General features: G+C 44.9%; 2 protein-coding genes across 7 annotated transcripts; both read right to left on the bottom strand.

Moving 5' to 3' along the window:
• Positions 1-13,496: 13,496 nt before the first annotated feature.
• LOC128936527 (serine/arginine-rich splicing factor 5-like) lies at positions 13,497-29,105 on the bottom strand. 2 transcript variants are annotated; one of them, XM_054275525.1, is made up of 8 exons: positions 29,005-29,105; positions 26,731-26,869; positions 23,204-23,274; positions 22,356-22,442; positions 20,835-20,907; positions 16,965-17,038; positions 15,949-16,059; positions 13,497-14,967 (listed from the first exon to the last, which is right to left on the bottom strand). In XM_054275525.1, the coding sequence occupies exons 2-8, from the start codon at positions 26,854-26,856 to the stop codon at positions 14,676-14,678; spliced, it is 834 nt and encodes a 277-aa protein (XP_054131500.1). In that variant the 5' UTR covers positions 26,857-26,869; positions 29,005-29,105; the 3' UTR covers positions 13,497-14,675. The 2 variants fall into 2 exon arrangements, with proteins under 2 accessions (XP_054131500.1, XP_054131499.1); XM_054275524.1 differs by lacking the exon at positions 29,005-29,105 and adding an exon at positions 28,375-28,467.
• A 7,544-nt stretch (positions 29,106-36,649) lies between these two features.
• On the bottom strand, positions 36,650-122,813 carry ACTN1 (actinin alpha 1). Of its 5 annotated transcripts, XM_054275091.1 has the most exons (22): positions 122,675-122,813; positions 82,283-82,397; positions 77,171-77,290; positions 70,106-70,192; positions 69,485-69,572; positions 68,504-68,582; positions 62,549-62,630; positions 60,838-60,923; positions 54,069-54,161; positions 52,726-52,956; positions 52,030-52,177; positions 51,310-51,460; positions 48,901-49,009; positions 48,273-48,413; positions 46,165-46,347; positions 45,299-45,433; positions 44,291-44,470; positions 43,241-43,387; positions 41,625-41,705; positions 41,008-41,073; positions 39,383-39,541; positions 36,650-37,542 (listed from the first exon to the last, which is right to left on the bottom strand). In XM_054275091.1, exons 1-22 carry the CDS (start codon positions 122,771-122,773, stop codon positions 37,384-37,386), a joined length of 2,739 nt encoding a protein of 912 aa, XP_054131066.1. In that variant the 5' UTR covers positions 122,774-122,813; the 3' UTR covers positions 36,650-37,383. The 5 variants fall into 5 exon arrangements, with proteins under 5 accessions (XP_054131066.1, XP_054131064.1, XP_054131063.1 ...); XM_054275089.1 differs by lacking the exon at positions 41,008-41,073; XM_054275088.1 differs by lacking the exons at positions 41,008-41,073; positions 60,838-60,923 and adding an exon at positions 59,438-59,523.
• Between the last annotated feature and the right edge of the window lie 11,123 nt (positions 122,814-133,936).

Below are 133,936 nucleotides of genomic sequence, written 5' to 3'. Positions count from 1 at the left end.
TTGATTTCTGTGGGCTTGGGACCTGTCTTTCAGGGCCGCTACTGTACCTGTTGAGAGCAGTGGCAAAACGTCCACAAACTTCAAGGTGTGAGAGATAAAAAGTACTCAAAAGTACTTCAGAGTGGGAAGGGAATGTATTTGAGCACCAGGACTGTTCAGAGGCCTCTCTACACCTCTTTCAACCATCATGTGTGGGTTTGAGGTGCATTGGGACTTTGTAGGGAAATGCATGAGTCTTGAGCATCTAGAAGGCAGATGGGAAGTTCTTCCTCTGGCCCTCCTTTAGGAGCTGAGTGCCACTCACACTGTGCCAGAGACGTGAGCTGTGGAGAGTCAGGGCAACACCGTTATGGGCTGTTGTCTCTGGAGTGGAGCTTTCTTTTCCTGCCTGGGGGTTAAATGTGGGTTTTCCTCAGATGGCAGAGCAACCAGTGGCAGGAGAGCTTGGACCGGCATGTGGAAGAGCCTCAAGTCAGCACCGTTCATCCACAGAAACAGAAGATTCATTGTTGTTGAACTGGCAGAAAGTTAATCTCTTAGTTAAAGTATTACTGGGCTCTACTTGCTCTTATCCTTGCTCAGTGCAAGGGGCAAGGGGCTCAGTAGGTCAGCTGGCTGTTACCTGACAGCAGCTGCAGGGACCCGGCCGGGGCCCGGAGTGTGACCTGTGCCTCCTTGCTTAGATCCTTTTCCACAGTTCTTGTTGTTCCTGTATAGCCCCTGCTCATGCTTAGTGTGTTCTGTGCTAAACAGAACAAAGTAAGAGCCCTGCAGAGAAGAAAGCCCAGGCCAGAGCTAGGTATGGCTGGCACATCAGCTGTCCTGCAGTAACAGACGTCAGCACCGCTGCTGAGAAGGGAACTCCAGTCCTTAGAAACAGCGCAAAACACAGCACCTACATTTCAGGGGTCCCCAGCAGGGAAGGCAGCTGTGCCAGCTGTGAGAGACAAATAAAATGACTAGCTGAGGAGTCACAAATTCAGAGCAAACACCCAGGTAATACCCCACCTTCTCTAAGTGGCATAAGTCAACACCCAGTGGCGCAGGTAATCAGAGCCCTGAACAGCACGGGGCTTGTTTGCTGCTGGTGTAGCTGCTGTGCCTACCCCAGCCACAGACCCCTGCTCCCAGACCTAATCCACCAAGACAGCAAGTTACAGTTTTGCTGGCCAAAAAATTTCTAAACGGGAACAGGGAGCAATCCTCACTATCTCTTGCAGGTTCCAGCTCAGCAATGTGTGCTACACCCATTCATCTAAATGCAGAATTAGTTCTGAAACTAATGATAAGGCTTTAAATGCCATCACACAGCTAATTTATTTCCCCACTGTCCCAAAGTGCTTCCCAGGTGCTGAAAAGCTTAGCTGCCAAAATCTCCATGGCCTTTGTTGTCAACCTCAGCAAGACAGCTCTGCATTGCACCACCTTTCCTATTCATGTTGGGTTTCAGCCCTTAATGTGCCAAGCCTCAGAGCCCCCAGCAGCGGGGGAGGGGGTGGTTCTTCTCTGACACAGCTGAGGAGAAGCAACTTGTCCCTGCTCACAGAGGAAGTGGGAGCTGGAGCACCTCCGTCAGCTATTGCCTCCTGTGTTCCCTGTGAGCCTGCCCTCCCCAGAGCAGTGTGCTGTACCCTTCTGTCAGTGGGGCTGCACAAAGTGAGCCGGGTGTGATATCACACCACAGCACACTGCCTGTGCTGGAGGCACAAGGTCATCCCACCCTTGGGAAGGGGGGGACACGGGTGTGTTTGCACACACATGAGCACACCTCGGTGGCTTTGTGTAAACACGTGTACCCACGGAGTTTCCATTTGGAGACGTGCTCCGTGTGGCACGTATCTGTTCAGGCAGAAAAACATCACTGCCCCAGTTCCTGCAGCAGAATCCTTTTTTTGTTTTTTTCTCCCTTGGGTTCTGGAGTTACTTCTGGTTTACAAAAATATCACCACGGGGCAGCCTTCCTGATAGGTGGAATAGTTTCCCCTTGAGAAGAAGCTGGTGGAAATCCCCTCTCTTGAGACATTTTTAACTTTGCCAGAAAACGTACGGTGGGAGTGACACCTTTAACTAGTGAGCTGACTGGGATGAGCTAATGGGTTTTTCCATATCTGGTGTCTAGTTCCAGGGATTTCCATGAATTGCTGTCAGGACAGAAGAAGGCAACAGATTGCAACTGTGGGATCTGCTGTTTCAGCTCCACTGACACGTCATTCCCCCAGGACACCCAGTGACCTGGTTAATCTAGTTCTTTGCTTCTGACTTCTCGTAAATGATTTATCAACTGGCGTGGATCCCTGTTTGCTTAAGGGGGCGTGTGATGACCTCTAGCAGGCCGGCTGCCCTGAGCTGCAGCCCACATTTGGCACCCAGCTGCTGGTCCAGCTCGTGACCCTTGGCACGGGGAGCGGGAGGACGGGGCCCTGGCAGAGCCCCATGGCAAGGGCTCCTGCAGGGCACTGTGGGTGGTGTTTACGGGGTTTGTGGAGAGCCCTGGTGACTAAGCCGTCAGCTCGTCAGGGAAGGCGCTTGCAGACCTGCCCCGGCCTGTCCTGACCCCCACGGTGGGTAGGTCCTGGCTGGGAGGCTGCTCTGTGAGCTGTGTGCAGACTGCAATCCTGGCAAGCATCAGCTGCTGCACCAGCAGCAGCCTTTGGGACCACGCACTCTAGAGAAAAAATGACATGAATGCCTGCCACCTTGTCCATCCTCAGTGAAGACAGTGGTGTCAGAACCAGGTGCAGCTCTGGAGCTCTTTGTCATGCATGAGCATAGGTCACTACCCACACACAGAACACTGCAGCTAAACAGAGCATTGTACAGATCTAAACTCAAGTGCTGAAGCCAGGGAGATGAGGGATGATCCTGCAAGCTTTACATCCTGCTTTTGTAGGTGAGGCTAGAGTGTGAAAAGAGATCAGATACCACAAATCAGGCACCCCCCTAAATACTGCCCCCTAAATGTGGGCAACTCCCTCCCTGCCTTTCCTCCAGGCCAGTCATTGCTGCTTCCTGCTCTGATTGTTTCAAATCTGGTTATCTTGAGTTATGCCTGTTCTGGCAAATATGGTGCAGCAGTGGGGAGGTCCCGTTCTCATCAATGCTGTATGCATGCCACAGATCACAGAGATTAGCATGGGAGGAACAGCTCCGATGAGCTGCTTGAGGCAGGCATTGGGAAGCTTGCAACAGAGCTGTGTAATGTTTAGAAAAATAAAACTGCTTAACAAAATCTTTGTTGTGGAAGATACAGAGCCATGCTGCCTTTTCAGATGGCTGGGGGCTGTTTCCCAGGGGCAGCACCCAGCAGAAGGGGAAGCTGGGGCAGCCTGCTCCAGCAGCAGCCGGGACAGCCCTGCTCCCAAAGGCACAGTGTCACACATCAGCAGCCAGGGCTGGCCCAGGCTGCGGTGAGCAACCTGCAGACACACGTTGGCAAAGCATGGGGTGTGTTTTCTTCTCACACAAGGGTGGATCTGGAGCAGCTTTCAGCTTCCTGGGACCTGAGAAGTGGGACTTTTTTGTTTATAATCGAAGAGGATGGAGGGTGCAGCTCCTGTTCCCTGTTTTTGGTGGCACACCAGCACCTTCCTTGCCTTGTGCCTCAACAGGAAACTCTGTGTTCATGCATGACAGGCTCTCAGTCTACTCCTTGTAAAGCATCACAGAATGACAGACAGCTGGTGGGATGTCTGAGGGCTGTTCCACCTCCCCAGGAGAAGTCATAGGTACCCTGTGACTCAAAACACAAAACCACACCCCCAAAACATATCCAGTCTAGGCTGAGCCTACATTCCCTATGATAATCCCAGTCATAGAGCAGAGAAACAGGACAGGGAAAGAAAGGAAGGCTAGCAAATGATCCCAAGTTATATTTCCAACCTTTAAGTGTGGGTGGAGGTACTGTAGGTATAACCTTCAATGTGAATTTCCAAGTATTGATAGATATTTATATGGGCAACTGAGGGTTCAGTCTTAGTTTCAAGCCCAAACTCAGTGTCCATACCACCTCTTCCACACACAGACTTACTCTCCAAACAGCAGAAAAAAATCCAGATCCATGTAGAAATGATGTCCTTACCAGCAGCACAGGTACTCCAGGCTCAAACCTCTTGGCTTTGCAAACTCAAACTGGTTTGCTGAGGACAGCACAGGTGTAGAGTGATGCAAGTGCAAAACTCCCCCAAAGCACTCCTCTGTCCCTAGGGCAATGAAACAAGGCTGAGTTTTCTCATTGAACTCTTTTGTAGCAGTGGCACATTAAAAAGAGTACCCAGTCTTTGGTAGAGCTGGGATTGGAACCTGCTTCCTCTCATCTCCAGTCTCCCAGAGTAGGGGAAAGATTGCTTCCAGGTGCCTGGCCATGTTCTAGTCCTGGCAACATCAGGCCATTTGTCTATTCCAAAGGGGTCTTATTTTGCACTTTTTGACTACAACCAAACCATTTTATTGAGCTGTTCTGGTTTTGCTGTGCTAAAATCACCCACCTGGCAGAGCAGCTCAGTGCAGGACAGAGAGGTCACACCTCTCAGCTGGGTGTTGCCATAAGAGATCCTGCCTGGATGCTCCAGCCAAGGTAAAGCTATCTGCCATGTAGTCAATGCATCCTCCTTTACCACCACTGTCCTTGAAAGGCTGGCTCACAGGTAAGAGGCAGCTGATCCCAGTGTCTTATCCAGGTCCACTGCTGATGAGGTTCACGTTGAATCTACTGGCAAGGTTTAACAAAACTGCATGCAGAAGGGAACCGTTATGGATGAATAGAAGTTAAGGGAATAATAACCTGCTTTTCTTGGACCTGGTCCAGTGTTCACTAAAGGGATTTCCATGAGCATTAGTAGGATTCAAACCAGACCATAAATTTCCTGCAAATTTTCTTTTGCTTTATTACAGCAGAAGAAAACCCCAGACAACCAAATTAGAAAACTATCCCAAAAGTTGTTTCCCCTTTCTCTTATATATTTATCCTCCTTTATGCCCCTTGTCACTGGGCAAAGCACATCCCCTCTGATGGGCCCATGATCCAAGACCTTCCTGTAGCATGAGGAACGCCTTCCTGAGCCCCCAGCTTTGTGGGCCCTGCAGAACTGCCTTAGCCCTGCTCCACTTGCAGGCCTGTCACTCCTACCAGGCACCAGCACAAGAGAATTACACACCACGAGGGCGTTCTTCCTACCTTATTATCGCCTTCTCAAGCTATCAATTAAAAAATGTCAGATTTCTGTACCCTGTGGATGTCATCTGCCTTGTTTGCACACTTTGTCCTTGCAGGGTTTTGACACACACTTCCCATGAATCGTCTGAGGAGTAGTGCTGCAGGAATCAAGGCACTTGAAGATGCTGTCACAGTGTCTAATTGGATTTCAAAAGGGCATTGCTCCTGCTGTCTCTTGATGTCAGTGCAGGTTGGGCAACTGTACCCCAGTCCCCACCTGTAGGTACTGAACACCTTTCCAGTCTGGGTCACAGTCTCACTCTCCTCTTAGATACAGTACGTAGCTCTCAGGATTTTGTGAGCATGCAAGAAGTGATGATGATGAGTTTTCAGGAAATAAGAAATGGGGTACTTCCAAGCAAGTTAACTAAGTGCCTTTAATCAGAAAGACAATTTATTAACATTTTCTGTTAATAGCCAGCTTTGTAGATTCCCATGATTCCCACTGCCAACATCTCTAGTACAGAAATATTTACGACCCTTCTCCTTCAGAAGGCTGGGTTTTATCTCATTTAAAATAGAGAGAGAATGAAGATTCATTGGTCAATGTTAGCTATGTTAACTCTCCCTTTTTGTCCCCATGCTTCAAAAAGAACAGAAGCATTCAAACCTTAAAATGGAATCGCAGAGAGTCGCAGCGGCTGTGAGCCATTAAATGCTTGGCTGTAGTTTTTTATTGAAACTATTAAAGCACTTTACTGTACAGGTAGCTTTGGCAAAGTCGGGTTTAGATTCTTGTTAGGTTCACAGCCCTGTATCCCCAGAGGTGAAGCACAATGTGCTAAGGAGACTCTGGCTCTCCCCCCAGCAGAGCTGCCAGTGCAGCAGCCAGAGCACAAAGAAGCGTGTGCGAGTGTGAGGCCTAATGGAGCGGCTATCGCTCTGATTTCCAGAGAGAAAAAAACCCAAAGAGTTTGTTAGAACGCAGTCTTGAGTGCCCTTAGGTTTTGGGTAGGGAGTGTGAGGCCTGTGTTTATGGCCCACTTTTGGAAGGAGGGCGTTTCTGTCTCCAGTGCGCTGGGGGAAGCAATGGGGCTGCCATCTAGAGGCCAGAGTGACCTTCCAGCACATTCCCTGGGACAGCCTGCTCTCCTCACCACCTACCCATAAAGGATTCCCCATTCATAAACGAAAGTGCCACACTACAAAGCATTTCTCCATGCATATCTCTCATTCAAGGATTGCATACACTGCCTCAATCAATCCAGCTCAAGAATAGCCTATAGAGATAATTGATGCATCTGCCATGGGGATGAAAGACAGTATGAAATATGAGATACAAAGAAGAATCTTGCAGAAATACTTGAGAGATTCCTCTGAGGAGCTCTTGGTTTCTGGGAGTATTAGCAGGAAGACTTAAGCATGGGACAGGGTTTGTGTTGCCTATTAGTCACATCAAGCCCTACAGCCAGAGTAAGCATGATTTTCATCTGCTCATCCCATTGCTACTCCTTACTATTGCCAGGCCTTGGAAGAGTTTGCTCTGGAAATGCCCCAGAACTGTATCTGGTTTGGCTCAGAATGTGCTTTTCTCCCATCCCTACAGTGATCTCATTCCTCTCTGACAATAAGGTGGGGAACCAGATTTGCTGTGACCAGGAGCAAGCTCTGGGTGCCTGTCCTTCCCAACCTGTTCCTAAACTGAACACTGCAAGTCAAACCCATGTGAACCCCTGACAACTGGAGCCAGTCTGTAACATGTTTTGGTGATTACAGCCTGTTCAGAAAAGTCCTATCTTAGCAGTTGCTTCTTTACCATGGCTGCTCCTCTACTTTGCTGCCTCATCTTCCCTCTCATCTGGGTTAGGAATGACCTCTCCCCTATGCATGTCCCTACAGCAGGTGTAGGAGTCATTTAGCACTGACAAATGTTAAAGGGAAACAGGCAGAGGACTCTCAGGGCAGCCTACTGCTCTCCAGAGTGCCCCGTGCTAATCCGAGGTGTGTTACACCCTGCCACCTCCACACACCTTGAGCACACGACGAGGGTGAAGTGGGAAGGTGAGGGTTGCAGGGCAAGGATACCCTGGTCTTGTAGCTGGAGAGGTTCAACCAAAGGCCCTCACAAAGCACTTCAGTTTTGCTTGCACGCTGCCTGCCCTGCACCCTGCACCCTCCACATTACAAAATCCCCTGCTGATGTGACTAAGAGTCACGTTCTGCGGCCTCAGCATTGGTTTCCACCTCTCACAGCCCTGAAATGGAGACAGGGATGTGTGATTTGCTTTCTCTTCTCCTTACCTAAGACTCTCTGACCATGGGTGATTTATGCCCAGGGGGCTGGAGGGACATTTCTGTCAATACTGTTGTATTGACTAAATAAAAACAGATCTGAACCTCACCAGTGCTGCTTACATAAAGGAAAGAGGAAGCAGCCACTGACTCCAGCAAGCTCTAGCAAAGTTCTGCAATAAGCTGCTAAAAATAGGGCTACCCCTACATTTCCATCCTGCCTTTGACACAGTCACAGCTTTCACATCCCATTGGCCTCGCCATTTCCTTGTGGTGGGCTTGCCTCACGCCCCAGCGTCACCGCCAGCCCTTCCTGCCTGCGGACAGCCCCAGCAGCTTTGAAGTACAGGCAGCTCCTTCCCACCCTGCTGCAAGCAAACACTTCCCCTGCCCTCTTTACCTGTCCCTCAAAGGAGAAGTGGGGCAAGTCCCTGTGACAATCTCGCCCTAAAAGTCCCAGAGGTACTGAAGACCAGAAAATCTTTCCACAGTGGAGGGTTTTCTCAGTAAATGAAATGGTGGAAAGTGTTTGTTTGAGTACCCTGGGTTAATGTTCCCAAACACTGCCTTTTGACTGTGGCACTTAGTCTTGGAGGACTTGGAGCTGAAATGACCTGAACCTGCTTCTTGGAGTAAAAAGGAAAACAGGTGAACCCAGGGTAGAGGATGGGATGTGAAGAGAGCCCTTCTGCATGATCTGAGACTCAGGTGGCCCCATCCCTGGAGCCAGGGGGTGCCTGTTAGACAGCCAGTGGTGCTGTGTGCATGCTGGATGGCAGCGCCTGGAATAGGGAGGTGCATTGGCAATGTGCTACAGGAAGAGCAAGAGTGCTGCCAGTTCTGCTGGTGCTGTTCCTGAGGGATGAACTCAGAGTGGATGGCATCACTGTTAAGCTGAGGAGAAAGCAACAAAGTCCGTGAAGCCCGGTGAAATGGAGACTGCTGAAAATCACCCATGTTGTTTGCCCAAGGTTTTCCAGATCCTGGGGAAGTAATGCCCATGGGATTTTGGGCCAACAGAAAGATCACTAACATTTCTGTTTTCCCTGTTTTTCAGTCCAGCAGGTACCAGAAAGGGCAAGGCAGAACATGCTGGACTCTTGAGAGACAAGAGGGATCAGGGAAATCCAAGACCAGAGCTCTGCCTTCCTCTCTGGACCACAAGATAATTAAGCATCTGACCACCTTGTTGCCATGCTGCTGGAGCAGGGGTCCAGAAAGTCTGGGCCAAGAGTGAACCAAGAAAGCTAGCTGAGTCCCCTTGAAGTAAAAAGACTGATGATGAAGAAGACCTGAACTCCTTCTGTAGGGGCTGTGGATGTTGTCTTGGGGTAGCCCTGACTTTGGAAGGGGACTGGAGTGTGGAGAGGCTGCCTTGAGGAGTTGATTGGTAGGGGCCAGAGGTCTCGGGTGAACGCAGGGAAGGAGCCCCCAGCCAGCCTGCAGGACAGGAGTAACAGCCCTGTTGTAGGGTGGTTAAACATAGCAGAAAACCATTCTGCTCAGAAGTCACGCCTAGGCAACAAGAAATTTTCTCCAGACCAAGCCAGAGGTTATTTCTGGAAGCGTCGTTGTCAGCAGACTCCAACATTCAGCATGTACTACCACTGTCCAGAAGCCGGCCATGGCCCAAGGGTGCAGCTCCCGCTGTGGGCAGCTCCTGTGGGTGCACGTGAGGGGGAGGAGGAGGATGGGCATGGGGGTGGCTGCTTCTTCAGTAGACAGTTTTGTTTCTCACTCTAGTGCAGAAGAGAAGCATTTGTTAGCTCTCACTACTTCTGAGCCTGTGTAACCACTCTCCTCTCAAGATTAGCGGGTGTAGGTTTCCTCGGTGGCTGCAGTTTCATACCTGGATCTTAATTCAATCTCTCCATCTCCCTCCTTCACCCTGCCAGAGCTCACAGAGGTGGGCAGCCCGACTCTTGGTGAAGCTGTCGGTCTCTGTTGCTAATAAAATGTTGTGGGGATCGGGGGAGCGGCCCTGGAACCACCACTGGGCTGGAGAAACAGGTCCACAGCCCTTCAGAGCCCTTCTCACCGTGGCCGTCATGACAAAGAGACTTCCAAGGGCTCGAGGAAATGCCAGGGAGTCAGAATGATGGGACCTAGATTATCTGCACACACAGACGTGCCTTCCAACAAACAGCTCCTTCAGGAGATCCGCACATGGCTCACCTCCATGGCTGTATTTGAGCCTCCCCCGCCGCTCCTCCGCCTTTCCCTCCGCTCCCCGGCAGGTGAACGTGCTGAAAACCGCACGGGAGGCCGAGGGCAGAGCTCTGTGTGTGTGTGGGTGTGTCTGTGTGTATCTGTGTGTGTCGGGGCGTTCCGCAGAGGCAAAGCTCTGTGTCACCCGCGCGATTTTGAGGCGATTTTGGTGCGAATTTGGAGTTTCTGGAAGGGGGTTCCGTGAGGCGGTGCCACAGCGCCACCTGGCGGGCCGGGGCTGCGCGGGGCTCGCTCGGTGCCCGGGATCCGCCCCGTGGGAAGCGGCGATGGCACTTCCCGCTGGGATGGCGCTGCTGACGCGCCGGCAAACCCCGCTGTCACCTAAACAGCACCGTCACGGTGAAGAAGCGCGTGGGCAGCCGCAGAGCCCAGCCCAAGGCAGCCCCGAGTGCTGCGTCACAGCACAGCTCCACCGTAAGCACACGCATAAGCCGCTCCCAGCGCACCCCGCTTCCACGCACTGCGGGCGCTGCTGTTCAGGTGGCAGAGATGCTTGTGGGAGGGCAGGAAAGTGCACAACACGGGTTTGTGAGGTCTTAGCAGGGTTAAGTAAATTCATTCAGGTTTTGAGGTGTTTGCGGTGAGATTTGGGGTCTCAAAATATACTGTCATTGATTCTCACTGGGAAATACAGTATAGTGCAGTAATTTTGGTGCTCACAGATAAGAGAGACAAGCTGCTAGACTAAAGGAAATTCAAGAGTGTGTAGAATAAGCAGATGTGGGGTTTAAACCATCCAAGTGCCAGAACTGGGGAAAGGTAAAGTAAATGAAAACAAACAGAGGGCAAGTGTGGGCAGAAATCTTGCAGCAAGCATTTTGGGCAAACCTGGAAGACCAGTCTACGTGATCAGTAATGGTTCTAGCAAAGTGTTAGAAGCAGGCTGTGACAATTTGAATGAAAAGAACAGGGAAACTTTTTAAACATGTAAGAAAACGTGTGTTTTTGAGCACATCACTTTTCAGTTAAGGCATTCACAGGAATTGGCAGTGATGCAGGGAACACGGCAATGGCTGTATGTGTAAGAGACAGCAGAGCTGCTTGCCTGTACTTCTTGTTAAACAGCCAGTGTGACCCAAAGCTTTACTGGAAAAAATATATAGAAGGGACCAAACCAACACTTCAGACTGAAGCACTAGATGTGGTATTTAAGTCCATGTCTGGTAAATTCCATTTTTGGCTGGAGGCATGAAAGGGATAGGCTGTCAAGAGAGGCCAGATACCGATTTGTGTGATGGTCAGTACCAGCAGGAGAGACTGCCCATGGCCTAAGCACAGTCTGCTCTGAAAAGAGAGGTCTGTCTGGTAGCTGGAATGCTGCTGGCCTGGACTCCTTGATAGCCTGAGGCACTTGGAAAATCCCAACCAGAAGTCACAGTGGAGCCTACATCCATGGTCTCATTCACCGAGTTAGAGGACTAATTCCTTCAGCTGTAGATGTGAATGCGAAGACTTCATCCAGTTTCCTTTCTTTTACTTGTATGTTTCCCCATTGTCTCCTTGTCATTGCTTGCCAGCATATGCTGCACCACTGCTACTCTGTCCCCTAACATCTGGCTCAGATTTTAACAGTTTAGGGTACCTCTTCTTTTCAAGGCTGTAGACTGAGAGCCTTTTCAGATTTTAATTTGGGCTGTACCAACGGGTGCTCACTTCCCTTAAGAGAGTATCCTGGAGCATCCCACCTCTGTGAACCACAATGTAATATTTACGGGACTCTGGTTGAGGAGAAATCAGTTGCCACACAACACCAGAGAGCTGGCTGTGGGGTAAAACAAATCCAGCATGTGTGTAGGACCCTGCTGAACCTGATCTCAGGGTCTCCAGTGATGTATCACACCTACATACACACATATGAGAGAAATTAAAAGTCTGAACTGAAACATCTGCTTTGGATCTGGATCTTTCCAGATCCACACAGCACAAGAGATTTCTAGAGTGGGAAAGGAGACAACTGGTAGAGACCACGTTCATCCCTGGTTACAGGAAATTGCCATCGCACTACACAAAAATATCATTCATTACCAGTGAAACTCTCTATTTGAAGTCCTTTGTTAATCTTGAAAAACAAGTTTTGCCATACATTATTCCCTCCCTCATCACTCCCTCAGGGTCTTAGGCCCAGCAAATCAATAGTAGTGAATATCCTTTGAACACCTTGAGACTACCCAGAGTTGACATTAGCTGGTATTCCACTACAGCATAACTGGCCTTGTTCCTAACCCCAACCTGTCAACCCTTGCACTTTCCTCTTGGGGCTGACCTAAGGCCTGAATGGCTCCCTGATGTTTCTGCTGCATCCCCTCCTTTAGGCTGGCATGCATGGAGCCTTGTGCCAGGTATAACTGTTGGCTAATCAGCATTATTGTCCCAGTACATCACCCGGGGTGAAAGGCTAACAATTCTCCAGCAGGTTTGCAGAGAGAGGAGGTGAAGGGGGACCTGGACCGGAGAAGTGGGAAATGTGCCCTCAGGTACTGGATGCACAAAGCACTTAGTCTGCCAGCAAACAATGGCTATGGAGTGGAAATGAGGGAAACAGATGGGAAATGACATGCTTCCAAAACCTCTGTAAGATGACTAATTCCACTTTGGAGCTGTACAAGTTAGCTCTCAGATCAGGGAGTGGCAGGAGGAGCTGGCAGAGTAGAGAAATTCCAGCCCTGGCACTCAAGGCCCTTGACCCTTTGCTAGAGCGGGGCAGAGCGATGCAGGTATGGATCCTAAGGCTGTTCCTACTCGGGATCACGTTGTTCCTCCAGCACGGTTTTGAAAGACAAACGTCTTGTCCTCGAACACAGGCCACACCCTTCTCAGCCCGTTCACAGTCCCAGGAGCAGTGGCACAAGGACAGCCAGTAGATGGCACCAGCCGGAGCCAAACCTGCTCAGTGAGGAATCCTGGCCTTCCTGGCAGGAATATTCCTCCTCCTCCTCACCTCCTTTTGTTTGGCAACCACAGCTGAGCACACACACAACACTCACTTTCCTTTTCTCATCAATAAAGCAGAGAGGTGCTGTGGCCAAGCACAATTATCTTCATGAACCACTGGGATACCCTTGGATGAAAAGTCATGTGTTAAAACTGACAAAAATGTAGTTGGTAATAAAGAAGTGCCATAAACATCACAGAAAATATGCTCTTGTTTTGGGTGGATGATGCAGCCAGTTGCTGAAATGCAAATAATTGCAGTGCTTGACTTCCAGGTGAGTGTACCCCGTGCTGCAAGCAGTGCATGCTGTAGGGTAAGGCTTCCTTCCCTTAGGAAGAAAATATCCTGTGGTAAGAGAACTGCTAGCACATCATGTTAAACATTGCAAAGAATGAAAAAATGGTTTGGGTGGGAAGCGACCCTAAAACTCTAGTTCCAAACCCCTGCCATGGCAGGGTCACCAGTAACGTGGCTTTACAAAGGGTGTTAGCATTGAAGCCTTGTATGTACACAAGTTGTGAAGGCAATCTAAGAATCTCCAGTACAGTATTTCAGAAGTGACAAATGAATTTACCTATAGTAAGATTCTAATTCCCATGGCCATCTGGTTGTTGGTTCCTCTGTTGGAAGTGTCAGAGCAGAAGGTATCACACAAACCTGTTTGCAAAGACTGGAGAAAGAATCCTTTTGCCATTTATTCAAACAGCCACTGCTGGCCATGACAGTAAAATCCTATCCTGTCCTCCAGTTAGTCAGCATCTGGTCACTTACAACTGGTTTCTAGTTTTCATTTTCTTGCTTCTATACAGGTATACCTACAAATAAATGTCTTTGTGATCATGTCAGAAAGACTGAAGTGAGCTACAGCAACAATTAAACAAAACTGCAAAATAAGCCAGAAAAAGGATTGATTTTATTAGGAATGGTACATTTAAATACATGTAAGACTTTGGGATTAATTTACATATTTCTTCCAAAAATGTTTCCCTTCTTTGACAATACAGAAGTTAAAAAAAAATATCTAATTCCAAATTGTAAGAACAACAGTATTTGCAGTGGAAATTTCTATTAATCAAAACAAGTGTGCATTCCGGAGATTTTGACTACACTTTTCCTGGGAATTTTTTTTTGCTGCTCTCATTACTAAAATAACCTTCCTTTCCATCAAGACTATTGCTAGTCATACACATGTTATTCAGTATCACACTTTTGGGTATGAAAGCTATGTCACTTTTATAAACATCAAAAACATGGACATGCATATGGACATTTCTGTGCAGTTTTATGAAGTCACCTGTCAAATAAGGCCTATACATACAATACCACATACTAGTGAATTACTGTAAAATTATTATAATGGATTCCCAATAAACCTGACATCTGGATGGTATGTCTCATTTTAACAGAAAATTCCAGCTTTCATTACTGCTTAACATTGTATTAATCCATTATCCAAGTGAGCAATATTCAACTAACCAATGTGTATTCCTGAAAGTCTTTTGCAAATTAAGCATATTGTCAAGGTCATGTAAAGCTGGAACTTAAACAGCCTGTTAAGCCAAGCAACAGGGAAAAAGGGGAACTCTAAACTAATTTTATCTGGTCCATTCATTCTCGCACAGAAAAGTAGCCACAGAACCTTAAAGGAATTAAATCTATACTTCCTGTTCTCAGACTTAATACCAAGGACAAAAGCTAACATAGTATTTTGGAAGTCAAAGGCCTTGGAGGTGGAGGGGAAAGTAGGGGCAAGAGAGGGAGAAAGCAGCGTATTGTCTCATCCCATTACCTCAGCATTATGTGTACATAATATATCTATGATAGAAATGTTTACTAATAGCAGGGAAAAAAATAAAAAAGACTTCCCACTCCAGACTTCACTGAAAGAAGAAAGCTGACAGCCAGCCCCTCCTCACAGAGATGGCCTATTTGATGACAGGCACTTTGGCAATGTAAGAGGAGGTCACCCTTTCATCATGTTAACTCTTCCCCTCCCAGATCTCACATAAAACTTGTCTCAAGTCTTGAAGAAACTTGAATCAAATTAATTAATACATCTCTCAAAGCAGGTTAACTACGGCTGTGAGCAGAGCTCGACCTAGAACGAGATTTTCTTTTAGAAGAAGAGGGAGAGGGGGAAGAAGCTATCAAGCTGGAGCGGTGGCTTTTGTGGGAGTAACTCTTTTTAGGAGTACGACTGCGAGAACGAGAGCGGGATCGAGAGCGAGAGCGGGATCGAGAGCGGGACCGGGACCTGGAGCGGGACCTGGAGCGAGAGCGGGACCGGCTGTCCGATCGGGAAGATCCTGTAGACCTGGACCTGCTGCGAGATCTTGAGTAACTCCTTGACCGAGATCTGCTTCTAGAAAAACAAAATGAAAAGCTGTAGTCTCACCTCTTGCTAAATTTAAAACAATCGTGTAAAATTTACAGCTTCTCTGTACGCATGGCCCATCCGTGTGAAAGCGCTGTTCACAGCTTTCAGCCATTTCACAGGGCTGCTAGGTTTCTGCTCTGCTCCATCATGATAGCATCTTCCTAGGTGAAGGCCAGCAGTTCCTTGACACTCTCTGCTAGTGGCACAATATGAACTGCCTAATAAAAGATGCCTCTCCCCAGCTCCTGCCAGGAGGAGAGAAATCAATTTTTAGGCAGGGGAATCTCTATCAAAGAACAATTCTTTGTCTGCAAACATCCTGCCTTGAAGTGTCATTTAATTTATCAAGAAAAACACAGAAATGGAACTTTATACCTGTGGTGTTTATTCTCTGTAGAAATGCCACGCAAACCAGAGTTTCTTTCAAGAGGCTAAGTATCTAAAGGTGTGGATCACCAGCACACTTTAGGCCGTAGAGTTTTAACACCTTCACTAGTAATGCATCCCTTTTTTCATGGAAAGAGATAATGAAAGAGCTGCAGCCAACATGTTTTTTAGTGACTGAACAGCAGAACTGCTTAGGAATAATGCAAGCAAGCTAACATGATTTTCTTTTATTCTCACGAACAAGTTGGCTTTCACAGCTATTTGAGAAATATTTCACAGGACTGTGAAACAGTTTTCCTTCAAATTAAACATTTTTAACACCAAAATTCATGTTTTAAGAAGTTCTTTCTTTATAACACCACAGTTTGTCTTTAAAAAAAAATTTACTCACATCCAAAAGTGTTCTTTTTACCCTGTTTAAGCAAGTTAGTTCTTATCTTAATCTGTTTACACTGCTAAAAAGTGGTTCTGTGCAGTGATATTTAGCTTGGGGCCAAAAAAACTACATAATCAAACTCTGGCACAAATACTACCCAAATCCATGCCCTCAGCAGAAGTTTATCATGCCAAGTGACATACCTGTGCCTTCTGTGGTCTTCAGTCAGTTTAATTCTGCGTCCATTCAGCTCAGTGCCATCCAGTTTTTCCAGAGCACTCTTCATGTCACTGTAAGATGCAAACTCCACAACCCTGTATACCATAATGAAATGAAAGAAAAGTTACAGAGAAGCAAAAAAAGGAAAGCAGGTGTTTTTTAATCTGTTGATTCACAGCTGTTTTATCTTCTGAAAGCTAGTTTTTAACACAGTTAATAAGAAAATATGACACCAACAGTCCTAGCTATCCATACCTCTCACATCTACTTAACCAATAGCAGAAATGCCATCTGCAAGGAGATGGAGAAAGTGCAGGAAGCTACACAAACCTGCATCAGCTGAGGAAATACCTTTCAGTCCTCCACTAAACTGCATCCCACATCTGCCCATGAAACAAAACAAGTTTGCAGTATCTTCTGACCTATTTAAGAATTTTAACAGTGAATAGAAAAGTCCAGTCTTTGTGGTTTTTTAAGTTTGAACTCAAAAAAGGGTCTATGTTGCATTGGTTTGCAGTGGTCCAAGAGCAGTTTTGCCAGCACACTTTATTCACACCTCCTTCCCTCCTGCTTTGTTGTGCAGGACCTCTGTAGTCTGCAGAACTGAGAACAGAGTGTGGGCAGGTAGGTATTACCCAAGGAAGTTGGTTATGTTCATTTCCCATGACTTTGACTGCTGAACCAGTGTACAGCAGCCACAGACAGGTGGTGTTTTAGCCTCAGGCCTCAGATCATAAATGATTATATAAAAATAAGACAGCGGGGCTTAACATCTGAAAGGAATTCTCCCTTCCTTTCCTGCTTTCATGATAGAGAATAGAAACTGAACTCCTAGTTACTATCAGTTCATGTTTTGGATTGTTTTGGTTCCTTAACTGGAGAAATTTCAGCATCTAAGCCGCCCCATAGATCTATATTTCACTTTTTCTGTATTAGAGGAAAAATCATGCCCTTAGTAGTTTCAGCTATCATATCACACAAAGACACAAAATGAACTTACCCTTCATTCCTGTTGTTTCTGTGTGCATCCACATAAGTGACCTCCCCTGCCTTTCTCATGACATCTTTCAAGTCCTACAGCAAAAGTTAACATTTTAGTTTGAACAGGACACAAATCAGTCAGGTAGCAGAATACTCCCCTAAAACTTTCCCTGCTGAAACTGCTTAATGCTTTTTAATTTCTATATTAAAAAAAAAAAAAGATATAATTTAGAAAAAGTTTCTGAAACAGCTTATGTAATAGCAGCTGCATATAGAAAGGATGTATCAGTTTTACAGCTACAGTGAATAAAACACTGCTTTCAAGATAATCCTACATCCCAAAATCAGCAGTTATGAAAACACAATGCAATACTTAAAATACCAACATGTCCCCTGAAATCAGAACTGAGAAGTGCAGTAGTATTAGATCCAGGTTTTCCTAACTAAAGTCCCAGTTAAATGACATTCCAATAAGTGTAGACAAATTCAACCTTTATGCTCACCTCCCCCAGCTTCAAAGCAAAATTAAAAGCAAAAAGGTCTAACTACAATGTAATTAAAAATTTTACGAAGGAATTTTTCTTTAAAAGTTTCATTTGAGTATCCGTCACGCTACAGTGTCACATCAATGGGCATCCTTGTCTTAAACTTAACAGAGGCTAAACGTGGACAAGTAAAATTACTTGCTTAGCAATAGGAGAAAGTACAAACAAATAATGCAGGAGGTCACTAAAAAGCTAAACATTTGTCTAAGTTAAGGCAGCGCTTTTACCCAACAGTATCTGGCATTTTATAATCCCACACTACTTACCGCAGCACACCACAAGTGGCAGGTGATATAAGAAGGTACCTTAAGCAAAGAGCTGCTTGTCCAATACCTAGCTGGCCAAGAGGAACTCTCTTACATGAGAAAGGCAGTGATGGCTCATAGCAATATGCTTCACGGAGGTACCAGAGGCCCTGAAAGCACTGGACATAGTCTCCAGTCTCCAGAAGTGGCTAAAGAACCCGAGGATGATCTGTGCTAGCCAATCGAGATCAAACCCAGGCAAACCAAGATCTAGACTGCCAAAAAACAGGAGTGTCATAGGAACCAAAAGGAAAATTCAGAACAGGCCAAACCCTAGAATTTCAGCCACTAGAAAACCCCCAAATCTTTGGTTCTTTTTCCTCCACACAAGAAAAATGAAGGTTAACCAAATCAAGGTTGTTAGAAGTTCAAAGTGCACTTGGTTAGAATTAGAATTACGCTTAAGGAACAAAAGACTACAAAACAAAAAGCCAAGAAAAAACTTTAGAACATTTGCCACAGAACATAAAAAAGCTCAGTTTTATCTAGTATTTTGATTCAATAGTTTTATGTTAAAAACTGGTATATGGAAAGTAGTAGATATTTTCCTTGTTTCACAGGTCTTACTATAAAGAAACCCTAACAGCAAATGAAAATTGGTCCCTATTAGTACCATTAAAAACAATACTTCAAACTACCTCAATTTAGAGATGATGGACAAAATTTTGGCTCTGCTCAAGTCAATGAGACTTTAACCAGACCAGGACTGGTAAGTCAAAAGGGAGTTAAAAAATGTTAATCTACACAATTATTTCCCAAATCAGTAACTTTAGGCTTTAAGACTGAGGCTCCCACAATCCTGCCACACTACGTGCTGAATCCTAAGAAACATTAACATGAAATATCATTTGCAATTGCAATGTCAACACAATTAAGATGCCAACATTATTTCTCAAAAGAGGAAGTGTGCATGTGTTATAAGAGCTCAACATTCTGTAATTAGAGGAATGTTTTAAAAGTTACCTGGTATCACCTAACCAGTGCAACAATCAAATTTTATCTTAAGTTTACTGTTCTGGGTCACCTTAAATAGCACAAGAAAACCCTGTTGTCCTTAGCACCAGAGAGATATAAGGTGTAGGACAACCATTAGTAGGAAAATATATCTTGATGTAATACAGACCTACTTTTCTCAACTGCTTGAAAATTTGATACAGGGAAATTGATGAGGTTGGTTGGAAAGCTCTAAACATGCAGAAACACATGTTTGCTAAAAAAAAAAAAAAAAGGAGAGCATCTAGCAGTTTGTCCACTACTTAGAGATGGGATTATCTATTAACAATATAGTCAACAATCTGAGGAAATTGATCTGAACCAGAAATTTTTCTGGTTTTTTCTATGTTTAAATATCCCAACACAGTAACTTTTAAGGGAGATAAATGTTCTCAAAGTATGGGGATCTGGACACACCAAAGATTAAATTCTGTATGCAAGTTTAAAAGCAAGGTTCCATAATGTGTGTGCTTCCTAGCAGGGATTAGAAGGGAAGAATAATGGCACTACTGTTAATGGATTAGCTATTTTAATGTGTTATAAGTAGCACAGTTAGAAGTTAAAACACTATAGTCAGTACCAAAGCAGTACAACTTCAAAAGTAAATGTAGCTTGCATATGGTTGTTACCTTCAAATGATGTCTGCTTAGGCAGGTATCGAAAAGTCTCTTATGATAACATATAATATATTTAAGAGACATTAAAACATTTAATTAGAATACTAAAAGATTCATCAGTATGAAATCTGAATTGGGTGGGCTTCAGATTAAAATGTAAGTACACATAAAGCCATTATAAATATTCACAAGTAAAAGAAAGTTACAAAAATGTTAATTTTTTTTCAAGTTATGCATTTAACACTGAACAGCCTTATAGGATTTGTTTTCCTTAACACTCCATTATAGCTTACTTCTCTGGTCCCTACTGTTGTTTCCAAGTGACAATCTCTTCATACATGTAACTGCGTAGCAAACCCACAAGATATTTATATTAAATCCAGTTGATGATCACCTCAACTCAGCAGGTTTTCTTTAGTTATTCAATAATTAAAACAACTGTTCTGTTACAAACCCTTTGAACCTGCCATGCAGAAGATAAACTGAGTTCGACCGTTGATCTGAATGAATTGCACCCAACTCTTACGAAACACATCAGCAGAGCTCCAGGCAAACCAAGAAGCCTCCTTGTGGGGAAGCAGCTCCAAGGCCGAGGCTTTGAACATTCAACATGTCCTACTGCATCTTTCAGGACTTTTAATTAAAGTCTCTTTATTCAAAGAATATATAGCTTAATGAACAAGACTAAACTCCACTATTCACTCACCTTTTGTAAATAGCATCTGTTGCTATGTCCTTACAAAGTGAACTTTCTATACACTGTACACTACACAGAACATAACTAAAACAATTGATTACATGGCTATTCTGTTAAAAGCCAGCTATATATTAGCAAAACATTAGCAAGAGGTGAAAAAACAACAACAAAAAAGAAAGGTGGTAAGAAAGCTTCAAATTATAAGTACTGAAAGTTTGGGTTTTAAAAAAAAGTATCTACAATAAGCATACTCAACACAGTAGCTCTCTTAAAATTTCCTCTATTAATGATGTATTACCAGAATTCTCAATCATTAACTGGGTCACAAAAATATTTTGCAAAACGTAAGAAAAGACTATAAATTACAACCAAAACAAAGGCATGCATCTCCAGGTGTAACAATACAAAAGAATGACAAGAGTTTGAATTAATGCAATGTTTCAATATTTTAGAAACAATTTAGAGTCCTCCAAAGTTTTATCAGCTGGCAAATAGAATTAGGAATCTGTTCCCAACTACAAAATCTAGTTACAGAATATTTGCGCCGCTTTGAAACAAAGGACTTCTGTAAGTGCTTGAATGCTAATTTTCACCAATCCCTGAAGCTTTTTTCTTATTTTTTGCTGACATTAAATATTTATGATGGCTTTATTAAGAAATTAGACTGAACACAGTCTACTTACGGAGTAGTAAAATAAGGTGTAAAAAAGCGAAGGCAAAATGCTAACTCACCTGCCAGCTGATACGGGATGAAAGGTTTTCAACAATGATCCTGTGTTCAGTACGAACAGGAGGCCCATACCGGCTGGAAGAATTCAAAGGGGACAAAAAAGAAAAAAATCTCCAGTGTAAGGAATGTAAAGATTAAGAAATCTGACATTTTCAACAGGTTGCTGAAAGATTTAAGTAATTTCCTTGCTGGACTGCAGACTTGATTCTTCTTAGTCAAGAGTATATTTAAGACTCCGCTAGAGGAATGTCCTGAGCTTTTTCAGAACACCCGGATCTGCCAAGTATTTAAACAAGAGGACTCAGATCTAAAAGTGGCAGGATGACTCTCATTTTTCCATTATTGCAAATCTCTTCTTGACTAGTACTAGCAGTCTGACATCATGAACATGACCACAACGTCAGAATCAAACAAACTTGCTACTTTGAAAATTCACTTGTAGCCTCGACCTTGGAGCAATTATACCACACCAAGGTTACTGCCACTAAAGTAAAAAAATCTAATTAACACACTTGCATATGCAAATCAGATGTTCCAGACATTGGTTGGTAACTGGCAGCAATTCTGACTTTGCAACAGATGTGAAGGTTTATGTCCCATGTAGCGTCATCTTTCTTCCAAACTCTACTCTGCACAGGCCACAGCTATGAATGTTTCTACAGAGTAAATTCTTCCACACATATTTCCTTCACACAGGTAGATATAAAGTGAAAAGATGTAATGTGTAGTTGGCTGGCAGAATACATGCAAATCTGCAGAACTTTCACTGCATGTTGGCACAAGGTTCACCACTGGCTCTAATCACTGGAAGTGAACAACTCCACAAATCCTGTGAGTCCTCTAGAGGTATTCTAGAGATGAGCTGTGTCCTGGTTTGCACATTCCATCACTGGAGAGAGACTCTCCTGCTTGGTCAGCAAACTTAGTCAACTGGTATTTACTAACACATGCAGAAGTGTTTATCTTGTGCCCCAGCACTGCTCCTTTTCTGGGCTGTGCTGAAATAAGCATTTGGATAATCGTACAACTGGAAATGTGAAAACTTGGTTAGACAGCAAATACCTTGAATTACTTCTCTACAATAACCTACTCATCATGTAAGCTCAATTTGGTGACAAAAGCTGCAATAGAGAAGCTCTGCATTTCTCTTGATTTGGTGTTAAAATCAGCCAATCCAACTGCAGCAATACTCCTTCACATCATTTACATGACAGCAGGAAACAAGACCGTCATAGTGCCTACAATATGGCAAAGGCACATTTCATAATAGGTTTGTGAACCTCTGTGAGACAGTTAAACTGCTTTAAAATCCCCACTCTCCTCAGCCTGAGAGGGCAAGTGATAGTAATGAATCTGCAAGGTTTGAGAACATAAAACTTTTTTTGTGAAGCTATACAGGGAACCAGACCTGGATCCCTAAATCACAAAAAGAAAACTCCAGTTCTTTTGTGACTGGAAGTGGAAAAGGACACAGTTCTTTTGTGACTGGAAGAGGAAAAGGACGGAGAGCCCAGACCACCTACCTAGATCCACTCTGCGACTGGTAATAACTGAACCGTTGTGAGAATCTTCCCCTTCCTCTTCGGGCTCGAGCATGTTCAATTGTGACTCTTGTGACAGGAACAAAAAAAAAAAAAAACAAGCACATAAAAAAATTAAAACAACAAACTTCAAGTATTTGACATTGACTGGAAGCAAATGTGCACAAGCAAGAAATATCTTGTCCTTGCAAGCAATGATTTACAACACAACCACTGGCATTTCTTAAAGAGCCAGACCAGTGTTTTTTCTCATTGGTCTCCCTCAAATTTTCATGACAATTGTCATAGAGTCTGTAATTCAGACAAACACTTGAATATGCTCAACCAGTCCAGGAGTACTCACAGAGAGAAAAGAATACTAAAATAACCACCAACAACCTAATGACCCAACATACAGCTTCCATAATCACAATAAAAATTACTGCAACATTCAGTGACTATAGTTCACATTGCTGCCAACTGAAGGGCAATGATTCAAATGATAACAGGCTATCATCAGCTTGTCTTCCGGTCAATAGGCAGATAAATACTAAATAAGTTCAAGTCACTCTTACTAATATTCCTAATGAGAAGATCCTGAGATACCTCTGAAAGAGAACTAAGTGCAAGTAGAGAAAATGGTCAGCCCTGTTCTAAACCACCCCTCCCCCAGTCCCAAACTAATCTTTGCCTTAAACAAGACTGGATCCCAATGAGTATCTTTAAAGTCATGGAAGGTACATCCCACCATAGAACCACAGGAAATGGGTGTGAGAGAACAAGATGATGCACTGCATTTAGATGCAAAGCACTTTTTCTATTCTTAAGGGAAAATATGGTATCACACTCACCTTTCATCACACAGCTCTTTACCATTTAGTTCATAAATTGCATCATCAGCATCCCTGTGGTCTTCGAATTCCTAAGAAGAAAATAGAAATAAAAATGTATTTTTCCTCACAGTACATGCAAATACTAATAAATATGCTTCTTTATAAATTTTACATTTCGACAGCAAGTATCACCAAGAACTTTGAATAAGGAAACTAGTTCCTGGTACATTTATGACTGAAAAGCCAACATGTTCCTAGTCACGATAATTTCTTCTCCCTCCATCCCACAAACTCCTTTTGCCTCCCCAGTTGTTTCAGTATAACTTATTTGCAGGACCTATTAATTAAACTACCTGGTTTGCTAAGAAATATCTAAAATACTTTTGGGGACAGGTAGGGGAAAGTACTTAAAGGCATATAATTTAAAACACAGCTCCACATACAGGAAAACTGAATATAACAGCATGAGCTGATCAAATGCGGGAGAGCTGTGCACTGCCAAAACTCCCTTAAGACTAAATTCTTACTGAACCGGCAAAGAAAGAGTGAACCAGAAAAAAAAGCCCTCCTAATTTTTTCAGAGTGAATTCAGTTCACTGGCTGGGCAAAAAGATGCCCATGTAGGAAGAGTATGAAACATAAGCCCTTCTTCAGCGCGGCCACCTGCAGGTCCAGATCAGCTGTAACAAGCATAATTCCCTTCACTGTTGCAATGGAATCTGTCACTTTGCTTTTGGCAGAAATGCTGCTTTAGTCAGCCTGAGTAGCCTCTGCCCACTATCCAGCCTACTGGTTCTTGGCAAAGCTGCTTGCACAGCTCTGCAGGAAACTAGGTCAAGAAACCTACCCAGATGAAAAAACAGCCCACTTTGTGCAGGAGGTGGGGCTCAAAAAGTGTTATTTTTCAATCAGATCAGCTTCCCAGGTAGGTTCATTATGTGTGGCTGGATAACTGCAGCAACACCACGAGAGGCAAGGGGACAAAGGAAAGAAATAAAGCAGAGAGAACAAGCAGCTGGGTAGGGACTGCTGGCAGCAACAGTGCAGATGGAGAGAAAAAATTGTGGAACTGCAGCTTGCAAGGAAGGAACAACAGAGAAGAAGCTTCCCAAGTTGAAGAAAGTGTTTGCATAACTATAAACTGCTTTTCAGAAGCAACACTGGCTTAAGCAATCTTCCCCCTTCTGCACTGAAATTTGCTTCACTATCAAGTGAAACATCACACATCCTTGCATAATGCTGCAAAGATTATCTTAAAACACATAATTTAAGTCCAGCATTTAAAAGTATCAATAGCTGGCAACTACAAGTTCCATTACGTCAACTACTTTCTAACAAACTGACCATGTGCAAATCTATCTAGCTTTATGGTTTGAAGTTTGAAAACACTATGTTCTGAAATCTACAAAATTTAAGTAAACATAATTAGTTTCAAAGATTAAGCAATGATTTCAATCAAGCACAACAAAACACGCTTTTAGCACTATAACAATGTTCACTTGGTTTTATAATATGTTTTATAAACACAAGTCTTAAATAACAGAAAATAAAGATGAACTGACAGCACAAGGCCAATAAAGTGCCATGAAGGATAATGCCATTCCATGTGTTTATAAATGACATGGATGACAGGATCAAGCACAGCCTCAGCAGTTCTGCGTCTGACACTGAAGTGGGAGGACAAATAAATTTACCAGAATGAAAAACCATCCCACATAAAGACCTTGATAGGCTGAAAGATTAAGCAAGCAAGAATCACAAATCTTAATGAAAGACAGTCCATGACGTGCTGCATGTGGCGTAAGACAATCCCAAGCAGCAGAACGCGCTGGGGGCTGAGTGGCTGGAGAGCAGCTCTGCTGGAAAGGCCACGGAAATGCTCGTGGAGAGTCAGCTAAGCATGAGTCAGCAGCATGGCCTTGCTGCAATGACAGCAAATCGTATCCTGGGCTGCATCTGTAGGAGCACAGGCAGCAAACCGAGGGGTGCTATTATTCCACCCCACTTGGCATTTGTTAGGCCACACCTGGAACACTGTGTCCAGTTTGGGTCTCTCCAGCTCATAAAAGACATTGAAAAATTGGACTGAGATTAGCAGAGGGCAACCAAAACTCATCAGAAGGTTGGATAACAAAGAGAAGCTGAGAGAGCTGTGTTTGTTCAGCAGGAAGAAAAGGCAGCTTTAAGGGAATACAGTCAGTCTTCCAAAACCTAGAACATAGTTACACAAAATGGAAGTGATTTCTGATATGGGTGCACAATGATAGGATGACAAGTATGGGAAGGAAAGTTGTTTAGCTGCAAAGAAAAAGCATTTTATTCTGAGAACAACTGCATTTTTTATATAAATTTATGAGACAATTATTCAAGCTTACTAGTGATCTTTGCAAAGAAAATGGCTCCACCTAGGAACTAGAGAGGGGGGAGGACCGACTGACTCGCTTACAGGAGTTGAACAGAAGCTGTTCCTGAATGAGTCAACAGCCCTGCCCAGGAAGAGAAGAGGAACACTCAAGGAAAGGGGACTGAGAAGTAGCAGCAATTGGAAAGAGCACTCTAAATATAAACTCAGGCTCGTGTCTACATCAGCCACTTACCTCCAGACTTTTAAGAGACAGGTATTTACCTGCTGGCAGTCAACAAGCAGCTCATAATGCAAGGGAACCAGAAACTACTATGTGTAGGAGTTAAGGAGCAATACTCACATGAAACTAAAGTAGGCAAAGCCTGTCCTTTTGTTCCTTTCCAATAACTTCACTCAAGGGATTGATCTTGGCAGAAGGAGTGACATGTAAGCCTGCCATTATGTGAGGGCAGTATCAGCCTTTCAAGTCTGAACTAAGTGCTGCACAACAGCTAATTCTCAATTCTCATGAGATAAGTTAAAACACAGGCTGATTCTGAGTCAATCTGTAAAGCTGCAAAATTTGGACACTTAGGAGCAGAGCTCTAGAAAGCAGTGGTAGGTAACTGAGATACAATGAACTGTCTACTTAATTTCATAGTCTGACAAGCATATATGCCCTACAAACATGTACTGATGACGAGTATGTTGAATTTCAGCTGCCCAAGCCTTTAAAGCTGTGCTACTTGGATCCACCAGCCAGCACCCACTACACCAGCTGTCTTAGCCAACTACTCTGCTTTTATGTCAGGCCATTATTTAAGAAATATGACCAAGCAGACTGCAAGGGCTGAGAGTGGCACTCAAGTGGTTCTTATAAACTCTTCTTCTAGGTCAAGACTGCAAAACTTTGTACTGCCATAAGAGAATATTTATACAGTCTTCAGAAATGAGGGGTAAATTTTAAACCCACGGAAGACTATGATCAAACAATGTATTTAATGTAGCTGGAATATTACAGAGACTTTGAGCAAAACCTGGCCAAAACTGTAATCTAAAATTATGAAAAGCCTTCTGAAATGTTCATTAATATTTTCCATTTCCCACTGCAAATGTTATCTTAAACATCCTCCTTCCCTGGCATCATCCTAGCAAGGTTAGTACCTGCAAGAAGAGCAAGGAAAACAAAGCTGTTACTTACCACAAAGCCAAACCCATTTTTCAGATGGATTTCTCGTATGCGCCCATATCCCTTGAAGAACTTCTCCACATCCCGTTCACGAGCACGTGAGCTCAAGTGTCCAACAAAGACACGGCAGCCACTCATCTTAAGGGTGATGCTAAAAAAGAAAACAGCGCCGTTTATCAGATTAACAAACTTTAAATAGGGTGATTAAGATCACTTTTACATCTCAGAAATCTTCGTTAAATAGGATTTGATTTTACTGCCCTCCAGGTACACATGTTAACAGCCTGATTCTCTACAGCCAGAGAAAGGAAAAAATCCAGTCTTGCTGACTTCTAGCAGAACCTACAAAGAACTTCCAGTTTTGCACTTTTTAATCATAAAGCTTAAAATCCCAAATCTGTAATTTTTAAGATTTTACTGGGTTAGCTGCTGCTGGAAAAAAAAAATTCGTATGCTAATCATTAGAGTAACAACAAACAACAAAAAACATTCTTAAAACTTTTGCTTTCATCTAGAAAAATCTCTGCAATAAAATTTTATCAGCACACAAACGATAAATGGTAGCCATCACATTCTTTTCATTTCCAGTAACCATAACTATAAGTTACTTTAACAGTCTATCAGGCTTTGAAGAATTTTGCATTATGAGATTTCAACAATGGCAAAAATAAAAAAGGCTATTTAAGGCACTCAAATTTTTAAAGCTATCCACTGATCCAGTATATATAATTCGAGATATTCTATGTAAAACTCTATTTTTAACCTTAAGGTGTCGCTTCTTCAATTTATGTGGTTTAAAAAATTTTAACATCTCATAACTGGAAAATATTAATTATTTGTCTCACTCAATGCACCTGCTGGCATAGAAAAAAAGCAAAGATTTTGAGCCCTAAGGAATGGAAATATGACGTGATCTTGCACGACAATGCTGGGCTCTAATGCAGGCAGAGTAAACAGACAACATGTCACGTTAGCTGTGAAAATAATTCCCGTCAGTGGGGATGCAGTATTTTGAATTAATGTGATTTACCTTTTCTGTTACCGTACACTTATTAGGTTTCTATCGAATACTTTCTTCAGTCAGCCTTACCGTGCCCTCAGAGAAGTGCCGGAGTTTTGGAAGCCTGGGTACTGGGCGTTTTGTGGGGCGAGGGGTTGCACTGCGACAGCACTTACTTAGACTGGCCTCAGCCCCGAACCTCGGAGGAGCCTACGCTGCCCTTTGTAGCCATTCTCTCCTTTGTGCTCACCCGTGCACTGTGATGCCCACAGGGAAATCCAGTTCGGGGGGCTGGTTCAGCTCCCTCGCGGAGTGCCCAGTGTTCAGCACACGGCTTCCCTGGGCACCCTTACCGCACCGACACCGGCCAGGCCAGCCGCGGGCATCAGGGGAAAGGCAGGCCCTCGCAGAGGAAGGAAGGACAGCCTTACGTAACTGTATGCTTTAAAACACGGCAAGAACAGCCACTCTGGTAACAGCGCTCATTTTGGAAACAACAGAGATTTGAAAGATTAAAATGACAGGGTAACTGCTGTTCGATATTTTTAGTTCTAGAAAAATAAAGCGGGGAGTAGAATCACAAAGGAAATTAACACGGGGAGGGTGGGTGGAAGTGATCACCGCTGAAGCTGTCAAATATACTGCGAAAGACTTACGAACAACCCATCCGCGCGTTATTTACTCATTATCAAGGAGCACAATGGATGCGAGATCTGCATTGACACCTGCGAGGCGCGGAGCTTCACGCGTCGCTCCTACCACAATGAAATCGAGCTCGCTCGCTGACGACCCAGAAGGTGCGGAAAAGCCCTCGGGAAGCACGGACCCGCAGCAAGCGGCCATCTGCTCCGCCCTCCTTTCGAGCAGCCGTGAGGATCCGGGACTGCGCCAGGCCTGCGGCCTGCCCAAGGCGGCCGGGCCCTCTTCACACACAGGCCCGCCGCCATCACGGCGCCGGCCCACGCAGCGGCGTCGGCCCCTTCGGCTCTTCGAAGCTTCGCGCTCGCCTCCAATCCGCGACTGCTCCTCGCGGCCATCCCGCCGGGATCAGCCCCCTCCGCTCGCGGCAGCGATGGATGGCGGTCGCCCCCACCTCCTCCCCCCCCCGGCCGCGGCCCCGCCGAGCGCTCGGGCCTGCGGCGCCGCGCGGCGCCAGCGCGGCCTCCGCCCGCCGCCCCCGGGCCTCGACCCGTTCCCGCCCCGCCGCAGGGTACCGCCGCCAGAACCCCGCCGGTGGCTCCCCGCGCCCGCCCCGGCCCCCCCGCGGTGGAGAGGCGGCCACGCACCGTCGCGGAGCGGCGAGTCCTGCTGGCCGTGAGGGAACCGCTCTGCGGCCGCGGCGACAATGGCTGCCGGCTGCTCCACCGACCGACCGCCGCGCGACCGTCGCGCCTGCGCAGAGCCGCGCGCGCCGCCCCGCCCGCAGCGCGCCGCGCGGCACGACGGGAGATGTAGGCGCGGGGGGCAATGGCGGAGAGCTCCGAGAGCATCCCGCTCCCGGCCGCCGCCGCGGACAGGGACATTTCCCGCTACACCGGGATGCTCTGGGCCCCGTCCAGCCTGGCCTTGCACACTGTCACGGATGGGGCATCCACAGCTCCCATGGGCGGCCCGTTCGTGCTGAACTGCCCGTGACTTTTTGTGTAAGACCTGGCAAAAGAGATAAAACCAATTCTGCTTAACACGTGGAGGGGAAAAGTCACACGTGCGGAGAATTCATCCGGAGTGATGCCCTCGGCAGCTCAGCCCTGCCGACACTCGTGTGCCGCGGCCAGCCCCTCAGCACCATCTTCCCTTGGGCACACGGAATGACTCCGCTTTGGACAACGCCGCAATGTTTATTGGTAATCGCTGACACCAGGGGGAAACCTTGACTGGGGAAAGCGTCTGGTGAACACCCAGGCCTGGATGGCAGAAGCAGTTTTTCCATGAATAAACGGCACACTCCTGCTTTATCAGTCAGATATATGACTTTATGGACTTCTTACAGTGTCATTAATGACAGTTTACAGTATGATGACCAAGATGAAAATTATCTCTTTTGTCAATGTAGCATAGCTTGTTAAGTCTTCACTCTCCCAATGCTTAAAATATAACTACGGTTTGGTTTGCCCATTTCCCCCCCCCCCTTGTCTGACAGCATCGTGTCTGGATTTCCTGTTTTAACTTGAAGTAAAAATCTAAGTTGCATCATTCAAATTTTTTGCCCTCTCTAGGAGGGAGATAACCTAGACATTAAACATCCACATAATAAATAGAATCTTTTAGGTTGCAAATGATCCTCTTCATTCTTTCCCATTCAGGTATTGAATCATTCAGCCTTCTCCAGCTGAGCAATTCCCAGCTCGCTTGGCCTCTCCTTACATGAGAAGTGCTCCAGTCTCACACTCATCTTTGAGGTGATGTGCTGGATTTGGTTCAGTGAGTCCATGTCTCTTTTGTGGAGATAACACTCCAGATGTGGCCTCACCAGTGCTGTGTGGAGGGGCAGAATTGCCTCTCCTGACCCTCCAGTGATGCCCTGGCGAGTGCAGCTAGTGCAGCCCAGGATGTGGCTGTTGCCACAAGGCAGCTGATGTGAACTCAGAACACAGCTAGCTGTGGTTAAAATAGAAAATGTGGGTAGCTATAGCTGGTGCAAGTATGTCTTACAACTCTGAATACAATGTGTGGTTGTAAGGCTGCTTTATTTGATGAGACAGTCCAGGACACTCAAAAGGCAGTGCTGTGACTTTTTGTGCAAATTCTGTGTAGGTGGCAGAGCTGGACTATTACAGGAGCAGCAGCAGACTCTGTGACTGTGTGCTTGAGCTGCTGTGTTAAGAAGCTCAGAAGCAGAAAAAAGCTCCTTAAGTGGCAGCCTTGGAATGGTGTGGATGTAATAGGGATTGGAGTTAGTGGCAGTAATGAAGATAAGTCATGCTAGAAGCCAAATTAAATATTTTTGGTTTTATCTTGCTTCTCCTCAGCCTCTGGGATGGTGTCAGCAGGGAAGAATGCAGCTGTGCATCTGGAACACAGCTCCGCTGCTCCAGTAGTGCCTGAGCCAGCCTGGAGTCCTGCTTTCCTTTCTTGGACACCCTGCATGGGTGGTAAAGGCATGAAATACATCAGTAGGAGAATCTGCAGCATTGCCTCTTGTGTGTGGGTAGTGTTTCTGGAAGCTGTCACGTGCAAAATCAACTTTAGCAATAACGCTGTGTTTTAGCTCCCTCGTTATTTTGCTTGCACTGAAAGGTTGGTCTCTCAGAAGCACATCTGAAAGCCCACTGGGAACTATTACTGTCCTGGCTGCACATCTGCAGATGTAAACAAACACTTATCTGGAATCAGAATACTTAAAAACCACAATCTGTTTATTGTTGGGGTAAATTAATTGCTTTCTCACTTCCCTGAAGAAGAAATTTTATTTTCTCTGTCCCAGAAAGCAGGATGCTGTGGCTCAGCACCACAGATTAAATATTATGTCCTATTCATTAAGGAGTGAAAGTCTTCATTAAAGTGATGGTGATGATGATGATGATTGAATGTGCTTAATAATAAAGGTATAAAATGCTTTCTTACCTCTGAAGATTAAAGCAGTCCTTATTTTTAGGCAAATCTGTACAATGAAAGCCACAGGGTCATACAAAAAAGCCACAACAGCCATAAAAGTCTAGGGGATGGTCTGAGAAAAGGTTTTAACTAGTTGTAGGATGGCTGCAGCACTCAGGCTGGAAGGTGACAGAGCTGGGCCAGTTCATTGCTCCACCATGAACCTTCCTGAGCACCACAGGCAAGTCACCCCTGCCTGGAGGCAATAACCACAGCAGCACTTAACAGGTGCCAGCCATCCAGAGAGAATACAAGCCAAGATGTAAAGCTAGATCTTGTACAGGACATTTGGAGACCAAAAATGCTAGCAAATGAAAATGCAAATGTGTGAAGTGCTGCTAGGAAGCACTGGTGAGAGGTGTAGGTCTGAATATCCTGCCCCTGCTCAGCACAAATGCACCTGCCTGCAGCTGGTGCCAGAGCCTTCTTCCACCTGGGATCCAAAGGATGGTCTTGTCTCCAAGAAGGGTGCCAACTTGTGCTTGTAACAGGGACTAACTAGGGCTTGCTCTCTTCTTTGGCTGCCAAAAGATATGTACAGACCAACAGCTGCATTTTGTAGAATGCCTGATCATTTGAAACACTCATTATTCTGGAAGCTCAGGTTTGCTGTCTTCCTCAGACTGAAGATTCAGGTTCCCACCCACCAGAATGTCCTAACCTCTGTGTGAGCCTGTGCTGGTGGAGGAGGGAGGCTCCTCTCACTCAAATTCTGCCACTGAGGAGCAGACAGCTGAGGGAGGGCAAGTGCAAGGAGAGGGAGGCCCAGTGCTTGGGGTGCTGGGAGAGGCGTGCTAGGGTCTGTTTCCCATCCTAAAGGTCTTTGTCCTGTGGCTGTTTAATAGAAAATACCTAAAGATACCTCTGTGAGGGACAGAAATGCAGCATTCTTTCTGCAAACCCATTGCTTAAACCATGAGGATATGGGCTCATTCTTTCTCTTCTATTGCTTGAGTGCTTATTTCAGGGAGAGACTGAGTGAGGGCTGAGGAGATGCTCCCTGGCCCAGCCATTAGGTTTGCTGCTGGTTAGGGTGTAGGGCTAGAAGATGTGCATCCTGAGGAGGGATGAAGTGTTGAATTTGCATTATTCCCCTAATGTGAAGATATTTTAGGCAGCTAGGCTTCTGTGGAGCAAATGGGTGGCAAACTCACCTTGAAACGTGGCAAAGGAAGCAGCCAGACTTGCTGGGTTGTACTGCTCTTTATACATGAGGTGAGATTTGTGGCCCCTGGTGATAAGGGCTGTTTGCAAGAGGGGTGCTTGGGCTCTGAAAGGGTCTATCCCATGGGACCAGGTGTCCAACAGCTTCAATCTCCCACTCCAGACATGCCCTGAAGTAGAAACAGATGTGTGCAGGGAATGTTTAGGTGCAACAGGGAAAAGCCTAGTGAGCAATACCTCCAGACCCGAGCACCAGTTTGGACTGCAACTGTAAATAAAGGCTTCATATTTCTACCTTCCAGTGACATCTAGCCCTTTTCCCTGTGCCTTCTGTATGTGCACAGTGGGAGTAAGACTAGGTGTTTGCTGCAGCAGCAGTGAGAGATCATGCCTTTGCAGACAGTCTGAGGGTCAGAGTCACTGAGGCATGATGATAACTAGCGGTCCTCAATATTTTGCTTGAATGCTGGCTTGGCCACCAGAATGTGAACTACTAATAGAAAGCAGCTGTAAAGAGACTTGCTGAGAAGAGGTAAGAGGAGGTAGTGACAGGAGGTAGTGCATTTTGTACCAACATATTTTCATGCATGTATGTCCCAGAAGTCAAGGCAGAGAACAAAACTGAGACCCTATTTTCTGGCTGTTGCATGGTATTCAAAGATGGGAAGAATCTATTTTAATATCTTATTGGTGAGATCTAGTCTGTAGTAGCTCAGAGCCCTCAGAATATAGAAGAGATTATTTTTCTCCTGACATTTTCAGTGGGTTTAAATTGCTGAGATTTAAATCTATCTGAAATAGCCTTAGAGATGTACAGATGCAACCATCCAACTTCTTCCTTTGCAATGGCTGACTTCTCTACTGACTGCAGCACTTAGCACATTTTCCAAGTGTCTGCTGGGGAATGTTCTGATTACCTGCTTGCACCAGGATATGCCCTAGACTTTGTTAATCTATGTTTACTATGCTAAGACTTTCCCAGCAGCTTAGTGCTAATGCAGAGGATTTTAAGGGTTTGCACAGTAGCAACTCTTTCAGGAGCCAGAGTCACCTCGAGGGTTTAATTAATTCAACAGGATTAAGTTTTTTCGTAATCTGTGCTACCTCAGTATCTGTAGTGCAAGTAATGTTGTACAAATAATCTTCAATAATGTTGTACAAATAATCTTCATGTTGTGGTATAAAAATTATATTTGCATTCTGTTTTCTTAACAAAGACATTTTAGTTCATGCTGTTCCTTTTCACAGCCATTACAACCCCCCACCCACTCCTTTATTTCCCTGATAAGACCAGTCAGTCTGATTCGTCTGGATGGAATCTCCATGGATATATGAATACTTCTTTGAAACCAAGTTCATTCAAGGTTGCAGACTAGTTTCCTTTCATTGTCTTCTGAGACTTCTGGCTCTGCTCCTGCACTCTGCTCCAAACCAGATGCTGGCAGCATTGAAGACATGCAACAGTCACAAGATTTGAGAGGCTTTGGGAAATGTGGTTGACATTCTGGCAGGCAAGACAAGACCCATGTTGTTTTCTGCCCCTGTGCTATCAGACAGTCAAGCTGAATAAGGCAGGTCACTGAGATCTCAGCAGCGAAAGATATCAACAGTCATGAAAATAATTTCGTGGCTAATTTCTTCAAAAAGTATTTCAATTTCCACACCTGAAATAGTCAGGATGGGAGACTGACAGAAATGGTTTACCCCTGAATGGAAGGAGTGAGCTTGAAGTGTATTGTCCACTTTTTCTGTTCCTGGCAGACAAAGGGGCAGTTGCTGAGCTGCAAACAGCTGCTTCCAGAGAGGAATTTCTTCAAGGCTGATGCCAGGCCTTGGCTAAAGAATGGTATGTTAGCTGCAAAACCATGAGCCTAATACCAAAAGCTGCTTTCACATTTCAGCATACTAAGTGCCACAGACTGTTAGGCCACACAATTGCTAAGACAAATCTTGTGCTGCAGATGAGAAAGGTGAATGTCTTGCAGCAGGTCATGTAAGCTCTAGCCAGTTTGTTGGAGGCTGTGCCATCCGAGAAGAAACATGCCAGTATATTTTAGGTACACCTATTGCCAATATTTTTACCCCATTTAAGTATTCAAGTACTCAGAAGCACAGGCCAGACCCTTCTGTTGCTGTTGACACCTCAGTTTCACCAAAGCAGTGCTGGGGTGCCAACTTTCACAAGGCTGGAGCCCACACATTGCCACCAATCTGTAGTGTGAGCAGGGACACAGAAGCCACCTGCTTTCTGTCATAAAACTAGGAATACTTACACCTAACTGGTGTTTCCTGTAACACCTGATCACACATTGCAACACTGCCACAGCTCAGAAAAAAGATTTTTATGAAGACTTCTGGAATCTCCAAGTACAGACTTGCAGAGTGCTTGTTGCCAGGATCATTCAACATAATTTGGCTTTATTCTCAGAGTGGTGGTAGACCTGGGCCCAGAGTCATGGCCCAAGGAGCAGCTATGCTCTTTTCTACCCCTTTTGCAAAATAACATGGATCTTTTCTCCAGACAGTCGTCATTTAATAGCCCAACAGATATTCCCATTCTCCTCCACCCCAGTTTTATGTTTAAATAAGTAAATAAAAATGTATTAAAATATCATTGCATCTTCTGGGAGAGGTACAACCTACAGAGATAAATTTTTTTAAATCAATTTTTTTGACAATGCAAATGTCCACTTTGACAATGCAGCAAATCAAGGACAGGGCAGCTACTGTGGAAGAGGAAAGAGGGTTACCAAAGCACGGGCAATGGATATTCAGAGGCAAACTTCAATATAAATTATCTGTTTAGGCCTCTAGTCATCTTCTCTGCTGTTTTAGCTTTCAAATAGATGAGTACTATGCTATATACTTCAAAACATGGCAAGGGGAATCAGTATACCATACCTTTGAAGATGACAGTCCCATTTGCAGCAACACAGTAGTGACATAGCTGAAAATCAAATGGATTAAATACTGCTCCAAGTCCTACATTATTGACAATCCATATCAACCCCTCCAGGCTTTTTAGTATCATGGGTTTCAACACAGGAGGCTTCAGCTCAATTCCAGCCCTCATTAACAACACGATAGCTAAGTTGCACAGTGTCTCCTTTGAAGACAAACTGTGTCTATGTATGAAGCTAAATGGCATTAATTTGCATGTTCCCTGTGTTATCCAGCCTGCAGGAGAATGCAGGTCTTGGTGTATGCTGGAAAGAAGTGTGGTAGCAGACATTAGCATCAGCTCTCTACACAGTAGGCAGATACTGTCATGTTGGGATACATCACAAGGTGCTGCTGTAATTTTTACTGTGTCCTACTGAAGGTCAGGAATAAACCAGAAAGCTGTGCTGAACCCCAACCCACCTTGTATAATACCTTCCTCAGGTAGGTATGCTGAACCCTACATGTACAATACCTTCCTCAGGACTCAGCTCTGTCCTGGGGAACAGAGGACAATGTTACCAAGAAGCTCTTGGCGAATCTGACCAAAAATCCACCATTCCTGCAGTTGTTACTTCAAAATACAATTTACCTTTGGGACTAGAGACAGAGGTATGTGCTTATACCTATAAAACACTTTTACTTGAAACATGTCATGAAGCAGTAATGTTATTTATTGTTATTTCTCCTAACCCTATGTTTCCTAAGAAAGTTGTGGGAGGGCAGGAAATGCACCTGTAATATGAGATGGCTGCTTCCCTTTGCCGATTTCTGAACACATGCATGAGTGCGTTACTTTGTGACTCAATAAAACTCCCACAGGAGTTGTCCTGAATGCTGCTTTCTTTTGTATGTCCAGTAGAAAGATGACCCCTGGAGGAATCTATGATGTCAGAAGATGCGGGATCAAAATCAGCCAGATGTTCAATATTGAGCATGGAACAGTAGATGAATTTTTCATGGATGGTTTAAGATACGGTGGTTGGTTATACAGATCTAGTAACTAATTCTGTGCTAGCTTTTAAGGAGTACAAGAATAGTGCTTCTAAAGATAGGGGTGTATTGGGGATTTAAAGTGGTCATTAAGCTGTGACAATTTCAAAATTATTCAGCAAGAATGAAAAGGCTGTGGGGCTGAGAATATACCTTTAAATGTAGTGTAACTTACTTCTCCTTACCACATTTAACTAAATAGGATTAAACTACTTTACTATACAAATGAATAGTCTAGAGTTGTTATCACAAGAAGTTTTTAATATGATTTGTGACAAGCAATATCAAAGTTATCAACTCTCAAGCTTCATGTTCTGAAACCAGACAACTCTCAGCAACAAAAAAAGTTGTGCACTGATAAACATAGGAGGCGTATTGTATTTTTTAATTAAATATGAAAACATGAGCTGTGTACATTATTTTTTCCCTAGAAAACACAGCAATTTCAAAAGTTTATCATAAAATATTTTCATGAAATGAGTGAACCAGCAAACACATGCACTTGTGTGCCTTCCCCCCTCCCAAGATAAAAGTGATGAGAGAGACATACGCAAATGTAATAGTTAACAGAACAAGTGGAGTTTTGCCATAGTTTGGTTCTTTTTGGAAAGGATGGAATGTAACATTGTGCTTGACTTCCTATGTCACAACAAAAAATATTTGGTGCAATATTTTAACATTTTCTTTTTAAGTTTCAATCTGGTGGAGAAAAATACCTTTTTCTATAATAAAATATGTCTGTTCTTTTTAAAACGTAACTTTTTTGCACAAAATAATTTTGTAAACTGTTATTTCAAGGGCAAGGTAGGCGGTCCCGTGTCAATGTCCTCCCCCCCACTTAAAAATGTGATCTGTTATCTGAAGCAAAACAGGAAAACACAAAAAAGAGCGGAGCAGAGGTTGCTTTGCAAAGAGAAAATAGGGCGTGTTGGACGGGGGAGAGGGGAGGGAGCGTGTGGTGCGACAGAAAAAAGTTAAAGGTCACTTTCGCCGTAGAGCGCTGTGGAGAAGGACATGTAGTCCAGGGCACCGGGTACAGCATCACGGCCATTGTAGGGTGCCATCCTAGCAATGCAATATTCAGCCTGGTCAGGAGGCAGCTCCCGCCGCAGTTCATCCACAGTGATGTAGTTCTGCAATGAGGACAAAGGAGAAGGCACTCGTCACTTCCTGGAAACTGACTTTCCCCTGAGGGACAACTGCCCCCTGTCACACCAGGGCAGCAGGCAACACTCAGGGACAGCATCCCAACAACCAGACCTGTACACCCACACAGGGAGCTCTCTGCTCTTACACCCTGGGAGGACATGCACTCCCCTTCCCTACTGTTTGGACAAGCAAATGATTTTTACAATGAAGATTGGTTTTGCATGAGAGACGCTGGTGCAGCTAAAGAAAGACCTGGAGATAAGTCAGGCAAGTTATTAGTGTTAAGAATGTGCCTTCCTGCTGACAAAGGAGGTCCTGCTGAAAGCAGATGGGAGAAAGCAGAAATTTAATTTGCATGCTGTTGCTCACCAGCAGGAGGTAGCAGCTGCTTGTGCTCCTTGGGAGTTGCCATTCCCTCCCTTCAGAGAAAGGGAAGGGGCCAATCCCCACTAGTTCTTGCTAGTGCACCAATACAAGCAGCAAACAAGCAAACACTTTGTATTGATTCCACAGTTCCAGCAACAGTCTTTTTACTGTGGACATTTTTAATGAGCAGGCAAAACTTATGTAAATTCAGCTTCTGGAGACTCACTGTGCTGCGCTGAGCTAGCCCAGCCTCCCTCCAGGCAGCAGGTAACAGTAGCTGTCTGTCTGCTAATCATAATCACTATGTTGTCTTTAGCTAACTCCCTCACGGCCATTTGCAGTCTGTCTCAGCAATAGCTCAGGTTTCACACCATCCCTCTCTCTCCTGTGACTTCTTAAAATTTCTTTTTCCCTTTCACTTTAATGACTGGGGTATGAGGGACTTTTCTTCATAATGAAATATTAATTCATGTTACAGCCACCAGAGCACGTTAAACACTGACAAGTATATGTAACATACTGCACAGAGTAAACAAGTTAATAAGTAATACTGCATCTCAAAGTACCTATTTATTCAGTGGTTAGCTTATCTGAGTAACATGGAATTTTCTGGCCTAAAAAGACAATAGAACTGGCTTTTGTCAGGTATATGTCTAAAGGACAGGTATCATGGGTTTCTAGATTATGATTAAAAAAAGATTCTTAATGAAGAATGGAAACCAGTACTGAATTGAAGGATAACTCATTACAATCTGAGAAATGGTATCCAATATTTCATGTGAGATAACTAGAATCATTAGCAAATAAAGAGATACATTAATATTACACATACATATTATTTGTTCAGTTACATAAAAGATTAGCGGGCATTGTTATATAAGAAAAATAAGATTACATATTTTATCAGCTGCTTCCCCTGATGATGTAAATTCCAAAAATTATTACTTTTCATATCACCCTAAGTTTTCCTACGTTCAACCAATTTCTACTGTTAAAAGATGTCCCCCCTGCAGATACAGCATATCCTTAATGAAAGTATATTGATTGAATATCCTCAATGAAAATCTATTGATTGTGTAACAACTGATAGTGACATGTAGATCTGAGAAAGATTACCTCAAGTTTACAGTTGTCAGTAATAAACTGTTTTCAAGACTAATCAAAACCATCTGCTGAACTTGTTAATTTTAAAATAACAAATTGCGACCAAGCTCTTAATTAAAATTTTGAAGCAAGAGTGGGCTGCAAAGTTCTGACAGCTGAGCAAGGCTTTTGAGTGCCTTAAGAGACTGCTCATTAACCCACAGTTTAACCTTGCACTCCTCCAGCACTACAGAATGCTCCTGTGAAAACACCCTCCCATGGCAGAGTGCTTCCCTTGACACTTTCTCTCAGAGACAAGAGCAAAAAGAAAGCAGAAGCTAAGCAGATAGAGGAAACTGAGGTGTGGAGACTGACCTTGTCTCCAGCCAGGATCTTGAAGGAAGCCATAACCTGGTCAGCAGTATCTGTATCTGCCGTCTCGCGGGACATGAAGTCGATGAAGGCCTGGAAGGTCACGACACCCATACGGTTTGGGTCGACGATGCTCATGATGCGGGCAAACTCTGCCTCTCCCTGCAGAGCAAGAGAGTCATGTCAGCCTGGGGACTCAGGCAGCACTGCTACCAAAGTGAGGAGAAACTGTTCAGCAGCTCATCTCACAGGCTAGAAAACAAAGCCAAATAGAAAACACCTCTGGGGGTTTTTTTTAATCAGGATGTTCTTTTTTAGCTTGCTTGTGTACAAATGCTTCCCACTCATTTGTCCTCTGGAATAAAACATTGCCAGCTATGCCTGAGGATAACATCCAGATCTAGGACAATGCTCCTATTGGGGAACAATACCAGCTGACTTCAGAGGAAGACCCAAATTTCTCTATACATGTGCTAGATGTCTGTAGCAGTATTTGAAGATATACACTCCTCGAATCCTTTTACTTTCATTTACTTAAAAGAGAACTTCTATAGTTTTTTTCAGCTGACAGAACAGAAGAGATATCTCTGGGGTATTTCATAGTATTGTATTCATCTTTAATAGCAGGCTTTGCAAAGAAGGACTTGCATATCTGGAGTGGCCCAGGGAAACAGTCTCTATGGGGAAGATCCTACAGAGAAGTTTTGCTACAAAAACCAAAACTACATTATAGTGTAGTTTCCTTTACTTCCTTCTGCATTTAAATCAAAGGTCATCTGTTTTCATCTCTGGGATTCCTTCCTCCCCAGGTAAAGAGGAGGGAAGAGTAGAGCAGAGTCTTCTCCTGGGAACAGGCTCTCCTAACACATTCAGAACATTATACCTTCAAGATTAATTAAGATACCTAATCAAATGTTACAGTCTTGGCACACTACACCCAAGAGTCTGCATTGGGCTGATGAGTAAGATGATTAAACACTGCTCTGCCTGATATCAGGAGTAAAGACACCAAGAGTGCAGGTGAATATGCCTGCACTGTGCTCTTCCCCTGCCCTTTGATGAGCATCAGTCTTTGGTGAAGCTCTTCCTATTAGCTGTCATGCCTCTCAAAGTGCCACAAGTTACTGCTCTGAATATTCAGGTATTCTGGTGAGGAAAAAGCTATAGGGAGAATGACTGGAACTTGAACTTACATGGCCAGGAAAGGAGACGTGAAACAAATGGCAGGAATGAGAGGAGCAGCATTTTGAGTGCATTCAGAAGTGAGGTCCCATACACTTCTGAATGATTTCAATTGATATTCAGGGCTGGGGAGGTTGTGTGTGCTATGCAGAGAGCAGGCACCAATATGAGGAAGCTTACTGTTTCTTCCCTAGTAGCTACACAGTTTGATAAACATAATTTTTATTTGAAACATACAGGAATTAGACAATTATTTCTATTTTTGTACCTTTGGCTAGAGCTGTGAGACAAGAGTTTTACATGTACAACTAAGACTAGATTTAACATTGCTGATAATTCTGGAAAATAAAGCTATATTTACCTTGATTCACTACACATTCTCCCTGTATTTCTGAAGGTGCCTACAGAATCACTGTGAATAGGAGTGACAGAGGGCTCTACATTACCATATTGTAACCCATGGAGATAAGGCAGGCTCGGAAATCTTCACAATCCATCATACCAGTCTTCTTCTACAGAGAATGACGCAAAGATGGAAAAAGCCAAAAGAGAAAAGGGAGACCAGTCCAGGGAGAAATGAACCCACAGGAGACGTTAGAAAGAATGAGTTTCAGGGGGGAGAAGATAGAAGGAGGATTTACAGGACAATGACATTAACAGAGGAAAGGTAGTTTGTGAAACCATGAAGAAGCAAAGGTGGTTTTGGACATGGAGTAGTTTATACACAAGAAACATATTGGTGATGAAAAAAGGGCAAGAAGATATTAAGCAAGATAGATTGAGGCATGGACAATGAAAGGAGTTTTAAGTGACACAGAAGTAAACAGAACAGTTTGAAGACATAAAAGAAATTCTCCCAAGACAAAAAATTAAGGAATTAAAAAGAAATAGATACCAAAGTGCATTTAGAGAGGAAGTCGTATAGAAAAGTGATGTATATATAGTCAAACACAAGAACAACACCAACAACAGATGGATTAAGACAAACAAGAAAACAAAGGAAAAAAACTGTTATTTTTTCACAGTTTAATATCTGGCTGTGTTCACCACTAGCTTTCAGTACCTGTGCATCGTTTCCAATATCGTAACCCAAGCTGATGAGACAGGCTTTGAACTCCTCAGGGCCAAGTGTGCCGGAGTGGTCCTGGTTATGCGGTGTGCCAGGCAGCAGGACATGCAGTGCCAGTGCGGTGACCGTGTGCGGCGGGAGGAGGGGACACACAGGACATCAAAGGCAGGTGAGAGGACAACGAACAGGTGCACCATGCAGTGGGTGAGGAGAGAGGAACAGGAAGAATGACATGCAGATAGAAAGACAGGGAAGAAAAATAAAAAGTGCACAACATTAGATATCACAATGACATTTCAGGATGTGCTAAAAATGCTCTTGGAACAATTCCTTCTCAGAGAGCTCATGTTTAGAGCATTTGAATGACAAAAACAGCTGATGCTCAGAAGCCTCAAGATCTCAATCTCCCAAGTCAATTACTTGCATCACTGCTTGTTATCCAGTGTCAGAAGCCCTGTGTTTCACTAGTAACCCAGAGTGCAGGTAAGCAGGCAGAGGCAGTGGGAAGCATTGCCTTAATCTTATAGTCAACAGTTCCACTAAAGGAGTAGGTGAGGGCAGGTATGTTTGGCAACACACCCAAGGAAGCTTAGCTGTATCCCAGGAACAGACAAAGAAAACCAGCTGAAGCTCAGGGGAGCAGCGTTATGGCTGTATTTATGAGACCTGCACAGGGGGTGGAGCTTTGCCTGGCAAAGCTATTTCAAGTGCTCAGCTCTGCCAGCAGTACGGATGTACAGTGCACACAACACAGCCTGGCAGGTGCTCCTCCCTTTGCTCACTGCCCGCTCCCCCAGTATTTGGATGTACCCCTCAAATAATACACAAGCTACTACAGGAACTAAGAATCCCCATCTATCCTGCAGAATTTTAGTTCAGAACAGACCCAAAGCACTGAAGAGCCCCTGCCTGCTGCCACCACCTCTGGACAGATCAATGGAGCTACAGACAGGATGATGGAGCCAATTTGAAGTGACTTTCTTCAAGAAAAAACAGTTTTTTAAGTCAATGTTAAGCCTTCATAATCAAACAGTTGAAAGTAGGAAACCCCTATTCTGTCTGCATTAACATTCAGACTGTTGTGAAGGAAGGGGCAAATGATATGAAGGTCAAAAAATAAAATCTTCAGGGCTTCATGGGCCCCTCTCCTAAGAAAATAACCCATGGTTTATTTTTCTTAGACAGCTAGAGAAGGGCTGAAATAGCCAGTGTTCAGCAATTTAAAAGCATTGCCAATCTCTGAGGTCAGGCTGTCCTCAGATATAGCAGAGATGGTATAGACGATGGAGAACAGATGGTCCCAAGAATTTTATAAACCAAATAATAATTTGCTCTCTGGAGAGGAATGGATAAAAGTCTAATTGCCTAAAAAAGTCTTCAAACCTCTCCATAGTCTTGCTTTATCAGGAAATTTTGCAGTTTCCTATGAAGACATACCTCTCCCAGGCTAACAATCACTTGGCAGTCTTCACAGAAATGAGTGATCCACAGGAGTGGCATTTTTAAGAATGAAACATTTTCTGTGACCCCATTTTATCAATGACTGCTTGGTTTTTATTGCACTGTGCAGTCCACATGGGAGCTTGTAGCTGCAGTCAGCACTGACTTACCCTGTCAAAGTGGTTGAAAGAAGCCCGGAACTCATTCATCTGTTCCTGGCTGATTCCTTTGGCATCACGGGTCAGGATCTGGTTTTCCACTTCGTTGATGGTTCTAGCAATTGTTGTTAGTAACTGCTCCCAGCCCACACGGATATGCTAGTAAAAGAGGTCAGGACAATATCGAAATTAAGAAGTCGCTCTTCTGCTTCTGAGGCCAGTGGATCAGATGTGCTACTTATTGCAAATTAAATGATCCCAGTGTGCAAGGCAGTCCCTGGTGTCCATTCCTCAGGAAAGATTCCTTCAAATCTGCAGGTGTTTAAAATCTGAATTTTAACTGAAAAAACCCATACTGAAGAGGCCAATTTCTGATCTTTCTTTGTCTTTCTTAAGAAAAACTTGGTCCTATTGCAAAATTCCTTTGCCTCGTCAAAGCAGCATATTGGAGGCCTTTAACACAAATGAGAGGCAAGCCCAGTGCTTCTAGGACTTAAGTAGAAGACTCTCCTTACCAAGAAACTGAATAAAACACAGTGCTCGGAAGACACTAGTGCTCCCCTGCTTCTGCTCTTGCTTAATGGAAATGGCCAGAAACAAAAAAACAAGTTTCAAAGCCTGTGTTCAGCTGGACTAATGTTGAACTCGGATTGCTCCCAAGAAGCCTCACATTATCAACAGGAAGCCAGTCTCTGACTTTAAAAAAAACTTCTGTTGAACTTGTTTCTTCTGCCAGGTAGTGGCAGCTCAAAATCATCAGCACTTCCCTTTCTAATCCCAGCTAACACAATCGGGTGGCAGGAGAAATGAGACTTGTCAATTTTTCAAGGAACACTGTGGGATTCAGGTTGTTTCTGTTGTCTATATTTGGAAGTACACTGGAATGGGTTGGCATGAAGTACAGTAGGGCAAAAATGAAATTCAGTGACATGTCATTGCACGCTTGGCCATATTATCAAGCTCCCTGTTTTCCTGAGAACCACAGCACATTGCCAGTGCTACATGTGGCTAGCACTAACTGGCCACAGCAGATGAGGCTGTCTAGTTGCTGCCAGAATTTACCTCCATGGTGTAGTTGGTGTGCTTGTTGTCAAAGATAAGCGCCTCCTGGATCAGCTGGTGGTCTCCTTCCAGCTGGTCAATCTTTGGTTTGTAATTCACAATGCTTTTCTCATACTGCCGCAAGTGGTTGAGCTGGTCCTCCAGGGTCCCGTGCATCTCTATTGAAATGCGGCCAATCTCCTGCATTAGTAAAGCCAAAGGAGTTAAGACTCCACTGAAAGGACAAGCCCCAACATGCTTGACATTTATTGCAGCAATTTCACTCTCACACAGCACGATGATTCAAAAAAAAAATAATCTCGGGGAGCAGTTACTTCATAGGAGCTGAGACAGTGTCAGCAAAAAAATTAGCACAGTGCTGAACATTTTTCAAGTGAGGTGAATCACATAAGATGTGTCTAATACAAGGATACAAAAGAAAGGGAAGCTGCAGACCATAAGCTAGTAATCTACCAAGCCAAATCTTTTTCTGGTGTATGGTCTGCCATTAAGTTAGTTCTTCATAGAGACATTGCTGTAACTGCTCTCTTCTTTCCAGCTCCTGCCATCAGTAATAGCTTTGTATTTTTACATTTTATCAACTCCAATGACTTTAATTCACATCTTACCTAAAGAGAGATCTCCCTTAAAAATGTCTCCTCTGCAGATGTCTGGCATATTAGTTGTATTTATTTAGTCACATGTATCAAGATCATTGCTGTGTAAGCAATTACACGACCTGACTCTGATTTAGGATTTTGAGTTTGTTGCATATAAACACATATCTTAAAATACCAGTGTTCCCCATTGTAGGTAAGTAGTTTTTTCTGGTACTACAGTTAGAAGAAGAAAAGTACAAGTGCCTCAGTAACCAATATCAATCTTGGGATTCTTGATATTTTCTATGATGTTTCTCTTTCTGTACCTTGAAGAAAGAATGGCTGTGACGGTGGTCAGCAGAGATAATGAATAATAGTATCAGTGAAGACCACAGAGGAAAACAGTGTTTCCAACTTTGCAAAGCCCTACCTCCATCTTGGTCTGGATCCAGGGTCCAATGACGTTGGCCTGTGCACCAAACTGCTTACGAAGCCGTTCATTTTGCTGCTGGCGGGCGTGTTCTTCCATCAGGGCTTGATCCCTTCTGGGGACCAGCTGCCGCACCTACAACAAGGAGTGACAACTCAGTGTGCAGTTTGGACACACAAAGGCACATGTGCAGGAAATGCAGAAGTTGTCAGAAGGGAGGGAGGAGTGGGCGTTTGCACTGAATACAAGCAGTCACATGGTTTAAGTCACGGTGGGCAAGCTCTCAGAATGTGAATCCTATCTGCTGTAGGATACACACAAACTCGTGTCAGGCCATGGAAGACCAGAAGCAGCTTCCATTCATTATTTGGGATTTTGGTGGCTAATGAGAACTGAGTTGCAGGATTCTGTTCAGATCTCACATGGGTGACTTTGTTTGTTAGTAAGAACCATAAGCACAATGGGTAGGGACAGTAGCTGCTCTTTTAGGATTACAGCAGGGAAAGGCTACTTGGCTGCAGAGAGAGAACACCCAAGGGGCTGAATGGTGACAAAGGATACTTATTCACATGCTATACTTACCTGTAGGTCAACTCAAGACTAAAATCCTCAAAGCTTTCAAATCTAGCAACTTTCATTTAAAATTAGCATGTAAAAGGGGGTCCGTGCCTTAGGCAATTGTACCAAGTATCTTTTCCACTTTCCAAGTATACAGCAACAGAGCCAAAACCAAATGACAAAGCCCCACTAAACTCAGCAGTAAGCACAAGAGGGGAACTGCAGAGTAAATAATCCATTTCCTGGGCCCACAGTGGTTGAGCAGTGACACTGTCCCCCACTACCCTGCAAGGCTGGAAAGAACTCACATGTTCCCATTTGCCATTGATCTCATGGGGGGTGATTGTAGTGTAAGGATTCGTTCCTGCCATGTTGACATGGTATGTCTGGACAATCTTTGAGACTTCATTGTGGATTCCCAGGATGGCTTGTCGCTCCTTGTCCGCATCTGGCAACGTGGCTTTGAACTGCTCATGAGCTGTGGTCAATCCCTGCAGAAGGAAGGCAGCAGCAAAGGGAGGGTAAGAACATTACTTAGGGAATAGCCTCTTCAGAAAATGTACTCCTGAAGTGACTGCAAAAGCTAACATATTCCCAGGACACAATGCAGGGTACTCTAATACACTTTTCAGGTTCTCTCAGTATCATTAAATGGGAAGTTTTAAGTAGATAAATTATGTGAAGTCTTGTTTTCCTTCTCTTTCTGTCCCATGTTGGCCAGGGACAGAGATCACATACCAAAAAAAGGAATAATAATGACTATAATTTAGGGGAAACTATTTCTCCAACGCTGCTCAGTGACTGCTTGTTAGCCTCTTTGGGGAAGAAGATCTGACTACTAGAATTACTATTAAAAAAAGTCTCACTAGTTTAAATGTGCTATATGCTCTTCTCCCACTAGGTATGCACTATTTCTTCACCCAAAGGAACTGCAGGTGAGTACTGAGGGTCAGATTCAATTTGGTCAGAGTCAGTTAGAACCAGGTGAAGGTCTTCCAGCCAACTGCAAACTTGCACAGGCATCAATGCTCCTGCTGCTGCTTGTTCCTGACCACAACAGGCCCTTCCTGCTCCCCATCTCGCTGCGGTGCCCGGGCTGTGCTCCAAGGACTGAAGTTTGGGGCATGCTTGCTGGTAGTTTGTAGCCAGCTGACAAGCCAGCTGGTCCTGGCTCATCTGCCACTGCTTCTACAGGCCTTTAAGGTACTTCATCCCAGAAACCTAGAAGATCAAGTCTAGGGAAAGAGGCAGGAAAATGCATGGGAAACAGAGGTGTATGCAGGGATAAGCAAGGGAACAGTGTGGACAGAAGAAGGAATGAAGTAAACCATGTGATTGACTGCCCTCTCTCACAACACACACTGTTAACACTACTTTCTGTAAAATTCCTTCCTTATAGGGTGACTCATCGCTTTGCAGCTGCTGTAGTGGCCACAGAGATTAATACAAGTCTGGGGGCTGGGAAAGACATTGCAAACAGTCACAAGGAGATGATGGAAATGGTTAAGTGCTGTTTAGATTATTTTGCTTTAAGAAAGACTTAATGAACCCCTTTGTCCAGGAGGGAAGGATGGAAGAAACAAGTAACTGTCACACAGTAACTGTCACTACTGCCCCACAGTCCTGGCTGTCCTGTTCCCTGTAGGTCTCCCATTTGCTGCCTCACTGATGATGGTCACACTTCTGTCAGCTATTCTGGCAAAGACCTGACTTGGATTCTTTTCACAAGGCCATCAGGCAGGTGAAACAGAAGTCCCCACTACAACTCAGGAAAGAGTAATTCCTGCTCTCTAAGGTCTGCAAATTACCTGTGTATACCTCAAGCTGCTTTCCTAACATCCTTTCAAAAGTGAAAAAACTGAGATACTTTGTTGTCTTAGAGAAGGCAAGACAACTTTGATTTCAAATGGTAATTCAGCACCAAAATGAACAATTCTGGTTTTGCTTGTGCTCAGCACCAAAAACCAGCTAGTAGCTCAACTGTCCTCACGGTATGTCCTATCACATAGGACCAAATGACCTGGACACAACATCCCATGTGAGAATTGACCTGCAGACCCTGTAAGCAGCACTAAGCTTTGCTCATGTGGGTTAAGAAAAATTCCACAAGACCCTAAAAGGTTCTCTCAGTTTTCAGGTTTCCATTAATATGGCTCTGGAGTTACTCTGAAAAATCTGTTGTCAGTTTTTGTGTCCAGCTAGGATGATATATGTATGCTTTATATCTATTCAGATCCAAGTTTTTGGAGAAAATAAAGGAAAAACATACTTATTTTTGTTTATCTTGATAAGGCTCAATAGAGCAGAAGCACCAAAATATAACCTATAAATTCATACTACTCTGAATTCATACAACTCAGGAGACCCCAAACTTCTCACAGTCCCCACCTAACTGGTGCAAGTGACTGTTCTGTACCTGGATCTCCTCAATGGTGTGAACGATGAACGTGTCCTGCAGGTCTTCCATGGCCCCTTCCATCCAGTTATTGAAAGGGGCAGCTCGTTTGGCATACTCCAGGTACAACTGGTCAATTGTTTCCAGTAGTTTCTCTGTCCTCTGTGCATGCACAAAAAGAAATAAAAGAAAGAAAATCAGGAGAGATGGTTGGAGAAGAATAATCACATAGATACATGGGTTGTCTAAGCTGCTCCTTCCTTTCACACCTCCTTGGTGCTCCCTCCCAGGATGGCATGTCAGTAAAAATCTCTCTGCTGTTAAGAGATTACACACTGGAGAGAATTTTTCCCTCTAGGAAAATAAAATAAATCCAAGGTCCTTTGAAATAAAACAAAACAAGGCAAAATTTCAGGCAGAATGAAATTACAAAACACGCTAAAAAGCAAAAATAAATCAATAGCTTGAGAAAACAAATGGCACCGTATATGAGCTGAAGAAAAGCAGCCTAAGTCTACTGAAATGTAGGCCATGTTTACAGTGTAGGATGTTCCAGGAGTTCACAAGTGAGCTGATATTGCTTGTGCCCACTGCACCTTGGCCCCCATGAATGCACTACCCAGAAGGTCCAACTTGTGACACGTCTCACCTCCAAGGCTTCTCTACGTTTCTGGGTTAGGGCACCCAGATTATCCCACTGATCACAGATCTTCTGGCACCTGGCATTGACACTGGGAGAGTCATAATAGTCCAGCTCACTGTAAAGGGTGGGGAAAAAAATGACAAGAAATCAAATAATGACCTGCACAGAAATAAGAGAAACCTGTTAGAAAACTTCATCTGTCTTGAAGACAGATTCAGACAAAGAGCTCATGGTCACTGCAAATAAAGCAAGTCAGGATGATATCAGGATCTAGTTTAGGAGACACTATGTTATGCTGAACCAAACAGCATAGAACAGGACCACCCAAGGCCTCAACAAATACTGGGGCTGGCTATCTGATTGGAATAACTTGCCAAAAGGGGGAGGGAGCACAGACTTTTGCTCAAAGTGGAAATAAGCAGATTATGATGAGAGCAATCTGCTCCTGTATTCTGCTTAAGAACATTATGCAGTCTAACAAACTGTGTCTTATACCTCAGAATGGAAACAGAAGATTTTATTAGGAACACTAAAAAACTGCTTAAGATTGCCTTAAGAATTGCATAGTACAGGTGGCAAGGAATAGCTAAATTACATAACCCAGTAAATTTATTTAGGACAATCCCAAAATAACTGCGTAGTTTCTCTCCTATATGCCTGACAAGAAGTGCTTTGCTGACATGTCTATAGGCTGACACTCAAGGAACACAGGCTGGTAAAAGTATGACTGGGGAAAGGAGAACAAAGGGGCACACTAAAGCTTGTAGCCTAGCATTGCTTCGTGCACTGCACATGGGCAAAGAGGGAGAAATCTGCAGAGGGAGACCAGCCAATCTGGGAAGTGTCAGCCTTGAGAGAAAACCCCAAAATAAATCACTGGGAATCGATCACTGAGTGACCCTGAGCCATCTGATGAGCAATTCTTTAGGTAGCAATGCAGGTTACACTCTTACCCCCCCAGCCTTGTTTCTTCATGCCATTGTATTGCCCTCCTGGGGTGTGTGGGCACAGCTGTTGGTGGAGTCCTCCAGTAAACTAGCCAGGTAATTGATGTGGGCTAAAAATAACTTCATTCCCAGTTTTTTAATCCAGATCAGTTGCTTGATCTACTTTGCTGCAAAGCCAGCACTGCAGATGAAAGAACTCCTTCTGAAAGCCTAACCTTTAACACACCTGTGCTGGACCACTGCAGCCAAGGAGGGCAACGTGCCATGTCCCCAAATATTCCTGCCATGGGTAGCTGCAGTGGCTTCCTCCACACCCTCTGCATCTCTCTGTAAGTGTGTCTCTGGGGGAGAAAAGAGCTCTGCCATGATATTTCAGGGCATGGCCTCTTTGCTGAAATGGAAGATGGCTTTTACAACATGAGCAGAGCCTGCTGTTCTCACACTTGAGAAGAAATAAGCTCTCCCACAGCTTAAGCCTCAGTCTTCCCTGTTGCTCTTAGAGCTGCAGCTGCTTTGGCTGACATGCAGTGTGCACTTTGGAAGTGGCAGGTCAGGTAATGCTTGCTGACTAGACAGACTCAGTTTTAATCTTATTGACATGGAGGATTGCCTTGAATCTTCCTCCTTTTCCAAGGTCAATCCTCCAGTGGAAAAGAGCAATTCTGTAAATCTCTGTTGTTAAAGAAGATAATGATCTTGACCCAATAATCCTAATTTTTTAGAGAAAAACAGCTCTTCAGCCCAAGAGGACTGATCTTGGCCCAGACTCCAGATAGGCTAGTGTGATGTGTAAATCTTTTAAAAATAGGAAACAGAGTCAAAACCAAGTAGTTCAAACTGTTTGTTGCCAAGAAACATGCAGGGTTTCAAAACCTCCCTGTGCTGCAGCTGCTAGCTCTCTGCCTGCCTGGTACCTCTAGCAATCCTGATGAGCCCCTCATTTCTCCTGGTAACCTGTATTATTCCAGGAAAAGGAGTGGAGCTGAAGGTTTCCAAGCTGGAGTGAAGCAGGGAAAGAGCTGATCTGCTGCAAGGATGCCCTGCAGCAAATGCTGAACAGAATGCACACAGTGCAGGTACTTGTGGGGGAATGAATGAGACCACAAAGGGCTCTTTCCTTCTGTTCCTGGAGAAGTATGACAGTATGACAAGTCTGAAATACAGCATGTGCCAGCAGCAGGTCAGACTCTTTAGGAAAGGGCTCATGGCAGCATAATGAACTGGAAGAGGATGGAAACTTGGCTTAGGAGTATAATTCTGCCTCCTCCTCAACAGCACCCACGGCTCATCCATTTTCTGGCCTGCTTTTCTGGTGTGTCCGCATACTGGATAGCAGTATCCTAGATACTGTTTGGAAACACTGGGAATTCCCAGCATTTTTGTATGGGGATGGATTTTTTGCTCTCCAGAGGGCAAAGCTGACTAGCCTCCCTGGCCCCAAGGATGGGATGTGGCTGGGGTGCCATACTTGAGCTCTTGTGCAATAGCAGCAATCTGTTCCACGCGGTCCTGGTGTGCAGCCAGGTCACTCTCAAAGGCCTCGTGTTTCTTCAGCAGGGCCTTGATCTCCGACAGGGTTGCAGTTTCGTAATCCTTCTGCTGCAGCATTGCTTCCTTACCTGGGGAGGGAGCCAAAGGACACAAGAATGAAGGACAGGACCCAGGGTGGCCCAGGCACCCTCGAGGGCCCTCAAAAGGGCATCGGCCTCACTCCAGATGCCCCACCTGAGGCTTGTCCCCATGCCTGCTGGCCTAGAGAAGCTCAATGCTCACTTTCAAACCACAAAGTGTGAGTTTGCCATCAACAACACAGAAGGGCACATAACGTAGCTTAAGCCAGCACTGTCACAGTTTACACTGGACTTGTCTCAGTATGTGCAAAAGGGGTTATGCTGATCCTGTTAGAGCCAATGGCAGCATTTACTGTACAGGAACTTTTCCTCTGCTCTGTGGCTGCTCTCTTCTAGCCAAAGTTCTCACTTTGCAGTTAGGAAATGCTAATGTTGACTGCATGATGCAGAACAGAGAATAAGCTGGTTTCCACACACTGCTTTGTAATAAAATAAGAAATAAATCTAGCCTTCTTAAGAGGAAATTCATGGAAGGACCCATGCACAATCCATCTCCTCCTCCCTACACAACAGTCAGCACTGTGTCAGGCTACAGGAAGCATGTAGGTTGGCATTACCATCTGTCCAGGACTCATGAATGGATGCCTTCTGCCGGAACTTCTCTGCCAGGTGATCCAGCCTCTCTAGCCTCCGGATCTCATTCAATAACCACTCCTCGTAGCCCTTCTCAGCCTGCTCAAGGCCAGCCCAGGCATTGTTTATATCCTAGAGACAGAAACATGAGAAGGAAAGGCAAGTTAGAAGCTGGAGGGAAGATGTTCACCAGCATTAATCTCAGTGAGCTACATGGCTCCAACTGATGGGAGGGAGTGAGCATGGGCTTTTCATCTCACAGGGCTCTGCAGACAAGTCAGGGAGACAAAGTGTCAGACTTAAGGCAAGCAGGACTAGAAGCCCAGGATACAACCCTTTGCAGGAGAAAAGCCTCTCTAAACACCTCTGGAGTTTTAAAGTTCCCCTACATCAAACTTTAATAAAACTCAACCGTTTCTCAATCATAAAGAACAAAAACCACTGAGACATCTCATAAAGACATGCAACTTGTGAAGAGTCTCAGAGTCTGATTTAGACACAGGGAAGCAACAATCACTTGATCCTCTCCTATCATGGCCTCCCTGATCTGTATTTTTCAGGGTTCCTCTCACAGAATATGTCACTATGAAGGTAGGCATTCTCTGCCCACCTATGGGCAGAAAGGAGTTCCCATTTTTTAGCCATGTTTGGGGTATACAGAAGCAGTCACCCGCACTCACCGAGACCATTTTCCCTTCGGAGGGCATGAAGGCCGGCCTATTGCTGAGGCGCAGCTTGGTCTGCAGGGTGTTGAAATTGATCTCAAGCTGGCACTTCTCCTGGACCTTGGGGGGCTTGTGCAGGCGGCGGTAATCACGGAAGTCCTCCAGCTTCTGCTGCATGGCCTGCATGGTGTTCTCCGGGGCCCGGTTCTCCAGCCAGGGGATGGTGCGACGAATCCACTCCAGCAGCTGCGAGGAGCAATGACAAGAAGCCTTGAACTGAAAATTGTGCTGCAACTGCAGGTGTTGCTCTGATTTCATAAGGGACCATTTACTTTCATGTTTGCTGTCAGAAAGATTCTGCCACCAGCAGGGCTCATAAAGGAAAGTTGGCCAGCTTTTTTGGAAGTACTTTTTTTTAATGAGCAGCACATTCCCTACCACACTAAGTAGTATTGCTAGCTGCAGCAGTGCCAATCCAACATGCTTAAGGCACAGTTTTTGCACAAGCAGGACCAAAACCATTATGTTAAAGCCCTTAAGAATTTTGGTGGACTGTTGCATAACTAAAAGACGCTGTAAGCATCTTATCTCCAGAAGAATCTGACAGGAGAAATCAAGTTCTTGCCTTCAGTTCAGCCTTACACTTTTCCCACTCTAGCTTCCTCAGAGTCACTGTTGCTCCTTGAATATACCTCCATAACAAATCCATCTGGAGAGCTGGCAAAATGCTAATGCAATAGGCAGTGTAGAGTGTGAGTGGAGAAGTGCCCTATGCTTTTCACATCAGGCTGAAACCAGGCTTATGGGTTATGTTTGCCCTTCTATTGTCCATCTTTTCCCTACTTATCTACCACAAACATACTCCAGTCCACATTTGGTCTCTTGTAGTTTCCCTGTTGTCAGTCTGTCAGCCTTCTCAGTTAACAAAAGCAGCCTCCAGCTTCTATCTGACACATTCTTTCCATTATCAGTAAATGCGTGTTTCTTTCTTCAAGTATCACTAATTTTTATTCTCTGATCCAACTCCTGACTTCTACAGTATATTAAGATACAAGTTGTATGGAAAATGCAATGATCTTGTATAGTCCTGACAAATTCAAGTTAAACCAACTTGATTTTTCCTTCCATTTTAGCATTTCTGGGTTGGCTCCTAATAAACTGAGAAATTCAACGTCTCTCTGTGGAAACTTTAAAACAAAAAGTAGATTGTCTTAAAAGTAACTTTGGTCCTTAATTTGAAGAGGAAAAACTAATTTTCTAGGGAAAATAGCAGTGGTTCAATAGCACTCCCCAAGATTACTTATCAGCATTAAATGCAATTCTTTTCTGCATATCACCACTCAGAAAACAACACCTACATCACTGGCCAATTTTTCGTAGTCTTCCATGAGCTGTTCATTTTCTTGGTTGACTGCCAGCACCTTGCAGATCCGATTTGCTGCTGTCTCCGCCTAACAAAGAGAAGAAAAATGGAAGAAGGGGAAAATGTGAAAAAAAATAAAACCCAAACCAAAACCTGCAGCTTAGCTTCCTGCTACATACCTGCAGGTACAATCTCCTACCCTTAGCTCTCTCAACCTATCTGCACTTTGAGACATCTGTCCTGACCTCTCTGCTTTCCATTTGGCCTTCTACAATGATTTGGTTTTTCCCTTCTATAATGATTTGGTTTTTCCCTTCTTCAGAGGTTCTCAGCTGTACTGATTCTAACCTTTATGTTGTGGGACAACCAATGTTTCTATGCTTTTTCTGGAGCTGCTTCTGTAAGAGGGCCTTGTTGTTTGCTTACTACCCTGGCTACCTCTTCACAAAGACAGGTAGAGTTTCTGCTGCCATCTCCACTCCCCACACCAGCATTCTGAGCTGGAACAGCAGTAACAGAGTAATGTCAAGCTGATGAGACAGTCTCCATACTTTTACCCCAGGAAAGAACTACCCAAACAGAGTTAAGCCACACCCTAGACTTATGAGAAAACTCCTAATTTTGTTTGGAAGATAAAATGGTAGATACTCCACTTAATCTTAAATTCTGCCCAGCAGAACTGTCTTCCAGTTTTCACTATATTTCTGGCACTGATTACAGGGCCACCTCCATGGTGAAGTGTACACCTACCATATATTCAGAGTCTTATGATCCAGCTGAGAAGAGGATTTCTTTTCCCCCCACTTTTCTGGGTGATCTTTCTGCTTACTCTTCCAAAACAAGTCTCACAATAAAAAAATATCCTACTGCTACTATTTAGGTTTGGAGTTTTTTTCTTTCCTTCTTTCTCTCCACTGTGAGACCAAAACCTGGTTCTCTGCAGGGAGCTCAACGTGTCAGAACACAAATTTGGAAAGTAAGGATCAGAAAAATCCCTGCTATGAACTCAGAAGCAGTGTCTGGCATGGGGGACGTACAAGCAGGCTGATCCTTGCACAGAATGTATCTGGGGGTCATCAGCTTCCTTTATCATTACCCCTGGTGTGTGCCATGCCACAAAGCCTGAGGAGATGCCCCTGTGATGCATCAGGGGATTCCTCAGACCCCTCTCAGCACAGTGCAGCTGTGACCCTGGTGCCTGGGGAAGGTGTCACAGGTACCCACGGGCCCCATTGGGAGAACTACTCCTTAGAGAGGCTGAGTGCAAATGAGGAGGAGAGGCCAACACTACAGCAAACCAACTGTGAACGCTGTGTCCTGCCTCAAAACTACATTTAGAACTGATGCCAAAATAAGTTTTGCTGAGTTTCTAGCTGGTACGTTTCAACCTTTTTCTATTTTTAAAAGACCTTTTATTATCTGTTTATTCAATCTTCAAGGACATTTGAGAAAAAAACTCTAATTTTTGCAGCTGATGTGAAGCAGCAAAAATAGCAATAAAGTCATAGGCTACACAGTGATGTATGGATTGCTAAGGTCCCAGGGGACACAGCAATCTTATTCATTGGTAGAATGAAATGAAGCTGTTAAAACATCTATTCAGTCATCTGCCCCTTCACTAAAGTGGACCAGCTATGAGTTACACAGATTATCAGCTAATTTAAAACACATCAGAGACACCTGTACAGAAAAAGGAGCAGTTTCACTTAAAAAGAAACCTGCAAAAAGTGCAAACAATGGTTACATTTAAGAAAGCTTGTACTTTGACCTATTTTTAACTAAAGTTTGTACTCTAATGGAGTGGTTTCTGATATTCAGAGAAAACTATAGACATGGGACCAAATAGTATGGCAAAAAGACATTGCTAGAGCCCTACCATGATATGCCTAGTGACTGCAGGGAACTGGCAGTACCTAATGTTTATCTCAATCACTCCAGGAGAGGTATTCATTTAACTTTCTTACTTTTATACCCCATGAACTCACTGCAGCAGCAGCCAGCTGTGCAGGCAGGATCCCCTTCCACTGAGGCATATTTACATGTATCTGATGATAGACTTTCTCCAGCTGCCCAAGTTTAAATATGTGTGTGTGTATATGTGTGTTGAGCAACTGTCCAAACAAAAAGACCCCAAGAATGTCAGCAGTTACGACATTATTTGTGTTATCCTAATGGCAGGAGTGTAGAGGCTTTCTTTACCAGTACTTGCCACCAGTGCTTGCCTCGGAACTGCTACTGCTCCAGGCAATAGTGTGCTGCTGCTGCTGCAGCCACAGGAAAGGCTCTTGGTGGCCACAATCACCATTAATATCACAAGCAACACGTTACACTGTGCTCTGAGCACCGTAGGACAAAAGGATGCCAGAGCTTTCAGGCAACCTTCACAAATACCCTCCACACTACTGCTAATGAGCTGATCCACAGTGATGGCAACCTCAAAACTAAAGTGAAACACTTTCAGGTAAAAGAAGAGTGGCACACCAAGATGTTTACATGAGGCCAAGGCAGCTCCCCCTACACCTTCATTAGTTCAGTGGAAAAAGCTGTTTTGGCTTTTTCCCCACACTGCTAAAGGCAACGATGCATTTAGGATGTTCATGCTAACTCCAAAAAACGCCAAGATGCCCACAAGGCACAGGGCTGCACTGAGAAGATGCAGAATCCTCAGCTCTGGAAGCTGCACACCTGTATTCTCAGAGAACCTGTGTGAGCTCATCAGCTTCAGTGCAGCACTGTGCTGACACACTGTACTGCTTGCACTCAGAGTCTTGGGGAGGGCAAGCTCATTTTGCTTGATACCACGCTGCTGTGTCGATGCACATGCTGTCTGGTGGAATCAAAATGAAAAACTGAATGGCAGCAATTTATCTGACTTTTGTCTTTTCTGTGCTTCTCAACCATAACTTGAACTGCTGAGGATAGGTGTAGAGTTTGCAGTCTCTCTAGCTCACGGATCCAAGTCTTTCTGCTGAGGAGGACCATGAAGGAAGGCATTCCCACAGTGCACTATGTAGGGATGCCTGCCTGTTGCTGTCCTCTAGCCTCAGGGGAAGATGCCTGGCTGCTGCTGTCCTCTGGCCTCAGAGGACCACTCCAAAATACTATACACCAAACACAATCTCTTAAAACAGTAAAACATTAGTTAGAAATTGCCACAAGTTTACAAAATATTAAGCCAACCAGTAGTCGCATGCATTTAGTGTGAAAGTCAGAAGCAGTTAGAAAACAAGCAAACCAACCAAAGCAAGTATACCTACAAATATATATATTTAAAAAAAGGCATAGAGAAAAAGCAGCCATCTACATACACAAGTCAGGCTGGGGACCCTGTACCTTCAAAGGCTCAGGATAAGAGAATGAAAGAAGCAGAAAGCAGTTCATGGGACTCTCCCTTCAGGCCTGGTGGCAGTAATGAAAAATCTGGATGAAAAATTGAGCGATACCACAGTAAGTCATCTAACCCTGCATGAGATGGCAACACAGTAACATCTGGGCAGGGGCTTGTACTCAGCAATCACTTTGCATTTGCCTGCGGGTTTGAATCTATGTCACTTAACAGCTGGCTAATTTATGACTAGGGCAGCTCCAAAAAGGAGCTGTGCCCCTCCTGTCAGGGCACAGTTGAGTTGCTGGCCCATCAGGACTGCTAAAAAATGAATAATGTATTAAATCTTCACTGTAAGCCTGTTGGACTACGTGAGACTGAAACATTAACACTAAGAAACTTCATGTGTAGTTTTTGCCCCAGCTACGTGGTTCAGGTCCTGAGGCAAGCAGAAGACTGTTTTCAGTGATCCCAGCAGACTGAGCATCCACATAAATTGCTGATCAGAGCATGGAACCTGCTGAACAGGTTTCCAACTCATGGAATGGGTGCAGAGAGAAAAGGAAGAGACTGGTAAGTGGAATGGCTGTTTCTGCAGCAGGCTACAACTCTCCTCATATTGTGGTTTGATGTTTCCTCATCTGGAGCTCCTCAGGTTAAGCAGACTGCATGGAGCAGTCCCTCAGGGGCACCTGGCAAACATCAGGCCTTTTCATGAGACTGGCATGATTTCTGAAACTACAGTCTTCCTGGGCAAGTATCAGCTGGCTGGAGCTGGCAGACTGGTCTTGAGTGTTTTAAACAAAAACCCACAGGATCCTAGCGGAAAAGTCATGACTACACCAATTATGCCAAATGGGCAAGTCTACTGCACCGCCGTGGGACACATTCCCAGTTCCTTGGAAACAAGACAGTATCATGTAATTTATATGAAACTGGGCGAAGAACAAAAAGCTTGAACTAAAGAGCTGCTCCCTGGAAACTACTGCTTGCATTTACCCTCTGAAAGCCAGCATCAGCATGGAAACTGGATCAATGTTGGGACCATCAGCACTGCTTTGAACAAAAGAGATGGAATCTTTCTGGAGTCAGATTAGCCCTCAAGCTGGGCAACACAAAGACTGTGTTTCAAATAGAAAAGGCCTGTCTGTAACATGAAGAACATAGTCTTGAATTTTGGATTTTACTGATCTAAAGTCTCCTATTTGAAATCAGCAGTAATCTTGTGGAAGGGCCACAGCCCAGGCAGGTAATGACATGGGAGAAAAGAATTGACCTTTTTCCTTCATTCAAAGGACTGCTGGGAAATTGCTTGCCCAAAAGTGATCTGCAACTGTTTAGTTCCAAACATCCTGATGTCAGGCAAAGAGACTTTGGAGTAAAGACGAATCAGAGGAAGAAGGAAGGCCTGAAGCTATGGAAATGGGCAAGGCAGAGGAAAGATAAAAAGACATATAGGTGGTTTGGGAAACAGGAGAATTACAAGGGAGAAACAGGGAATGAAAGTGAATTTGGGAAAGCTGAAGGCCTGGTAAAAATAAACTTCATGGCTGGAGCACAAAAGTGCTATGTAACCGGCTCACGGATGATTCAGCCTAGGAAAAGACCACTGATCTAGTGGAGTGTGGAAGGCAGGATGGCAGCCCAAGAGGGACAGGCTGTGATTTCCTGGAGTGGGCAGATTTGACTGTGGTAGTTCTGGAGGTGCACTGCCTGGTCAGGACAATGCTCACTAGTTACTGAAAGGATACTGCCTCTGTCAGAGCAAACATCCATTCATCTTCCAATGCCAGCTTTACCTAACGCTTTCTCCTCTGCTGTGCTGTGAGACTGGAGGGAAGGAGCAGCTCAAGTGTGTCCAAAAGGACATTTACATCACTTCTCCAGCAAGATTACAGATGGCATATCCAAATGCATCACTGGATGCACTGGCTGCCCTGCAGACGCCCTGGGGCGGACGGGGGTCTGGCACTCCTCACTGGAGAGGACAGGTGGGCAGGGCGGGGTGAAGGGAGGGGTTGTTAGCAGTAAAGTCTCACCTTCTGTGCCCCTGAGAAGGCGTGGTAGTAACATGAGACATAGGTCATTATGGCCTTCTCATCCGGCCTTAGCGTGCCTATAATATCTGTGCAGAGAAGGAAAAGAGGTTGAAAGGATAAAGTAAGAAGCAGCACATAGGATAAAACAAAACAATCATGGGTGGCGTGAGAGAGGGGGAGAAAACTTCCCATCATGCATTGCAGGACAGGCCAAACAGATTTCCATGCGGAGAGCTGGGAATTCGGACCAGAAGGTGGCTAGCAGTGTTGGCTTGTGGCTCAAAGCGGCACCCCTCCCTACCCCCCAATCCAGGGGGCTCCTGAGATGAGGATCTGGGCTCTGCACCTTCACAGCTGCAGTCTGGGGGCCCGGCCCAAGGATGCAAACAAGTTGTTTGGAGATCTGAACGCCCGCGCTCGAGGCCCTTCATACGCCAAGGAGCTGGAGATCAGAGCCTTCCCACGCAGTGCACTTCCTACACAGGAGCTGCTCTGCTGCAACGTGCACTGCCTGTTCCTACGGCACTCAAGTACAGGAGGCTGCTTGGTTTTGGCAAGAGATGTGTACAAGGTTTCACCTACAAAATGTTTTCCTTAAGTGACTCCATTACCAACAGGAAAATGGCTAAGCCAGAAGTAGCGAGGACTCAACTGCCTGGTTTCCAACATGGATGAGAAAAGAGGGGGGAAAAAACGAAACAAATGAACAAAAACAGGCATCTCTGTCATGATAAGCAATGCTCTGTTTACAAAACCACCGTGGATGTACTTGTTAGACCTGCTTTATAAGCCCCAGGTGAACTGGGGCTGAATTTGTGGCACAATTTGAGAAAGCAGCAAGTTCAGACCTTAAAGCAAGGGTGCTGGAACCTGCAGCATACATAAGGCAAAGCTTTGCCCATTCATTAAACCCTTCATAAAACCTCAGTCAGCTTTGTTTCTCCATCTTTGGAAAAGACAAAAAAAAAGTGAATAGGTATCTGTGTAATTTCCCATGGGGGGAGGCTGCAGTTTCCTGCTGGGCAGAGCATTTATGTGGTGGTCTTTACTTTTTGTAAGACCAAGCATCCTAGCTCAGATTTACCAGGATCAAGAAGTCCAGGACAGCAGTTCATAAGGCAAATGGAGAAGGCAGAGCTCCCCACTCCCTTAAATTTGCATGTGTGTCAAAGTGTGGCATACCTAAGTGCCACTGCTGACTAGAGGGAAACGGGATTCCTGGCTTCCTTGCCCCGTGTATTGTATTTGGGGCACCACTTTGAACCAACAGCCAACTCTACCACGAACATAATAATAAAGATGCCCGTAGCTAGAGAGGAGAGAGAGAAAGAAAAAAAGGTTTGGACATTAGCAACGGCAGCAGGTGTGCTCTGTGGAGGGAGCTTGGGATCCTGCGATACCTTCTGGGCTCCTGAGAAGGCGTGGTAGAAGCTAGAAACATAGGTCATGATGGCCTTCTCGTCAGGACGGGCAGTTCCAACAATGTCTGTCAAAAAAAACCTCACGTTAAGAGCATAATCAACTGATGGGAGGAAAGCAGAGGAGGAGCAGAACCACAAGTGTTCAGGAGGCCTGCTGCGGTGCGGGCGTGTCACAGCGATTCCACAGCGCTTCCCCAGGAGATGTGTCTCAGAACCCAGGATCACCCTTCTGGTTCCCCTCCCTCATCATACAATTTCCTCCAGAGTCTGGCAGGCTAAGGCAGCCATACATCAGCATGTTTTGTGTCACAGCACTTCCCTGTCCTGAGAACATTACTGTGATTGGTGGATTGAATCAACTCAAACTGGCATCAGGCTGACATGACTTTTATAGACATATTACATTGCAATTCCTCCGTGCAGTTCTCTTCTTCTGGAAAGATACTTTCTCCCTTCTTTTCCATGTCTCCCTCCTCCATTTCAACACAATGATGGCTTGAATTTCAAAAGGCCCTTTCATTAGTTTCAGTGGAAACTCAACACCTCCAGAGATCAGAATTAATGGTGTGGAGGAATACACATTAGCTTGACTCCATGAGGGAGGAGAGATATCAGTAAGGAGCAATGAGAACTCCTGCCAGGGGCCCTCTTCATCACTGCTACTTTTGCTACGATCTGAAGCTAGATCCGCTTATTTTGGAGGTATCTGTATTTCCTACGGAATGGCAGGAAATGTTTGAATTTACTGGAAACCTCATGGTTTTTTTTAACCTCAGCATAATGAATGCAGGGAAAGCAAAACTCATCTCTGGGGATGGGAAATACCTCCTAGGAATATGAACATCCTAGTTACTAAAACACAGTTCACTGGGTTTGGCTGTCCTATTCCCACCTTTCCTCTTTGCTCCTCTCACTCCTTGATTTAACAAAAACATTTAACTGCTTCCCCTCTCCAACTCTAGTCTGAAATACAGCTTCTACCATTGAAGCCTGCTGGCTTTAGACAAACAGCCAACAACCAGAGAACTATTTCAGGCTGTTGTTTGCACTCCAGAGTTACAGTCTTCAAAATCTGCTGCCAAGCTGGTCCTGACAAGACTCTGAAAAGTAATCCTTGCTGTCCCAGTGGCCTCAGGGATGCAGTTGTAATCAGCACCAAAAGCATCTCTGAACAACACAGAATTCTGTCTTGGTCTCCAGACCCAGTCAGTGAAGAATCTTCATGCCAAACACTTCTGAGTAGTCAAGAAAAAGCAGTCTATAATAATGATAATAATATCATGCCCTCAGAAGGAAAAATACCAGCAATGTCAGAAAGACCACAGGAAAAAAAAAACCTGGAGCAAAAGGAACACAGGCCTACATCATCCACTAACTCAGTATTTGGCCTGATCATTAAAAGGGAACACTTCAGTCAGCAGATGACAGGTGTTAGTCATCTCTGCCTTGTGTGTCAACCCCAAGCTAAGATCTCCACGCTAGACTCGAAAGACTGAAGGACAGAGGAGGAAGAGGGAAGCAGAACATGTGACTCATTATTCCATTTTAACTTTTCCCTATACATTTACTACACAGTCACGCAGGGAACATTCCGAGGTTACTGGAATCTTGTACAAAAGGACTCCACCTAGAAGAAGTGGAAAATTTCTTGAGAAAAAAACAAGTTAAAAGCTGTTGGAGTGTACTTTACCTTCTGCATCCAGCATCTTCGGAATATCCAGATATTTCTCAGCCACATCAAAAGCCGTGTTTAGATTAGTGAGTGGATCATCCTGGGAAAGACACAGAGGAAGAGCGTCAGCAGCAACTTTTAACAAGGTACACAGCATTTCCCTCAGAAAGAGCTTTGGTTCAGGTAACTGTGCTTGCCAGACAAAAATTGTGTGTGAAGCCTCATGCAGCAGGATGAAACAATTGGCTTCCTTTTGAAAGAAGAGCCTGGGGACTCTTGGTATGATAATCAACATACAGTCTATGCACTTGCAAAAAAAAAAAAAGGAATAATGCATTTTGTCTTGAACCTAGTTATAAGTAATGTTAGCTTCACATCAAACTGATAGTAAATGATGAGACCACATCTCACATTTACATCTCATGCTTATATTGGGTTTGTAAGTTCCATTTTAAAGAACTGCAGAGCTGTGTATCTGTTAGAACATCTAAGCAATACTGAAATAGTAACAACATCTGCAACGGGTGCTGTCCTTAGCTAGTGTACAGTTTGTTGAACACTAGTTGAGTGGGAGGAAGAGAAATGTTCCAACAAATCGCTACAGAATAAATACATATAAAAGTACCCATTTTGCCTTGAGTATGGCTTTTCCTTCTGCATGTCTTGTAATTTCCCTAGTACATTTCTATTCCTCTCTATATAAACCTTCTGCAGATTTAAAAGTGCAGAAACATGAAAAACAAATGTAATTGAAAATGAAAGACTCTGAAAATTGTGTCCAGCATTCAAACATAATAATCAGCAACAAGACATTTGACAACCTGTGTAAGATTCTCATAGCAACTTGTTCCTATATTCCTGTATAACCATGACACTTCACTATTCTGAAGGATCAATCCACTTCATAGGTGACAAATGACATTTGCTTTATCAGTTTCTGCTGTTGAGACATGTGGCTTCTACTGGATGAAAGGTTGTGCATAAACTGCTAGTGTTCAGCCATCTTGTTTGGTGTCTTTTGGGAGGGAGGAAAGATGGGGTGCTACTCTCCATATTGTCATTTGTGCTGTTCCCACTGAGACCCACATAAAAAACCAGGAAAAAGGTAGTAAAATTATTTCACCTTCTTTCTAGAGCAGCATCCATGTTCTGTTTATTTTCTATCTGAACCATGTGCCTTTGCTTATTGCACTGACTTGGAAGATTAAGCTGTGCCTCAACTCTAATCAACAGGCAGCTTCCTTTGAACACACCCAGCAGGAAAGATGAAGCTAGGCAGGCTTGGGCAGACAGGGTAAGGGCAGGAATAAAACTTCCTTTATGGCACTGGTCATTATGTAGCCCTCAGATTACAGCCTCCATGAACTAGGAAACTGAGCTGCTCTGAAAAGCAGTTTCCTGCAGCATTTCCCTAGGAATCAAGCACGTATTAGGCTGGCATCCAATATCAGCAACATATTCCTTTGGGTGAATGTCTCTCTCAGACAATGTTTCACCTATCAAAGTAAATCACACAGAAAGGCCACTAAAACAGACAGTGATCTGTATTAAATCCACTGGATCAAGTCAATATTAAGCAAGGTAATGTTGCACAGGCATTCTGTGATGAAGCCAGCAGCTGTCACAGTATGACATAGTGTCAAATCCCTACACTCTATATAATAGTGACTACATCAGATATATCTACATCCATCTCTTCAGAGCTGAGCAGTAGATTTTTACTATTCTCCAGCTACAAGGAACCACCCTATGCCATGGAATTAGAGGAACCACTTCAATTCCAACCTGCTTGTCTTTTGTGCTTGGTGTGGAGAAGCCTCTGTGAACCCACAGCATAAGCAAAAGCCTTATCTGAGGAGGTGAGACTAGGTGGTATATAACCTACTTTGTTCACTGAGTGTAGACATGGCCCTAGCTTCATTTAGAGAGAAAAAAAATAACAGATTTTCTTTCACTCAAGTGCAGGAGCATGCAGAAATGCGAAGTGGCAGCTCCCCTGCCAGTCTTCCCCTAGCACATGTGCCTTTTTCTATTTCTGTAGAAATGTCATCACTGTGTAGCAAATTTGACCCCATGCTGACCGTGACCATCAGGGTTATGATCAGGGTTATAACACCCTGACAGTGTTTAGTATTAACACAAACCCCTCCTTAGCACAGACCCATCTGAACAAGCTGCATGAAGATCTGCCAGACTCTCCTGGAGGAAAAGGAGGAGCAAATACCTCCCTGCAGATAGCTTTCCTATCAGTTTGCAAGTAACAACACCAGGAGCACTCTTGCCAAAGGTTAAAAAGAAATTTTTGGCTGAAAGCTGGGAGAGGTTTCCTGATGGGAAAACTTACTGAGCTTGGGCAGTCCCAAAGGAAGGGCTGGAATTTTTAACGTGTGAGAAACTGGAGACTCACCTAGATAAAGCCAGCAGATTTCAACTTCAAATGCAGAAAGATGTGTGATCACAATATCTCTTAGGGAATGAAACTAAAGATAGCACTACTGAAAGCAAGCTACTGAAGTCCAAGACTAGCTTGGAGATGAGTAGAGAGCTACACTCGAGCAAGACTCTGCTCCCAGCAGGAAAACCTTCACCCCTCAAGAGCAGTGGAGCAGCTCATCCCAACAATGATACTTCTTCGTGCATGAGTTAGGTTTCCCTGGGGCTCTTCCAAGACTAGGGTCTCAAGCCCTATGAAATTCCTCCCAATTCCACCACTTTCAGTTCCATCCTACTGTACATCAGCTAATCATCATTTCAAATCACCTGTTTCAGCTGATACCCATGAAAAGGGGCAAGGTGATAAAGACTGGCCAGGCAGCTCCAAGCCTCACACTGAAGCACCACAGCTGCAGGGACACTTTAGGGACCCAAACACAGCAGATCAAACAAAAGACAAGCCACCTGTCCCCTGATTCCTTCCACAGCTGAAACACACACCCAGAAGAGCACTGACCCAGATGAGGCTGTGGAGGTGTCTTGGTTGCAATTCCATTTACATGAACATAGCAGTGGCAGAGGCATGAAAAGGAACAATAACTTGCCAGACTCTAGCTGAGCTAGCCACAAGGAAATCTATAGCTTCACCATGGAGGAGGTATTTTGTTTTAGTGATGGCAGAGAGCAAACCTGCCCTAGACAGATGCCAACCCAGCTCATTCTCTGCTTTTGCTGACTAAAGATTATCACGGCTCTTCATTTTTCAACCCTAATTCATGCAGGGACTCCTCTCTTCCTCCAGCTATTTCCAAGTCCTTGCAGCACACAAGGTTGCCAAGGCAATTATTGCAATGCAACATAAAAAACGTTATCTATTAACTAGCAATCGGGAAAGGAGATGGAGGGGAAGGAAAATTCGGAGAGAGCAAGCACTTATTATACCTGCCAGAACTGAAGACACTAAGAAAGAAATGCAAAATTCATGTTTTCAGAAATATCTGCATATAACACAGCAGTACACAGACCACAGTTCTATACATATTGTGGTATATGAGGGGGTGTCAGAGCCAGCAGTCAATCACTGTCAACACTGACAGAAGTATCTTAGACGTAGCTCACAGCTGAGCTACAGTGAAGGTAAAAGGAGGGAGGGAAACCCCATCCTCTGCATACCTCTCACTTGCAGACCGCCAGCTTAATCCCAAGACCTAATCCACAGTGAGCTGAATAATAGCAGACAGATCTGCACCAAATAGAAACTATCTAACCAATTAGCTGGGATGTCAGGCTATCACCAACACCAAGCTGGACTTGTCCCTGTTGTTTTGAGGCCTGGACTATACAAATAACTTCAGCTAGGCAGTGCCTGTATGCAGAAAAGAATTGTGCTTATTCCTAACATAGCTAGAATAGGAAAAATAGCCAGGAACAAACTCAATACAAAAGAGTGCTGACAAAAGAAGTTGCTAAATTTTGGGAAAACACGTGGCTATACACTGGCTGGCTACCTTTTGCAAGTACACACTGCCAATGCAGGCCTGTAGCCTAGACACAGCCCCTGTGACAGAGCAGAAAACACAAGCTGCCAAAGAATGCTGCCCAAACAAGAAGTATAGTGCAGAACTCCGGGCAGCTTGGACTGATTTCACCTCTTTATCTCATAGATTTCTGTGTATGTGTATACACAGAAACACACACAGCATTGCCAAAGGCACACACAACTGAGATGCCACTAATTGCTCCCTAGAGCTGGAAGAGAACTTGAGGTGGATCTCTAACCTACTATCTACTGCAATGGCTGTCTCTCAGCAGCCTCCTCTGTGTTTATATATACCTCAATTGGTTTCAAATATCTAGCATAAAAAAGGTTACCTTCCCTTCAGCACACATCAACTGCCATAGCTAAGGACTAGGCTCTTAAGTTCCTCCCAGCTATTTGCTCAAGATTTCAGCTGTTGTAGAGTTCTCCAACATACATTTAATCTCACCTCTTTAGAGTAACTGAGGCAGAACAACAATAAAAATGATACAGAGAGTGTGAGAAGACTTCAGAAGGATGGAGGGAACCAGTGAAGGATGGGATCAAAAGCAATCAGAGATCAAAAGACGCTGGTTCCATTTAACCTTACTCCAAATAGGAAAAATCCCCTCTCATGCACATGGAATTTGGCTAAAACAATCACACTATTTTTCATCCTAAAAAGCTTGCAGTCAATATCAACAAATAACTCACTTTCCTTCACTCTGTTTTTGCTTGGCTTTGGCTAAGGGCTTTGTTGGTAACAGAGTGCTCTGCAGCATTTACCTGCCTGGGTTTGTCAGGCACACATTGCTTAGCTGCATTATTTTCCCAACATTAGGCACGGAAATGTTACTCTAATAATTCCTTTTCTTCTTGCTGCTGTTTGTGTAAACAGGTACAGTCTTCCCCCCTGTGCTGACTCCAGACACTAAAACTGATCAGAAAAACTGATTGCTCTGGAAGACAGTAAAGATCTAAAAGGTTACTGAAAAGCAGATCAGGCATTGTACAATTTATGGCCTCTGGGATGCTAATTTGATTAGGTCATTTACATTTTGCTCATTTGCATGGTGATCCAGGAGCCCAGGTCTGCTGGTCATGGGCTTCAATGTTTATTTCCCTAGCTAACACCAAGCACACATGCACTTAAAAACACACAGTCCAGCAGGAGACCTGATGGACAAGCTTTTTGTGTTAGCCCCAGCAATGGTACATGAATTATGCTCTTGGTGACATTTCATTATGCTCTTGGTGACATGGGCACAGATACAGTGAAAGTGGATCTCAGCAGATTGCAGGAATGCCAGTAGGACAAGAACCCAGTTTGATCTTCTATTGCACTGCTGTTTCAAGACACTGGGAGCAGCATAAACCACTAAGTGGTTATTGCAATCATCCATTCAGCAATCTTGTCTCCAAACCACACAGGGAGTAAAATTTGGAGCAGCTTGGTATCATGCTACCAGAAAAAGTATTTAAGTAAAATTGATTTTTCTGACAAATGCTTTTTTGGCACCTGATACCTACATGCTAGGAGAAGCCTAGAAGCACTGCAGGTGACTCAGTGCTAAGCTGGAAGTGTCAGTGACACATGACAAGTGTCCAGTGAGGGCACACAAACCCTTCAATGAGCATTATGAACACCAGAAAACTGGTTTCTATCCAGCTCTCCACAGAAATGTTAAGTCTGATTTGACTCACTAGTCTGTGACATTAGCACAGAACTATTCTCACATTTGGTGTTACTGAGTTTGCCAGCTTTTGCTCATCAGCTGGGACTGGGGCACGTGTGCCTCATACCAGGCAGTCTGAAAGCAGGGAATCAAGCAGGAAGCTCATTAAGTTCACGCTTCACCAAGAAGCCTGAATGTACTGATTCATCCCTCCTTCCTTCCCCCTCAGTCCTGCAACTGCCAGCTTGTGCTGAAGTTCTCCAATTATGTTTATCAAGCTAATTCTTTTCCTCCTTTACTTCTAAGGTGCCAAGCATCTGCTCTGATAGACAAATGGATTGGTACCTTTCGTAGCTTGCCGTAGTCGATGAGCTCTGGACGGTGTCTATGAATTAAAGCACAGAAACCAAGGCCATCCTTCCAACTATGAGAGAAACACAAGAGAGAACAATGAACATTGCTCAGCCGTGGAGACACACAGTGGTGAGCATGAGGGAAGGCACCAAGGCAGTGAGACAACTAATTCTGGTTTAGGTTCCAACTAAGAGTGCTTCTGTAAGTGCTGGGAATGAGAGATATCTTGTACGTGCATGAGACTGCAATGAAGATTCCTTTCAACCCTTACAAAAATCCATTGTGATTACAACTTGCCCATTGAGTTGGGACCTTGTTTTTGGCAGTTCTCTGTACTGAACCCTCTGTGCATGTCCCGTGCAGCACATGAGCTCGAGGCTGAAAAAAGGTGTAGACCCAAGCCGTAAAGGAGGAACAAGGACATTCCTTAGGGAAAAGGCAGATGTCCCCAGCCAGCTGCACTGATGGCAGTTAAGCTTAGAAGTGCTTTACTTTGTATGGCTCATACAAGGCTCCAGGATGTGCTGGAGAAAACACTATTATGTAGAATCTTCACTAGAACATCTGCCAGCTTGGAAATAAGAAAAGCAGAGCAAGAGAACCTCTTCTTCCTTCCCAGCTCTGCCATACTACAAAAGTTAGGAGGCAGTCCTTTTGTCAGGGCTGCTAAAGCCTTCTGAGTGTTCACAGAGCAAAAGCTCTCTTGCTTAGCCCATGCCACAAATGCTGCTCTTGGAGGACTTAATGCCCTGAAGAACTTTATGAAAGGAGCAACTGTAACCTGAATGAGGCACTTGGATCCTCTTAGAACCTCTGCCTCCAGCTTCCTAGGCATCTCTCTGGACCACACTGTTATTTGTGTAATGTGCACGTGCATTGCCAGGGGAGGTCTGCCAGTAATATTGTTGAACATATTGAGAGACATCGGAAAATAACACAGATTGTAAAACTAAGTTCTTGCCTGTAACTCACCTGATATGGAAGTTCTGGATGTTTACATTTTTGTAGGGGGCTGTCTTCCTCTGACACCATAACAAAAGTCCTTCTTTAGCAGATGTTTCTAGGGAAAGAAAGAAAAAAAGAAAGAAAACACATCAATTAACTAATTTTCTTAGAAAACAGGAGTCTCTGGAGCATATGCTAGAAAGCCATCACCAAAACCTCTTTGGTAGAGACTGCACTAAATTGTGCTTTATTAAATTTCACTTGTCAGAGAATTTCTTGTTTGGTAAAGTCTACTAGGATAGTTTGCTACTGTTATCTTCTTAATGAAGTTCAGTAATAAGGAGATAGCTTTTTGGAACTGGAGAGTCTTGTAGGACTCATAAGTGATAAGTTTATTTTCAGGCTCAGTCATCCTTTTGAGCTACCCTTGAAATCTCTTGTAGGAGAAGCATCCGAAAAACTCATCTCAGTGTGTTTGAGCTTGGCCATAAATGTTCATGAGATGTCAGGGCAGCTTGGGAAGGGTAGCTGCCAAGGATCCTTCAGTGACTTACTTAAGAGGGCATTTTGGGCCATTTAAGTGGCAATGCCATTTAGTTACTCCAGTTTTCCACTACTGAACAGTGTCAGGAAAGAACTACAATTTACCTTCAACTGAGATATCCTGAATGGCAAAACGAAGGATGATGGTCCAAATCATTCCAAGGGTCATTTTAACATTGCCATCCACGATTTCTGCGGGGGGAAAAAAAAAGGTAGAAAGAGAAGAAATAGACAAAGTTGCAACTGCAAATCCTTGTAAAAAAGGAGCATTGGGGAACATTCCCTTTTGCATATGGAAGGAATGGAATTCCTGCTAAAAACTGTTTTTCCCTGCCTTCCCAGATGTTCTGCTGATAGGTACAGTAACCCATAATCAGATTTCGCAGGACAATACTGAGAGCAAAACAGACACGTGATCCTAAAGATTGGGAGTAAACACTGATTTAGATCAGTGTAATTCCCCACACAGGCCTAAAAGCACCTTCCTCAGGTATAATTACTACTACTTAGAAGTCAGAGAAGCCAAACTGGGAAAAGGAAAAGCCTTACTTCTCTTATCCCATATCTACTCCAAGTCACCTATAGAACTGCCCCAGCATAAACACACCAGAAGAACCAGTGACACTTCCCAGAGCAGATGAGCTCTGACAGCTGGTTTTGTCCTGTGAACAAGATACAACCAAGAAAACCATACACCATAAACATTTTGATTTCAAACAAGTCTAAATACATCAGACTTCCTGTACAGGACTTCTTTCAGTCATGTAATTGCCAAAGGACAATTTCTCAATGTCCACACATCCTGGTGGAAGAAGAACCAAGGACTCATGCTGACCAGTCAGCACAGAACATAACATAAACCATGACTGTGAGCAGACTGTGTGCTTTACTGCTCATTAGATTCCACAGCATAAATCAGCTAGAGTCAACAACTTGGAGGCTTTACAAGGCAACTGCTTGTGTGTGTGAGCTATGATCTGTTTAGGATGAAGGATCAAGGTCCTGAGAACAACAAGTGCTTGGGGCAATGCTGGCCCAGAAAGAAGCTTCCATCAGGTATGGACTAGAGCCAAACAGTGAGCAGATGGGTCTCAAGTACTGATCCTCAACATCTACAAAAATTCCACAGATATATATATACCCACACACAGTTACAGAATTTACAGCCTTCACATTTTTGGATAGTGAAACCAGCTGAGCTGTTTTCTCCTACTCATTTTCTGACAGGTCCCTGTATGGCAGGATCTTTCACAAATAAATGACAAGTTACAAGAGTATTTTCAGTAAGAAAATGTTTGGAGGTAGAATAATTCAAGTCCCAATAAGATTGTCAGAAACCATTTTTGTACTACTGTAGACTCCTCCATGCCACTTCTTTCATAAAGCTGCCCAGCAGGAACTGGGCTCTGGGACAAGCACAATTTGTGGTATAGGCAATTGATGCCTGTCTGGATAGTGCCACAAAACTAACCATATTTTAATCTTTCCATTTAAGCTGTTAAAAAAATGTTTTTCTTCTTATGAAAAAAATTCAAAATGTGAACCTCATTGTATTCAAAATCAACATACCAGCAGTACACACCCCAAAACCAGATTTTCAGAAATTGTGTCCAAATTCCTGAAAACTTGTGATTTAGAGATACATGTCATGCAACTTCCAGTGTAAATCAGAATTATAAGCTCTACTGTCCTTTGACATACATCTGAATTAGTGATTTACAGATGTAGAAGACAGAAAGCAAGACATGCTACCTCGTTCTACTACAGTAAAACTCTGTCTCTGCTCCTTTCTAAACTTCAGAGTACACTAAGATCTTTTACTGGGTCATCAGTTTGCCCAAAATTAAACACCCAATAACTTTTCAGTTCAGTACAAAAAACATACAGTTATTTGGTGGCATGAAAAAACTGTGTTTGCCTGTTGACGGTTTTCACACAAATTAATTTTTTACAGACATTTTGAGGTCAGGGGGTTGTCTGCTAGGCTGATGCAAGAAAATGTCATACGATGGCAAGTGTATTCGGTTCTGTACTTTTTGTATTCTTCATCCCTCCAGTAAAGCACTGCAATCAAGAAGGAGAATCCTCACTATTCTTACAAATACCTGAGATACTGCAGCTAAAATATACAAGAAAGTATCTGTATTTTCAGCTTGTTTGTTTTGTTAATGTGACTGGTAATCACTGGGATCTTCAAAAATCAAAAAACCCAGTGCTTGTAAAACCCCCAACAGCTGGCAGGACTCTTCTAGGATATATTTAAGACCTGAAACTAAATGGAGCTCTTTAATGGGCTTGATTAAAATCTGATGACAATACTTTAATGCTGAAAATGCTTCATGAATAATAATAAATCAATCAGTGAGCTGAAACAGGTAATTAATATTACTGCTCCATGGATTTAAATTGGAAATAAAGGTCCAGACACTTATATAAAACCGACAGTGTAAAGTCGCTAACATTGCGTAAGAACTCAGCACTACGTTCTGGTCACATTCTAAAATTCTGGTTTTATAAAGTCAGCTGGTGGAATTAAGGTGGAAGCATCCCTTCTTTCCCAGTGCTCTTCACAGCACAACCCATTTAAAAAGAAAGATGTGCTCCCTGTTCCCATATCCGATTATTCTTTAGCAGTGCACCCAAACAAAGCTGCTGTGGAGGAAATCCAGAATGTTTCTACCACTTCATCTCTACATGTCATTTTACTTTACACAGTGCCACCATGTACCAAGCAGATACTGATGTCAGTGAGATTAGTGAGTGATCCATCCTAGGATACACATTTAACAAGCTACACAATCCTCTATCTTTTTTTTTTTGTTGTTGTTGCTCTTTGAAATAGACTTGACAAAATGGTTATTATTTATTAGAAGCAGGCAAGCATTTTTCATTTCTAGTGCTAAAAATCCTCTCCTGGAAACCTGGTTACAAAGTCAACCCGACTGATCAGAAGACTCTATGCTCTTTGGCCCTCACTCTCTTGGTCTTCCATCCCAGCACTCCCTACTGCCAACCTCCTTTTCCTTCAGAATTCACCATCCTGCATCTGCTGCCAGTCTTTTTCTAGTATAGCAGGATGGGCCAAGAAACAAAGTGAAAAACATGGCTGCAAAACAGGTTTGCATGGAGCTTTCTGCTTCCTGGTGATGAAGAAAAAGAAACTCCACGAGAATTGTTAAAAAGTTGAATACAACACTATAAAGCTAGAACAATCTAATGTCTAAATAAAGACAGTATGCTTGGTCCCTGCTGATATAAGGAAGACTCAGTAATATGAGAGCAGTTCACGTATTAAAAGCCTTGTAATCAGACAGTATTTTTCAAAAGCCTGACTCTGCTTTCCAAGTGCTCTTTCTAGGCAGGGCCTCTGCAAGCACTGCGTGCACTTCAGCACCAGCTGCTGTTGCAGGAACAGCAGCACAAGCACATGTTATCAATGTGATTTACATTCAACTTGAGGGTTGATCAATTGCTGGCTAAAGCTGGTCAACCATCTGCATCCACTAGAGGGAAATTTTTTGCACCAGTGAATATGCTTTCACCCAGCTCCTATCACTGCACCAAGTAACAAGCAGGCAAGAACTACAGTACTGTTGGCCACAGAGACGTGCCTTTTGAAATGCCACCACCTCTTTTAAATGCATGAACTCATTTTGAAAAATGCAAAAATTATTAAGCTTCCTTTCCTGCTACGGATAGTTAGAAGCAGAATCAGCAACACAGAAACTGTTATCCCCTCCTAGATACTTCTGAGCTGTCCATGAGAGCAGAGCCTTTGGTTACCCCATGGAGAGAAGTTGCAGGGCATGAACAACTAGCAGGGTAGCATTATGATCTGGGAATTGGAGACCTAGAACAACAATGGTGACAACAAAAAGGCTGCTCTGCATTTTGTTTGTCAAACAAATGCCAAATACGCAGACAACTATCCATGTCCCTGTCTTCAGAAAGCATGTTGCTCCTGACAGTCCTGTCAGATTTAGGACAGACAGCTGGCATTGTCAGTAAGGGTGTAGCTCTCAAGTCCCTAACAGAGTGGACAGGACACAGGGACAAATAAATGCTATGCTTCACTCACTGACATAGGGAGACCCTATCTTCCCCTTTTTTTGACCGTGAAATAAATGTATCCTTGCACTGCCTGGTGCTTCAGTAGGTGTTTTACTCAGATGGGGCTTTTGCAATCACTGAAATCCCTCAGCTTTACTTCTCCTTTTACTTGTGCAGGTGAGAATAGGGGTCAGTTCACCCTAAGTTATTTGTATGTTCAAGTAAGCAAGATCTGTTTAAGAAAACAGCAACTTTCTATGTAGATTTTAGTAAAAATAAACCAGTCCTAGGGTGACATACTTGACCTATTCAGCTTGTTAAAGTCCAGGAGCATTTGACATGAATATGGAATCTATTACAGCAAAAGAAGGCTCCTGAGGTGTCAGATGACAGTGAGATTTAAAAGCAGATGAAAACCATTTGGCTAGAGTCTTCCTTGATCCAGATTTCACAGATCTGCTGTATGCCACAAGATACTTCGATTCTACACACATACTTTGACTCTGGCTAACAAAATGCTTAGATTAAAACAAAGCAAAACCAAACCCCCCAAAAAACCAGGACATTGATGGCCAATATGTACAGAGATCTACAGCTGGACTGCAGACCCTTCACACAGGACCTTGCTGCCCAGCAGACACACAGAGATGGAACAAGCCCCTGAGGTAAGGAGTGTGCTCCCTCAGCCAGTACCACCACACTGCTGCTGCATGCTGGTTTGCTTCTCTGGAAGAAAAGCTCCCTAGAAAACCTTCTACATCAGTCCAACCTGACCACAGCATCTACAGCTCATTGCTTGGTGCAGAATTATTACCAGCTCATTGGCTGGCAGACCTTCTACCTTGCTGCTACATGATGTCTTTTAAAAGTCTCAAGCAAGTCCCTAAAATTCATGCTTCAGAAAGGTTCATAATCCCTTTCATGGACAGAATAAACCTCCGTGCTGTCCAAAGTAAATTCCATTTTTACAGCTGATGTGCAGTTGACTGCCCAGCAAGCCCTTGACAGGCTGGGCAGAAGTCCCTGCAGCAGGCTGTGCTCCTTGGTGACAAGCAGAGTGGCCCAGGCTCGCTCTGTGTGCAAGGGCAGGCACTGGGGTGGGCAAATCCATGCTGTGACCACACTCACATGGCCTGAGAGGCATCACAGCACAGGCCCAAGCACTCTGTATAAAAATCAGAACTAACCTAAGGCTAAACTGCAGTGCCTTGCCACCTCTGGTAGTTTAAAGAAAGCCGCATGTACTGTCCATATAGCTGCATAGGCACCAGGACAAAGGAAAGCCAGGAAACATTTGGCAGGGGAGTTCAAGATCACTATTCAGATTGATGTGGATCATACTTCTGTCACAAAATGGCACTTCACAGCCTGTTTCTGAACAGGGTAACTGCTGTCAGTCCATACTGAGTAAGTGGGCCCTGGTGATCTTTGGTCACAGATCACTTGACTTGCAAATGACTTCTAAGTGCTGTGAGATGCAGTCACAGCTGACTCAGGAACAGGACTCAGGAGATGAAAAAAATAAATCCCTCAGAAGAAGATGAAAAGAAACAAGTGCCAGGGAGAACAGGAGAAAAAAAGAGGGGAGGGGATTTAGGAAGAAAGAAAGATAGGGTTACCTATACTCTGGAAAATTTTAAGGAGCCATTTAAGGTAGACCACCTCTAGGTGCAGATCCAGCTTCCAGTTTTCTAGTCTGAAAAGGGTCCAATACAGATATGGACTATTGTATCAGACACTGCATGCATCAGTCCTTTTGTAAAGGCACAAAATGACCTCAGATGTGTATTTGTGTTCCATAAACCATACTCACAGCCAACAACAGCCTCAGGTTTCTACTGCTGAAAAAGTTGAGAAATTTGAAGGAAAGTTTTGCATGCAAAAATCAGTATAATTCAGCCATTGACCTCTTGTATTTTCCTCTTCAGTACCAAAGACAGTGAAGAGGCATCTGCAATGTCCCTGACATTAGTTCCAAGTTATTCCAAAGCCTCCGTAAGTTAAAGCAGTGTGCTGAGGTAATCTGCCTGATCTGACATGGAACAAATGAACCATAGGATGGGTGCAGGTCTTGGAGATGCCCCAAGAGAATGTTTGAAAATTCGGAACTGGAGACAGCATGCCAAGACTGCACTGACCTCATGAGCTGAGAACAGGCAGAGCTCAGCCCTGAAGCCCCAGGACTCTCCCAAAGAAGGAATACACATCCAGAACTGTATCATGGGCTCATTTCCTGGCTGTGTCATGAGTTTCCCTAGAGAAACCAAGTACTTCCATCTGCAAGGCGGAGATAACAAACCTCCCTCATTAGCCATGGTCACTGTAAAGACAAACCTAGAAATATCTCAGAAGCAGAGTATCTCCACAGCAACAATGACAACCTGAATCCATAGGAAGAACTTACAAACAGATCCAGAACAGACAAAAGTGTCATGAAAACCTGTAAGCCCTTCTGGAACTTGGGTGACATATCTGTGAAACATCCACCACCTCTGCTAAAAAGACAAAAATCCTACACAGCTGCCTGGCTTCTGCATGGTCTGCAAGTTCTTGAGGGCATCCCAGATGCTGCCCACACTGGTCTCTACACAGTGATAAAGGCTTCCAGCCAGAGCATCCAGCTATGTAGGGTGCACAACCAGAAGCCTGGAAGCCATGAAAACTGGAACCTATGGGGTCCTTGTCCTATCTTGGGGACTGCACTTGGCTTTGACCCATGCAATGTCCTCCAGCAAGAGATCCTTCTCCAGCAGCTCTGAAACAAACTAAATACAAATAGTTGCTATGCTTCAATTCAGAGTTTTCTTAATTGGAGAAAGAAATATCTCAATTAATTTGTTTCTGCCATTGCTCAAAGTTTTCCTTAATTCATGAGAGCCAGGAGAAAAGCAGGATGACCTGACCAATAATCCCAAATGGAAATCAGGTTTGGCAGCCTGGTGTGAAGACCAGATTTAAATCCAGAGTAAAAGCCTACTATATCCCATTTTTAACTCAATTGTTTATTCTGCAAGAACACAGTAGGGCTAGGGAGGTGCAAAGGGAAATGACATGCTGCTATGAAAGAAAGGCAAGGGCTAAGCACAGCTTGGGCTCAGAAAAATCAGATGGTTCCTTTACCTTCTGCTCCAATGGATACTAGCTTGACTCCTTTGCTGGCAATGAAATCCAAGGCCTTGTTCACATTGGATATTTTGTGCACTCGCATTTTGCCTCTTTCAGGCTTCGCCAGACGTTCTCCTAGTAAGACAAGAGGCAAAAAAATAGTATTAGAAAACAATTCTGAACCTGCTCTTCCCTGGTGCATGTTTCCTGTGCTGTTGCTCCCAGTGCTCAGCCTGGCAGAGAGACTTCCCTGCATCCCTTCAGGACAGCCACACTCACCATTTTAAGCACCCCCAGAAAAAATCAGACAGAAAAGTATCTTTTTGATGCATCCCAGGTAAGTAACACAGAACCTGTCCTTTTCAGAGGATGTTTGCATCAGAGAGGAAAAAATCTGTTAAATCTCCACTGGGCTTGGCAATGGAACCAACCTCCTCTAGCCACAGATAATGAGGCCTGGAAAGAGCACAAACTCCACCCCTACAAAGACAGGTGAGAAGCTCTCTTCCAGCATTTGCAACACCCAACTTACACAGCAAATCTCTCCTTGGAACTACCTACAGTCAGCTATGAGGGTGATCTTGTACCTTGCCTTTTCTTTCCCCCAGCCAAGATTCAGACCTCCTATCTCTCTAGTCTCTCCACTGAATGGCCAAAACTGCCTGAAGCAGGAAATAAAATTACTTCTTTGGCAAAGTGGCTTTAAAATTGTAAGGACTGTCACATCAACTCCTTTTCTTTAAGTCTGATGTATTTCTAACTCTATACTAGGTCTTTTACACAAGTGCATTTTAAATGTTTATACTGAGGCACAAAGAAGGAAGCAGCCTAGAACAGGTTAATCTCTGACAGAAATCAGTCTTAGGATAACACCCAGCTCCTGACTGCAACAAAGCCGGTAGATTTGGAAAAGCACTTTCCAACCTTATTTATTTGAAAGAGGTACATTAAGTGCAGTCATGTCCTTCTTGACAGACTGCTTGTAACTACAGTCTGCTCTTACTAACAATAACCCAAACATTCAGAGTAAGCAAATTAAAGCTTGGACAGGTGGACCTTCCAAAGAAACCCCTAACAGGAATATAATTAGATGGGATTTCAGGAACCACCTGTATATGACAACATTAGAAGTGAACATCCACTTCCAGATCACAAGCTCCAGAATACAAAAACAATCCAAAGAAAACCTAAGCTGGTTTTGTATTTAAAAAAGGTATAATTAAAAGGAGATCAAATGGGCAAGTCTAGGCAAGCCACTTGACGTATTCAGTTCCAAAAGTCTCCTGCTACATCTTGAACTGAATTTTTAAGTCAATGTAAGCTGACTCAAACACTTTTTTTGAGGTTTAAGTGTGAGAAAGAAAAGCACTTGGCTTGTTTCCTAACACAGGTGTGAAGAAAAGCTAAAGCAGAGAAGAGAATACTATCTCCATAACAATGCCATCTAAAGGAAAAATGTCTGGAAATTACAATCCTTTAAAAGTGTTTCAGTGGTTACTGTAAACTGGTGCCATTACCTCTCACACTAAAGCATAAAACTAGATTCATCTTTAAAAGAAAACACTGATGTCTGACAATTTAAGTAAAAAGATGTATTTTATGGTACTGCCTCCTTCCTAGGATTAAAAGAAAACCTGAATTCTTTTGCTTTAATGGAACCTCAAGTACATGCCACAGTAGACTGTTTATTTTTCCATTTGGATAATGCTAGTCATTCTGAAAAAAAGCCGAAGCATTTTTGTGACAGTTATTTGCGACAGTTTCACAATGACATTTTCATGTGTAATTTTACAATAGACTTAAGCAGTCTTATGCAGCCAAATGTCAACAAATGGGTTGAGCCAGCTAAAACTTCCTTCAGTTCAATGTGACTGTAAACTAGCCTTGCAAAAAGAAAAATAAAGACAAGTGATTAGGTTTCAGCTGGGACAGCAAGCTGATCCAATTCACCTCGTGGCCCATGTGCAATGCCAGTGCAGTGGAGAGCATCTGACCTGCCCTCCTTGGGGCTGGGGAGAGCAGGATTGCTCCCCCTGACAGCCATGAGATCCTCAAGTCACTGATGGTGATGGCAAACCTCTCTCAGATTCTAATCCTTTCTCTGTGAACTTTTTTAGCTTTCAAAACCCAGTGACCATTTCCTTCAGACTTGGACTTCATTAGAGACTTAGATTTCCAGAAAAAAGCATCATTTGGTTCCATGCCATACATTACTAATGATGTGGACTGTTAAAAGGAAGCTGGCTAGAAATATGTTCTACTTTGAGCTATTGGCATCACTGGCTTTATTTCTCAGTACTTCTAGCTGACAAAAGGAAAATGGTCTACTACTTGCTTCCATTCTGATTCTCATGTAGTAGCCCAAGGCTGTGCTGTAAAAGCCAAGCAATGCAAGGATGTGTTGGCATAGAAGTTGTTCCCTGCAAATTTGTTTAGGGAAAATTTCAATTAGTGACTCCGTCTGTTTGAAGGGGGGGAAAGTACCTTACAACTTTATTTTAAAAGCACTAAATGTAAATTCAGCCTTTTTCAGTCTTGTATTATTTTTAAAATGGCTTTATCAGGGGGAGGAAACATATACGGTGAAAAATGAAAGTGTATCCTTGGGGCAGGGGGTTGCAGTTGTTACTTCCAACCACAGAGGCCAATCAGAGAGGACCCGCAATGAGGCAGTCCCAGCACAGCCCATGGAACTTCCCCTGCTGTACAGTGACTGGGAACAAGGGGCTCTTGTGGGGCTGAAAGGGGACCTGTCAGCAGCACAGCTCACACCAGAAGGTACCACACTGAGTAAAACTGAAGCACTCAGACCATCATTGCTTCCCATACTTTGGGAAACTGCACTGGATGGGAAAACTGCTTCCTACTTGCCCCAGATGCCTGGCACCAATGTGCTCCCAAGGACACCTGTGAGGATCTCCCTCCCTGAAACAGGTTTCCCACAGTCCCAAGTGCAGTCCCTCTTCCACCCCAGGGTCTCAGGAAGCTTCCCTGCTGAGGCTCCATCCCTCCTGCCATGGCAGAGTGCAGCAGGGGCAGAGGGAGGGAGGGAGGGAGGGAGGGAGGTAGTGCTCCCAGCCAGGTGGAGGAGGCACTCAGCTCCACATGGCTCTCAGCCAAGCTGAGCCAGCACTCTCATGGCTGAAAGCTCTTACAGCCCCCTACTCTGGGTTAGAGGAGATCAGCTGGACACAGAGTAACCCTGCCCATGCCAAATTCCCATCAGCAGTCCCCCAAAATATGTGAAGAGGAAAGTGTGAGCCAAGAGCTGAAAGGAAAGGCCAGAAGCTGGAACTGGAGGGCTAACAGCCACCCAGAGACTCACCATTTTGGCAGATGATGAGTGGCCATGGCAAAAACATACAGGTGAACCCTTGCCAAACATCAGGGGACTCCTGACCCTCATACACTGCTCCCCATATGGGCTGCTACTGCCCCAGCTATGGACTGAAGGGGTTGCTAGAGGAGCTGGCAGCTGGAAGGAGGCTCTGCATGAGCAGTAGGGCTCACAATGGATAAGGGAACTGCAGTGATGGAAGTGAAATGAGGAAAACGTGTGCTATGTTTCTCTTTTTTTGTCACTGTACTTAGGAGAGCTGCACTGTAGCTTCTGCTGCCTCTAGGGAGAGGATGCTCAGTCTTAAGAGTGTGAAGGACCACGGCCTCTGGTGGGATGCAGTCCCCAGCTGTCCCCCACACCTGTGTCCCCGGTTATGCAGCTGCAGGCACAGAGCCACTCTGCACAGGGACAGGGACATGCTATGCCCGTGACACTGCAATTGGAAGCCACTGGCTTCTTTTCAAACAGAGGTGGATCTGACAGGCCTTGCCAGTGAGCTACCAAAGGGACAACAGCAGAGGAAGAGTGGGAGATGATGCAAGGAAATGAAGCAGCAGGAGATACAAGATCCCTGCTTTAGCACCAAGCCTCATCAGCCTTTTCCTACACACCCTTCTCTCCCCTATCTTCCAATCCAGCCATTAGAAGCTCAGCCCTCAAGGCCCATCTGCCCCAGGGTCCTCTCTGAGGGAACATAAAAACAGAAAATACACTAACAGGACTCTGCCACCTCATTTCTTACAAGCACTGCAGAAACAATGTGCACACTGCAAAGTTTTGATAGTGCTTCAAACTCAGATCCCTCCAAACCACCAGCATGGGCAAACTCCCTGAGATTTCATTCTATATTCATAACTTCTTGAAAAACACTGACAATAAACTGACAGAATCTTTACATAAAATGGAAAAAGGGAAGGTAAGGAAAGAAAAGAGACATAGGACAAGCTGTCTGAGTGCTACTATCATGGTCCTTTAATTGAAAAATATACCAAGGTCAGGAATTCAAGTCACTGGATTGCTGTAACTGGCTCAAAAGCCATCAAAACAAAGTCTGTGAGCTGGGGTGAACAATTCCAGTTTGATAAATACAGTCTTGCCCTCCTTCAATCCCTCCTACAACACTTTACTAAGGTATTTATTTCATGAGCACATCAAAAGGGATTACTGCTTACATGAAATAATCCCTGGGAGATATCTGTCTAGTAGTGAGACAATTGTGACAGAGAATAAAAACAAATCTGACCTAACTTGTTCACTTGTTCATGTCCCTGCTTTTATTTCAGAGAGATTTTGCTTTTCTTTGGGATTTTTTTTCCCCATGAAGGTTTGAGCATTAAGATCAGATTGAAACTAGAATGGAAAAACTTGAGTCACGGCTGAAACTGAATGACACAGAAGATTTACTGGTTTGACTCCCTTCTTCCAGTAACTTCTATCATACTCCCACTGCCATGATTTCCTAGTGCAGCATTCCCACACTTCCCAGAGCTGCTTCATCAGCCCTGCCAAGCAGTAAGAGCCACTGCCTGGATCTTCACAGGAGGCTGTGCATTCCTGACAGGCAGAGAAAAGCCAAGAAGCCAGAGCAGGAATGCAATAGGCAGCCTGCACAGGCCAAGAGCTTTGGAGTACATTCCAAAATGGCCAGTGCTGGAGACATATATTTGTAGGGAGAAATTTGCTCCAAATCAGGAAGCAGCTGTTCTTCCATTCCAGCAAAAACTGCAGCATTACAGCCCTTGCAATCAGCATCCTGCACGGGCAGCACCACACAGAACCTCTCTTACCTGAAATGACTTCCAGAAGTAACATGAGTTTAAGACCATCCCTGAAATCTTCCTCTATGTTCTCAATCTGCGTCCCAGCCTTGCGGAGGTGAGAATTACACCATGCTGTAAATGTCTAAAACACAGAAAAGGAAAGGAAAAAAAAAAAAGCAGTCAGTAATCTTCCCACAAACCAAACAACAGTTCCCAACCAAATCAGTGCTGTTAAGTACCATGACAAACGCTCATTAAGTTCTCATCTCTCCATCCAATGTCCCTGTGCAGCACAAGCATTTGCACCTCTAAATACCCAAAGAAGATGCAGGATGTTTCTGTAGCAGAGGGAATCTGAGAGTCATTTCACAGCTCCAGCACATCTGATGTTCTGGAGGGGCTTCTCATCTTCTGTTTGGCTTAGAATACCTTGAAAGCGATTTTTAAGCATGCTAAGTGCCCAAATTGCTGAAGACTTCCAGTGGTATTAGATAGCACATACTAACATGAAGAACAGAGAACAGCATTGCAAGTGATCTTGTCTCTAGAGAGGCGCTTGGGAGAAAAAAAGAACCATTCTTCAACCATTTTGATCTACTCCATCCCCACCAACGCTTAGACACTGAAGCAGAGCCTGCTGAGCTCCTCAGGCACATAAATCACATCCCGGTAGTGTCTGCCCCGCTGCCTCCATTATCCCTGACTAACTGCTAAGCAGACCTCCTTTTCCTGTGATCATCCCACCTTTCCCCCCCATAACATACATGGGGGAGTAAATACTTTCTCAATGAGGATAGTATCACCCACCTCAGCAGAAGCGCAGGTCCTAGAAAGGATACAGGTAATAACCATTACTTAGTGACACTACTGTCTAGCACAGCCCCAAACTCCCACTACTTGAGAGCCCCTGGCAGAAGCACCACTGCACCTGTCGCAAAAATGAAATCACAGCCACTCTGTAATTAGTGATACCATGCACCACCACTGGAATAACAATCCGAGTCTGAAGTGCAGGACAGCCGGAGGCCCAAAGTACAATGCAGCCAGTACTATGCAGGCTAAACAAAACTTTTTTGAAAGCACCTTCTGACTTCAACTAGTCAAGACAAAAGTATCTCTCACGTGAGAGAAATTAATTTCACCACAACAGATGACAACACATTTTTTGTGGTTGCAATCTGTAAGCCCATGCTCTGAACAATGGGCATGCGGGGCACTGACAGGGGAGAGACCATCTCTTCCAAGAGATGTGACAGGAGTTATCTCAAAAGAGTACCATGTGAACTAGTCTGAAAAGTTTCATGATAAAAGCACAAGGAGCAAATATATAACATCTCAGACACCTCTGTGTGGCACAGACTTAGGTAAATCAAAGAGCTGAATCTCATCTGAACGTGCAGAAGTTGTCTGAAACAAAACTACTGTTTGAAGAGTAAATGGTAGCAACCAGGAAGACAAGTTTGTTCGAGTGCTAATGAATGTGCTTCCCAGTGTTTGAATAGCAGACCAAGTAAACCCTTTCCTTTGTACAACCTGATAACCCCTCTATCACTCTCTAAATAGAAGTCTGAGGTTACTCAAAAATGAATGTATCCAAAAGCTCAGTGCTACCACAAGGAAAGTCTTCCCTCCCTCTCCCAGATGTGGTCCTGGAGCCACTTCAACTCACTGACCCAGCAAAGAAAATTGTTTACTTTCTTAAGGCTGGTCTCCTGCTCAGTAGTGCATGGAGGCAGTTCAGTAGAATTTTAACAAGCCTCTACAAAAAAAAATTGGGCATACAAGGGCCAAGCAGGAGGGTGGAGTGGACCACAGCAGTCATGCCATTTTAAGCTGCTGGGGAACCACAGAAGGAAGAACTCGCTTAATACTAAATCACAGCACAGCAAAAATTCAGAAAGGCTTTACTACTTATGCCATGCATGGGATTTCAAAAGAAAGATTACTCCAAATGACAACAGGATTGTTCTTCATTGTCTCAAAGCTGGGCTTTCACTACTAACCTGCTCTCATTTGAGTTCACCAGACCACAAATAGTGTGGCAGAATCTTTCCTTGGAAAAAGCATTGCTCAACAGCTGCCAAGCCTTCCACTGCTGTGCTTTGGCCTTATTCTCCACTGGGACTGTGGAATGGAGCAGGATAACAGCACAGCTGTAAATACTTTTATGGCAATGGCCCTTTGGACAGATGCATGTATTGTGAAAGTCTGGGATCTCTTTTTTTCAAAATGGCCTGGTTTCCTTCCAGATTTGGAAGCTTGGAAAAAAGAAAAGTAAGTAATTAAGCACCTTTTATTGCTTTTTATTATGAATCCTCTGAGAAGAAAAAAAGGTGGTGTTTTTTTTTTGTGATGTTTTTGGGTTTTTTGTGGGTTTTTTTGGCTTTTTTTTGGAATAAGAGTGGTTTTATTTGGAAAAGGGCCCCGTATCCTGAAGTACATCCTTTTGGTGCTATTTTCTTCATTCTACTACTTGAGCTGTATTACAAAAAGAGAGGTTAATTTATTTGGCTCCCTTTTGCAGCCAGGCTACTTCACTCTTCCAGAAAAGGCAATGAGAACAGAGATGCTTTCAAATGCTATACCATCATCATCACACGTCAAAGTATGAGAGTAAGTTTTGTCAGAAAAGTTGTGGATGTCCATGAACCTCCTCCTCATATCTGGACAAAATACCTTGAGCTAGCATCTGGACCTGGGTGACATTACAGAATTCATGTTGATTTGAAGAGGAACCCGGAGAGCTAACTCACAGGCCACAAGGCTGCGCTTTTAGTTCTTGTCTGACTTCTCTGAAGTCATTTCAGTTTTGTTCTCCATCAGCCCAAAGCTGATCAGACATCTCTGCTTTAAATCACTGATAATTCCAATGGAGCTCTACAGGGCATCTCTCTGCACAGTTTGAGGGTGGAAGAGAGTCACCAGTTCTACACTTCGAAGAAACACAGATGAAGTTAAATGCAAACCACAAATCTCCTAAACTTTGCTTTATTAATAAGCCTGGCAGAATAACTAGATCAGTGAGAGTATTTTTATTGCTGCAAGAGTCGCCTAGGGCTTGGTAGGAAACCAAATCCCAGAGCCAGCACCAACTTCTCAGCTGGAACCATCTCCATCTCATCACAGCCTCAGATAGGTTGAGTGACACAATCCCACAGAACACTGCCATTAGCCATGAGTGGCAGAATGGACACTTCAGCTTCTCAAGAACAGGGACCATGAAGAGTGAATAGATGGAGCACAGACAGTTTCCATGAGACTGTTCCCAGATGCACAAACATTTTCTCAAAGCATCTTAAGGTCCCACAGGAATTCCAACGAGCATAATACTATAAGCAGCACAATAGCATATGTGAACAGCAACAACCAGCATCCCAGTGTGGATCCATTAGGCCATTTTAAAAGAAAGCAGGATTATGAATGCATTTAATAACTGCAGTGGGACTCACAAACTCTATTCACCACAGATCAACCCAGAACAAAATCTATCAAAACATAATCTTCAGAAAATAGCTTTATGTTGCATTTGCTGTACATACTGCAGAGGGGTAAAACACCTTCTTACTTCAAAGCAGTAAACCGGAAAGAGATCTGACAGATAGAAGAAGCCTGGAGAAATCAGAAAAGCAAAGGGAAGCAAGAGAAGGAAGAGCTGAAATTTTTGCTGTCCACTGAGTCTTGCAATCCTGGCAGTCTTGTTTAGTTTTTTTTTTACTGACTTGGTTTCATGCATCTGCACAGGATCCTTTTTGTTATTCTAGGAAAGCTCCTGAAACCTCCCACTCACCCCAGCCACCTTCTGGGCAGCACAGCCGCTCCTCCCCACGCCTTGAGTCACAGCTACCAGCGGCAACTGGCTCGGTGGCAGCTAAGCCCTGCTGTGCTGCCTGGCACCAGCAAACAAGTTCTCAAAAGGGGAAAGGGCTGTCAAACGCAGCCAGCCATCTTTCTGGTGCAGGCCTGGCCCTGGGAGCAGTGAGGTAAGGAAAAAACCCACAAAAAACCACCACGCCTGCATTTGTTGTGGTGAGGTGACTTGCACCCAGTTCAGAGGGCAAAAATACACTGCCAGGCAAGAAGCTGCTCAGAAACAGCAGAGGTTCTTCCTTGCTGTTTGTGGACACAGAGTCTGGAGATTATTCTCCTGCTTACTTCTAGCTCCCTGTCCCAAAGACAAGAAAACAAACAGTCTGTTAACCTTGAGGCTTATGGAATTTTTAGAGCTGGAAAACTACTTACTGTTAAATAATAGCACAGAAACCTCACGCCATAAATTTTCTGTGGCAACTGCACAAGAGGTGCAAACAGAGCTGTGTTTCTTGGCCCTTGGATCTTTCCATATATTGTACTTGCAATTTTATTTTTGGACACAACAGATTGCCAAGATACCCCTGCAGGTCTGCCTCTTGTTCACTATGGAAGATGTCTGATGAAGGAGCACATGTGTTTGCATGTACATGGATGCATTTCTCATCAGTGTTCTCTGGACTCCCTGGTCCTATCTAGCTATGACTCGTAGCTTTTCGGGTTTGTGTGTTTGGGTTTTTTTTCCTTTTTACATCCCAGCCTAAGCAAGACCCCTGACAACAAGATCAACTCTTGCTATTTGGCTGCTGGGTCCTGCATGAACAATAGCACATTGGTATTCTACCACAACACAACCTGTCAGATAACAAAAAGAATAACAAATATCGAAAGTAAGCAAATATGATTAACTGTTCTGCTGCCTCAGTATATTTACTGCTGGGGTATCCTCTGCAAGGCTACCTGTACGCCTATTTTAATAGTCATGCACACCCTTTTTCTTGCCACAACATGAGAAGTCCTTGCTTCTTCACTGTATTAACCCTTTCCTAGTCACAAGCTAGTTAAAACAACAGCCTGGTGATAGCTAGTCCTGCAACCAAAACTCTAACGAGACACCATCTTCAGCTAGATCCTTCCAGGTGTCTCTCAGTCCTGCCAACTGCAAACCCACCCATACCACTTGTGCATGTACATATGCACTCTCTGGTATTCTCTGCACTTCCCCAACATTTGCTTTTGTTCCTGAAAGCCAATAACCTTTCCCCCCCACACTTATTTCCAATCTGAGTACCTTTCTGGTACCAAAGTGGCTCAGGCAGAAATCCTGAAACCTAGGGAAGCAGGATAGTAAGTGAACATTTGAAGTTTAAAGAATGTTTCTTCCCCAAAAGCAGCAGCACCAATACCACTTGGAGCAAATCTAGAGAGCTCTTTGCTGAAAGAAGGCAGTCATAAGTCACTTTGGCTGCTGAGCAATTTTAGCAGTGTAAATGTCGAAGCTACCACAGCCACATAAATGACAGATACTAAAAAAATAAATAAATGGTCAGTTTCATCTCTTTGTGGCTGTGACAGTGACATTCCAGCTTTATCTGACCTTTCCAGATGTCCTTTACTTCTGCCCTTGCTAAATAACCCTTCCACACAGCCCTGCTTTCCATGGGTGAATGTAAACTTTCTGACACAGCAAAGAGACTGCCATATTTGTGTAACAGCCCTGCAGAAGCTGTAAGTGAGACAGAGCAGGGCTCATTGCCTCTCTTCTGGCAGGAAAAAGGTCTGGCTGGAGCAGAAGCATTCACTGGAGCACTGCCTCTCCAGACCACCACCACTGTGCTCAAAGAGCAGCAGTGTTCACAGCCACCAGGGCACCCCTCATTCCTGGGATCCTGTGTTGGGGATGAATTTTAATCAAGTACTTCAACACAGCTCTGCTGTTGAGATTTGTCCACTAAGGTTTGGCTCCTGTTAAGAGGGGGATAGAGATGCTAGCACACAAATCTCAATCTAGTGGCACAGTTTGATGCTGTCTACACATGCTCTGCAAAGGGAGGTCTTGAGTGGGCTGAAAGCTATGGGTGCTAGCCCAGGCTTTCTTCTAGTGTTGTAGGGGAAATGACAGCAGGACTCCCTTTCCAGTCACCAGAAAAAAAAAAGCAGGATGTTCAAACAATATTTCATACGTGGCTGAAAGACAAAATCAACTTACCCAGCTGCAAATGCTGCACTTCTGCTAGTCATGCAGTCAGCAGTGTCCCTGGGCTTCTGACTGCACAGCTGGGCTGCATTCCCTGCCTGGCCTGACACAAACCCTCTGTGGCTCCTGTTTACTGCAACACCACACATTCCTTACAGCACTGCTGGGACAAAGCAGCTAATTCTTGCAACAACTTTTACACCCAAGTCCATGCTGAAAGGAATTTTATTTAAATTATCTGAAACAAGGACTGATGCAATCATCTAATAACATTTTATAGTTTATTAGAACAGGCAGAAAACTGCACACAGAGCTTTTTTTAAGCAATAGTATTACTAATAAAGCAGTCCAGCTGCCCCTTAATGGGATCCTTTCCACCTTGGTAGCCTGGAAGCTGAACATACTGTGTCAATTAAGGAGGATGCTAGCCCATGGCCACCACAACTCTCTCTCTCTCTTGCTACTTGAACAGAGAGACCAGGCCATCATCAACTTACTAACTGGGAGGATTTGGCTGGGAAGGCCATGAAAAATAAAGCTCCACAATCCAGTTCCAGTTTCCTCTCATTCAGCAGTAACTAATTTACTAGCATTACCTCTCAGGGTCTCATGTGATTTTCCCATTCCTAATGCTACTGCTCTGAATCCTCCTTTCACATCTTAAAGCACTTGGAAGAAATGCAGGGGTCTCGTGGGTGGCTGCTTAACACTCTCCTCCACACTCAACACAGACTCAATTGACAGGCTTGGTTGCAGCTTCTTTTTCTGCACAAGTCTGTGATACAAGCTGACAAGGAGGTGCTCATTTAATTGGGCAGCAAGTACAAAGTAACCCTAGATCCTGTCAACACCCTGGCAAAAGAAAGGCTATGGCTGGACATAACAGATCACACCAACCACCCCAGTGAAGAAAGCTGGGCTGTTCATGAGATACAACTGAACCATGGAATACTTCCTCTGCCTATGTGCTGCATGTGACAGAAACTTTATACACATACATATTATTGGTTTTTAATAGTGATGGGTGAAGTGCAGATCTACTACAGCCTTACTTCTGTATACTACACCTCTTGGATTACTCCTTGGAGTGCTTGGATATCTGCTAGAATGCCCAAAAATGGTTGTCCTCTCCCCTCAGGGAAGCCCTAGGAATTGCAGATCCTCTACACAAACCTCATCGCAACTATAGGGAGCCACCCAAAGGGCCTTTTATTCGAACCTGAATTAAGAGAAAAGTCACCATTTGCCATACTCCCCAATCTCATCTTCCAACCTGAAATACCTTCACTACATGCTGCTTTGCACTGGAAGCCACATTACAATTTTGAAAAGAAGAAAGGCATTTGATAAGCCCTTTTAGTATTTATGTTCCAAGCCCAGCCTCCAGGGCACAGGGGTAGTTCAAAGAGCTTGGTTTGTGTTGACAAGTTACATTATCAGCAGCTGACCTCTAAAGAATTACAGGTATGATGCTCAGAGATGTAGGCTGCACAATGAAGAGCTTTGCCTTCCAATAGAGTTGGCCTTTTAGAAGGGCTGAAGGAATTATATGGATATTCAGAAGGAATCATTACAGACACTCACAGGACAGTTTCACCACCTGCATAAAAGGAGTTCAGTAATACTAGCATCAGTGCTAATGCACTGTTCTGGCTTAATTGCAGCTGCTGAGTTCTAAGCTGAAAGACAAAATATAGCCCACACTACTTTCTCAAGTGCTGTGCCCTGAAAACAGGAGGTATCATTACACTGTACTGTGCAGTACCAGCATCTGCTCAAAGAACCATCTGGTGGCTGCATAAAGACTTACTGAAGGTGAAAAGTCAAATGTTAAGTCTACTTGCATTTACCAGCCCCAGGGCACAGCCCCTGCAATTTGGAAACACAGAACTCAGTCACTTTTTAGTCACTTTCCAAAACCCATCTCTGCAGTTCAGGATGAGTACAACAGTACAGCAGTAATAGCTCCACCCCTAAGTGGAACAGCATAAGCCAGCTTGGATGTCACTGGCAGTGTGAAGTTCTCCACTGAAGTCTCTCTTTGTCCAGAGGAGCTAGGAGCTGCTGCACAGAAAAAATAAACTCTTCTGACAGCCAGTTCATCCTTTTGGTCACTGGCAATGAATCGGCAACACATCGCTTGCAAGAAGCACCAAGTAAATTAAGGGCAGGAGTTTTCATTTTTGCTCAGTGGAATACAGTCCTCAGTGTCTTGCAGAGTTTTTAATTCTCATATCCTGGAAGATAGGACAAAAAAGGAAAAACCCAAAGTCTGTTCCACATGGGTTTCCCAGTGCATGGTGTTAACTGCTTTGGAGCCAGAACACGCCCTTTTATTAGCTAACAACAGGCTAAAGTGGCGAGGGCAGAAATCTCAATCCAGCACACTTCCTGTCCAACACAGGGTAAATATTTGTTCTCCTCTACATTTGTGCCTCTGGAGCCTTTAACTCCACTTCTGCTACAAAGCTGCACCATTTCATGAGGAATCTGCTTCTGGTATTTGAAAGCTACTGATCATTAAATCAATGAGTTGGCTGGTATTTCAGACCAGTAAAATATAAGCTCTCTTTATTCCTGAGTTACCAGAGAGCACTAAAAGCTAGGAAAACACAAGAAGTTTTTGAACATGCAAAAACAATGAAAAAAACCCCCAAAACTATACAAGGATATCAACTGGCTAAAAGTAAGGTCTTTTGGAGTTTACCATGAAGTTCAGACTAGCAAGACTCTTCATTATATTCCTCTTTCCTATGAAATCAGCTCATAAATGTCAACTTGCCTCCAAGCTCTCTCGTAACAAAAATTAAACAGAGCTGGTCTCTGCATTTTACATGCTGAATTTCCCACATGCTTTATAGCATTTCAAGATATACTGGAAGAAATCACTTTACCACACTAGGATGCAACTATTTATAGACTGAAAAGTGGCAGCAAACCACTGAAAGCCACACTGTTCAATTCCTGGTAGCTGAACTCCAACTGCTCAGCACAGGATAGGGCCAAGACACCAGGATGAAAGCCTGCACAAGCAGCCTTATATTCCTGATGGCAGCCTGCACCTTATATCTCACCATCCAGGTTTATTCAGACCCAGTACTGATTTCCTGGTGAAGGTGAGGTGTCAACCACCCGGTCCCAGGAACAGGCTGCGGGGAGGACAGAGAACACCTGGCACTGTAACACAAAGCAGGACATGCAGCTCTGCTCCAGCCCTGGCCTATCTGAGAGCTGGGGCCAAAGGTACATGACTTCTTCTAACTTAAAGCAGGTCAGGGAAGAACCTTCCCTCTGGTGGATTCCCAGGCAGACATAAACACAACTGCTCCAATGAAGACTCATCATGCTCCTGCCATGAAGGAATATGTGTGGGGCCTGGCAGTTCATTCTAAGTCCAGAGATCCAGCAGTGCAGGAGCTGATCTGGCTAAAAGCCCTTCTGCAGTGTAGGTTCAGAGACATCTGGGACTGCCCAGGGCTTCCTGGGAGGATTCACAGGTGGTGTTTTTTCTGGGGCTCTTCCTTGGCTGTTTACTTTGCTGATGATGGGAAAGGGAGGAAGAGGAAGTTACAGCTTCATTTATCCAGGTTTTTAAAATACAGAGCTATTTAAACAGGTTGACTAATTGCAACAACTGAATGTATTGCCCACTGCTCTGTATGAACATTGCAAAACTAGCAAAAAGTACTGTCAAAAGTTTAGGGACTCTGCAGCTCTAGAACATAAAAATCTTGAAATAATCTGATTTTCTAAGGGCAAATGTTTTGGATAAAAGATATGATAGCTGCATTTCAAGCAAGAAAGGGCCTCCAGAACAGTGCTTGGCCTGAAGCCTTAGATGTCCCTGTCAAAGAGCAAGGAATCAGAAAGGACAGGCTACATGGCATAGATGTACTATGCATTTGGACTTCACTCCCATCACCAGTAACACCAACTCTTGGATAAAACATATAGAAAAGAAGTAAGACTTTTGGCTACATTTATCCCCTTAGCCATCATCACTGTCCCTGACACAATGTGCTGTCAACATTCAGAGCTCCCACAGTCATTTGCAACTGTGAAAATGCATAATTCCCAGCTCCAGAAGAGTCAAGGTCTGCAATTGTTAAGGTCATTCACCTGAAATAGGACTTTCCAAAATTAAGAAACTTGCTCCTGGGTCAGGATGACTCTGATTCACATTTGCTACCAAAGAAGTAAGGGCCCTGAAGATGCACAGGGATCTTACTGTGCTAGAACTACCATGCACAGGGTGAAAAGCTGCTCTGTGCTCCAAAGCACTTCAGTGTGACACTAAAGATGAGGGTGGAAGTAAGTAGGCAGTGTTAGTCAGGCTGCTTGGCAGTGGTCTCAGCACACTTACAGCCTACCTCTTGTCATTTTCCTATATCAAGATCATAGTAAACTAGAGATTTGATCCACAAAGACTGATCCTCTCTGGAAAAGGAACAGTTCACAACCCCTACAAGCGACACAAACGTGTCTGAACTGCAGCCCCCTGTGCCTGAATCCCCCCCACTCTCCAATGCTTGGAGCCATCAGTGCTCTCAATAGCCACATCCATGACACAGTGCATTCTGCTCTGCTTTGGTCCATGCTGCTGGTGCTGCCAGCCTAACCTGAGGGAAACGATGTAACTGTGCCAGTCTGCAGCAGATCACACCTAGCAAGTCAGGCAGCACAAACAAGAGCAAGAAAGCAATTGGAAATGCAATGAGCAGACAGCTGGCATCAGGGGCTGGTACATGAGCAAGCTGATGTCTCAGGAGAGGCTGAAATAGGGCCTTAAACATAGGTACCTCATATTTAATAAAGTGAAGAAGGGGATGGTACTGAAGAGACATGAACTGAAGGGCATGTTTAAAAGTGATGGATGACAAAAATTACTGCTGCAGCTGTTTGGGTGAGTGTGATTGGATTGCTTCGTGGAGGTCAGGAAAAAAAGCTTGCCATTACGCAAACATAAGATAATTGAGAGTCTTTGTAAGAGCTGCATGGAGATTCATCAGCCATTCTGGAATAAATAAAATGTCAGGTCAGAGCAGGGAATGTCACACCTATTGTTGGATAAAAGGATTTAATTGATCTGGGGGAAGGCAAGATACTGAATGTTTACATGAAGGCACTGTAAAAAAGTCTCACTGCTAACTCATGTGAGCAGTAAATGTCTCCTGAAATGCAAAATACAGAACTGAGCCTTGGGAACCCTGAAAAGGAACCATCCGAGCATCCCTTCTTCCTCCCACCTGCACCCCCTGCAACACAGAGCAACAGAGAGACTGAGAAGGTGGAACTGCTCCTCCATCTGTCCCCAAGCAGATGTGCTCCTTTCATTCACACAAACAGAGCAGCAGCTGTCACCTTTTACTGCTGTTACCTCTGTAAAGCCGGCACAGACAACTGGGGTGGGACTGACACCTACACTTTCTCAGGAATAAGAGCAGGCAAGTCTTTAGTGTGGCACATGCTTTCCAGTGTGTCCATTCCGTGTCCAATTGAACCTGCAGGCCTTCAACAGTGCACAGACAAGCAGTGTCAGGATTAACAGATCCTCAGTGAATTGCTGGGAGTTGACCACAGGAATTTTGCCTCCCAGGCTTTAACTCTTAGGTTGCCTCACATATTTGCAGTTCTAGGTTCAACAGTTTTTTCACTTAGTTTAAATGAAACCACTAATAACAAAAAAATTATATAGATCAGTGTCTCTGTGTCCTGTGGTTGTGGGCACAAGTATTTATTAAGGCAATGGCCACATTTAAAATTGAATTGTACTGTCACTTTCTTTTACTTGGATACCAAAAGTATGAAAGCTACTGTGAGTGGTGAGATTATGAAGAAGGTCTTTTCTAGAATCTTAAGACATATTCTGTGCTTAGGCATGAATATGTCATCTAAGAGTAGACTAGAACAGGATTTAAGATCTCTACAATAGCACTGAATAGCAAGCTATTTCTCAGTGAACATCACAGACCAGGATGGGTCTAATTAGTGAGCATCTTCATGGGCCTCAAGGCACCTGCATGGCACTGCAGGTTTCCAGCACTGACTGACACCACACACAGCACAAGTGATGGGATCTCCTATCTTCATGCAGTAAATATCGTCCTGACTGGTACTGAGATGCGCTTTGAGTGATCTGTGCCAAGGCTGTGAGTACACCTGGACAGCACTGTGAAAAGCAGTGTAGAGCATCCAAGCCAAGGCACCAGAAACACTGGTGGTGGTACAGCACAGCTCAGCAATGACTATCCAACATAGGGGCTGTAACAGGCACCTAGGGCACAGTCCCCCACAGAGACCGGGACCCAGCAAACACGGGAACTGAGGCTGAGTAGTACAACAAAGCAAAGAAGGGGAGTTCACATCTCCCCAGCATGTTGCATTCAGACCAGGATGTAGATCTTAAAACAAAGTAAGAAAAAAAGGACAGCTGAAAATTAAAAATGATGATAGGGCATAATTACAGCAGGAGTTTTGTTCCAGACTGCTGTGGTTCAATGTTTCAGACATCCCAAGAGACCAGCAATTGCATTAAGAGAGATGGAGGCAATGCTGGCTCACCCAACACAACATCTGGCTGAGGACAGCACAGCACTCTCCCGTGGGTCCTCCAATCTGCTGTCTTTGCTCCAAACTCACACTCCTTGGCCTTGCCCACAGCCACCAAAAATTCAGGCTGGGAGTCTAGGGACAATATACTTAACTTTAAGGGGATGCAATCTTTGAAGAGTGTCTTGATCTCATGAGCAAAATCTTGTATTTTTATCTATTTTTATCTTAATTATATTGTCTTGAGACCGTTTATGTAATTTATCAAAGCAACAAACACTATCTAAATGAAGTCAGACGTGGGACTGATACCAAGAACTAAAACCAAAAGAGAAACATTTCAGTTTGTTGGGTATTTTTGTCTTCTTTCTTTGATCTTGTATTCAACAGGAACCATCAGCAAAGGCAGTTCCAGTTCTTTGGAGCACAGTAGCTCTGAGCTAATATCTGTTAGTATTGTTTGCTATTTTAAAAGGTTGTGCTACAGGTTTATAGTCTGATTTTCCAAAACTTTTACGAAAAGTAGAAAGGAAGCAAGACTTAAAGACACATGCACCAGGGATCTGCAATACTTTGGGAAGGTGTTGAGCTTGTTAGAACAGCTGCCCTAGGTAAAGCCTGGGAAAGCAGCAAACTTTCTGGACTTCATCCAAAAGCTACCAAGGAGAATGTTTCCACTGACTGCTGGGAGTTGGGTCCAGGCCCTGCACTGTGGGGGAGGGTGGCAGAATGACAGAAGAAGTCTGATGACTCTGACCACGTCCAAAGGAGCCATAAGGAGCTGCTGCGTTATTTAAAAGCAGTCACGCAGAACACTTCACCAGATATTATTGGGGGAAATTGATCTCTTTTTAAACCTAGCAGCAAGATTTCCACCACCCTGATGACAGGAAAGCCTAAGGGAACATAGCAGGAAACACGCTGCAGGAGGAACTGGGAGGAAAACACAGCTAACCAGCCAGTTCAGCCCATCAGGAAATGTTTACTCTTTTTTATTTTTCCATGTCAAAACGCTGGAGGCTTCAAACTATGCTCTCTGAGAGACAGAGAACAAAGGGACATGGGGACACAAATCCCAGCATCAATGTCCTGGCCAAACAGACATTGCCATCGACTGGTGAGGACTTGGGGACCAGCCCAGGACTGCCTTCTGTTAAAGTCATGCTCTGCTCCACAGTCATCCCCTGAAAAGATGTGACAAGCCCAAATGTAACCCATATTACTGACACCACTCTACTGTGTCTGGCTAGGGAAATTGGCACACAGGGCAGCCAGGAAAGCACATGAAATATTTGAACTCAGAAGCTGAATCTGTAGCAACTCCAGTGGCTAAGGACACACTGTGATTTAAACACTGGCCACAGACACAGTCAAATTCTTGCATTTTCCCATTTCTAGGAGATGAGGTCAGAGAGCTCACCACAAGAGAGGACATATGATGTAAACTGGATAGTGAGTGCCAGAACTATGCAGGTTTTTTTTCTTCCTGTGCTCCACACATATCCAAAGCCTTTCCATTTATAGGAAAGGCCATTGGTATAAAAGGTGCATTCTACATCAGACCAGAGGAGGCATCATTCTGTCATTCTGGGTATGAAAATGTTAGCTCAGTTAAGGAATAGGAGGAAAATCTCCAATGTTTTCCCTCACTAAGAGAAGCCTTCAGATGGATAGAGGACTGAAAGAGAGAAGAAAAATCATGTATTTTCACCAAGTAAAATGAATTTACCTCTGAGTTTATGGTGTACTAGCAATTCCTAATAAAAAACACTAGATAGCCTTTTTTTTTTTCTTAAACCAGCTGGAAAAAAGAGGATTGGAATAATTCTTATTTGCCCTGACAAATGTCCCAAGTTACTGTGTATTAATGCAAATATCTTAGAAAAGAGCAAAGACAGAAGAAGAGTAAAATCCCCACAGAACCAAAGTTAAATTTTTACAGGTAACTTTACATTATTTGTTAGTATTTTTACTTCCTTACTGTAGCTCCATTTCAACCCTAATCATACTCCCATATACTTGCTTCCTAAACCGTGAGTGTTCCCAACTGATGGCTGCAAATTCCCCATTTTTAGAAAAGCCAGTTTCAGGATAGCTCTTACAATTTGGCCTTTTTTCTGCTCTACAGAAAAGGGTCTGTTTACAGCAAGGGTGCATATAATAAAAATATTTCGCTACAAGTTGCAGAATTCTGCTCTAGCAGTGGAATTGTGGTGTCTTTTGGGAACTGTAGTTCAGATGCACTATGCTCCCCCTTTCTTGTGGAAAGAAAGTGGGAATTCTGCAGGAACTTGTTTAAAGGCACTGTCCACAATAAGCTACCCAGTAGGATGGTACTTGAAGGGAGTTGCAATTCCCCTTGGAAACCATCTCACAGATACAACTGAGGAATTGCTGATGGACCCCTTACACACCAGCATTCCCCAAAGCACTGTCAAGGCACAGGGCACACACACAGTGCTGCCATTTTGTCACCAACCATGCAGTTCCTCAGTGCAGTGACAGCAGGCTGTCTCTAAGAGGACAGCTACTGTGAAGTGAACGTGGCAGCTCACAAGATGGTGGTTTGCTGAAAGAGGAGGGCTGAGAGGCAATGGTAGGGCTTAAATTTCAATTCACCTCTAGGGAGATGGATGATGAATAGTTGAGGTGACCAATTTGAATAGGGTCAGGCAAAGATTATTATTTGCCTCTGCTACTGTTTGAAAAGAAGAGGTGATAAAAATTGCAAGATGATAACTGTTATTGACTCATTCTGGAACAGAAGGAGGAAAAAGGGGAGATGGGGGGCTCTAGTTCTGTGTATTCTTGCATGAGAGAAATTGCAAAAATAGCTGAGTGAAGAGGGTTGTGTTACAAGTGTTAACCTCAGTCTGGCAGTGGCGGCAACAGGCTTTGGTCCAGCAGCAGCTGGAGAGAATGACCATATGAAAAATCTTTACCATACATGAACATAAATATAGAATTTTCCACTTCTCTTCCTTTTTCCTGGAAGCATATAGCATTTATTCCCAAAAGTTTCAAATGGCAGACACTGAAATGATCAGCGACTCTGTGAGCAAGGAATTCTATTTCCACCTGAAAAAAAGTTGTATTTTAGCCTTGAACATAATGAAATTCTGCAATACGAGATATATTATCAGGTGATATGTAAAACAAATTAATTTTTAACCTCCCTGTCAAACAGAGCACAGGAGCTCACTGTGAGTCCAGCTGTACATTTACAGCATTCATGACCACAGGTACAGTCAATCCTTAGGGAGATACTCTACAGGATGTGCAAGCTACTGGTGGAGGTGAGCATTTGCACAGGTTGCATCCACAGGTCTCTGTAAAGCTGTGCTGCATTCTGATGAGCAGCTCACCCCATTACTGCTACTAGTTCAGGTTTCCTTTTGGCACTGGGTTCTGCAGAAACTGCTCAGAAACCACAAACCACATTTTAATAAACAAAACACATACACACAAAACAGAAAATCCACCACAACTAAAACTCAGCCATCCTTCTACTCTTTCCACCTCCCACACTGAGCTTCAAACTTGCATTTAGAAAAACCCAAAGTGACCAGCTCTGTTCAAAGCATTAAAACAGCTGGAGCACAGACACATCAGCAGTTCTAGTCTTTGTACATAGCCACTGGTAATATGTCTGCATAAACTCCTTATAAGGGTTTCTATATTTGCTTCCATTTCCAGGCTAAGCAGAATGGGAAGAAGCCACAATAAGAAGCAGCATTAGAGAACTCTAAAAGCTGGAGTGCTGTGCTCAGACACCTCAGGCCCCCAACAGGGCACCCCTCCACTCTGCTCAACAGCTGAGGAGGGATTAGTTAAAAAGGCCAGAGGGAGCACATGGAGATGGCTGCAAGGCAAACCCTCAAATCAGAGCTCCCCAGAAACAAACAGTTTGAGCACCCCCCTCGTTATGCACCAGAGAGCTTCACTGTAAACACACCCTCTACTGAGGCAGAGAGCAGTAATACAAACCAGATGCTGCAGGGAATTTTTTCCCTCTTCGTCTACACTAAATTTAAATACTGAGCTCTTCTTTTGCCAATTTATTCTTAAAGGGCCTGTATGCTACTCTTCATCTCTATATCACTTGCTTGAATTTAACAGAACTCAGTAACCCTCCGTGCACTTCAGCCACCCTGAGAAACACGTGCTCTTCACAAGGCCTTGAAAGCTGAGACCCAGCTTTCCAGCTACTGGGCCAGGACTCCTCATAGCTTCTCTACCCTTTCACCTGAGAACAAATGGAATCTTGCAGGTGAAATCATGGCCCTTCAAAAGCTCCCTCCTCCTTGATATAAACTGTACTTCAGGTCTTTATCTTCTGAAGAGTGTTGTGGTAGAATCAATGCAGGAGCTTGAGTCCCACTTAGACAAAGTGTTTTGTACTTGCTTTCAAAAACAGGCCCGATGTGCCAGGCCCAATGAACACCAAGAAAGCCCCACCAAGAAGTTAGTTTAACTACAGTGCCAAGGGCAATCTGAGGGCAATCCACCAGCCTTCTAGCCAGGGGACCAAAACGAGTTATCCAACCACAGGCCTTGCCTCTGAGACAAAGGAATGGAAATCCATTGTTCAGAACACCCTGTCACATGTCTCAGAGGCAGGGGAGGACAACACCCAAAGAGCAGTGCCCCTGCAGACAGTGGCTCCACCTGCACTACCCCCATGGCACTCCAATGTGCCCACTACCACAGCAGAGCTTGAGTGACTGCACCTGCCACAGGCATGAAGCCAGCATCACCTTCCTAGTGAAGGCTTTTTAAATGATCACGGCTAATCGTTAAAATGGAATCAAGTTGCAGCATCGTGGGAGCTGTGGCCCTGGCTCCTCTTCCCTTTGCTGGGCTATCAAAACCCACAGCTGCTTTGGTTATCAGTAGGGCTTTTTTCCCAGGAAGCTGCCTTAGCCACTGACTGCCTCAAAACATCAGCTGTCCTTGGCGACTCACACAAATCACTAGTAATGAAACAGACAACATGACATCCTTGAAAGATGCAAAACAATGCCAGTGCACGTTTTCCTACATACAGCTGTGTTCAATTCATGATCAGTTTCAGCTCTTCCTGAAAAGTAACACTTCACCCTCAAAGTCAAACATTAACTTATTTATTCTTTGATAACAAGCCATTCAGGAAGCAGCAGTACTAATGAATTCTGGCTCCCTACTCTACTCCAGTGTGCTGGGGTCTAGGTAAGGAACAAACCTATTTGGTTCATTACATCATGCCACACCTCTAGAAACGAGATGCAGCTTGCATCTTTCCTCTTTGTTGCCCAACGTTTGACTTATTTTCTCCATTGACATAGTTGACTTTTCACAGGGAAACAGCTCTTCTGGAATATAAACTAGGTAAAGGATGGAAAATGAAAGCATAAAGTGGCCAGTCTCAACTGGGGGGAGAACTAAGTAGGGGGGTTACACAAAATCTCATACAAGTGCAAATATCACCTGATGTAATTACCAGTGATAGAGAAAGAAGATGATCAGTAAGGTGTAAACATATTTTGGTTTATAAATCCTAGCTGTGAAGAAATAGATTTAATCAAAGACAGGTGAGTAACAATGACAACAAAAGTAATGGGTGATAACTCCTCAAGGATTCAGCTGTATTGGAACTACACAAACATCTTACTGAATCCTAAATTAACACCAAATAAACTGGGACAAAACTCATGCCCTTAACAAGGAGCAGTACCCAATATGTGAAACTGCAATTTCAGGTGAGGAAAGAACAGTATGAACAAGAATTATGGACATAACAGTAAGAGCACTCTGCTCATGCTGAGCCTGCATGCAGAGCACAGTGAGGTCCTGAACGTGCACAACCAGACAGCAGGAACAAAACATTTTGTAAGCAAACTCCTTAAATCATCTGAGGTGTTCAATGTACTTCTGTTTTACAGTTCAGTAGGGAAAAGGAGGACAGAATTACGCAGCAATTGTTCCATATATTTACAGCAGATTTTATGTAGCATTTGACTTAAGTGAAGGTCAGATCAATATTCTGTGGCTTACAGTTAGCTTGCTTAGCTCTTTTAAGGCAATACAAAGGAAATCTCTCCTTTCCTGCCCCTCCCTTGCCACTCTTGGAAAAGACATTGTCAAGGTACAGAAATAATTGTGGAAACCTAGACTTTCTGTGGACATTACGGTTGCATATTAACCACCAGCGACAATAGCAGCTCTGAGGGCAGCATGGGGAGGTGCCCTTCTCTCATACAGAAAAGTGAAACCATTCAAAGGCTGGAGTACTTTTGTACGTTGCGTATTGTGACCTGAAATAGTCTTACAAAGATACAAATTTTGGGTTGATATCAGAACCGGACTGCTTCAAAAAGTCCCCAGCATCCCCCATAAAACAGGGCATCAAAACCAGTGTGAATCATCATAACACATTATTTGCCTAGACTGAGTACACATGCAATCGTATCTCTTAACTCATACTCTTCCTCAGAGTTTTTTCTTCCTTTCTAGTAAGCTCTGATCTCATCTGAAATGTATGCTCGTTTAGCTGCAAGGTCCCCAGCCAGCATATGCTGCCTTTGAAACTCTCAGATGTGGCTCCTGACCACAGGAAGCCATTTGCAGTCTGGCTTGCAGTCAAGAAGAACAAAGTACAAGGATGCCCGCTGCTTTATACTTGCAAATGGGTAGCTGGAACCACTACTTTTACCAGGACAACAGGCACACCTTGTTTTCTGTGATGCACAGAATCACAGAATAGTTCTGGTTGCAAAGGACCTTTAATCCAGTCCACCCTCCCTGCAGTGAGGGGGGACATCCTCAGCTACACCAGGTTGCTCAGAGGCCCACCCAATCTGACTTTAAATCTTTCCAGGTGCATATTTCTTCCCAACACCTCTCTGAGCAACCTGTTCCAGTGTTTTATCACCTTTAGTGTAAAAACCTTCTCTCTTATATCTAATTTAAACCGACCCTCTTGCCTGACTGCAAAGGCCCTGAAAGCTACACAGGGTGCCTGCTTACACACCCCATTCACTTGTTAGACACCATTTGCTTTCCACCAGCTGCACAGCCCTTGGAAAAGCAGGTGCATCCAAGTAGCACCTATTTTTTTAGAACTATCTTTTTTTATTAATTGCAAGGAAAAGAGAGTCAGCAACAACAGCACAGGCTTCTCCAGTGTCTGCCAGCAGCACCTGCCTCCTCCAGTAGCTTTGGAGAAACCCCAGGGCCTGTTTCACACTATGTTCATATGCATGGTGATGAAGGAGACAGGAGGGACCAATGACAGCACTATTTCTGTGACAGAGCAACACAGACCCCTTACTATAATGTCTGAAAGAAACTCCACAGGTACAGCAGGGAATGAGGTTGGAGATGCTCCCACTTCTGATGTGAAGGATAAACATGAGGTCTCTGCTCAGGAAAAGGTGAATTATTTACACAAGACATTTAATTTGAGAGTAGGATGAGGTAGCAGGGACTCTGCCTTTATTTGTAAGCTTGCAACAAAGAGTATTCCTGATAAGAGGACACAAAACCACATGGGGCAGACAGAATGACATTAACTGCAAGCCCAAAGCACAGCAAGTGGCACACCAGTGCTCATATCAGATCTGCTGAGGTCCATCACAGTGATGGGTCCTCTCTCCACATCACCTCTGGTATCCTTCCATCAGAAAGGACAAGACTTGCAGAAATACCCAGGCCTCAGGTGGGAAGCAAATTTCAGAAAAAGATAACACCTTGCTGAGAACAGTTTCCTGCATGGCCTGGTTCAAACATGGAAATTCTCATATTGGAGAGCTCCTGCTTGAGCTGTGCTGTCACCCAAGAAAAAGAGCAATTCCCCCTGCCACATGATACACATTTAAGACAGGAAAGGAGGAAAATGCAGGTATTGAGGAGAGCATGCTGTGGTTCCAATTGAGCCCTGGCCTGTAAAGGCAATGTAAAACCTCACTGCAACAGCAGGATACTGGGAAAAACAAAACCTCTACTTCAAGACAGGGCAAGCAGTCTGGGCAGACTACTACTAAGATGTACCTTGACTCTTCCTTACATAACTTTTTAATCCCCTTTTTTTTTTGCATAGAATTTAATAATCAAGTAAAAACTAGTGTGTAAGACACGTGCCAAGCACCCTCTCACATATAAGCCAGTAGAAAGGCTCCTGCACACGCTGAGGTGCATCACATGTGCCAGTTCAAGGGAGGTTTCTTTTGCCTTTAATCATTTCTCCCATGAATAAGTAACACCTAATGAAGGTGCTCTTACTCTGACAGTATTTGTATTCTGATACCCAGCAGCTGCTCATATGCCTCTCCTCAGATAGTCTCTTGTTAAGATTACACCAGTAATGGCAGGAGACATGTGAACACAAAGGCTTAAAGCAGTTTAGCTTAGTACCAATTTCTAATTTCAGACTTTATGCCCAAAGACTGCTGGATTAGCCTCCTTCATGGAGACTAAACACAGTATTCTCTATAATATGTGCACACCTACACATGACAAAATTAACCTACTTTATTGCAAATTCACCCTCCAGCTCCACAGCCAGCAGTACTGAACAAGGACCTCTGCAGACACCACACAGGGTCACTCATCATTTTGCCCCATCTTGCTCTGTATTTAAGGGTGGACACACCAGTACCTCATTCACACTTGTGCTTACATCACCATCAACCTTGGCATAATCCCACAGAAGGGAAATCTCAAATACAGTATTGGTCATGGTCCTCTCAGGTAAATCACGTATTTCAGGGCAAAAGGTATGGTTTCATGATGAAGAATGACTAAGCCAACCAGATTTCCTCAGTTACCATGCTTGGATGGCCACCCAAATTCTTCACTGCTGCCCAAGGATTGGCAGCAGAAATTACCACTACGTCAAGCTCTTCAACCCTGCTGCCCTTTACTGGTAAACTGCACACAAATACCTACTACACACAGAAAGCCAGGCTAGCAGGAGCATTGGCAGACCTAGGGGATTAGACTGAACTTGCTTTGATGCCTGCTTGTAAACGCTCATATTCTTACATGTTTGTGTAAGAAAATGCCAAATCACTTAGTCACAGATAACACGTCAGAGTACAGCTCATCTCTCACAAAGAGTGCCTTCCATACTCACCATTCCTAATTTTGCTGTTGCCTGACAATTTTCCTTTGCAACAGTTGCTAAGCAAAACATTTGCAGTTCAGCTTAGTATCACAACTGACACTTGATGGCTGTTCTAATGGTTACACATAAAAAAATGCATGGCTGTTCAGTCTGGTTCAAACCACTGACAAGAAATAGATAACTCAAATGGAGGACATGCAGTTCATGTGCAGTCCTGATTACTGCCATTATGTTTGCTGTCTGTTTTCTCAAATAAAGAATCTTCTGAGCAAGGCAAGGTACACACAGATAAAAGACAGCAGTGGAAGTTCCTATGTGGAAGTCAAATTACCTTGGTACAAACAGTCAAGGAACATTTACTGTCACTTGTTTCAGAAGACCTAAATATTGTATTTCAGAAATGTCCATAAAAGGTCTGTCAATATCTACTGAAAATAGGTATCTTGCTAGCACCCTAAGACATCTACCACAAGTCTTCTACAGGAATTTGACAGTATTGCTGGAAGAAGCTTTCTTTTTCTTTTACAAGAGCGCAGTTAAGTGTAAGACCAAAATAAAAAAGATAATTCAAGATAGACTCAATGTGCTATATTTTTAATATCCATGACTAAGAAACTGTACCATACATTAGCAGCCACAGCCAGCACTCAACAGAATAAAAAGCAGGAATTCACCTCCTTTCCTCCTGAAGTACAAAGGAGTAAAGAGTCACTGAGGTTGAGAAAAAAAAGTGAGGGTCCTTCTGACACTACTAGCCAACATATGGATAGGTTTATTTTAAGCCTGTGCTTAGATCAGAAAACCTCTCCTAATTTTCTTCAGCCCAAGAGTTTCCTAAGCAGGTAGACTCCAACAACACACAGGACAGTCAAGAGAAATCCTTTTTCCATTAGCATTGGATTCATCACAGGGAACTGGGGAAAAGGTACACCTCTTCATCCTTCCCCTCCCACGCTTACTTTGTGTAAATGTTACCCATGGATGATGATGTGACTTTTCAGATAAGACAGAAAGAGGGGGGATGGAAAAAGACCTTTAGAAGAAGCAAGGGAAAAAACAGACTTCTGCAATCTGTCTTCAGAAACGGCTGCAATGCAGGTTGCTGCCAAGTGTTGAAGCTCTACGGAGGACAAATGACCTGCTACTACACCAGAGAATGGAAAAGCCACATGCTGCATATGGGCAGAGACGAGTTTGTTAGGATGGAGAAAGAGACAGAGAGAACTGCCTTGTGCAGAAGGAGTAATAGAAAGGTAAATCACAACCTGCCTTGGGCCCCATGGAAGTTTGCTACAGTAATGCCCATGCTGATAGCAAGAATAAAGTATAGATTGTGCTGTAAAATTACACGTTTCCTCTTATCCAAAACCACACCTCAAAAACTAACATGAATTTTATACTTAGTTCTCCACCACCACAGCTTGTACTCAGCACTCAGCAATACCCACCCAAACCCCTAAGCCAAGGGGTTACAGTCTCATTTCCCTGACTGTCACTGTCGAGCCGGTGCTTTAATTTCAGACCAGGGTAAGGCAAGAACCTCCTCTGGTAGAGATCAGGTTGTTATGGTGTAAGTCAATTTCTGGCAAAATTCCCCTGGCTTCAAGCTTAGACTAAAATGAATGTAGTATGGTCCAACCCAGTCTTCATCATAAAACTGTTCATTTTCTGCTCTCCCCATAGCTCCCTTTGAAGGCTGCAGGGAGAATCATGTCTCTGCAAGAGACATGATGGCAGACTGCATAGCTTCAGAGGAATACAAACATGACACACATTGTTTCAGGGTCTTTGGTTAAATGCTAATCATCTGGATTTGGATGCCAGTCCCGATTATGAGAAATATGTAGTAAACAGAATCACACCATGTGATATGCAGGCTTAACCCTCTTCCTGCTGGCAGCTGCACGTCAGCCCAAAGCTGCAGTGGAAACAGCAAAACAGTCTCCACAAACTTACAGGCCTTCTGTCCTCAGCCTGGTGCTTGCCCCTGTCTCCTCTGCAGAGCCACACCCACATAACAGAAGACTGCAGAAGGATGTGTGCAATTTCGACCACAATCAGCCCCTGGACATCTCATGTTTGGTGATCTCCCCTGCTCTGACCCAAGCACATGGCTGGGCAACACTGCCTGCAGCTTCACAGGGAAGGGGGTATGGGTAATTAAGATGCCACAGTGAGAGGCTGAAGCTGATCCTGTCTGTGGGCCAGGAAGAAATAATCTCACTCCCAACATGCTGAATAAGCCGTGGGTGGGCTGGAAGGGCAAGGGTACAGCTGTCCCAAGCCTTTCCTCAGCAAGCAATCAGGCGATTGTCACACGCTCCGGTGGCACTGGCCATCACCCCAGGACACCCTGGCTGCCACGCAAGCATGTGGCACAGGGCAGCCCTCCAGCTGCTGCCACACCACTCATCACACAGTTATGGCCACACAGGCCAGCACCAGCACCACCACAGGCTGGGGAGAGTAAGTGACTGAACCAGCAGGCCAGAACACAGTAAGTAAAAAATTTCAGTCCTCTGTTCCCGTGGGATTCTCTGCCCTTCCATGGGATCACATATGCTATTACCAAGGCACGCAGGACCTACCTAACCTTTGCAAGACTCTTACTTCCTCTTACACAGTCTGATGGCCACACAGCATTGTGCTTGTAAGGGAAATACTTTCTTCCCGCAGAAACCAGACAATTCAACTCAGAAAGTAGAGTTTTCACAGATTAAATTTAACTTGATACTTAACTAGCCTAGCTACACTTATTAGCGGCCCAGGACCTCCTCACATCCTACCTCCTACATCCTATGCAGCATACTGGTACTGCCAGAGGAAGTTAGTCATTTCCACATTAGACAGCCTCCCATGCCATGAGCCAGCCAGCTCATTTCTGCACACAGGTAAGGTATTGTTAAGTGAATTAGAATTTATTTCTTCCCTTCTCAGCTGCCAAAACTGCTAAGCCACTTGCACTGCTTTGCAGGCTACTCTAGCACTTGTTTTTCCTGATGCTTAAAAACCCAACCCTGATAATTTAGGGCCTGTCTCCTGCTCTCTGTTGGCTCCTCTGTATTTAGGACTGCTGTAGGCTGAGGTCTACCCAGGAAAACTCAGAACAGAGCCCTGACATGCTCATGCTGCTGACTTTGAACTACATTTGAAGCAACAGCTAGCAGAACAATAGATGTTCATATGAACAGTGACAGGCTAGCAAAAGCAGATCAGAGCCTACGCACTGGATACGGGCTAAGGAGCCAGGTACCCATCAGTGGAGCCACTACAGCAAAGCATCTCCCTGCTGACAGGGAATTCCCACTGCAGCAGCAACCAGCCCTGTTGTATTAACCCAAAGGGAAGCACCAGCTCCCAGGCACGAGGGGCCAGCCCATAGTACAACCTATGTTCCCCAAGCTCCCTACAGCACTCTGGCCTCCGTTTAAAGATGGGGGATCAGACTACTGGTACCTGTTCATGGAAGAAGTCTGGTATTCTGCAAAGCAGCATGGCAAAGTCTTCAGGTTTTGAGCTTTCAGTCTTGGAGGGCTGGAAGACTGCACTTGCTCAGCAGCTTTGTTGTCTCAAAGCTTCAGCAACTGAGTTCATGAGAGCTGCACTGAGCCCTGGCAATCTCTGCAGGGCCTAACAGGAGGCAGTTAACAGCAGCAGCTTCTTTCCCAGCCCAGCAGCTGCTGTGCAGCAGCTCTTTGACCAGGCATCAAGCACTCCTTCCAGAAGGCAGGAGACTGCACTGGACTTGAAAGTGAGACAGATGCCAAATCCCAGTCCAGGGCCAATGCTTGGGGAATCAGGCAATGTGATGTTCAGAACACAGATGTGTCAGTATTTATTTCCACATGAAAAACAGTCCAAACTGTTTTTTTCTTAGACTCTTTCCAGCTTTTTCCCATTCTCCTGCTGCTCCTTCACTGTGGAGAGCTATCTAAGTTTAACTCTTCTTCCTCTTATTGTTTCGGTAAATTAATTTTAACACCAATTAAGATTTTTCATCTGGCTCACAGTTCATGCCCAAAAGTAGTAAACGTGGGAGCAATGTAGAGGCTGTGCCTTGCAAGGCAGGGAACAAACAGCTATTTCTCAGGCAACTTTGGCTAGTTCAGCCCACTTACTCTGTCAAGCAGTAAGCACAGTCTCACTGCTTCCAACAGGACTTACTTGTGTCAGGCAGATACCCATTCCCTACTTCAAAACCCTTCCTCAATCTCAGATATTTGCCTGCCTGGAGGTGGGCAAGTTTTAAGTTGCATTCCTACCTATGGAGAGTTAGCAGACACTTCATTCTTTTCACATGCAAACTAGAGCTATCACCTGGACCAAGCTGCAAAAATTCAAGGAATTTGGGCAGGGCTTAAGTAAAGTGGGAAAGCATTGCCTTGCTTTCCAACATAGCTAAAGGTATTCAGAAGCCTGGAACAAAGCACAAACCTCCTTTGGCTGCCAGGAGCAGGGTGCCCTCTCCATTTGCTGCAGCACCAAAGGGATTGGTTTCACGGCTGACATTGACCACTTTACTGACAAGTCGCCATTTAAGTGGGCAGTCTCACTCTCTGCACTTTCCCTTCACTTCCCCCACCCTGCGACCTCCTTCTCTTTACCTTAGGCTCAGCAGTGATCAACTCTGATCTGGCTCAAAGCTCACTTTTCCATAGCACATTCAGGTACTGATGCATCCAACTGAGAAAAAGTGACAGACAAGCACAGTCCGGCTGGACTAGAGACTCTGAAACTGCATCTGGAGTTAGTCTTGTCCCAAGTAAATGAGGAAGGGAGAACATTCAGCACTTGCATAGCATATGCCAAAGTTAAATAAATTAGGTGTGAAACAAGATTTTGGCAGGTATTTGGAATCATCAGGAACTGTAAATTTGAATATACTTTATGTCACCCTCTGGCAAATTCTCTAGAATTCACTTTACAGACAGCAATTACACAATACATTTATTCACCTCTTTTGTAAGCCTGCAGAAGTAGCAAAGTTTACAAGTCAAAAAGCAGATAAGCACTATATAAACTACATTCAGAGCTCTGGAGTGCATTATCCTGAATATACATACGTGAAATATTTTGACCAACTAATAGCTTCTTGGGAAAGCAAAGCAAGCAGCAAATGGAGGGTAAATTAGATCCCAGTTAGCTTGATAGAAACAAGCATGTCTAGTTAATATTTTTATTCTGTTCTCTTCTACTAAGATCAGAATGGTGGTGGTTGTTCTGGGCACTGCAGCTTCATGACAAATAAGCATCCTTAAAAACTGTGTTAAGGGCTCACATGAGAAGAGGTCAAAGGAGAAGATGACCTACCAATCCGCCACACAGGAAAGTCAGAGTGGAACAGAAACCCAAGTGAGCTCTGCAGATGGCTCACTCTTCATGATGGCATGAGGACAGCACTCATTCCCAGAGGCACACTTACCCAAAGGACACTTCTTACTGTGTGCAGCACTGATGAAGAACTTTGCACTTTGCCTAGAGAGCTGCTCCTCTGGATGGGCTGCGCACCCTGAGTACACACCACCTTCAATCCCCACAGCCTGACTGTGCCCAGTACAAACACCTCTACCTCAAGCACCCCACTGCTGCCCCACTCAGAAGCAGAGCAATGCTTGCTCAGAGGCTGCTGGAGCCCATTCCCAGTGTGGGGGCCTCTAAATAACCTCTGTAGGACAGAGGCACCACCAAAATAGTCTCTAGGTGAAATAGATAAAAGTAATTATTAAAATCTTACTAACAAAAAGTTTTAAAAGCTCTCTCCAGCAGCACTTCATTTTGTTAATGTATCAGACCATGAAAGCCAGCAACTCACCTAAGCAGAACAGCAATCTTCAATCCAAAGCACGTGAGATCACTGAACACAATGGCAGAATAAGATGGGAACACATTTCCCTTCCCAGCGCCTGTTAACGAAGGTGAGGGAAGAAAAGAAAGGAAGAAGAGGAGGAGGTAGAATTTGGGATAGGGATATACAGGTAGAAAAAGATATCAAGGAGTACTATAAGATTGCTTTAAACTCAAAGCAAAATTTAACAAAATATAGTATGCAGTGATTTTATTTTCTGGTTACACCCACTTCAGAAATACACTACCAAATACTGCTGTACTATGCTAGAAGATTGAAAGAGTGTTAAGAAAGGGACATGTAATTGCAAATTTGTAGTGATGTAGTGAAAGCAAATATCTGAAGCTAAACATGATAGAAACACAGAAGAACCCCTTCGAAGCGGCCATCACTAGGCTTGGTCCTGAAGAGACACTTGGGAGCACTTAATCAGGGTGTGCTAACAGTGGCTGCACCAACACCTGAAACCAAGTCAAACACATGGTGGTAGTGCAGAAGAACATGGAACTGAAAATCATTTCTTTGAATCCAGTGCATAACACCCAAGCATCACATAGCGGATGTACTGAAATCAGCACAAGTGGTCTTAAAGTAATACCTAAAAGCAACAAAAACTAAGGTAAATTTAAAATCAGTTACCATCTTTTCAGTGCTTGTTGCCTTGCATCATCTGGGAACCACGCTCACAGATCAGAGTTCTGTGGTGCAGGCAGGTGTACAAACACAGCAGAAACATGGTCCCTTTCCCCATTTATCCTGCAGGCTACAAGCCCCATAAGAGTGCAGGAAGATGCAGGGAGCTGCACAGGCAGAGCGCAAGGCAACAGGCAGACTCTGCTCAGGCCAGCAGGCAGAGACCTTGGCACACCTCTGGCCACTGGCACTCCAGGACTTCCTCCCCACCTGACTGACCACTCTGCCCTGTATGGCAATAAATACATTTTCAACCTTCCACACAGCTCTGAACAAGTTTAGGACAGCAGCAGTGGAGGCTGACAACATGCACAGGGTCCAAAGGGGTAAGGACATCTCTTCTGTCCTAGGCTAAATCCAGAGCACATGGAAGAAATACATTCTCATCAGTTCTTTTTCTCCATTTGACATGCCAGGGGCCACGGTGCAGACCTGCCTTTATTGCCCAGCACCACACAGGAATAAAGCCTGGAGACTGCACAATAATTTCTGAAGAGCAAAATGAAAACCCTGCGATGGGAGTGGGTTTTGGGTGGATGCATTCTGTGTTATTTTGGGGTGGTTTTTTGAGGGTGGCAGTAGTAATCGTGTTTGTTTGATTTGGGTTTTGCTAGTGGTGGTATTTTTTTTAAAAAACCTCCTCCTTAGGACAGAAAGATTTTTAATTTTTCTGACTCCATCACAGGCCAAATATTGCCAACAAATACCTTCTACAGCTGCTGAGTACAGCATGCCTGCCAGCTGGACAATGAGGAATTTCACCACTGCACAGCCTTTGCTTGCTGTACTTGCATACAGTCACCCACCCTCACTCCTCCTCATCCAGCAGGGCCCTCCATTTCAAAAGCTGCCCACACTCGATCCTCACCATGGCCCTCCTCCTCCTCAAGAAGGAAGAGCTCAAGTTACAACAGCTTCATCTCAGGAGGTATACATGAGGAAAGGCAACAAAGGCCAGAGACAAGCATGCTGACACTGTCCTCCTGCAAGGGTATAAAGGGAGAGCAGGTGAAGCCCTCAGGAAAGCTGTCTCACTTCTCCAAGAGAAGTGGCTGAAGAAAGCTGCAAGCGATGTGTTTGCCTGGAAACCCTGCAGGAATGAATTTGCAGGGCCAGAAGCTGAAGTCCTTTGGCCTTGCCCATGAATTGAGTGCTTTGGCAGGTGGAGGGAGAGCACAGGCACCACATATTGGGACAAGAGGGTCCCTGACAGCAAGAAAACATTGAGCCTGCTGTGACAGTGATGTTCTACCCTGTATAAACCAAACGTTAAGTACCAACACATCACACCTTCAATGCCATCTGCTGCCCTGGGAGTTCCACCCAAGGCCACCATCTTCTGCCACAGCCTGCAAAAAGAAGGCTCCTTTTTGACAGCACCACCCTAAGCTAGGCACACCAGCTCACACCCATGGGGCTCAGAGGCATCCCCCTGCCATGGAAAGGCCACATGGTGCCTGCTGGGGCTTGGCACAAGAGGCAGTGGCAGCTGTGCCAGGCTTGCCCTGTGTCCCCTGCATCCCTCTGAGACAGCAGCAGCAACTACCTCTCACAGGACTGCAGGCAGAATTTGTTCCAAGCACTGCAATCAGAGGATATTCTGCTTCAAGTGCTTTAATTACTGTAAGCAGTTCACTAATTACAGTAGTAATGATTGGATTACGGCCAGTTAACAGCTTTAAAGAAATAAGCCATTATAGGAGGGGGAGAAAAATTCTCTTTTGGGTTTAGGATAGAAAAAGATTTCAGCAGTCCACCCTGTAGGAGGCTGTTGGTAGCTGGCTAGGTCAGACTATTTGCAACAAGCTGCAACAGCAAGGAGCTGTGTCATGTGTCACTAAATGATATGTTGGCACATGAAAATTATCAGTGTTGGAGGAGGTGAGTTTGCAGGAATAGAAGGTCTTCTGTTAGTGTGCTGACCCCATGTGCTCCAACACCTCTCCATGACTGGACCCAAAAGACACGATGCAGGCAGGTGTGTGCATCCTACATTATTGACATGGTATCATGCTTGAGATGCTTTATCTCATCATGCAAGTCATAAATACAGGCCTTTTAGAATGTCTTAAGAGAGACCTGCTAGCTTGAACCAAACAGCTAAAGGCAACCACTCACACTGCCAAAAGCCAAAGGCACTCACCAAAAAGAACAGCAATTTCCTTTTACTAGCAATTGCTGCCAGCATTGGCAGGACCAGAAATCCATACAAGGAACAGGCAGGGAGGCTCCCTCCACACCTGACACATACACCTCCTCACTCCTTCCCTGACTACAGAGCAGCCTGCAGAAAAGCAACTGGACTAATGGATCCCTGCAAGAAGTCCTGTCCCAAAGGAGACACTGAAATAAGGAGGACTACCAACTCTGGAAGATAAAGTTTTTTGTGGCCATCCCTTTTCTGGGAAAGGCAAGAAGACTCTCAGATATGAGGCAGGCAAGATTACCCGACACACAGCCTCCCCTCTGTGCAAGGCACCTTCCACAAACCAGGAAAGCAAGATCCTACTTTACAGAAGAAATCCCCAGTGTGTTGAAACTACAATAAAGGCAACAATACTCATTCACAGGTGACTATCCTGACGGTACAGCCAGCCAGCAGTGTGCCATGGCCCTTTGGGTCAGGTAGCTCTGCCTAACCAAGAAAAGTCAATCCCTTGCACCACCAGCAGCCACTTTTACATCTCTACTCGCCCTAGGAAAAGCAGGTCTCTACACCTCTTGCTAGCCCTCACCCACAACAGCCAGCCCTCCATGGTAACACACCACCATTGTATCCCCTGCAAAAGCTCTTCAGTTATTCCCCTTGCCTCCCCTCAGCAGTATCTCGTTCTGCTTGGTTTCCTTACTCTCTTTTCCCTTCAGAGGTCTTCATCTGAGGACTGGCAGAAACTGAGCTTGGTATCACTGGCTGGAGGGCAAGGATTTCTGGCAAGAGAAAACCAGTAGATCTGGGCATCTTGCCCAGAGTGAGTTCACACTTGGCTCACCACAGCTGGAAATAGTCTCATCTCTGGCCAGAGTTCCCCAACGGCCCAACAAAACCCTTGGGAAACAGCAAGTTTCCACACGCTGACCATTTTGAAAGAGCCTGAAACAGGGGTGCTCATGACTGCACTACAGGGCTGCACCCAGGCAGCGTCCGTGCACAGCGCAGCGCCCGCAAGCGCCACTCCCAAGGGGGCCTGGTGAGCAAGCCCTGATGAGAGAGCCACAGGCTCTCTGGCTTTGTGCGCAGAACCAGGTGGGGCCAAGATCAGAACTCCCTCTGGAGATGCTCCTCTTGTACAGCAATATTGCAAGCAGGGCTAGAGGGAAGGCAGAGGCTAGCCTGGCATAGATACGCTCTAAACAGCTTCAAACAGCCTCCTTTTTTGGCACTGCTTAGCAGTTAAGAAATTAGCTTGCTTTTTTTTTCAATCATGGAGTCACTTTTTACAGTTTTCCTGGGGATAATACATTTAAGTAGCAGAACTGACTCGCCATGTACTGAAGGGTAGATTTAAATAAAGTGAGTGAGGGGGATTACAGGTAACGAAGTACTTGGGTAGCAAGATAAACTTTGCTGCTGTAGAGCCAAGGAATCCGGCCAGGAAACAGGGCTCTAGGATGTACACATCATTTTCCATGATGAAGAAAAGAGCACTCAGCTGGGATGTAGAGACCATACATGGTTCTCTCGCTCTCTCACATCTCTCAGAGGCCTTTACGGGCTAGCTCCTGCAAGGAAGATGTAACAGCACAACTTCCATTTACAGCAGCAGTGAGGTTCAAATGCTTAGCATCATATGGGTGAGGAGTAGCAAGTGCCCTGGCTGCCTGATCCAAAGGACATGGAAAGCAGAAGTCCTGCCTCTACTGCCAATTGGCCTTGGTTCAGCACCTCTGTAGCACACGAGGATCATCCTCAGCATTATAAAAGGAAACATCAGTATTCTGTGTAAATTTCTCCAGCCATCCAGCACTGTGTTGATGGAAGGAGCACAGCAAGCCAGCTGCCCATTCACACTATGCTGTGTGACACACACAAGATTTCACAGGGGTGCCTCTGAAAAATGAGGGCCATGCATAGGACACATGAGCAGAGCCCACCTGTGCTGTCCAGAAGGGCAGGCCCCACACTGCAGCAGTGCACAGCCACTGCCAGATCGGACAGACTGACAAAGCAGCAATCAGCTGACCCACCGAGTCATCCCCTCCTTCCCACTGACCACATAAGCTGCTGCTCAAGAAGCCTGCCCTGCAGCCTCACCTGCCTATGAACTATCCACACTGGTGCTCCCAGTAGTCCTGGATGGCTGGTATTCAGAGCCCTACTTGAAACCACTGCAATCTGACTGACAGGTGATACAGAGACACACATTAGTGGTGTTCACTGTAGTGAGTGTAGCCAAGACACGGTCTTTCCACTTGCCAACACTTCCCATCTTGGCTCTAATACCATACAAAAATGACAGGTTTGCTGTCATTTCTCACACCCAGGGTTGAACACGTTGCCAGTCTACACAGATAGAATGACAAGGCAAAGACTTATCTGGATGAAAGACCAAAATCCCCTCTGTTTATGGGCGCATTCCCCAGCCCTGCCAATGGAAGCTGTTTCAGATCACTGAGGGTTGAGAATGTCTCTGCACAGTCTCATCCATGTTGTAGTGCTTCAAAGCAGCCATGGATTTGGAAGCAGCATAAGAGAGGACAATTGCAGGTAAAAGCATGAAGAGAGCAAGCTGCAATACGTAGGAGAGCTGGCTTTCAAAGGCCTGACCCAGCCCTTACCAGTAAGATACACTCATGGCCAGCTGAACGGCAAAGACACAATGACAGTAACCCAGCATGGGGAAAAAATGGTTCTGCTTTACCACCTAATAGGGAGCCAAGAGGTTAAACTGGCACCAGGCCACACCACATCCTATGACCAAGTTCTGCTCTCACACAGTAGGGGAATGAGAGCAGGGAAGGCAATGGCAGGAAGGGAATTGGAAGTAATTTAATTAAACATATTCTTAATTAATTTTTAAATTAATCATATTAATGCTAGTGCCTTTGTTCACCTAAGCATTTTTTTGATTGGCCCAAAACATCCCCAGTTCTGTCTAAGGGATCTGAGTGACTTTTGGGAACCCATATGTCAGTCTCAGGCACCGAGGTCAAAAAGAAGTGGGGGGTGGTTCCACAGACTTCAATAGAAGGCTTTTCTGGCATGACTAACACCAGACAGACAGTACTGCTGCTGACAAGTCCATCCCACCACTCTTCACCAACTCACCCCCACAGATTCAATCTCTGAGTAACAATGCTTCAGCCCCAAAACACCAGAGTCAGAGCAAATCCTATGTCTCTATGAAGAAAAGGTGATTGCCTTTCTTGCTGATGTTATGTTTTTCCCACCCTGGCAGCTGTCAAGCATACTATACCTGCTTTTTCCTCCTTCAGGCACAGTTCACATATTGCTTTGATGGGATAACAGGGTTTTACATTGCTATAGAAGACTTATATAAGTCATGCTAAGCATATTCCTTATGATAACCATCATGCTTCCAACAGTCACACATGGCAAGAAATCAGTTTTATATTCTCATACAGAAGAGCAAACTCTTGCACAGTCTTCCATCCTCCTCAAACACCATTTCTCAGACTGTACAAAATACCTCTAAAAATCACAGCAATCCATCCAGCAAGGCCCTGGGGCTGACACAACATATTCAAGTGAGACCAGTCCATTCTATGTAGTATTTTTGCAGCTTCCCAATGTTTCCCCAGACAGTTCTCCAGCCTCTTTTCTACACTGCCTGCTTTCTGCACCTCATTGTCAGAAAGAGCACAGCCATTCTCCAATAGCATAAGTGCACCCCAGAGAACAGCCTAAGTGTCAGGCACAACAGTGATAATCCACAGCCAGATGGAAAACATACTCAGTCCTTCACCAGCACAGTTTTCACCATCTCTGTCACTGCTGTTTGTGCCAACCTTAACTCCAGGTCAATGTTCTTAGTGGATTTCAGTGAGTAGCCACAGAAAAGCACAGAGGCTCCCAAACTGGCTGGGGAGGCCAAATGAACCCTGCTCCTCCTCTGTCACCTGACAGTGCATGAGAGCTGCACCTCTCATACTGCACACATGAAAAGAGTAAAGTGCCTGCAGCAGGAGCAACTGGGACCTCAGGGCTAGGAAGAACAGTCACTGGCTCGCTACTGTAACATACAGTTTCCAAAAGTGTGACTCCAGTGTTCACTTTTACCCAGCAGGTTTACTGCCCCACATTCTCAGTTACCACCCAGCTATACCTGAATTAAACAGACAACACCATCCCATACAAAAGCATGTGCTTCCAAGGGGACAAGTGGGGACAAGTTCTTGCCCAACACACAATAAAACTGGTTTCCAAACAGCTTCTTCTTAAGGATGCCCTAAGTAGCATGCCACATGCCCCAAGCTACAAGCACTGCAAGCGGTCAGGGCAGAAAACAATGTTATCCTCTCTAGCCTTTGCACTCAATGCATTGAAAAAATGTCACTACTAAATCACATGTACAAGAATTTAAACTGGTTGCCTGAAGCAGTCAGCAAGAAATTCCCCAGACAGACACACTTTACATCACTGGCCTGGTAGCTGGATGCCTTTGAGGTGTTTCACCCTTCCCTAGAGGGCTGGAAGGATAAGTTCAGTACAGACTGATGAGTACCACGTTCTCATAAACTGATCCTTGGGATCTGTTACAGACTCCCCCTGAAAGAATCTGCAGTCGCCATCTTAACCCATGCCTGCTTTCTCCTTAGCCTGCCCCCTTACACAGAATTCTGAACAGGAGGGTAAGCCACAGCAAAACACACATGCCTCATTCATCATCCACCGTGAGGTTACAATGAATAATAATGTTCTCGTTAAAAAAAACCAAACACGCACATCCTGACAAAACCTGATCATAGAAAGTATGAGGCAGCTCCCACACTCAAGGACAAATAACTGATCTACAAAGCCAGGTATTTCCAGAGTTCCCTACAGCAACTTCTGAGTTTAATGTTTTGAAAAGCAACCATCTGGCAACAAGATACCTATGGTAAACAACAAAAGCTTGATCTGAAAGATAGGAGATATCTGGTGACCTATATTGCCTGCCTGCAAAAGAGCAGCTGAGCAAGCATTCTTACAAATTTCACCATTCTGCTTCAGCATCAATAATGGTCAGCGTGAAATAAAGCACGCAGGATACTTGGGTGCAGCAGGGCCACCTTCCCCACAGCACACCCACACTGCAAAGACCATGCAAGGACCATCCCTTGCTAAGGCCCACTCAGGGTCACAGCAGCAGCAAAGCAACCCAGTGCAGTGCATTCATCAACAATGCACATTTATTTACCTCACGGCTGAATCTATGATGGCACTGAAAGAAATTTCAGCAATCTTCAGTTTAGGAGTGGTATCACACCTTTTTGTGGGTCCACAGCAGCTACCACAACCACAGCTTTCTGGAAGTTTAGAGACCTTTCTCAAAATAGACCCTCTCTGGACAAGAGGACACTCAACACAAATGAAAAGGAAACTATGATTGTGGCTTTTACATTTTGTCAGAGATAATAGTCACACTCATACCACCTGACTAGAGCATGCTTACCAGGAGGCTTAGAGGTGGGGTGCTTCTATGATGGCCCTATTTAATGAGTACTTTCTATCATTAGCAACTTTCTATCATTAGCAACCCCACCTCAGAAAGGTGATTAGAACAGCAAAATTCAAATCATAAATGCAGTAAGGCCTGCAGGATGCAGACACAGCAGGACCATGAGACTCGTGCAGTTTTTTTTAACCCTTGTATTTATGTGTATCTTTACATGCAGTGCAGGGCACAGAATAGTGAGAGAGGTTTAAGAAGACTTGAGTTTCTAACAGGCAATTTCTGTAAGTTCATGAACAACTGTACTTAGTAAGCACTACTTTGGCACAGAAAAGGTGCCACCAAAGTCTGTGCTATCACTGCTTCTGCAGCACCACAAATCTGACCAGTCCATTTCTCTAAGCCAGAGATATCGTTTATTGCCACATTGTCAGAGATGCCAACATGGCAAGGCAGAGCAAGAGTGGGTAAAGCACATGGCGCATTAATTTCACCAATTTAATTTTTTCAAATTTTTTTTATTTTTTTAAATAAAGATAAGCATTATTATAATTCCTTAGAGCATGAAAGTTACATATGGCTATCTTCTACACACTGCAAATGAACACTGCTTCCTACTCCTAAGAAAGCAGTTGTCAGGTCAAAGAGCAATTCGGCATTTAAAGTTTCCCTGCCAGCTCTACAGTTGAGACAAGTTGCTTCAGGCAAGATTTTAAAATAAACCTGAAGGACTGTACCTTGAGCAAAGAGCTCATTAAGAGAGAATGGCCCACATGAGAGCCTGCTGTATGGAGGACCTGAAGGCTCGACCCCTCCCAACACCCCCAACCAAACCCAGCTTCACCTCAGTGTTATTCCTGACACTAAGGAGCTGGAGATTGTCCTTCTCATCATCACCCTTCACCTCATCTGTGAAGATGAGCCAGGCATGCTGAACACCACCTGGCTAACCTAGTCCCTCAAACCAAACCCACCAGGAAAGTCTGAATGCTGCAGCTGATAACTTGTCATCAGGAGGTAGTAATGTCTTTGTGGGCACAAATGACAATCTCTTGGCCACTAAACACCCACAGATGTACTTCTCACTAAGCAACCTTGTCTATCTTGACAGCTAGGTGAGTCCACTGCAATGGCTTTCAGCAAGTTTGCTTTGCAGATCTGGGAAACTGCAGGATCAATCTTGTTATGCCTTAGCTGCTGCTACCTTGAGGCTTGACTCCAGACAGGAAAGAAGCGAAGGCACAGAGGAAAAAAAAAAGGCTGTTACAAGAAACTGCTGAGATGAGTTCAACAGTTCAAACTACTGAGATGTAGTTCAAAGGAGAAAGCATTTTAATCCCCAGAACAGACCCCTGCTCCTGCACAAAAGACTGTCCAGAGCCTTGCATCAGGCGAAAAGTAGCTGAATTTGTTCCACACAATTTTTTTTTTTTTTTTTTTTTGCTTAAGAACAGCAATGCTGGGATGACCTCTTTAAAACCTCTTAGAGAGTCACTTCTGATAGACATGAAAAATTGGCTTCATGTGGAAAGCTGCTTTCCTCCCAGGAACTGTCACTTTATCCCTACACTGTAAAACAGCAGCTTCCCAGGAAGGGGCAGGTAGGCAGGTGTGAAACCAGTGCTTCTCCTCTGTATCACATTCAAGAGGCCAACCTTCACCCTTCAAATATGAAATTCATTCTACAGTTTGCCTATTTACCCATTTCAAAGCAACATTCCAGACAGCAAAGGTTGTAATATCTGTCTCAGCACAGGTAGGAAACCTGCAAACCAGCTCCCAAAAGCTCAACAAACTTGTCCTTATAATGCTTCTGTAGAAGACATTACTAAAATTCAGTAATCTTCCCACTTTTGATGTCTGCTGAGTTCTGCTGAGCCCGTGCATCCAGGAGAAGGGGAGCTGGATTTAATTCACATTTGAGTAACATTACTGGACTGCTCGCTTCCCAAGTCTCAATGAGTCCCAGCTGCACAAAACCTGGCAGGACAGCAATGTGGCACAGCTACCCACAGCCCAGAGAGCCTTACCGAGCCAGGACACCAGGGGCTGGGCTGGAAACAGCCAGCAGGACACACACACTCCTTGCACAGACATTTGTTGCTGCATTACTGGCCATGCCACCACTTTAGACACGCTGTCCTTGCTCCCAGAGAGGGCCCAAAAAGCAAAGTTTAGAGTTTGCCTCAGCAGCTGGCCTCAGTGATACAAACAATAATAATAATGATAATTCTATAGCACTTAGATCAGACTTAGGTGAAGAAAAACCTAAAATATGTGAGTCAACAAGAAAAGACTGAGCCTGAAAAGTATCTACAGGAATATTTGGTAGGCATCAATGTCTCTTTTCACACTCAGTAAGCTATTAACTAACATGTACTGTACTGAACATTCAGCTTTAATTACTGCAGTGATTTCATTTCACAGGTAAGAAGGACTGACAGTTTTACTACACCACACTTTTTGCTTGGTAGATACTGTTGCCTTCTTACATCTGAAGGACCCAAGCCCCAAGACCCCAGCAGGGCTTTTGGTCACATTCAGACCCCCAGAAATCCCTCAATATATGCGCAGCCTGCCCCAGCTGGGGCCCAACCACCAATCCCTCTGAGGGGATATTAGCCTGATGGGCTGTGACTGGGAAGAGCCATCACTCCCAGACCTGATCCTCCAAAATACAGAGGTGGGGGGTCACCATAAAACTTTGAGCTTGCACCCACTGCAGAAGGGAACAGCTCCAGCTGTTCATCAGCAGAAAGAGGAACAATAAAGTGATCCCACCACCAGCAACAGACATTTAACTACAGAGAGTCCTCCAGTCCAGCAAGCTGGAGAGTGACTCCCACCACATCAAATTCAACCGGTAGCTGTTGACCAGCACAAGAAGTTGACTTTCATTACTTAAAATTCCGTCTTGGCTTCTTCCCTCTGCACAAGTAACCCACGTTAACAGAACAGCTCTCTGTCACCCTCTTGTGATAGGACCAAGAGGACTTAAAATCTCCTGGAAGGAGGTAATACTAAAAGAACATGACATTTACAGCATGTACAGTAACGTTGGGTTTAAGGCTTTCGAGTCCAAAGCTTCCACTCCTGCTTCTGGCAACCAAACCAGTGTACCCCTATATATAAAATATTTTACCTCACCCGGCACCATAAAAGGCAAAAAACCCCTACAGCGTAACAATCATTTTCCCTTCACAGCCGTCAGCAAGGCTGGTGATCTTGCTCTGGGCCCCAGTAGCTGTTTCTAGATGTATTGGCCAGATACAGGCATAGGACTGGAAACAGAGATTGCAGCCAGGCAGAAGAAACTTCCCTCCTCAAAGGAACAGAGCTCTGACTTCCAATAAGCCATCCACCACTCACAGCCCAGACCAAGACTGCATTCCTCGCTTTTCCTTTGCTGAAATATAACCTCACACACCATCAACTCTTTCACCAGTAAATGCCCTTGCTTGAGTACTTTAGTTCTCATGCTGTCTACTCTTAGCACTCAAGTCCCTGAGCAAGGAAACCACTGACAGCAGCTCTGTAGCTATCACCTTCAATCAACTCATCATACTCCAGGGAAAAAACTTCTCAGTGGCACCATTTCAGACAGCTCGGAACAGGAAAACCTGAAAACCTTTGATTTGGAAGTGGAGGAAGGGAAGAGGAGAAGGGTTAAAGAGGAATAATCATCTTCCCACTGTTGTGCTCTCCTTCCCAACTGAATGATATATTAATATATATAATGTAGCCTGAGGTGTGGGGCCTTCTACAGAAAGCCCCACACCTCAGGCTACATTATATATATTAATATATCATTTGTGCTAAAAAAGCACTATCATCCCCTCTCTCATGGAAGGTCCTCCTGCCTGCTCACAGCAAGGGGAGAGCAAGGCACGATCCAAAACACGAGCCAGTGACTGGCTGCGAAGCCAGCGGGAGCCTGCTGCACCCCGAAGTGCCCCTGCCATGCCAGCATCAGTGCCGCTCCAAATTCTGCTTTACTCTCGTCTGATGGAGTGACTAAAACGGAAATATTTCGGGGATTAGGATTCCTGAGTGATCTAATACAGGATGCTTTTGGTTTAAAGGAGGAGGGGAAAAAATATAACTAGCTAGCGGCGAGGCTGGAGCTCCTCCTGAGCTCCCCTCCCCACCGCCACCCTTTCGGTTTAAAAAGGGGCCGAATGTTACCATTTTTGGACATGAGCTCCGCGCAAGCCCTGCCCTAAACCACACCATTCAAACCAGCAGCCAGTGACTGTCCCGCCGCCGGGGCCGGGGCACGGGCGGCGCCGGGGGTGCGGGGAGGATGCGGAGGGGCCCCGCCACCGCCCGCCGGCGTCCCGGCCCCGCCCGGGCGCACCTGCGGGCCGGGAGCCCGTGACCCGGCCGCGGCCGCTGCTGCGGGGGGACCGCCGCGGCACCTCCCTCCCGCCCGCCATCACCTGCCCGCCCCGCCCGCCCCCGCGTCCCCGCCGCCTCGCCCCGCCACGCCGCGCAGCGCCAGCCCCCGGCCGGGCGCGCACCGGCCCCGCCGCAGCGGTGGAGGGGGCGGCGGGGCCGGGTCCCGGCGGCCCCACGGGATGCACGCCAGGAGAGAGGACGGGGGTGCGCCCACCTTCCTCTGCTGCTTCTCCCAGGCTGGGTCGAGGAGCAGGTCCCGGTCCCAGTCTTCCTCCGGCTGCATGTAGTCATTGGTCTGCTCGTAGTGATCCATGGCTGCGGCCGCTGCTGTCCGTCGCGTCGCGCCCCGCCGGTGCCGCTGCCCGCTGTGTCCGTCCCGGCCCCGCGGCCGCTCAGCCCGAGCGCGCGGCGGCGGCGCCCGCTCCCACCTCTCTCTGCCTCGGCCGCGCGCAGAGCCGCGGGGGCGGGACGCCCCGCCCACCGCCCGCCTCCGCACCGCTCATTGGCCGCCATCCGCGCGGCCGAGCCCCGGCCCCCGAGTGTGAGTTCCTGTTTCATTGGTCCTCGTGGCCGTCCATCACAAGATATCTGTGTGCCGTGGTAGACGGTTCGCGGCAGCCCCGCCCTACTCACGGCCCTCCTCACCACCCCCCCGGCGTGGGGCGGAGGCCGGGAACGGGTGCGCTCTACCGTGCCGCGCCGCGCCGTGCCGTGCCATGCGATGTGAGGAAGCTCCGCGCCGCTGTGGGAGCATTTCTCTTTTGGCGGCTCCGCGGCTGGATGGGGCGCGGGAGCCTGTGCTGGGGTGTCCTCACCGGCGGATCCGAGCGGCATTTTGTCACAGAATCACAGAATACTCTGAGTTGGAAAAGACCCACAAGGATCATCGAGTCCAGCTCCTGGCGCCACACGGGACACCCCAAGAGTCACCCCTGTGCCTGAGAGCATTGCCCAAACGTTGCTTGAGTGCTGTGACCACTGCCCTGGGGAGCCTGTTCCAGTGCCCAGTCACCTCTGGGCGAAGAACCTCTTCCTGACATCCAACCTAAACTTTCCCTGATACAACTTCAGGTGCATCAAATGCTGGCACTGTGAGGATGTTTTCGTGTGGCACAGCTGGTGCCCATCCTGCCGGTCCCGACGTGAGTGCTCAGTGAGGGCCCCACAGTCCTGCTTCCCGACTCCAAACACAGCTCGGGCGTTGTGCAGGAGTGCCCACACCCAGGACACAAAAGGAAAGGGCAGTGTCACCTGTTCTGAGCGGCAGCCGCTGCTCCAGGTTGGCATTGCCAGCACTGGCAGCCGGAGCCCTCAGGGCCCGAGGTGGGTGCTGCAGGCCAGGGACAGCCAGGGCCTCCCAGACAGCAGCACCTGCTGCTGTCTTTCCACAAATATCCTGTTCGACAGGAAAACGCTCAACTGAAGTGCATTTGGCTCATCGAGCAGCTTCCTAGAAGGGAAACACAAGTTAAGGAGTGTACCAACACGCAAATACTTGACACGGGTTTCCGTCAGTTAAACGAGTAGAGGGGGAAAAGGACAGCAGCATTGTTTGTTCCCCTGGAAGTCTCGCTGAGAAGCACTGTGGCATCTCTCACAGAAGTGGAGAAAGCCCAAGGAAACGCCGTTCCACAGCATCATGCAGGGCAGAGCTTGTGTCCCAATTCCTCTGATAACAGAGGAAGCAGAAGTTTGGAGCCCAGGAATGTGGGAGAGAGGGGGTAGCTGAGAATGGACTAGAAAGATGCTGCAAAGCACCAGGTTGAATTGAGCTGAAATGTTCCATATCAAGCTAGGTTTAGCCCTAAATCATACCAAGGAGCTCCACTTGCAAAAAAGGGAATTTTTTTTTTTCCCTGTGTCTTAACAAACATTGGGGGTGAAATTGGATATATTCTTTACTTCTTGGCATAAATAACTGTGCAGTCTATAATGAACAGATGTATGATATAATGGTACTCTGTACTGTACTCTGTCTTCATGTGTCATATGATGTACCTTTATGTACACTTGCAGATATCAAAACTACAAATATAATTATCAGAATTATAACAGTTCTGCACCATTCAGAAACTTGTATTCACTCTACCATGCATCACTCAAGATGAAGAAAGATTATTTAAATATTTAAGTACAGTAACATTCATAATTTTGAAGAGGAAGGGCCAATTTTTATTTCTTACAACCCAGTAACAGAATTTGTGAATCAACAGCTACAGCCTGATCACAGGCGGATAGAGAAACAACATGATGATAGACAAACAACAAAGATGTCTAAAAGTTTTGTTCCTTTTTATTATTTATGAAGATATTTTCCACCTGAGGAATCTGGGAGAGTGTGGGTATTGGTAGAGATCTGGGGGAAAAAAAGGAGGAGGGAAACAAATATATTCCTTGAAAGAAGTCTTAAGCTTTGTATTTTAAGGCAGGGGGTCCTACTTGCTTCACTGCCCCTATATTTTAAGAGCCCATTATTGAAAGCCACTTTTCAGACCTTCACAAATGTGGTGAGAAGTCTCAACTGCCTTTTAGTTAGTGGAGACTCTCAGCATTTCCCAGGAAATGCTCAGCACCACGGAGGTCCAAGCCCTGAGACACTCAGTAGGTTTCTGTGAGGCTGAATCTTCTAGATGCTGCCTCTTTGGTTACCTGGAGTTGAGTTGCAAAGCGACCGTGCCCATATTCATAAAGTTACTATTCTTACCTGTGTGAAATACACCCAGTGATCTCTACAGAGTCTGATGATACTATAAATAGAAAACTATTTTTAGTTGCCAGTATCCTATTCATGTACCTATTTCTTCTTGCACAGGGCAAAGGATGGATTAGACAATTTAATAGACAACATAAGTGCAATAAACTATTATAAAATCAAGAACTAGTGTGAGGTTTCTATTGCCTCTCTCCTAATTGTCTCTGACATTTGTATTTCTAACTTCATCATCCTTGCTTCTAAAATTCTTTCTTGGATTTCTGGGAAATACTTAGTTTTTCACTCCTAAGCCCATCCCAACCATTAGCTTTTTACAAACTCCTTAACAAAAGGAAGTGAGTGTTCTTGGCCAGTTTTATCAATTTACGAGCAATAGTGAGGGGTGAAAAAAGACTGTTTCCAAACTTGGGATAGTTCCCGGATCCACTTGACCCTCTGCCCTTGCAAAGAGTAGTACCAGCACCACGAAGGGGAAGAGACAAGCTTGCAGTGGGAGAGGGAAGCACAGCAGCAACAGGACCCACAGAGTCCAGTGCTACTGATGGGAGAGGTACCTCTAAGCCCAGCAGCACTCTAGTCTTCCTTACTTGCTGTCATTACTCCTAGAGTTCTCTTCTCTGTACAAGATTGCTGCTGATTTCCATGGGCATTGTTCCCACCCCACTGGACCAAGTGGGTCTCCAGTAAAGTCTTTCTGATCCAATGAAGAGAGGGTGGCCTTTCTGCAGGGCAGGGGACAGAGTCACCATGAGAACAGCCGGACGTACACCCTACTTCTTCAGCCTGCAACAGATGAAAAGAGGAACAAGCCCAAAGGCATTAGGGTATTTCTGGTTACTGTGTGCTGCTCATTCTCTTTGTGCTTTGCATATTAGCTACAGGTCACGAGCTTCCCTGGGGACATATCTGTTTTCTTGCCAAGAACATCCATAAGCTTCTGTAATGAGGCCCGGCAGGTGAGCTCAGTCACTGTACAACAGTGAACAAGGCTGTGTTGGAATGGCCCTTGACTTTTGTTTTGGGAAGTCTCACAGCCAAGTTTCAGCACTTATATTCTGCAGATGCACAAAAAACTTTGTTGCTCAAAGATTTGGCACTTAAATTTGAACTGTATGTTGGGCTGTCACAGTAGAGAATTCAACAAGTTAAATTCTTTTTCCTAATTTCTATGTCACCAATTCAGGACAGACTACCAGTAAGAGCTCAGGCCCTGGGAAATGCAGGCATTAATTTGGTTGAGCTCAGTGGGGTATACCATATACGATATCTCTGTCTGGCCCAAACAATAAAAACACTCAGGAACCAGAGAAGATAAAGACAATAACATTTTCCATGTTCCTACAAGAGACAGGGAATGGATTAAAGTTTAGAAGAGAGCACACTTCAAACTGGACACCATAAGTACACAAATCCCTGACAACTGGTGTATCCATGTACAAACCTAAGGCTTGATCCAGGCCATGCTCAGTGCCACCTCTCCTGGTGGAAGCAGAGGAAGATGCTGCCCTGAGGCACAGGGGAAGCCATGGTTCGGCAGCTGCTGCAGAAGCTACACACCTCCATGTGCAGAGCTCTGAAAGGCACAGCCAACCAGCGCCTTCCACATGGTAGCAGGAAGGCAAGAGCCTCTGGAGATTGCAAATTAAGTATGAGATAACTCATTCCTGCTGCCACCAAGAGGGAGACTCGGGTTTGAGTCTCTTGTTCTCACTTTCTGATTGAGCAGATCTTGCCTGATGATGTGCCCGTAGCTTAAAGAGGCAAGAGGCAGAATTTATTGTTTCTCTCACTTCCCAGGCACCGAAACTGACCATGGGAAAAGCGTGACAAGCTTTGGAGGTAAACATTGTGAAATTTTTCTGGAAAGGGAACAGCTGCAACATGGTAGGAGAATAGCAAGCACATGGCTACACCCTTGCCTTCACAGAAAACCTTTTCCTATGCAAGAGTCACTGCGCGCTCAGACCTATCATTATTTAGCTCCAACTTAAAAACTTCACTTAAAATCCATTCACTTTGATGTTCTCTATAATTGCAAGTCTACTATTTTGTAGTAAAATGCTTGAAAAAAAACCAGCCCTCCCCCATCTTCAAGGATATCACTATTACAGTGGTATCTTCAGGCTATTTTCAAGCAGAACCCTTTTCTGGCCATGGCTTGGAATCACTTTCCAGAGAGAAAGCCAACAAAAATTTAATTCCTTCTGAGCAAGGCAGCTGCCTCGTCATACTTCAGCTACAACACACTGAACTGGCTTCTTTCCCACACGGCTCTGCCACAAACCTGTGAGTCTAACACTGACCAGAGCAGCAATAGTCATTGCTGTGACACCCATCACTGCTCTGGGATGTGCTGGGTCCCTTACAGATATACCCAGTATGGGTAGGGCATGCAGCTGTAGGTCACAATTGTTTCAATAGTGAGTCAGCAATCCCTGCCTGAACAAACCTACAACTGCACTCGGATATGTTGCGAGCAAAGCACTTTAAGGATGTTGCTCAAGATTTCGCACACTGCTGCAGGGGTCTGTAGCTGTCTGCAGACCCCAGACTCCATCCATGGGACAGTTTTGCACCAAAAAAGCATTCCTGGGGGAAGATCTGCAGGATGCTGCCACAGAAATGCATGGCCAGCATGCTCAGAGGTCACATAGCCCCATCATCCCTGACAGGCTGCAGAGAGCTGATGTAAGACCTGACCATGCATGAAGTTCACTTGCTCGTAATTTTTGCTCCGTGAATGATGCAGGCCTGGAATAATCCTGTAGGGGAAACGATGGAGGGTGATGGATGGAAGAAATTTGATACAATGCAAAATGTGATACAAGCAGGCCAAGCATGTACTGCAGTCTTTAATTCTTTGTGGAGAAGTGCATGGTGTGAGAGTGGAGGCTATGTGAGTTACATATGCAGAGCAAACACAGAAGAGCACACATCAACAGATCTGGAGCAGACTGTACTGCCAGCAGCCAGGGAATGCTGTGCAATTGCAGCAGCATGGCAAGGCATGAGTGCTATGCAGGCAGATGATAATGCCAGAACTGCAGCTCTCCCAGGCCTTTCCTCAGGAAATCCATATCCACAAGTGCATGTACAAAGCAGAGCCATTTGTAGAACACAAAAAGCAAACCTTCTGTCCCCCTTAGCATTTGTAAGGCTGTGGATGGAGTCCTGTGGCTTGCTCTGGGTGCCAGGTTTTAAGACAGATACACATCAGTTGGAGAGAGTCCAAAGGAGAAGTAACAAGAAGGCTCAGAGGTCTAGAAAACCCAACCTTTGAAAGGAGACTGGAAGAAACAGGCTTTGTTTAGTCTAGGGAAGAAAAAAAATTAAGTGAGACACAGTACCAGTCCTCAAATACATAAAAGTTTACTGCAAAGTGTAACACATTACATCATTTGCTGTGGCCACTGGCAAATCTGTGAACAGTCAGGATAACAAAGAACTTGAGGAGGCCACCAAGGTGCTGAATTTCCACTGCTGGATATTTTAAAGAACAAGTAGGGCAGTTATAAGAAAGGCCAAACTTTAGTGACAATCAATCCCACCATGAGCTTGGAAGGTGAACCCTCCAACTTTGCTTCATACTGTGCAATACTATCAGCTCCAGAGGTTAAGACAGTACTATGAAGCAACATAATTGTAAAGAGATTAATGATTGAAGAAAAGTCTTTACAGTTGTAGGAAAACAAAAATGTAAAACCAGACATATGGACCCTGACCTAGACAGTCTCATCAGACAGCCATATGTAAAGCACATTGCAGCACAACTGCTGCAGGATCTTCATTCAGCTGAAAGAGTTGAGTAAGGTGAAAGGGGCTGTGGGAAAAAAAAAAATTTACACACTTACATGGGCAACAATTACTTTAAATCCACTTCCAGCTGCCTCATGGGAACTTCCCTGCAAGGGAACTTCCTTAAGTGGCAGTTCCCTGTGTTACAGCTACCAGCAAAACTCATCATCACTCCAAATGCTGACAGGACATGCTTCACTCCTGGTTTTGGCTTTTAAGTGCACCTCTCATGGAGGTGCACTTAAAAATGCACCCTCCCTGAGAGGTGCACTTAAAAGTGCAACCTCCATCTCCTCATGCTTGTAGCATCAATTGTTTATTTCAACAGTGAGATGGGTCACAGTGTCATCAAACTGCAGACTATATTCATAATCCATGCTTGGGTATGGAGCCACAATGACAGTTCAGAAAGGGTTAAGAAAATGCAGATCCATGTCACTCTAGAGAGGCCCACCCTCATCATAGTGCACTAACAGGACATGAATGCTCCAAAATGCTCTAAACTAAAACTAAGTGCAGAGGAAGTTGGTTGATTCTTACCTGTGGTCTTTAAGATGCTAATCAAGGCTCTTGTAGTATCATCTAGTGCTCCTAAGGCTGCCCTGAGAGATCTGGGAGAAACACCAGAGATTTTCAGTTTTTCTCTACATTGCCAAGCCACCTACTTCCACCAGCAGCAAAGGTGGCACAGCTTAGCAGAGCATGGTGTGGAGGAAAAGCTCACTCCCTTTAGAAAAGTAGTTGGTACAGCTGAAAAAACATACCAACGGCCTTCCAGGCATGTCAGCTTGTTCTCAGCACACAGTGGTCCAGCAGTGAGTGGGGAACATGATACTGAGTCAATGAGGCTGAGATCCACATTCAAACTTTTCTCAGAATTGGAGCAGGACCCACACACTGACCGTAAAGTCATGGCTCCATTAGCTTACCTTCCCAAAATAGACTTCCTGGAGCCTAAAGCTAGCCTTTCATGGCTATGGGCTTTGCTTGAAGAAATCCCTTCACCCCACTTCTCTGGAGGGTTCAGGGAGCACCTGGGTGGTTGGCAGCCTGCCTGTCTCTGCAAAACAGGTTGAGCTTCTGTGTTCCTTAAGCAAAAACTGCTCATAGAAGCAGCTATGGGTTATGCATGCCTATGTACAGAAAATCATCTCGTGTTCATTATTCTTGTCTCCTAAGTAGCTAATGGCTGTTTCTTCTCTGTACAGTGGGAGCAACTCTGCACAGGTACTGGAAATCAAACTGCACAGTGCAGTTACCTCTTGTATCAGAAAAGTCCTTATTTGGAAAGCTGCAGGGAGTGCCATACCCTTCCATTTGCAGTGGCTCCACGTTGAGGAAGGTGACGCTTGTGGAGCAGTGTGCCCAGTGCTACAAGACAAGTGAGGAGAATGCTGCTGGGCAGCCCCAACAGCGTGCAGCAGGCACAGCCACTCAGTAGGCAAACTAGGTGAGCTGCTTCCCCAGCTTCCTTTAATCTCTTCCCTAAGAGGAGGCTCCAAACCAGCTGTGCAAGCCCAGCACTCCCCCGTAGTGCTTTGACTCTTTGAGCCATGACTACCCACTTGTGCCTTCCCTGCAAGCCTCTCATAAAATTAGCTTTGATACACAGCAAGTAAAGAGGGATGTGAGGAATGCAGACAGTGGCACTTTCAGACTGAAGCAAGGAGGCTCTCGGGGCAGCCCAGCCATCACCTCATTCAGGCTGGGCTGCTGCCTGTGTGCATGTTCCACCTCTGCTCTCTGTGGCTGTAGCCCAGCAGGCAGGGCCAGAGGTCATCTTTACCATTTAGAGTTTGTTCCACAAACAGGTCTTCTCCCATCCCTAGGGGCCCTTCCCAGGGCATCCTGCTCTCCATTTATATATTGTACTTTTAAATTTTTTTGTTCTGTGAGAAAGCCTAAGCTATTTCTTCAATAGCAGAGAGGGAGATGAAATGGCTGAGGAGTAATAAATAATATAGAGTGGTGGAGCAGACCTCACATTAAGCCTGAAGTCCACATATCAAGACATCCGTCTCTTTTGTCTTTTTTGGACCAGCAAATTAACCCCAATGAATCAGTACACGTTTCTTTCCTGCCTTTAAAAAAATTATTTATTTATTTAATATTTTGGCAGGGCAGGCATCAAGCAGAGGCCTTCCCTGTAGTTGTGCTCCTGTCCCAGGAAGCACGGATGCACTTCCATGGCACGCCTGGGAATCAAACTGTAGGCTTTTTACATGGCAGCTTTAAGCAGAATTAGCGCGGCTGCTGTCCAGCCCAGCAGTCGGTGACCCTCACTGGGTCCCCTGGATGAGCGATGCACACACGCCGGGTCCTGGCAGCACTGCTGGACTGGAGGCCCCTCAGGTCACTCTGTCTGTCCCCGGCCCCAGCAGGGACGAAAGCCGAGAGTCCCTGGTAGGCCGTGCCGCTGCCCCCGCCAGGTTTCCCCACCCTGGGCCGTTCCTGGCCCCGCGGCGTCGGCCGGGAGCCCGAAGGTTTCCACAGCCATCAGCGGCCAGGCTGGCTGCCGCGGGCCGCTCGCCGCCCTGCCGGAGAGGCGAAACCCGTCCGGCCCCGTAAGGAGCGGCAGCGGGGGCGCAGCCGTCCCGCCGGCCCAGGAAGGCCCGGCCCCGCCGCAGGGTGCGGGCTCCCCGGGGCAGCTCCGCCCGCGGCCGCTGCAGCGCCCGGCTCCGCCTCCCGAGCCGCAGCGGAGGCCCTTGGGGCCTAAGCTGGGAAATGCAGGGCCGAGCCCCGACCGAGTGCGAGGGGACAAACACCGAATGGGGAATCTGGGGCTGGGCTCATCGCTTCAGACGTGCGCTCTTTAAATGACTGTCCAGGTAAAGATGGGATGCTGTTTATTGCCTTCCAGGACACTGAGAGAAAGCAGTGATGCTCTCCTCTCTGGAAAGCAAAAGCTGCCCTAACAGCTTCCCTGGGACTTCCCCTGCTGACAAAGGAGAGCCACTTATTAACATAAAGGAAGATTTGTTTTTTTCTTGTGTTCTGGCCAACAGCAAACTCACCATCACTGTTCCTGTCCAAAAATACCCTGAACATCCCTACCCCATCCCTTTCACAGAGCAGTAGATGTGGTTTCAGCACTCTCAGCTGGCTGGGAGGCAGCCTCCACAGCAACAGCAGACTGGCCCCTATTTATTCACTGAAAGCAGTGCTGTAGCAGAGCTTGACAGCTTTGGGGCAAAGTAGGAGCCTCATCACAGGCAGAATGGTTCCGGTGTTGGGGCTGACACAGTGGGACCTACTCCCACTTGGACCCACTTGGGAAGAGGTGGTTTCAGTCCTGGCAGGGACCTAGTACATCTCCTCTGACACTGAATCGCTGGCCCTATCTCATCTGACCCACATAAGCCTTGCCTCAAAACACACTGGAAGACAAACACCCACTTTTCTTCAATCCGCGGAGTTGGAATCCATTTTCATGCAAATTGCCAGAGAAAGGCTAAAGGCTGAAGTGTTATCACCCCATCCCAAGCAGCAATATGCTACCTCATGGCAGTCATATTTTCCAGAGGAATGAACCTTACAGAGAGAGGTGGCAGCTGGCTGTCATTTGGAAGAACAGGGCCAGTTCTCACCTGCAGAAGCAGCCCTGTAGCTGTTTGGCATCCAGCATTTTTCCAGTCAGTGAAGGCCATTCCTCCAGCTGAGATGCTTGTTACCATGGTCTCCTTCTCCATCTTAGCATTATCTTTGGTGATATGCATCCTGGTATATCTTGCTTATAGCCACAGGTCTGAGAAGCTGATCCAAGCAGTCACCACTGCCTCAAAGTTGTTGGACAAGAAGTAAGGACATCCCCATCTGGGGAAAAGAGAGATGACAAGAATGAGCCACAAGGGCAGTGTGCTGGATTCTTTCTCTCAATTACTTTATCTCTGACTTTTAAAAAAAAATTCTTTATCTCACAGGGTGTTTTTTACTGCAGTAATTCCTGTGATAGCTGAGGTTGAAGGTATTGGGAAATAGAGTTATAGTCAGGGACAGCAGAAGGCCTTCCACTGTTGGTGGCAGTGCACAGACCATGGGGCAGAAAAGATCATCAAGGATTTTTCTCTTGACATAATCACTATGCAGGTTATGCACATTGTACCCAAATGGTTATGGAGAAGCTGAGCTAATGAGCCTCAGAAAACTTCCTTGTACTGTTGTGGTAAAGAAACACAGGTGCTCTTTAATCTCTCTTGTAAGATTGAGCTGAAAAAAAATAATGCATCAGCCAAGACTTTGACAAGTAGCGATGAAAATAAAAGCCTAGAAAGAAAAAGAAAGTGACCTGGTCTTACTATAAGACTTGGCAGCTCTGGGGCTCAGTTTTTGGCACTGTCCAGTTCCTCTGAACACCTCTCTGACACCTAACATCTCTGGGCCACACTGTTCACAGCACTGCAGTCTAGCAGACTAGGAATTCAAAATGCCAAGATATTGAGATTTTGTGAAATATCCTGGTTATTTCTTATGAAGTCCCATTCCATATCCTCCACTTGTATGAGTGAACTTAGACAATTCTCAAGATAAGCCCCAGGCAAGAGCCCTATATTATAATCTTTCTTTATAGCAATACCCACATAAAAGAAAACCCCTTGTGGCATAGTCTGCCTGTCTGTGTATAAAGGTGGTTTACTCCTTTTAGAATGGCAAGTATTTTCTGAAGGCAAAAATGGGAAAAAATTTCAGAGAGCTGTGAATTGTGTGAAATGGACTGACAATACTTGTATGGGAAATACAGTGAAATATATTATTTTCTGCTACAAACCATTCCAACTACTGATATGCACAGTAGTAATGGTTACAGCCATCTCAGGTACAGAGCCAGAAATATGCTCTATGAGAAACATTTCTAGTTCCCTGCTGAAAGACCTCTACCTACAGCTAATGAAGCATCTTTTAATCCCTGTTTCTTTCAGACCCAAGCTACATATGTGCACCTCAGTTACCTCAAGTATGGGGTATCCTGAA

This window comes from Melozone crissalis, unplaced genomic scaffold (assembly GCF_028551555.1).
Source record: "Melozone crissalis strain CALT ecotype California unplaced genomic scaffold, PUWL_Pcris_2 ptg000018l_1, whole genome shotgun sequence".
Lineage (NCBI taxonomy): Eukaryota > Metazoa > Chordata > Aves > Passeriformes > Passerellidae > Melozone > Melozone crissalis.
Note: the sequence above shows the minus strand (reverse complement) of the source record. Positions and strands in the feature narration are given on the sequence as shown.

Bases quoted from the DNA above. Each gene is read 5' to 3' on its own strand.
- LOC128936527 (XM_054275524.1), bottom strand. The intron at 22,443-23,203 runs GTGAGTGTGATA...TCCTGTCACAAG, and splicing joins AAAGAGCTGTGTGATGAAAG to AGTCACAATTGAACATGCTC. The intron at 17,039-20,834 runs GTGAGTTAGCAT...CTTTTGCTGTAG, and splicing joins CATCCCGTATCAGCTGGCAG to GACTTGAAAGATGTCATGAG.
- ACTN1 (XM_054275091.1), bottom strand. From the start codon at position 122,773: ATGGATCACTACGAGCAGACCAATGACTACATGCAGCCGGAGGAAGAC. The intron at 48,414-48,900 runs GTGAGACGTGTC...GTGCATGCACAG, and splicing joins AACGTAGAGAAGCCTTGGAG to AGGACAGAGAAACTACTGGA. The intron at 44,471-45,298 runs GTAGGGCTTTGC...TTACTAATGCAG, and splicing joins GGATCCAGACCAAGATGGAG to GAGATTGGCCGCATTTCAAT.